The sequence below is a fragment of the Ceratotherium simum genome, chromosome 2, assembly GCF_057802395.1.
Source record: "Ceratotherium simum simum isolate JZ-2026a chromosome 2, ASM5780239v1, whole genome shotgun sequence".
Lineage (NCBI taxonomy): Eukaryota > Metazoa > Chordata > Mammalia > Perissodactyla > Rhinocerotidae > Ceratotherium > Ceratotherium simum.
The window spans coordinates 49,386,059-49,530,237 of NC_141901.1; the positions used below are offsets into that span (position 1 = coordinate 49,386,059).

Genomic DNA, 144,179 nt, shown 5'->3' on the forward strand with positions numbered 1-144,179 from the left:
GAAGGCGAAGACGAGAGGCTGCCAGAGAGAGCTGGGAGATGCAGGCGATGGGGAGGGGGAAAACGCTGGGAAAGATCAGAGGCCGGCCCATGGCTACCTCACCGGGCCTGGTCCCGGAAGGCCCCAGCCGAGAGCAGTGACACCAGAATGGGGAACTGAAAGAGAGATCTGAGCCGCAGTGGAAGGTGACTGCGCGCCCCTGGCCTGCCTTATCTCCAAGTCCTTTGCTGAAGCCAGGTAGTGGTGAACGCGCAGTCACTTTTGGTGACGGCTCCTGGAAGCAGTGCCGAGTGGTGACGGAGATGCTAGACCCTGTGCGTTGCCACCCCAGCTCTCGGAGTTTGCCTGGCAACGCGGCGGAAGATGCCGAGGAGCTCAGCGCCCGGCTTCTAGATCCCAGGCTTCTCGGAGTGCTGCTCCGGAACCCCCAAGCCTGAGACGCAGGCTGGTGGAAGGTCCGGCAGGCCAAGCCTCGCTGAATCACACTCCTCCGCTGACTTCATTATTCTTTCTGCATTTGCTGCGCCGCTAGCTTCCTCTCGACCGAGCTGGAGCCCAATTTGAAGGGCCTCCAAAAGTGGCCTTTTTTGCTCTCCTCCGAAGAGGCCTAAGGTACCTTCGCGACGCTCAGTTGCCGCCTCCAGCACCAGAGCACTTCCAACTGTAATAGCAAGAACTAGATTTCCCCGGCCGCTCGGCGGTCAGGACGGGAACGTGTCGTTTCAGAGGCACGACAGGCCCTCCCTTCTCCCTCCAAGGTGGGAGGACCGATGGGCGCCAGTTCTTGGGGGGCCTGTGACACGCCGTGGGCCCCTCTGCCCTAAGCTTACAGGTTCAGACCCTGCTCAGGGCCCGGCTGTCGGCGAGACTTGTCTGCTGGGCTTCTCGATCTGGTTTGTTGCTCACACTCGGGAGCTGGCTCTTTCCCGCCTCTTCCAGCGGGGATAGAAGCGTCGCGACCCGGGCGTCGGAACAGGAAGATCAGGCTGTGGCTAGGCCAACGTCCGCGAAATCTGAGATCTTTTTCCAGCTTGACAAGCTCAACTTCTTGGCCCCTCTGAACTTGCTCTGCGCTGCGTTCGGATCTCCTGCTTCCCGCGACCAGTAGCATAACCTGGGAGCGGGTGTGGGAAATCAGAATGGCCAGAAGTGTTGGATTTTAAGTTCCTTAGAAATCCCTGACGCCCCCACTGTCCTGAAAGATTTTTTTTTTAAGGGTGGATCAGCGGGGCGGGGAGAGCCGGGCTTCCGAGGCGATCGGATTTGAAAGGAATTTTGAAAAAGCTCTTTCTCTGCTGTCGAAGTTTCTGGCTGCCCTCGCGCAACCTCTCTCTGTGGGTTCTCTAGAACAAGCGCCCCGAGCAGGCGAAGCTCGGCTCAGCATCCTCGCCTAAGGGAAGGCGAGCATTTCCTGCTTGCGGGCCCAGTGGGGATCCGCCTGCGCAGCGCGCAGTAAGCCCGGCGCCCCGCCGCGGGCCTCTCGCTTTGAGGGCGCCTTCGTCTCCTTCTCTATCAGGTAGAGCTGGAAGGAGGAAATGATCTTTAGATTTTCAATTACAAAACCCTGGATAGTAATGGGGCTTGTTTGTTTCTTTCGTTTTGCCTTTAACCGGAGTTGCTTAGAAATCGTTCAACAGAAAAATAAGAACATGTGTGGCGAAATCCGGGCGGAACCAGCAGATGTAAAAGGATCTGGGGGCAGGCACGAGATTATTAGCGTCGTCTTCTGGCGTCTTTGGGCAGGTTGACATTTTGTCAGAGCCCCCAAATTCCAGATCTGTAATTAAAATGACTCTGGGCTTGCAGCGTCTATGAGATCTAGCAGATTTGGGCGGAAAAGGTATGGATTTGGGACTTGCAGAAGTTTGCAATGACACAGATCAGACCTCGACTTTCAGCTCCCCTCCCGCCTCCCACGAGGAACCCAGGGGGGCCAGGGAGCCAGGGGTTAAAGTCAGCCGGCCCAGGACCATCCCGGGGACAACCGGCGGGGAGCCTTGGCCCCAGCCTCAGTCTCTCCCCTCCTCTCATTGGCTCTGGCTCTCAGGGTTTCTCCTGTTCCCTCCTCGCCATTGGTCAGGGGCTGGCTTTTTTTCCCCTCTGTCTTTCTTTTCCTCCCCCCTCCCTCTCCCTCGCCCCTCGGACAGGAGCGCACCGCCTGCCCCCAGCTCCTCGAGAAGGGAGGAATTTAGAAAAAAAGTTTCCCAGAAGTTTGGATCAGAGAAAGGACGGGAAGACCAAGAGAGGAAGAGGGAGAGGGAGGAAAGAGGGGGAGAGGGAGGAGAGAGAGAGAATAAAAAAAAGATGAAGTCCAGTCTGCACAGCCTGTGAGCGCCTGCCCGGGTGGGTGGGAAGCAGGACTCGGGCGCTCATGCAGCGAGCGGGCGGCGCTCCGGGCGCTCGTTCCTAGCGGCTGGGGCAGCTAGGGGCGCCGGTCCGAGCTGCAGCAGAAGGCGGGGGAGGGCGCAGGGGGAGGGTGCCGAGGACCCGCGGAGCCGCCGCCTCAGTCTCGGCCGCCGCGCCGCCGCCTCTCCCGGGCTCGGCCCGGCGGGCGTTCGGAGCGTGAGGGCGCGAGCTGCTCCCTCAGTAGCGGGGGCGAGCGGGAGCTAGGGTGCGGGCGGCTAAGATGAGTGAAAGGAGAAGATCTGCAGTCGCCCTGAGCTCGCGAGCACATGCCTTCTCCGTTGAAGCCTTGATCGGCTCAAATAAAAAGCGGAAACTGCGAGACTGGGAGGAGAAGGGGCTGGACCTGTCCATGGAGGCGCTGAGCCCCGCGGGCCCACTCGGAGACACCGAGGACTCGGCCGCACACGGCCTGGAGCCTCACCCCGGTGAGTGCGTAGGGCCAGACCGAGGGAGGCGGGCGGAGAGGGGACGCCGGGCGGCCAGCCGGCGGGCGGAGCAGTGAGGAGGAAGGCCCTGGCCGCTGACGCCCTGCCTTGCTCCAACGCGGGTTTCTTTTTCTTCGCGCAAATGCCTTGAGCCTTCCCCAAATTCGCTGGAACCAATTTGGGGGAACTGGCCTGAGCTTGCATTTTCGTCTCCAGTCTTAAGCAAGGAGCCTTCCTTGCTCGCATCCCCTTCTCTTCTGGAGCAGAACGCAGTGTTCGTGGTGCCCGCAGCTGAGCGGCTGCAGGCCCCTGGAGTTAGGAGGGGCGCGGATCGAAGGCAGTGGCCGGAACGGAGAGGGTCTGGGACTGGCTTCTGAGAGCTCCGGAAAACTGGCACGGAGTTCTCAGACACGACACCCGAGTCTCGGGTAATGCCCAGTTTGTCCCTTTTAGCCTTCAATCCCTGTCCTCGACCTTCTCCCACCGACATTTCCGGGACTCAAATTGTGTTTTCCCTATTCCCGGAGACGGGGGGAGTAATTATATTTCTACTTCATTGGCGTTTATTGAAAGAGGAATGTATGTTAGACCCTTACCCTGCGCCCTAGGTTACTTTTCAGGGCCCACATCTCTGTGTATTTGGAGCGAGCGGTGCGATTAATTTGTGTCTCGAGACTATGCTTATTATATGCACACAACACGTAAAACACAGGGCGGATGTCGATGTCTGTATTTTAACAGAACCGTAGGAGGTGGGGGGAACAACAACGTTTTGCTTTAAGTGCCAAGATTTCGACTGTGCAAAACAGCCAGGGGGAACAGCTGTTGTCGGAAGAATCTCGCGCGCTCGAACGCAGGGGCGCGCGCGCGCGCGCACACACACACACACCGCTCCCAGCTTGGTTTAGCGGCTTCAGAAACTTTTCAGCCAGAACTTGTAAAACCTTCTGGAGGTGCTCCTGCTGACCAGCTAGGGCTGGGGAATAGACCCAGGTCAGCGTGCCGCCCGCAAAGGGATGGGGGCAGCCGCGGGCCCAGAAGCTTAGGGACCGTGCTTGGGGCCGAGAAGCTTGGGGGCTGGAAAGCTGGCCAACCAAGGAGGGACAGCTGTCGCTTACATTTTCTCTTTCTGCAGTGACAGTTCACTTTCCATGCTCCTGAGGCTAATAATAACGCGATTAGCGGGTGACCTGCAGAGACAGAGTTTTATGCATTCTCCGTGTTCTTGTGGCCCGTTACGGTATTTGGATTTAGTGCTGGGGAATTATTTTTATTAGTCGATGAAAAGAAAATTAAAAGGAGATTTATTTCGTCCGCTCAAGTCTTTCCCTGTACTTGGGTGCGGGTGCGTGTCCATGAGGACCCCTGTGTGGGCAATCCAGAAAAGAACGCGTGGCTAATGTGTGTTTCCCATCTCTGGCCAGACGCTATTTCCTCACCGCTTTTTTCGTTGTCAAAATCTTGCCTCGGCCTTCACACAGTTTAGTGGAAGTTCTTTCAGGCCTGTGACAACTCACGATTTGGGAGGTTATTTTCCCAACGGTGAAAAAGGCAGAAGTTATTTAACTGCGAGCGGCAGACACCCTCTCCGCGGGTACTTTTCTCTGGTGAGGGGCCCCGATCGCCTGGGACAGGTCTAAGGTCGCATGTTCAAAAAGACTAACACGCGCGGTCATAATCAGAGACCCAGCTCGCACACAGTTTTCTCATTCCGCTGTTTTTCTCAGCGATAAGCAAGGAGAGAAAAGTGAGGGGTTGGGGCAAGGAGAGACCAATCTAGGGACATAAACGCGAGGACCTGGTGTCCAGAATGCTGTTCCTTCGCTCCCGCGGGATGGGGATAGAGGGTGAGGACCTACCATAGAACTTGACGTAAGAGAGTTCAATTGACCCATTCCCATTACCTCTATCACTTTTTTTTTTTTTTTAAGAAAAAGATGGGCGTTTGGATTAGAGAAAACGAAATATGTTTGTGGGGCAAAGGTCCGGGAGGAGGAAAAAGCCGAAGCCAGGAGCACTCGCGGGCCTTCTAGGGAGCGGGGCTACCAGCCGGGCCTGGCCGTGTCGCGGGCCGAGGGCATCTAAGTTGGAGGCCTCCCGCAGTGGCCAAGGCTTTCTTACGGAACCGGACGTAGGATGAGAAAAGACCTTTCAGAAAAAGAGCCCGGGGGCATGGAGACTCTGCAATCCGGGCAACGGAGGAGGCGGAGCTACGGGATCTGGGACCCGATGGCAGCGGAAGGCACGGTCAGGGCTTGGGATCTCCCTGTAGGCTTTTCTTTCTTTTTTCCTATTATACAGCGCCCTAATGGACACACACAGGGCCACATTTAAAGGTGTGCGTATGGTAGTGGAGGTGGGAAAGGGGGCGCAGGTGACGCTATTGTGTCCAGGGCAGTGTTTCTGCCCTGCTGGGCCTCACAGTTCTGTTCAAACTCTTTTCTCCGGGTTAGGACCCAGAGGGGGCTGGATCCGCTGCGTGGCTCGCCCGCCCGAGGCCGATGAGAAGTCAAGAACAGGAAAAATCAACAAGAAAAACAAAACTGCCACGGGGCTGGGGAAGGATTAAACACAAACACGCGCACACACACAGGACACCCGCCTGGAGCGACTGTATTTATCACTCTCACCATCCCCTCTCTGATCAGTGCCACCCTTTTCAATCCCCCCTGTCCGAGCCTCAAAATCCCGGGATCCTCAGACAACCCGAGGGTCAGATTTTAATGTTTAACTTTTATTAAAAGACGTGGCCTTTTGCTCTTTCACAGCCCGTTTTTCTTTCCGCGTCCGGATAGAGCTGGCTTTAGTTGGCGCCGAGGGCCCACAACCTGGGGCGCCGACCTGCGGCAGCGGGGGACCCGCCCGGCCTGTGCGCTGTAGGCCCTCACACATCTGAGGACACACAGTATGTATTTCAAAAATTTCCACCGAGCCTGGTGGTCCCGAAAAACCTGAGGCCCATAGGGCCTTGGAGAAGGGCCTGTGAGATGCCCTTATTATTACACCGGGTCTGCACGCCGCGTCTTTCAGAGAAGCCGCCAGAACTCAGCCGCCGCGGGCTGGGGAGGGGCTCAAAACCCATCTCCGAGGAGCCTGGCTCTCGGGCCTGCTCGCCTCCGCCTCTCACCCAGCAGCAGCAGAGGAAACTTTCGAGCCAGGATCGCCCAGAACAGCTGCTCCGGCTGCGGCCTTGGAAGTATATTTCAGGCACGCGGCGGCGCCATCTGCGCTCGTACCCCAGCCCCGGGGCTCCAACCGGCTTCCCCAGCTCGGGTTTGCGCCTTTCCCGCCCAACTCCGCAGCCAAGCGCTGCCGAGGCCCAGTCTCCTGCGGAGCGAAATAATTCAAACCGTCTGCGGAGGGATTTCCTCCTCCAGAGCCCGCGTGCCCGAGCCTTGCAGCCGCCGCGTTCCGGAGCCTAAGGAGGTGGTGGCGCATGCGGGTGGGCACACAAGGCAGGCACACCCCAAAACACGCGAGCAGCTCGGCACTCCGCGCACACGCGTCAGGCCCTCGCATTCTCCTGTGCAGCGGACTGCGCACCCCTGGTGAAATGAGACAGGAAAAACCTGCGCTGTGCCCGAGGGCACTTTCTTCTTTCGAATTATTGAGATCAACTGGTCACGCGAATTAATCTGCAAGTTTACGGCTTGTTTGCTGAGTAAAACTCCAAGATTTTAATCCTGACATCACCACTCTATCCACCCCTAATCCCCAATAGGGAAACATAGGGTCAAAACGGAGGAGTGACTCCTCACTGACGTTTAAGTAACGGAGAAAAAGTGATGAGTTTGAAGCCAGTGGAGCGAATGTGCTTGTGCGGAGCAACCACCAGCCAGGGCGCAGGCCGGGGCTTGGACCGCAGGGCAAGACTGTGCGGCGCACTGGGCAGGACGCCAAGGTGTATACCTCGGGTAGAGTCCCCGGCGAGGAACTCAGGTTCCTTGGTGGTGCGTGCACCGCTACCCCAGTGCAGGCCTCGAGAGTGGCGGGCCTGGGCCCCGCAGACGAGCCAAGTGTGGGGCCTGCTGGGCGTGCTCTCGCTTGCCAGGTCAAAACGGCCTTCCGCGGTGGCTGCCCCTTTGGTGAGTGACTGTGTGAAGGGGAGTGAGGGGGTAGGCAAGATCTGAATTCGTCATAGGCCGATGAGGATGGTTGGTCGCTCTAGGATGACCGCCAAACGCCCTTTTCTGGCACAGGTCGGAAGGTGGCTAAATCACACGCCTTCTGGATGCGCCGGGCTGGGAGCGCACAGCAATGGCTCCCGGGTGGTGGGGAGGGTTATGGAGACGTTCTTTGGCCCTGGCGCCATGGCACCAAAGAAGCCACTAGGAAGAAGGAAATAATTCTAACATACCCCATCTCATAGATGGAGCAAACTGCTAGAGGGCATGGGGAGGACAGGGAGTGGGAAAACCGTAATGCCCAGAGTTTGGACTGTGATGGAAGGAAGATCAGAGTGTGCTGTGGTTTACACCTCCGCAGATCTCCACCCCACCCCGCCCGCGCGCTTCAGAAGCCCGTGTGAGGCGTGTGGAAGGCACGGGGGTAACAAGCGAGCGTGTGGGGAATGGTCTCTCACTTCGCGGCTCTACGGTGCAGGGCGACCTCTCGCCCGGCTCCGCTGCCCTTCTCTGCCCCTCAGAGACCAGTCCCGGGAGCACAAGGCTAATGAGCGGCGAAGGCTTTCTAGACGGATCAGCTCACGGTCTAGGGGTGCCGCGATTCTGAATTCCCGTCTTCCACGACCCAGCCAACGCTATTTCTTATTGAATACTTAATTTGGGTTCAGAGCTGGCCACTTTGGGTTTCCTGATTTTACAGGTAAAACTCCCAGAAAGGAGTTCACAGGATGACGTTCACGCAGGGGAAGGGGGAATTTAATTTTTAACGGTGGAGTTCGGACCGAAATTATATTGACACATACCCGCTGCCATTTTCCTGTATCCCCCCCACCCCGCCCCCATACCAGTTACTTCAAATGGTATCATAAACATCTTTTAATTATTAAGGAAAATTAGTTTAAAATCTCTTTAATTAATACACCCGGCGTGTGAGGTTCGAGTGAAGAACGATATGAAATGCCTAACCTGGGAGCCAAAACTAAAATGATTGGCCATTGGTGGTTCGTGTTCCCCCATTTATTTGTATAAATAAATTTGCGTGTGTGGACATGCGTTTAAGTGAAGCAAGTCCCTTATCATTAATCCTTCATATAGGGCCACAAGGAGAGAGAGACAAATATGTTTTGACTTAGAAGACAGAAACATTTTGTTCAAGCTTTTCCAAGGGCTTTGCTAGTATTAAAGAATGAAATATTTCAGGTCAGTCACAATCATTCTCTCTATTGCCAAAAATATAATATTAATAAGATGAGAGCACTTTTTTGAGATCCTGATTATGGACTCTGATAGAAGTTTATTTCTCACACCCAGGAGAAAAATGATTACTTCTTAAATGTGCAAGTTCCTTCTCTAGGTGACTGTAGATTAAAAAAAAAAAAAAGAGGGAGGCTGAACTGTGCAAATTCCACAAGGATAAAGAGCAGATTGGCATTTCACTTTCCTTCCTGGAAATGCGGAAATCCATCCAAGGATTATTTTGGGGGTGTAGCTGGTTATTGCTTTTTGACTCCCAAGAGATAAAGTAGTTCAGCAGGAAAGAATACTTAAGTGGTTTTCTAGTTTTGACCTTTAGGGATACTTTTCCACAGGGAAAAGTAGGGAACTGGTGGAATGTGGAATCTTTTCCCCTTCTTTCTTTCATCTATGTGGTTTATTTTTGCTTTACTTTTTCTGGTTTCCAGTGAGCTTTGAATTTTATTTGCCCATGACTGAGATATTCAGGGGTCTGCACTGGCAACAGCAATTAGCAAATTTATAAATTAGGGTCTGTTTACACTTCTTTGGGCAAGGATAATCATTAGTTAATTTAGGTGAGGCCCTTGCTCTAAGTGTCAAGGTGGAAAATGAGACTCAGTGGGGAGGACTGGAGGTGAAATGGGAAGAGGTGGGGAACCCAAGCAACTGGTGATGACAAATCAGCATTTATTCAGTGCCATTAATGGCTTCACTTTGAGGCGGGACATCTTGCTGACTGCAAACCGATGGTGAGATTTTGATAGCAGAAGTGAAAATAGGCCTTGCAATCGATACTGTCCATTCTGTACTCTTTTATCAGCCAGTGTTCAGCTTTGTCCTTTATACCTAAGTGTATAAAGTGTATTAAAAAGTATATATACAAGTGTATGTGTTTATACACAAATTTGTGTGTGAACACCACAGTGCTAAATGGGACATAGATAATATTTCAGAGAAAATAAACTGCCTTTTTTTGTGGAGCCAATTTAACAAATTGAGAACCCCTAAAATTTGGGGGGCCAGAAATTTTGTTATCTCTAAGTATCATTTGACAATTCAAGAGAACCCCAGATTTGAAACTTCTGGGTATTGATGTTCTCATTTAACTTTAATTAATTGAAATTTTGACCAAAGTCTAAGAGAAAACACCAGAAAATGAGACTGTACAGATGTTAAAAGAACAGGGAGAGTGGAAATTTTTCTACCTAAATTTGGCATTTAATTTAGTGAATAATGCCATCTTCATTTTGGATGGGCAGAATGCTGCCTTGTATTCTGAAGAGTCATTTCATGTTCTTCCACGCAGAGTTAACGAAATCACTGAGAGAAATCTGGATAATAATAACGGTTAATAGAAATAACGAGAGAAACATTGTGATTTTGGGAAAATTTCTTAAGAACATAGGAAATACATGCAAAAATCTTCTCCCTATTTATCCTCTTGTATTTTCTTCAACATAGTTGCCCAGGCTCAAATGAGCTGTTTCCAAATTGCCATACACTTTAGAGGAATAAAAACAACAACAAAAAAGAAAAGAACCCCTAAGTATGGATTGCACAAGTAACATCCTAATATAGCCTTCTTTTGAAAACCGAAATACTACAGATAACAGTCGAGTTCCCTTGAGAGGGATCATTCGAGTTCAGTTTTAGCGCCTAGTTCTCACTCCCAACACCCGCTGCCTTCTCTGTACTGTCCCACAGCCCAGTGTATTGTCACAGCCCCAGACAGGGGCTCGGAAAGCAGTTAACCCCCCTCACTTCCCCCTCCCCGCTCACTTCCCCTCCCCCGACATCCTGTTCCCCTCCCCCAACCTCCTACACACGCGTTGAAAACGCCCGTTTTTTTCTTCTCCCCTAAAAATGTCGGATGACGTTTCTCCGAGGAAGGGGTTGGGATTGCATCTCTTCCCGAGAAACCAGCCCTGGGTAAACAGGGCAGCTCGGGTGACCTTCACAAGTCGGCGACTTGGGCCGCGGCCGCGTCTGCCCACTCTCGGCTCCCGGCCGGGCCTCGGCGGCGCCGCGGGGCGGGCGCGGCGGGCGGTCAGGCGGCGCGGCCTCGGGGCGCGCGGCCCTGGCTCCTGCTCTCGCGCTCGGGGCCCGGGCCGGCCGGCGGTTGCGCGTCCGCCCGGGGTGCCGCGAGGCCTTTGGAACCAGGCAGTGCGGAATCCTGAGGGATGGTCGGGCCCTTGTCAGCAATAATTACATCCTGGAGCAGTGCGGGGACGCGGGGGTGATCGCGAAGGCCTTGGTAAAAGATCCCGCCCCGCCCAAAGAAAATCAGGAAAAAACCCCAAAAAAACAAACGGAACCCAAGGATCTTACACCTCGCACCCCAAGGGGAGTTGGAGCTTTTGCTTTCATCAGGCTGAACAAATTTCCAAGGAATCAAACTGACTTCAAACATTAGCAATTAGAAACCAAGAATCCCTCGGCCTGAAGAACTTTCAATCCCTAACCATTTCCAAATGGGTAATTCTAGGGTCAGTAAATATCATAGTCAGTCTGTGAAAAAGAAAAGTCGTTCCGTGGGTTGGAGACGCAGAGGATCCCCGGGTGCCTCTGTGGCGTGGCAGAGATGACCCCCCACCCCAATCGGGCATTGCCCACCGAGACAAAGGGACAGCAAACAATTGTCCTCCACACTGTTCCTGGAGATTAAAAACAATGAAGTAATTCTTTTCCTAAAAATAAAATAAAAGAAACCACCCAACTTCAAGTAGATTGGGAAATTACTACTGTACTGGTCTTTAAGAAGTGACTACGGGGCCGCCCGTGGCTTGGCTGTTGAGTGTGCCCCCTGCGCTACTGGCGGCCTGAGTTCAGATCCGGGGCGCGCACTGTCATACAGCTTCTCCGGCCATGCTGAGGCAGCATCCCACATACAGCAACTAGAAGGATGAGCAACTATGACATACAACTATCTACTGGGGCTTTGGGGAAATAAAAGGAGGAGGATTGGCAATAGATGTTAGCTCAGAGCCGGTCTTCCTCAGCAAAAAGAGGAGGATTAGCACGGATGTTAGCTCAGGGCTGATCTTCGTCACACACACACCCACACACACCCACCCACACCCACACACACACAAAAGTGACTACGGTCTGTAAGAAGCTGAAGAGAATGGCCTCCCTTCTAGAGCTTGTGGTCAGCTGAGAGGAAAGTCCTGTCTCAGGCATCCCCGCTGCAAAGCGTCAATCACACCAGGCCCAGGGCCCAGAATCATAACCTAGGGGCCAGGTGACTTGATGGTTCAGGGCTTGCATTCTTGCTCCTGAAAAATAATTGATTTTCACAGCGGAGAGGGGCAGGCATTTGTGCCAATAAGTGATTGTGAACACTGCAATGCTTTCCCTGGGTTGGACAAAGCTTCCTCAATTCAGAAGCCTAATAATTTGATTTCTTTATTTTTTTCCTGCTGGGGAGGGGCTATATACCTGTGCACAATTTAGAAAAAAAGGGTTTAGTTAGAAAATTAATCATATAAGAAGCTTGCAGAGGAATACTGAATTGTAAAACATTTCAGAAACCTTAATTGCTTATGTAGATATTTGTGAGTCTTCACTGTACTACAAAGCTTTCACCACAGGCCCTCATATTCTAGAAGAGGGCTAGGCTAGCTTAAATTAGACCTAGGTTCTAGTGCTAGCTTTGTCATTAGTGTTGGAACCAGAGATATTTGTTTTAAAGGCAGATATATAAATGTTGAAAAAAGTGTTTTAAAGTTGTTTCATGTCCACTGATGAGGCCTCAGTTCCCGGTTTGTGAAATGAGGGAGAGAGGCTCAAATGACGCTCGAGGCCCCTTTAGCTGTAAGGTTCTGTGATCCTGTTAACATTGTTTTTTTATATTAATATTTTCCCCTAATGCACCTTGGCCATCCCTTTCCTTGTTGGAACGAGGGAATTTTTACTTCAGTTTTAGAAAGTAATAGTAATAGCAACACAAGCTTCCCCCATCCCCCAAAAAGATTTTTACAGCTAGAATTAAGAGCTTCCATAAAGCTCTTGAAAAGTTTTTAGATTAATATCACATGCTCAGAAGTCCCAGATCAGTGATTTCTAGTCCTTTGTATTTGATGTAACCTATTGTTGCTTGTGTGAACGCCCAGGACCCTCCTGCCAAAAAATACTGTGGCATTAGTGAATTTAAAGGAAATGTAAGTTATTTATACTTTGAACAGTTTTTGTGCCATTCTCCGAAATAGCTGGAAAAGCTATATGGATTTGAAAAATGAGAAGAGCAACTTCATCACTAGTAAACTGAATTCGTGGACCCGTCCCCCCCCCAAAAAAAAATCAGTTGCCCCTCATTACTATTTAAGCCTGATGGAAAGCACTAGTAACTATTTTCCATGTCTAGTCTGCTAAGCCGAGATCTTGATCTGGCAGAGATGTGAGAATACTAAAAGGATGACTTAGTAACAGGCAAAACGCTTGTCAACAAGATAGATCAGAAGACAGCTTAGCATTCAAGACCTCTATTCATAGCTGCTGAACTTGAGGGCAGGGTCAGATGAAAAACTGGGCCCAGCACACACCTAGGAGGGTTTCTCATGTTTCTATCTTGTGGGACTTTATTTCCTTACAGGTTTCTACAGTTGGGCTTCAAACCCCGGTGACAGCTCCCCAACCTCATTTGATGCCCCCGTTCTCTGTAGCCCCAGCCTCTATGCAGACTTCTGTCATCAAGGAGCTTGGGGATTTACTGGTCATCCTCTCTCACTGCTGCCCTATAACCTGCTGTAGGGCAGGGACCTTGTCTTCATTGCTTTTGTATCTCCAGAGCCTAGCACAAGTGACTGGCACAGAGCACTTAATAAATAATAAAAATATAATGATAATAACACAGGAAGAACCATGATAACAAATAACGTTTATTGAACACTATGTGCCAGCCACTTTGCTAATGGTATATATTCCAAATAATAATATATAACAATTTCGTTGTTCAGCATTTGGAACAAATTCTCCAAAACACTGTTATGAGAGAGTTACTCTTATTATCATTTCTATTTGGTGCGATGAATGAATGTTACAGTATAGTTGTCAAAAGCTCAGGTTACTGGGGTTAGACTGCTTGTTTCTGAGCCCTGGTTCCAACACTTGCTAGTTGTATGACCTTGGGCAAGTTACTTCATCTCTCCTGACCCCAGTTTCTGGATCTTTGAACTTGTAATAATAAATGTGGTCATCAAAAGGCGGTCGTGAGGATTAAATGAGATAGTGCACATAAAGGAACGAAAGATTTAGCACAGTGTCTATTATTCCGATCAATTGAACTGATAGGGATCACCCACATCTGTGACCAGCTTGGATAAAAAGTTGTTGCAAATTGTAATCTATAGCAGCCACCACCCCTCTCCTCCAGGCTTTGGCTTTAAATGGGTTGTTTGGAACTTGGAGTGGCATCCCCACTTGGTGTCTAGTCCACGGTTAGAAACAGAGGCCAGAATCTGAGTGGCTAATCAAGCCAAATAGAACTTTGAGAGCTGTTGCTATTCAGGTTTCCACTGAGGCTAAAAGCCAGCACCTGAGTGAGTATCTGAGGGAGGGAGAGAGGGCTTCCTAGGGTGAGGATCAGCTGGCTGGCATGCGCTGGTAAGAGGGGGTGGGCAGAGGGTGGGGCTGGGGAGCCTCAGCTTTACCAAGTCCCCAAGGACTCGGCTCTGGCAGAGGACAGAGGAGCCTTTCTGGCTGCAGGGAAGTGGAATAACACAACATGTTTCTCTTTGGTTAGTTTCTGATATTTCTACCTGGAGCCCAGAAATCCCAAAAGGTCAAGTTTTATCGTATAGGAAATAAGGAAGATTCATTTTCATAAGGTTCTGTCTAAAGCCTGTATTCTGATAGCCCCCAGAGTTTTTTGGGCAAAATGGGCCAGTTGCATCAATTAGTTAAGGCTGCAGTAAAGGATTTATGCGTGTTGCTTGACTGAGTTAAAAAAAAAAAGACTAAAGAGACTAAATTAAAGGAAAACCTATAACTAAGCTGACTGTCAGGGAAGAAGAGACTGAGAAGTCTTTTTGGGGAAACAGCAGAAGCTCCAGCCATTGTGCTAGAACTCACATCTGGTTGCACAGTTTTGCAGTTTTCTTCCTTCCAGAAAACAGAAGCCTGGATTTGATCATTTACTATTTTTTTTAAAAAAACTAGTTGTACCTCAGACTTTGTTTATATTGATTCCTGGCAGCAGAGGGAGAAGGTGCATTCCCAGGGGAAGAGAAACAGGGAAAGAATGTCTCCCAAACCCTCCTTCAAGGAGCCCAGCGCCTTCATCAGCAGGGCTCAGGCCCTGCTGACCATCCAGAGGAGGAGGGAGCTGCTCTGCCCAGGCTGGAATTCAGGTCTCAGTCTTCCAAACAGACTCTCTGCCTCACGTTTTATCTCCAAGACAGATGTTTCTATACTTCCCCAATCTTACAAACATCATCGTATCTCAGAGTGTGCTCAACGCTAACCAATAAGAGCCTTCATGGATTGAAGGCACACCTTGTAGCAGGGACCATGTTGATGGTTTTATTTGCATTCTCTCATTGCAAACGCTCAACAGTCCTCAAAGGGAGGTAATTGTTTCCCAATTTTACAGATGAGGAAGTTGAGGCTCAAAGAGATTAAATAACTTGCCCACGGTCACACAGCTCCAGTCCACTTTAAGTGACCCGGCCAGAATTTAAACCCAGCCCTGTGTGGCTCCAGAGTCAATGTGCCTAACCGCTAGACTGTATTGCCTCCCCCTGTAGGTGACTCCTCAGTGCTCTAGGGAGAACGTCAAGCTTTTGTAGATGGAAATTTAGGCTTGCTGCCCCCCAAAACAGAAATTATTAAATCATAAATGAGAGAGAGCTCGTTTACAGTTTCTGGATCTCTGTCTTCCTTTCTTCTTGTTATTAGTCCCTCTGGTCCTAAGGTGACTTCTCTATACCTGCTGGTAGAGGCCTCTGTGTGACGGTGATACAGGGTTGAGTTTCTAAGCTATGATCTTTGGAATGGGGCTGTGCAGCCTTCCCAACATGGCTTGCTTTTCTTTGACTTTAATGCACAGAAATCTCAGTGTCTGAAATGTGGTGGCTACATATTGAATTTGATCTAAAACCTCCTCATCCTAAATCCCCTCATGCAGTGAATTTCAGGGGAAACTTTAACTGCTCTGTTTTACCCATTCCCTTCTTCATTCACAACGGGATGGATGGAATCTTATTGGTAATTGATTCAAAATGGAACAGCTTAGAAACGTATCAGTTGCAGTGACGAGCAATTCGTGCATTTCTAAGTACTGTTGATTTTTTCAAACTCAGCAATCACAGCTGAAATCCCTTTGCCATGGATTGAATTTACAAAGGAAGAGATTCTGATTTCCACAGTGGCTTCTTTTTAATGCCCGGGGATTAGGAAACCGCCTTGAGGACCCACAGCAAGTACACTCGCTCTCAGAGTCGCGGCTTTAACTTTAACCTCTGAGTGACTGCTCGGATTCATTTACTTTGTAACAGCTCTATTTAGAGAAGCCTTGTTTGGTATGGGATCAGTTATTTGCAGAAATCTCTCATCCCGATAAACACTTACACCCAGTGCTCCTTAACTCTTCTAAGTGGATGTGATCCCAGCAGGGAGTTTCAGGGAACTTAACAATGAGTTTCAGGGTTTTGGGGTCCACCTGTTCACTGTCTTTCCATCACTTTTCTTTCCACTCCAAGTAACCTTCCTCTCTTAGGAAGTCTGATGTCTCCAACAGGGATTTGAAGAAAAACTACACTCCTTGATTTCAGCGTGTAGACTTGTAGTATTAATGTGTTTCTTGGCTCTTTAACCTTAAGGTCTATCATATTCCTATCTGCCGTGTCCAGTGATAGAAAAGTGGCTTTTAGAAGCTAAAAAGAGAAAGAGGTAAAGTCCATCTCTGTTTTAAAGCTTTGCTTTCTCTTATTGCCCACCCCACTCTGTGCAGGCGGCGACTGCTGGGATTTGATGTGCTCTTGCAGCAATAGAAGCATATGAATCTCTGGGCCCGTTTCCTTTCCCAAGGAACCCATATGGAGCCAAACTCTTGAAATATAGAGTGTGGCAGAGGATGAGATGAATGCTGCAATCTTGGGCGATTTACTGGATCTCACCCATGAGATCTGTCCAATTAGAAATGTAGATTTTGCAAGATATGAAACCAGCCAGGCCTTGGCGATTTCATTTTTCCTCCAGCAATCAGAGCACTAGTTGCATGACCAGCATTAATCCTGGGAACGTTAGATCCCATCTGGTGCAACTGTGCATTACCCAGATTAGACTGTGACATCACAGAGATTTAAGGCATCTCTGTGATATTCTGACTGGGTGGTAGGTACTGCAGGAGGCTCTTCCTACAGACACAGGACAGTTTGACTGCTGTAGGGGTGAGCAAATAGTAAACCAAGCCCTGGTGAGTGTGTGTGTGTGTGAGTGAGTGTGTGTGTGTGTAGGGGAGGGCTGGGGGGCGTTGAGGGGTGTTTTGGAGAGCTGGTGTAACGGTTCCCCAGCCTGCGTGGGTGAATTGGTTCCGGATGTTAACATTTTTTCCTTGGGGCTTGACTACATTCTTCTTTTTCTTTGCCTGTCTGTTTTTCCTGCTCAAATTGTTAGGCCTCCACAGCTGTGTGGTTCACTGCTGGTGAGTGTTGAGAATGACAGATCTGGCTTTATTGCAAGGGCAATTTTTGGGCATGTGTGTAGGTAGACTTTTGAAAAGTTTTCACCCAGCATCTCTCCTGAGTTTGAGGGTTTTTTTCGTCCATCATCTTGTCAGCTGAGTACCAACCCTGTATTGCATTGGATGGCCTCTGTTGGGAAATGAGTATGAAATGTTATCGAAAGCAGACGGTCCTTCATACCCTTAGAAGCAGAAGAAGTTGGCTGGTGTGGGAAACGAAGACAACAGATGGGGGCCATGGAGGCAGCATCACACAGCAGAGAAGAGTGCGGGGTCTGGTACATGGTTCTGGCGGTATGACCTTGGGCAAGTGACTTAACTCGGTTGCGTACGTATAAAATGAGGGTAATAATACCTGCTGCAGGGCTGTTGTGAGAATTAAGTGAGATAACAAATGCAAAGTGCTTGGCACAGTGCCAGACACGTAGAACGGGCTCAATATTATCATCTAATTTGCTCATAATTATACTTTTTGGAAAATTGAGAAAATTCGGAAACTCTTCAGAGTTCTTATGAGAAAACTTTTGGTGAGTGTCAGACACTGGATTGTCGTAAACTACCCTTCTTAGCTTATCTCCATTGCTGCCCCATTTAGAGCACATCCTTTCACACAGGCTGATCTTTTTTTTAAATTGACATATAATTGACATATACATTGTGTAAGTGTAAGGTATATGATGTGTTGATTTGATACATTTATGTGTTGCAATATGATTACCACCTTTTGTGGTGAGAACATTTAAGATCTAGTCTCTTAGCAACTTTTTTTTTTTTTTAAGATTTTATTTATTTTATTTTTTGCCCCCAAAGCCCCAGTAGATAGTTGTATGTCATAGCTGCACACCCTTCTAGTTGCTGTATGTGGGACTCGGCCTCAGGATGGACAGAGAAGTGGTGCCTCGATGCGCACCCGGGATCCGAACCCGGGCCGCCAGCATCGCAGCGCGCGGACTTAACCACCAAGCCACAGGGCTGGCCCGTCTCTTAGCAACTTTAAAGTATATAATACAGTATTGTTGACTATAAGCACAATGCTGTGCATTAGATCTCCAGAACTTATTCATCTTCTAACTGCAAGTTTGTACCCTTTGACCAACATCTCCCCAGTTCCCCTACCCCTCAGGCCCTGGTAACCACCATTCTACCCTGTTTCTATGAGTTTGACTTTTTTAGATTCCACATATAAGTGAGATCATACAGCATTTGTCTTTCTCTGTCTGACTTATTTCATTAGCATAATTCCCTCAAGATCCATCCATGTTGTGGCAAATGGTAGGATTTCCTTCTTTGTCATGGCTGAATAATATTCCTTCTTTATCCATTCATCTGTTGACAGACACTTAGGTTGTTTTCATATCTTAGCTATTGTGAATAATGCTGCAATGAACATGGGTGTGCAGATATCTTTTCGAGATCCTGTTTTCATTTCCTTTGCATGCAGCTGACTTTTTTTTTAATCATCCTCCATGCAGTTGCTCTTGCTCTGCTTTCTGTCTGGAGCACTTTCCTCCTCCTCTTCCCCTAAAATTCCTTCTGAAGAAAGTTTATCCTGCTTTCAAGACCCATAGTAAGCACCTAATATGACAGAAATATTCCAAGTTGAAAAAAGGCAATTTGATTTAAATGGTAATTGACATGATGTGCAGATTCAAACATATGATCACTTCAGAAGAAAGCTATACATGTCCATGCAGAGCTCACACAGAGCTTGGGTATTGCCATAATGGAAGAAAGTTCTTGGATGCCACCAACTTTATCTTCACTTGGAATCTGCTATAGGGAGCTCCTCTTTTAGGGATCTCTCTATGGTTTCCTTTCAGAAAGGTGCCAGTGTGCTTCTGTGATTTTATAGTCACAAGGGAGTCTCAGCTAGGTAATCTGCAACTCTCAAAGGTGTAGCCAAGATGGTAAAAATACAGGGGTCCCCCCTTAGAAAGCTCATCCTGAGAGTACGTCTTCCCCAAGTAATCTGATTAGACCATTTCTGAGCAAGGCTCCCCTTCTGTCTTAGGCTTCATAGAATCCCTGAGGGCTTTGCATTACCAGCAGGCCAGTAATTTGACTTTAGTCCTTTCTTTCCTTAGCAGGATATACATCTATTATCTTCTTTTTGTTCTATTAGGTTTGCACCTTTAGACTCTTGGGCAATTGCTGCCTGTAGCCAAAGAGACAGTGACTTTGGCTGTCTCTTTGTTCTATGGCCATCTTTGTGCACATGTACACACATATATAAACTCACACAGTGCTTCTGATTGATCTTTTCTAAATTGGTCATAGAAGAAGGGATAAGGCATAAGCCTATAAAAATTAATACTTTGTACCTTTCTTATGATACAACACATTTTGCCTTGAATAATAACTTTTTGGAGGGCATATTTTTTTTATAAGCCAACTAGACCAGAAAACCCTGGAGAGTACTGTGTCTTACTCGTCTTTGAATCCTGTTAGCTCTCCGTGAACATTTGTTAAACTGAATTGGTAGTTGTCAAACTTTAGTGATGGGTTTTGTAACCACTACAGCCACTTTACAGATGATTTGGCTTCAAGCTGGTCCTGGAGGCCCAGCATGAGGTATTTGCCAGTTGCCTCTAGGTGTGATCTTGGATGTGTCAGTTGATATCTCTATGTTCTCGAGTCTCTGTCTCTAATGGAGACCACTGGATTTCAGTTAGAAGGAAAGGATATCTAATTGTATTACTAACAAGGCATTTTTGTACTTAGAAATTGCTGAATGCTCTCTACGTAGAGTCTGTTTCAGAGCTCTCTCCTGATGAGGCATTAGCATTTAGAAGCATGATTAGTTTGTAGGAATAACTCTGCCCCATCTTACCCTGTTTGTTTCAGGCCTTATGTCCATGGCAGCCTCTGTTTTCTGCTCAGCAAGGGAGAAAAAGAAATAGAATAAAAAGCAATCTGAAAATCCCCAGTGTTAAAAAGAAGTGCAAAAATATCTAAATGAAAGACAGATTGCATGAGTTTGCCTGAGAAAGTAGAGTGGAGTTGGGTTAAACTGAAGCAGAATGATAGAAATTCTTCTGGCTGTTCCTTCCCATGAGCAGTGGGAATACGTAAGTGAACTGACAGGAGGTCCCAGCTCAGGGCTCAGCCCTACGATGGGGGAGAAGGCAAGTTGTCAGGAGAAAAAGGGGAAAACCCTCTGAACCACAAGGTAATCTTTGAGCAAGATGGAGGGCAGAGGGATGTGAGGCAGCTCTGTGAGAATGCATTTCGGAACTAGCACAGTCATAAAAGAGTCAGGGACAGATATACATGAAGTGCCAGGTACTTTGTGTATCTGTGAAATTACATATAAAATTACAAATTACTTTGGTACCTGTCAAGTTACATATAAAATCCTTAGTACTGTTCTGGGTCTGACGCAGATCGTCAAGGAGAAAAACAGCCTCACTTTGCTATTACCTTTTGTCTTACGTCTTAAGACTTGACTTACAGGAAAAGGTACTCCAAACTTGTCTTTGTTTGGGCTCTCAGCTACCATGCCCACTGTGATGGCTGATTGCTGGGACCAACCTAGTATCATTACGAGTTCTGCAGGGCTGGTGGCTTCCTAGCCATTGTTAAATTCTAAACACAGCAGAGTGGAGACAAACTTACATGGAGGCTGACAGACCTGGGGTGAATTGATGCCTTGAGCTCCAAGTTGTGGGAAAAGAAAGCTTCTCTGCACTTTATATGTAAACAAGCAGGTGACTCTGAGTCTGTTTTTCTCTAGTTGAATATCTTTATCCTGAATCATGAGGATACTTCCTCAAGATGAGCTCATGGCCCTAAATTTTAATAAACAACAGACTCTAGGAATTCTTCAATGTCCTGGTGTCTTTTGTGAGTCCGCTATTCCAACACAGTGCTTATTCTGAATCCTCTTTAGAAAGGGAGTGTGACTTGGGAACTCAAACCTAGGAGGGGACACATGACAACTCGCCAAGATCTGGTTGTAGGTCTTGAAGTATCCCATTTGCACTCCTTCGAAGGACAACCAGGTTCTTCAGATGCTGAAGTGCATCCCAAAGAGTATATATTGCCCATGTGAGGTTTAAAAGTTCATTATTCATTCATCGGCATCCTCATCCTTAACTAAATGATAGGCTTCCCTTAAGATCTCTCATGGTCCAGAAAGTCAGGATCAGTAACCACAGATAGTAACCCCAGAAGGTCACCGCCTTGTGGCCCCTATAATAATCACACAGGTTGAGCTCCCTTCTTTTCTGTTTCTCAAAGATGTGGGCCCTATTGAGTGAAGGAGAAGATGGGAGGATCTTGAGCAGCAGGATACTGGGAGAGGCCTCTCCTCTGAGCTGCACTAGTACAGGGAATAAGTACATTTGTCCAGGATGCTAAGGAACTTGGTGCAGATCCTCTGGGGAAAGAGATGTTCCAACCACTGTGCCAGTTGCCTTTCATGACTTGCAAGACAGCTTCTCTTGAACCCCAATCTTGTTAACAGCCCATGCTAGGTGATGTAGTGATTGTGACATCTGGGCCATTCTGTCTTAGGGAAACCCAAAAACTGACATTCTAATCCCACCCACATTTATACTTTTCAAAAAATCTTGGGGCACCTGGTACTTAAGATTGAGTTTGAGGCCTGGTGTCTTTATCTGGAAGGGGGTCTGGGCAAATAGGGAAGCTGGCTCAGGGGCTGGACTCACTGCAGATTGTAATCCACCATCCACGTCACATGCTTCTCTTTAGATAGGGAGTGTGGCACCAACACCATTTTTTGGAAGCCCAAACCAGAACCACCAGCCCCTCAAACTAGTTTCCATGCTAAGAGCTTCTGGGTCTTTCCTTTTTCATCTGGCAGCATCAACAAAACAGCCTGTTTCCTACCAGTGTAAAATATTATCAGCACCAACTCTTATGATGTCTGAGTAGTCCCTGTAAATAAATTTATACCTAATTTTAACCAGTGGGACTTACAGTTAGGAGCTGTGACACCTCACTTTTTGGATCGTGTGAATTTTCACCAAATTGTACATAGAATTTTTGGATGATAAACTTACTTTTCAGTGTACAAAGGGTGTTTGTTGTTTTTAGGTGTTCTAGACTGAAATGCTATGTGGGACAAAAAAGAAATCCATTGATAAAATGAAGACAAATTCCTATCCCCTTGGTAATGCCAGATTTTCCTAAATTTGCTAAACGTAAGTCATGTCTTTCTGTAACAGATTCTGTATTTTTGTTGGAGCTTGAAAATGGATCATTTTGTGTACTCATTGACTTGGATTTCACCTCCTGCATTGCCAAGCTCACAGATTCAGTGCATATCTAATTGAAAATAAAAGTTTCTAGTTTCAGGAAATTTTTTAAAGAAAAATTCAAAATCCTTTACAAAGATCAACTTCTAAAAAGTTGCTTAAGTTATGGCTAGGGAAGGGGCCCTAATTCCACCTGCAGAGTAGAATATTGAATGGAAAGGCTCCTACAAGGGGAAAATGTCAGGTACCTACTAGTAGCAGGCAACTGGCAATAGAGATGGCTGTCAACCCTCTCTGCATCCTTGTTTCTCCATGTGAATGAGGGAGAATGCAGCATGCCATGCAGCTGTCTTTTGGAGATAGTGGGAAATAGCCTTGTATGGCAGAGATGGGCTTTGATTATTATTATTGTTCTTTTTCAGACAATTAAAAAACATTTTATTATGAAAACTTCTCAACATGACAGTACCATGAAGCCTCATGAACCCATCATCTACCTTTGGTGCCATCAATATTTTTGTTGCACTTGTCCCGCATCTCTCTTTTTTCTTTTTTGCTGGAGCATTTTAAAGCAAATCTCGGACTTGATGTCATTTCACCACTAAGCACTTGAGCACTTGCGTAGACCTCAAAAAAGGGTCATTTTCTGACCTAAATACAATGCCATCATCACACAACATTGTTAATATCATTTCCTTGATATCATCTTAGTCAGTCCACACTCAAATTTCCTTGATTTGTTCAGAAACTATTAAGCCCTCCTTGCAACCAACTTTTCTCACCTTATTTGCCTACTTGATTCTTTTAAGGACGCCGTACACCAAACAAGGTTCTATACTAGGCTGACTGCCCAATGAACCTGAGGAGTACGTTACCAGGATAGATTCTGGGGCCCCAACCCGAAGACTCCTTTCAGGTGCTCTGGACAGGGAGAAAGGAGTGAAGTCTGTGTTGTAGAAAATCCTCAGATGATTTTGATGGTCAGCCAGGTTTGGAAACCACTGTTCTATAACACTGTCTTTTCCTTAGGACTGCCTAGAAGACAAGGGACCAGTTAGTGCATGTTTGGCATATGATAAGAGTGCTCTGGAACCTGTATTTTTAAAACTATTTTAACAGTTCTGCCAGCACCTAAATGTCATAACTGAGAACATTCATTATTGTAGCAAGGTCACAAAATTACTTTTTGTTTTAATAGGAATGACTTGTAACTATTGAAATAATGTGGGGCAGTAAGTAACATCCGATTACAGGCTCCCTAGGCAAATGAGGCTAAGGATGTTTTTGTGGTTGTGGCAAATACAACTTGTTATTTTATAGAGGTCATGGAAAATGAAACTCCTTCAGGGTTTTAACATTGGCAACAGAATACCATTCTGGAAGTGAATTAAATTAGATTAAATTTAATTTTATGCAGGTTAACTCAGGGAGCTCTGCCCAACATTTGCAACTCTTAGAATGATATGTAGACCTGAATGAAACAAGTTGAATAAAACACAAGTTTAAAAGTGAAACATTTGGTTAACGTTTTCTTTTTTCTACATGGCTTTAAACAACTTCTCTGTTTTGTCATCTACTTGTCCCTCTCCTTCACTTAACTGATGGATGTGATCCACTGAATTGGCGGATGAGCTGCTGTTTTCAGGAAATACAGCTATGTTTGTCAGGCACATGGAGAACATAAGACCTGAGCTTGATGATGGTAAACATATTATTTTAAGTCATCTTGATTGAAATATTGCCTAATAACATTGCTACTTACAGGTCATTTCTATAATTTTTACCCAGTGTTTCTACTACTGTGAAATCTGACATGACCACCAATTATGGGGCCATTTTTGGTCCTTTAGTTTTGAAATTATTCAATGAGAGGCTTGACTAAATCAAAACAATACTAAACAAATATGTTGATTAATATCTTGTTAGGAAGAGTTACTACTAATCACTTGCAGATTCCTTAATAAATAAATGTACAGGTTAGTGAGCAATTGTTACTGGTCTGTATACCTTGGTATTTGGTGTGTCTGGATTTGTAGGTTGACACTGTAGGTATCACAGAGTCAGCACTTTTGGTTTTCTCCTGTGGCACTTTGCCTGTACCTCTAATAGAATACTGTTGTGATGATACTGGAGAATAATTATTTGTTCTCGTGTCCCCTTGACTGGACCTGGCATTTTCTATAGGTCAGGAGTCTGTCTTCTCTATCTCTGTGTCTCCGGTCCTCACACCACCTGTGACTTGCAATATGTGCTCAATAAATGTGTGTGGCAATTAATGAATTAATCATAGCTTTGGGTTATGTTTGTGCTGGGCTATCAGGTTGACTGTTTTGACTGAACAGCTGACTGGACAATTTAGTCAAATTGTTAGCTTTTCACTGAAAAGATCACTTGTGTAATACTATCAATATTTTACATTTGTATAGCAGTTTATTTTCTCAAAGCACTGTCTGTCCTGGGATGGGAAATCATGTTGATAATCTCGTTTGATTTTCTCAAAACCACAAAATGGAGCCACTAGTTATTTTATTTTAGAAGTGGGAAAACAAATGAAGACAAATTGTCCAAGATCACAGCCAGGTATGAGCTGAGCTCTGGGATGGACCTGCTGATTTCCCATTAACAGCTACCCCCACTCCCTACCTCTAGTATGCCCTACTTTCCTTGCTCTGGGCAATGGGGTGGGAGGATAGATGATGTGCTGGACAGGCAGAATACTGTTTTACACTCTCAGGGGCTCTGAATGTGCTGTGAGTTTTCTTCTAGTTTTGTAGGGGTCTGGCTGAGGGCTGGGCCTATAGGTAGGTGGTAGTGATGTGGAAGGTTTCCTTCACTCATTTTGAGGAGCCAATGTTTCTGGGCCCCGAATGTCTACCTGTCTGTTTCCTCAGCTGCTGCCCAGCAGGCCCAGGAGCACTTGCTCTGCACTGTTTGTTAAGTCCCTGATGAGTGACAGGGATCCTTATGTACCTTCTGGGGATGGGCCTCTGGTTACTTCTACACCTGCTAAATCAATGTCTACTTGTGTTCATAGGTTTTCCCTGAAAGACTGAATCCAAGCCTCAACATCACAAGATAGGTTTTATTCTTTGTTTCCTCTTAAAGTAGCAGGCCCACCTCTGTGTCTTGGACAATCATGTTGACCTGCAAGATTCCATTCTCAAATAGGCTGTGACAGTTGTTATGTATTCTCTTCTTTTACTTATAAATTTTTTAAAAACACAGATAATTTGTATACATATTAAACTATTCAAACAGCACAAAAAATAATCACTGAAAAGCATAAAGTGAAAAGTAATCTCCCATCCCTGGTCTCCTAGTTTATTATTCCAGGATCGACCACTATTACCAGTTTCTTTTGCATCATTCCAGATATTTGTATCATGTATATGAGTCATTATATGAATGATGTATATGAATCATTATGTGCATATACATATATATGTTTATATACAAACTTCAAAGTTAAAACACAAATTGGGGCGTAATACACATAGTACTTTGGACTTCGTGACTTTAGTTTTGAACTGTTAATACTGGACATTGTTGAATACACATATTTACAGGTTCCCTCCTTGCCACTTTTTAAAAAGCCTATAGTATTCCATTGAGTGGATCTATCATAATTTTTATCAAACTTATTTTAATGGACCTTTAGGTTGTTTTCAATCATTTGCTTTTATAAAAACAAAACTCCATGATGACTTTTGCACACTCTTGTTATAGCATTTATAGAATAAATTCTTGAAGTAGAGTTGTATAGTTGAAGTTATGTCATTTAAAATTTTGATGGATGTTCCAAATTCCCCTCTAAAAAGGGTTGTTCAATTTACACTTCCACTTACAGAGTATGACAACCTATTTTTCCACCCACTTGCCAACAATTTATATTAGAAAATGTTTCCATCCTTGCTAAGTGATATCATTGTCATTGAAAAATGTTTGCAAATTGATCTTGTCATAAGTTCTTCTCAGCTCTCCCCTGACTTCCCTGTTTTTTCCAGGAGCAGAACTTAAGTTTAAAGGTCTGTGGGGCAATTCCTTCTTCCCTTTAAACAGGCAGAGGGTTTTGTTTAATCTCTCAGGCTTCCCCGCTCCTCCATTTATTACCAATCATTACTTTAACTTATTCTTTTAGGATCATGGGGTGCAAGTCATCAGTGCTGGAGGCTTTCAATGTGTTGAGTAAATAAGAAATGGCAGCAAACATTTCTTGTTAGTGAGGGAGAGAGTAAAAAGCGTGTCACTCAGGGTTCTGGGTGCAACTTTGGTTCAATTATCTTCAGATGTTTAAAATCAAGGCTGTTTCCAGACCATTTCAAAGAACAGCGGGGCAACCTGCTGAGAACTGTGTGAAATGAACACCCTGTTACAACTAATTAGTGTTACTGTTTTCCTTGCAGTTGGGGGTGAGAGGAAATATATGAAGGGTGTTTATCCCTTCCTGTAGTAGGAAAGAATAGGAACCACTGGAAAAGCCTGGAGGGAGAGCTAAAGTATGATTCCTACATGGCCGTTCCCACCTTTCCCAAAGAATGGCTATGAGCAGTTATGAGTCATGTCGCTCATTCGATCTCAGTGCTTCTGCCTTCTTTGACCCATGCACAAGTTCTTTAGGTTGTTTTTACAAGAAGCCTAAGACAAATAGTGCATTCAGTAAAATTCAACACCTATTTGTTGAACACTTACAGTATGGAGGTAAGTAAGGAATAATTCCTGCCCTAAGGACTTTAACATCCAGGCACAAAGGATAAATGAGTCGGTATTTAGAGCCCCTGCAAAATTTTGGGGAGAATAGTGGTTATGAGCTTAGACTGGGTTTGAATTGTGACTTTGTTCCTTACTGGCTCTGAAAACTTGGGCGGGTTGCTTAATTTCTCTTGACCTCAATTTCCTTATCTATAAAGATTTGTTATCAGAATTACATCAAGTCATCCACAGTTAGTGATCAGTTAGTAGATGTTTTGTAATCAGGGCTATTTCTTAGGAATATTCATGTGACAGTAGTAAATAAGATGTTACAGTGTGGTATGGGAAAAGATGAGAATGGGCGGAGCTGAGTTTAGTCAGGATAGGTTAGGCTGCATGGCCGTGACAAACAAACCCTGAGTAATGCTCCTTTGTCCTCGTGAAGATGGCTGCCTTGTCCCAAGCAGTGCTGTGCAAACCTTGAGATTGTTCTACAGCACAGCAGTACCCTCTTAGCTTCCGTGGAGGGAATGAACCACACTTTTATCATAGCAGTAGTTCATTCACTCATTCAACAAGCATTAACCTAGTCAGACAGGCTCCTAGGTGCTGGGAGGCAGAAAGATGAATAAACACAGTCCCTGCTCTCAAGAGGACAGATACATAATCAGATAAATGTAATACAAGATGATGAGTGCTCTGACGGAGAATGTACAGAGTCTGCGCGACACAGAGCAGGGACACCTGACCCAGCCTGGATTGGGAAGGAACCAGAAAGTCATTTTTAGTCTCCTGATTCCCACCTGATTTCTCAGAAGCAGGGCCTGGATGGAGGAAGACCTTGCATGAATTCCCAGTCCCTGTGGGGCCACCCCTCTCCTGCTGTCCCCACAGCCCAGTCCCACTGCCAGTCCCCTTCTGCTCCCAGCCTTTCCTGCTACTGCTGCCTGCAGGTCTCTGGTTATGGCTGCCCGGTGTCCGCAGCAGTAGTAACAAATTGTTGACAGCGGCGCTAACAAATTATTCCTCCCTCACACTAAGAGGATGGGTTGAGCCAAGCCCAGGATGATTAAATTGCACTTCGAGCCACTGCTGGTTGACCAGACCTCGGTTCCTGCCCTGCTTCCTCCCTTCAAAGCAATGAGTAGCCAAAATTTGGTATGACTGAGTCAGAGTGGCCACTTGTTCCTATTTCCTCATACCCGCTCAGCTATGGAACATGAAGGCCTGATCCTGAGGGAAACTCTGCCGGCTCACATACTAGCCTGCTTGGGAGGCTGTGTCATGTCCTATAAATTACAACTGTGTGCCTCCTGGCCTGGCGTGCGTTCCTGCAGCCCTTCCCTTCATCCTCCAATTTGGCCTCCTGGTCGCCCAACCTTGTTGGGCAAACTTTGGTACTTTTGGGGACTGATTCCCTCTTCTGGGGTCCTGGGAAGCTGGCAGCTGTGGACACCAAAGCCTGGAGAAGCTCAGTCATTGAATCTGGTCACCCAAGTCAGTCACCTCAAAGGTTAGATGGGGGAGCTGGTGGCAAAGATGAAGGTACAAGTGCAGTGAAGAGCTGCAAGTGTTCTCTAGGTCCGATTTGCATCATTGTTTCCATCCAGTTGCAAAAATGCACTGGGCTCTTGAAACCAGAGGTTCTTGGTGTGAATCAGATGAAACCTGAACTGTGTGGAAGGTGGCAAGTTTTCCAGGGAAAGCCTAGTGAGTGTGCTTGGGTGGAAAGTCACGCCAGGCCCATAAACACAGCAAGATGGAGACACTGCCAAAAGCAGAGGCAAAAATAGCTGAGGGGTCCCCCATCCCGCCTCACTCAAACCCACCAGCTCCTGCCAGACATTCCTCTCCCATGCTCTGCCTTCCCTCTTTCTCTTCTTTGTTTTTCTTTCTCTCTTCAAGCTTTGTTTTGCTCTGGGGACTCTTCAGCTAGCCTACAGGGCTCTGAGGCTTTCAGTCTGAGTTGCTGGGTCTTTTCTTGGAGTGCAGGAGAGATGCAGAGAAGCTGGTCTCCTCCAAGGGTTCCCCCTCTCTGGGAAGCCACAGGAAACACGTCTCCCTGCTCCACCGTAAGGCAATGTATTCCAGGTGCCTATTCAAGGAGGAGAAATTGGCTCCCAGCTCAAGTTTTAATCAGAGTGTCTTTGGATGTGTTGAATTTATTGCAGATATTTGTGCTTATTCTGGTTTTGAAGTCAGATTTTATCTCTTTCTCATTTGGTCTGTAAGTAGCTCTCATTGCACACTGACCTGAGTTCATTCTCTATTTAATGATGATGAATTAGGAGGCTGGAGTAGGACTGACACTGTTCTGGAGAACAAAGCTCTATATTTTGCTAGTGCTCAGAGTGTTAAGGCAATTTTAGGAGGTGGGTAAAGCACAACTGAAACAGGTGCTGTAGCAGCAGTGACTCCAGGGAGGGCTCAGCTCAGGCCCTGTAGTGAGGCCCTACAGAGACTGGAGGCACTGTAGTGCTGACAGAGGTCGGGTACTGGAAAGATCAAGGACCATCATTTCTCAGGCACCAGCCAGAGACACCTCGTACATTTCACGTTCAGATGCAAAAGTCTTGCACACCTGGCAGACCACAGCTTTCTGCCTTCCACCGGGGGAAGCTGAGAGTCTCACAGACGTCTATAAATATATACTCTTATTCATCTGAAAGCTTTTTGGCGTAGGGGCAGAGTGCATCCTTCACAACCCAGCATTCAGAGTTGGGAGGATTCAGTGAGGTAATGTGGGAAGCAGCTAGCATGGATCCTGGTGCAGAGCAGGCACTTAATTGTTGACCTTCCTTCCTCGAGTCCACCTCCCTTTTCTTCCTTATTCCTACCTTCGCCCTCAAGGAAAGTTACCAAAACATGGTTTAATTTCTCATTATATCTATATATATATATAGATATATAGATATAATGAGATATTATACTCTTTGTTGATTGGTAAGGCACCTTCTCTCTGTGTTAGACTCTCTGTTAAATGGTATTTATAATACTGGGACCCTAATCATGGTCTTCTACCCATCCTTTACCAATTGGCTGTCTCACTTACTATTTCAACCTCTATCTTTGTCTCTCCTAGGGTGAGACATCTGTTTAATATTTTCCTTCTTTGGAACCAGGCCTTTGGAAAGCAGAAGAGCCAGGGCTGGCCAGGTGGATTTGGTAGGGAGTTGGTGAGCACCTCAACATTGCCTAACAAGGCAAGAGATTGATTAAACACAGGCCAGAAACCATGGAGATTTGGCTACTTTGCTATGGGAGGATGGGCTTATGTCAATATGTGGGGATATTGTGGTGGGAGCAGAGTTAAGCCCTAGACTGTGTTTCCTAGGGCAGGGCCTAGGACTAAGGTGAGACAAAACTTACCACACTAATCAAGATAAATAATATTTTACTGCAATATTTTTTAAAAAATCAAAGTTAATGTGAAAAAATCCATGGTGAACTAAATATCAAAATATTGGAGTGATATTGGAGCCTGAGGCAAAATGACAAGTTAGTAATACTGATCTTGTCCGTATTGTTCAGCTTTAGGCAAACATATGCTGTGACTGCCACAATTTTGGCGTGTTAGATTTAATCTATTTTTTTTTTTTCCTGAGGGAGATTTGCCCTGAGCTAACATCTGTTGCCAATCTTCCCCTTTTTGCTTGAGGAAGATTCACCCTGAGCTAACATCTGTGCCAATCTTCCTCTATTTTGTATGTGAGTCGCCGCCACAGCATGGCCACCAATGAGTGGTGTAGGTCTGCACCTGGGAACCAAACCGGGGCTGCTGAAGAGGAGCACATGGAACTTAACCGATAGGCCACAGGGCCAGCTCCCAAGATTTAATCTAATTTTAAAGATTTTGAATGTCTCTTCAGCTTTCTGATAAACTGGTGATCTTTTTCAAAATCTTTTTGATGTTTTCCCAAAATTAAACATTTTTTAACTTTTGATTTTGATATAATATCAAATTTACAGAAAAGTTACAGGAACTGCACAAGAAACTTCTGTCTGTATACCATTTACTCAACTTCACTAATTGTTGATATTTTGCTTCATCTGCTTTTCATTTGTATACACACATATGTATACACATAGATACACATATATACATATATAGATACATATATAATAGTTTTTCTGAACCATTTGTTAGTAAATTGGAGACCTCATACATTGATGCAATTTGTTATATAATCCACAGCCCATGTTCAAATTTCACCATTCGTCCTAATGTTCATTACAGATATTCTTTCTTCCTGATCCAAAATCTAATCCAAGATCATGCATAGCATTTGGTTGTCAAATTTCTTTAATCTCCTCTAATCTGAAACAATTTCTCAGCCTTTCTTTGTCTTGACCTCGTTATTTTTTAAAAGGTACACAGGCCAGTTATTTTGTAGATTGTCTCTAAATTTGGGTTTGTCTGATGTTTCCTCATGTTTACATTCAGGTTATTCATTTTTGGTAGGAATACCACAGAAGCAATGTATCCTTCACAGTGCACCATATGAAAAGCACATGATATTGGTTTGTCAGAATTTTGATGATGATAACTTTTTTTTAGAGAAGACATCACCAGCTGCCTTTTACCCTCCAGTCTTTTTGTTCCCAGTTTTATTGAGATATGATTGACATATAACATTGTATAAGTTTAAGATATACAAGATGATGATTTGATATATGTATATATTGCAAGATGATTACCACAATAAGGTAGTTAACACATCCACCTTGGTGATGTTAACTTTGATCACTTGGTTAAGGTAGTGCCAACCAATGCTCTCCACTGTAAAGTTAGTTTGTTCTACTTTGAAATTAATAAAAAATTTATGGAGAGATATTTTGAGAGTATGTATCTTGTGCCTGATGAAACTTTTACCCACTTGTTTTAGCATCCATTGATGTCTTTTTTTCGTTTTTGTGTAGTTTGAAATATTTTTAAATGTCTCTTGACATTTATTCTTTGACCTATATGTTATTTGTGGTGTGTTGTTTAATTTCTCAGTATTTGGGGGTTTTCCAGTTATCTTTCTGTTGCTTTCTAGTTTAATTCCATTGTGGTCTGAGAGCAGACATTGTATGATTTTTATTCTTTTAAACTTGTTAAGGTGTTTTATGGCCCAGAATAAAAGTTGGTGAATGTTCCATGTGAACTTGAAAGGAATGTGTTTTCTGCTGTTGTTGGATGAATTAGTCTATAGATATTAGTATCATCCAGTTGATTGATGTTGTTATTGAGTTCAACTATGTCCTTACTGATTTTCTGCCTGCTGGATCTGTCCGTTTCTGATAGAGGGATGTTGAACTCACCAACTATGATAGTGGATTAATTTGTTTCTCCTTGTAGTTCTAACAGTTTTTGCCTCATGTATTTTGATGGCCTGTTGTTAGGTGCATGCACATTAAGGGTTGTTATGTCTTCTTGGAGTATTGGCCCCTATATCATTATGTAATTACCCTCTTTATCCCTGATAACTTTCCTTGCTCTGAAATCTGCTGTGTTTGAAATTAACATAGCTACTCTTGCTTTCTTTTGACCAGTGTTAGAATGGTATATTTTTCTCCACTTATTTACTTTTAATCTATATGTGTCTTTATATTTAAAGTGGGTTTCTTATAGACAGCATATAGTTGGGTCTTGTTTTTCGATTCACTCTGACAATCTCTGTCTTTTAATTGGTGTATTAAATGTATTATGTATGCTTATATATATATTTGTGTATATGTATACATACATAAGCATACATAAAATATATAAGAATACATAATCAAATACATTGTTGCTATTATTATTTTCAACAAACTATTATCTATTAGGTTAATTAATAAGAAAAATAAAAATTTTTATTTTACCTTCACTTTTTTTTTCTCTGATGCTCTTCCTTTCTGCATGTAGATCTGAGTTTCTGACCTATATCATTTTCCTTCTCTCTGAAGAGCTTCTTTTAACATTTTTTACAAGGCAGGTCTACTGGCAACAAATTTCCTCAATTTTTGTTTATCTGAGAAAGTCTGTATTTTTCCTTCACTTTTAAAGGATAAATTTGTAGGGTAGAAAATTCTAGGTTGGTTGTTTTTTTCCTCAAGGCTTTAAATATTTCATTCGCTGTTTTATTGCTGGCATGGTTTCTGAAGAAAAGTCAGAAGTAATTCTTATTTTTGCTCCTCTATAGGGAAGATGTTTTTTTCCTCTGGCTTCTGTCAAGATTTTTTTCTTTATCTTTGATTTTCTGAAGTTTGAATATGATATGTCTGGGTATAGTTTTTTGTTTTTTGGGGTTTTTTTGGCCTTTATCCTCCAGGGTGTTCTCTCAGTTTCCTGGATCCATAGTTTGGTGTCTGGCATTAATTTGGGGGAAATTCTCAGTCATTACTGCTTCAAATATTGCTTATATTCCTGCCTCTCTTCTCCTTCTGGTATTCCTGTTATGTGTATGTTACATCTTTTGCAGTTGTCCCACAGTCCTTGGATATTCTGTTCTGTTTTTTTTCAGTCTTTTTTCTCTTTGATTTTGTTTTAGAAGTTGCTATTGTCATATTCTCAAGTTCAGAGATTCTTTCCTTAGCCTTGTCCAGTCTACTAATGAGCCCATCAAAAGCATTCCCTATTTTCATTACAGTATTTTTGATCTCTAGCATTTCCTTTTGATTCTTTCTTAGAATTTTTATCTCTCTGCATATGTTATCCATCTATTCTTGTGTGTTGTCTACTTTTTCCATTAGAGCCCTTAGCATATTAATCATAGTTGTTTTAAATTCCTGGTCTGATAGTTCCAACATTCCTGTCATATCTTGACTCTGGTTCTGATGCTTGTTCCGTCTCTTAAAACTGTGTTTTTTTTTTTGCCTTTAATATACCTCGAATTTTTTTGTTGAAATCTGAACATGATATTCTAAGGAAAGGAACTGTAGGAAATCAGCTTTTAGTGATGTGGTGGTAACGTGTGGAGGGAGAGGAAGTGTTCTGTAGTCTTATGATTAGGACACAGGTAAGCCTGTGCTTCTGGACTATAAACTTTACCAGTGCTTCTCAGTTTCCTCTTCCCTCTACATTAGGTGACGGGATGGCTAGTGGGGACTGAAGTTGGGTATATCATTTCCCCCAGGTAGCTTAGGATCTGGTAAATAGTTTCTTCTGAGGGCAGGCCTTGTTGAGAAGAGAATGTTCTGGCACATTTCAAAATGGTTCCTTTTTCCCTCCCCCTACTGGAAGCATGAGGGGACTTTTCTCTCATATTCACTGTGAAGAGCTCCTGGTAGAGCTCCTGGAAGTAAAGCTCATAAAAGTGTGGGGGCCCCCTCTGTCTTGGTCCTCCTGGAGTTTTTATCTCAGACTTGTCCACTAAGCCTCCAGTAATTTGTCAATTACAGTTTAGGTTTTCCTGCCCTGGCACTTGTTCCTGCAGAGGTTTGTGCTCGTGGGTTTCTGTTCTGGTAAGTTGTGATTCTCAATACCCACCTGTCTGTCTCTTCAGTTTTGTGGGGAGTGGTTTGTCTTGTGACCTCATTTCTCTGACTCATCTAAGAAGCATTGTTGATTTTTCAGTTTGTTTAGGTTTTTACTTGCTAGAATGGAGTGACAACTTCTAAGCTCCTTATATGCTGGACCGGAAACTGGAAGTCAATTGATGATGATATTTTTGTCTCCATTGTTCCTTCTACATTTGTCAGTTGACCTTCTGTTGTAAGGAAGAGCTTTTCTTTTTTATTAATTAATTTTAAAATATTTATTTGAATGGACTCATGGACTCATGGGTTCCTATTTTATTTAACGGATTATAATCTTATCATTATTTTTTTTGATATCACTCCTGTCTTAGTGGGAGTCCTTTCAAATTAGCTCCTTTGTGCTTTGACTTGTGCCCATTATTCTTTGAGTACTTCCTTATTTTCTGATGTAATAAGATGTTGCAGGCTTGTCTTGTACTTTTCCTGCCCCAGGCTTAGAACAATATGATTAAATTTTAATTCATTAACTATTTTCTTTTGAGGGGAGGTTATTCTCGCTGAGGGTACAGTTTGGATTCCATGTGGAAGGTCAGCCATCTGGATGTTATTTGTTGCTTTCACTGTACTATGCAGCATATTCTCTTTGTAAGGTCATCAGCATTTCCTGGGAAAAGGTGTCATAGTTAATCTTCTCTGAATCCGTTGTTCTCCTTTGGTTTGGCATTTAAAGCCTAGATGTGATTCATACAGGTGCGTTGATGTATCATTTTGATTTAGGTAATTGATTTATTTGGGTATGTTTGTTAAGAACTGCAATAACCCCGCCCCATATGCTTCTGTCTAATGATGATTGGTTCTGTGCTTAGCCTTTGTTGATTCTGTAGAGCATAAAACATGGTCCTTGCCTCCAAGAAGGTTATATTCTAGTAGGGAAGAAAAGAAGAGCATACAAGAAGCCGTGACAAATACCAAGTGAAAGAATGTAAATCATCACCATAGTGTGATATGGGTGCCAACAGTAAGTCTGTACCAGCTGTGAGGAGGAGGTTATGGATGAGGAGGGAGAAGGCAGGCAAGACCCCACAGCTCATAACCATCAGGACAGGAGGTCTTTGCAGACCTAGAATGAACTCTGTGCACATTTACCTTGCCTGGAAAGATGAAGTTTTATAGGTGACCTTTTACATCTGGGCTATAAATCTCAATGGGACACACATAGGGAAGAGTGGGCTGCTATAACTAAGCTTTAGGTCTCACTAAATTTCCCTACATAAGTATTCCATGGAGCCTAGAACAGAGCCATGGAGTTGAAGCAGGAGAGCATGACCTTGTGTGATTCTCTGCCTTTTTTCACTCTCTAATTGTCCTAGAGCAGGGAGCTCTTACTCTTTGTAAAAGTGCCTGTGAGCTGTGTTTCCAATACTCTCGCAGAAAGAGTATCACCTAGCAGACACCATGCCAGGGTTTTTTTCTGGTCCAACATTTTATATTTCCACACTGTCTACACTCTATGTTATAAATGCCTTGGGGGGCAGGGCTCTGCATTATGCTTATTGGCATCCCCCATTATATGTGCTTAGTAATTATTCATTGCTTGATTGGTTTTCTGAAACAACCCTGATTGCTTTGGGATGTGTGATATGGGAGATACAGTGATGAGATTTGTTGTATCATGTAAATATAAAGCTTTTACTGTGTTAGCTTAACCTTGTGGCCCTGGAGAGCTCTAGATTTTTCCTTGTAAAAGCAAGATCACTATAGCGGTTCCAGACATCACTTTTCCTAAACATCTTTTTTTTAACCACATTATTCCTTAAATTTAAAAAGCAGATGGCCTTTTAAAAGAAGGGAGCTCCTATATATTGAAATATCTCTTTTAAATAAAAATAAAACCATGGCCTAGATGATCTCCAATGTTGAGCTGTAGGCAAACTTAGGGCAAGGGAGGCCTTCCTGGAAACACTAAAATGACACACCATGTAGGTGACTTCTGTGCTGCCCATGAAGATGGCTTCTTGGAAGATGGCTTGCATTCTTCATACTCCCTTCTTTGGCCTTTCTCTAGGGCCTGATGAAGCCTGAAGCTTGTTATGTTGTAATCCTTCCAGCCAAGGAAGTCCTTGGGATTCTACCCTCTTAATGTTATGGGTATGTTCTGGTGGAACCTGAAGGCTATACTGAATAAGGACCTGTAAAATTATGCAATGCTTCCAGCTGGGATGCCTGTGTGCATCAATTGTGGAAACAATAGTTGGATTAAGGAAATCCCTCAACCTGAAATGAATATCGACTTGAGTTATTAAGCCCAGAAATATTTCCTGTCTTTAAGATTTGCTGGTAGGCCATGCTTGTCTTAAGTTAAAGGGTCAGATTTTCCTGTAAGCACTTGAGCTCTCTTGCTATTTTGGGTAATCACCTCCTCATACACGTATGCTTAATCAGAAGCCAGAGCATAGTGAGTTTTGTCTACTTTGTTCTGGGCTGCATTAGGAACTCTTCTTGGCCAAGTGAACACTCTTCATGAGTTTGCCCCCTTCTGTGATCATGTTGTAGAGCTTTTGATTAGACATTGTTGAATGTAATCCATCCCCATGTTAACAGGCATTCCTCCAAGTGAGGACAAGATCTGGACCTTGGTGGATGGTGGCTCTCTCCTGGGATCTCCTGGGGACAGGCTGGTGCTTTTAGAACTGCTATGTGCCTTGATCTTAATTTATCTGTTGTATTCGATATCACTGGAAGCCAGGAAAAGGCCAAATACCCGACCTCCGTTCTAGGGCTGTGATACTGCACCCACTCCAAGCTTCCTTTGATCCTTGCTTTGGCAAGCCAAGGAGGGGAACTCCTTAGCTTTCCTTGGTCCCCAAAGGTTCATCTGGCTTTGTCGATTTGTGACATTTAGTCTTCAAATTACAGTTTGATTTGACTGCAGGTTGGAGAAACAGAAGGCTTTGACAGTCTACTGGAAAGTTGCTGATCAGACTGATGGCTCTCCCAAGTGTCCACGTGAAGATTAGTGTTCCTCCCAGTCACCACCTGGCTATCATGTGACAATTCTTGAGGAATAGGATATTTGGCTTTGTTTGGTCTTCCTGGTTATGAGAACTTAGAAGGGTGGGCAAGGGTCACTAGAGACAGCTTATGATATTCATTTTAAGTCCACTCCACCCCACATAAAGACAACTCCTTGGCCCTGTTAATTTTAGACTGTTTATTTAGAACAAATTCAGATCTGCTGAAATAATGTCTACCTTTGTAGGGGGCAAGAAAATATTCACTAATATTCGTTAAAAATTTTGTGTAGTGAAGAGAAGAATTGTTGACTTTCTTGAGCGTGGAGGCCAATAAACATAAACAAAAAAAAAAAGAAAGAAAGAAACTTGAAACAACGCTGTGTGTAAAATATTAGTGCTGGGTTAGAAAGACATGAATTTCAGATAATTCCCATATGTGTAACATCACACATATTTTAGGCACATGGCCTTTCTCGTGTGTCTTCCATTCTCATTTGAAATCTTATTGTGTGAACTGTGAAATAATGAAACTGGATTTTAAAGTGTGTTTTATAATTAGAATAGTGGCCTTAATGAAGTTTGTCACAAAATCAAGTCTTAAAGAGAATACTGTCAGCTGGCCACAGGCCAGAAACCAGTCCCTGGCAATGTGGAAAAATGTCAGGATTGGGTCTCTCTCTCTCTCTCTCTCTCTCTCTCTCTCTCTCTATATATATATATATATATATATATATATAATTTTTTTTTTTTTAGTGAGGAAGATTGGCCCTAGGCTAACATCCATGCCCATCTTCCTCTATTTTGTATGTGGGACACCGCCACAGCATGGCTTAATGAACAGTGTGTAGGTCTATGCCTGGGATGGGATCTGAACCCAAGAACCCCAGGCTGCTGAAGCGGAGCACGCAAACTTAACCACTACATCACCAGGTCGGCCCCTCTATATGTTTTTAAAAATGAAATGCCTCCCTTTCCTCCAGCCTCCTTTTGTGGCTGCTTTCTCTTTTTCTATACTGCTCTAAGAGGCCTGAGCTGAGGGTAGGTCTAAATTTGGGATGTGCCATTCCTTCAAGTGCTAAAGGCCTTTTCCTGGTAGTTTCCTATACTTTGTTTCCTGAGACAGCAGAATTTCAGATAAAAGAAGTACTTGATTTCTGTCTTCTGTGGGATCTAGTGCAGGTTCTTGGCCAAGGAAAAAGTCCTTGTCAGCCTTTTGGGAGCCAAAGAGTAATTATGATTTTATTTGGTGAACCTCCTATGGCTAGCCCACTTGGGAAGTTCAGCCACACTTCGTGTGGGGGCCCAGTCTGGGCATTTGTGGGTGTTTAAGCTGCCCAGGAGACAGAGGATTAAACACCTGGAACTGATGGTTGGCTCTAGGATGGTAAAAAGTCTTATAAAAAGAGTGGGCCTAAGACTGTTGCCTCTCAGTGAGGGCCCTGGGTGAGAAGAGAACTCACACTTAAAATAATTGATAATTGAGAGTCTTGGTTTCAACCTGAAGATATGGTTGGTCTTAAGCACAGAAAATCATTTTTTGAAAAACTACTCTCCTTTTTGTATACTTGTATCATCTTCCACTCCAGTGCTATATTCCTGTGAGCTGAAGGCACTGCTAGAGAGTCCTATTCAGATTTCTACCACTGCTGGGAACAGGGTCCTCTCATACTTGTGGCAGTGATGGCACAGGGAAGAGAGAGAACTTGGTAGGGGCTGTAGGTCTGGAGAAGCAGTGAGACCTATGTAGGGACAGGGGGCACTGACATCAAGCTGGTGACCTTCAGAGTATGTGGTGCAAGTTGGCAGGGATGGGAGCAGGAAGCAATTTTGGCCCAGCTCGATGGTGACCTTTAGGTTTTACCACCCAGGATCAGGAACAATGGGGTGTTGCAACCAAGGCCATGAGGCAGAACAGAAAATGGCACCTGTGGTTGCAGCAGGTGAACTTTAATGACTGCCAAGGAGAGCTCAAGAGCCATTTGGAGACCCTGCCAGCCAGACGGGGAGGACCAGGGCCTGGGATTCCACAGATCTCCTGCCCTGGGCCCAGAGCCAATGACTGTTATTATTGTTACTCAAAACCCCTCCAGTGGGTTCTCTCCAGCTGGGAGAAGTATGAGTGGCACAGGTTACTCCTACTCCTTAGCAGAGAGGCATCCCTGCTTCTTATTCTGGGGAATTGCATTTGGCAGTTGCCTGTGTGTAGAACTCCGCAGAACTCAATGTAGGACTCTACTAAGAATTTAGATACCAAGCCGGTTGGGGACAGTATCTCCTACAGTTGGGAGATAAACTTCTTCCCCATTATTTTGTTATCCTTCTGACAGCTGGAATTTGGACATACCTAGTCTTTGGGTAAGGAGAATCTTTTCTCTGCTGTCAAGGAAATTTATTCCAAGCTAGGTGTTTTGTGACATTACTGATGTAGTTTTTTTCTAGTCATTTGTTTTCTGGAGTATTCTGTTCTTAGTTTATATGGCTAGATGGCATCTGAATAGCGCAATGATTCTATCTGTCCCTAAAAGTTTAAATTTGTTGCAGTATGAACATTGCTGCTTTTTTGGAGGCATAAATGTCAGCGCCTATTCAGAGTGCTGCAGTGGCATGCTGGGCTTTCCTGTTTTTACTGCCTCGTTCGGCAAAGAACCAAGGTCGCGTGGTGATGTTGAGACTGACCCACCTGCTCCTCCAATGAGAAACATGAAGCACATTGTGCTTTCATATCGGCAAACTTTGAGCAACTGAAGCTGTTCTTTTTCTTATTTTTCTTGGTAATGGTGTTTGAATTCTGTCTGGTATTCTGATTAAACCTTACCTGTTGGAAAATGGTGAGGGGTAGGCCCATAGTTTTCAAGGTCTGAGTAGCAGATATTCCTTAAAAAAAAACAAAAAACAGTAACAACAAAACCAGATCAGAGGTCATGTAGCTCAGGCCGGTGCCACTTAAACAGGCATCTTTGGAAGGCCTCAGCTCGGCCCTATGTTTGGAGTTTGCTCTGAGGGAAAGTGCTTATATATTTTCTTCTGCTGCAATTGACAGATACTTGAATGGTCCAACATGGCTCTGGTCCTCATTTCAACTATGTTTAAGGCCAAAAATGAGGCCACATCATGTGGGCTTCTGCCCCAAGGATGCATGAAGGGAGAGGTCCTCTTTATGCCAGTGGGTCTTGGCTCTGCATTAGCCAGCTTCATCTTGAGTCCTTCATCCTCAACCCTTTCTTTGTCCCCTCCCAATGGAGAACAAGGCAGACATGGTCCTGTCCCAATCAAACCACAGATCTCAAATCAGCAGAGGAATCTCTCCTTCACAAGCCGTGTATGCCCAGCCCCACAGGCTGTGTGACCATTACTGTGGAGGGGTACTTTCTGTTTCTGTCCCACAAGAGCAGTCTTTTAAAATTTTCTTGAAGTCATGACACTTTTTCCTTCACCCTCTCTACTCACCCCTCCCAGTTTTGCCATGTGGCCAGAATGTGCCAAATTAAAAGTAAAGTATTTTATTGTGTACTTATGCTAAGGGATGGTTTTTCAAGCCAGATATTAGTATACTATCTCCTGTCTATATATTTTAAATGCAAATGTATTTCAAAGACCACAGAATGGAACTTTTCAAATTAGGACTGTTTTAGAGAATCTGGGTTGGGTGTTGCTACAACATAGGACATTTAAAAGAGGTTTAAGACCATTCTTGCCTTAAGGTTGTTTGGAGACTTTGTGAAACTTCCTGAGAGATCTGGAGACAGCCTGAATTGTGGATCACAATTTCTGTGTTTTCCTCTCATCTGCTTCCAGTTCTCAGGGTCCTGGTGATGTGGACCACCTTGAGCCACTGAACTGGTGCTGACCGAGAGGCAGAAAAAGTAGCAGCTGCTTCTGTTACCCTCAGACTCAAAGGCCTCGGCTAAGGGCCCCACTGCCATGTCCCTGCCAAGGCCTTTGGCTTTCTTGAATGACTTGATCACACACTGATGTTTCAAGGCTGGGTGCTCCCCAGCTGGAACCCTGAAAATGCTTGCGTGGCATCCCTAGAGAAGAGAACTAACTTGAAAGAAACTCCCACAAAGTAAATCACCAGGACCGGATGGTTTTCATCCAAGAGTTGGGGAAGGAAATGAAGTGTGAAATAGCACAGATACTGATGAAGACATTAATTCTCCGTGAAAACCACAACTGTGTCAGAGCGGAGGAAGTTTGCTAACATGATGACCTTATTGCTAGAGAAGAGAGATTAGTGGCCTATCTGTTGCCTCTGGAAAACCTGGTCCACTTGGAAAGAATGACACAAAATCTGAACAATGACACAATATCGTTTATTCCCTTAAAGCAGGTAAGAAGGACAGCGTGGTGATTCATTCATGGCAGCATTTCAATAGATACCTCAGAAAGATTATAAGAATATGTAAAATGTAGGCTACTATAACCTACTCATGTGCCCATGGCAGACATTACTAATCAATCTGGTACTCTTTCTCTAAGCCTAGATTGGGCCTCATACTTGTCAATTTTGTGCTTTCAAATGCCACCATCAAATGACCAGGTTTGACATATATTTGAAACTCATTTGCCCTCCTTTCCTAAGAGGATGTGTTTTATCATGGACCACATTGGCTCATTATTAAGTTGTAAATAAAGACAAGAAGGAGGTCTGTCACAGGTAGTTTAGTTTAGGAGCATGACAAGAAAAATGTCATGTCTTTTCTTCTAAGGACTGAGTTAGCAGAACGTTCATCTCCAGAGATAAATAGTTTTGTGAGAACTGAATCCAGATGTGTAATTCCAACCCAAACCATGGTAGGGTCTTTCTGGAGAGAAGGAGAGTCATTTCCTGTGAGACAACAAGCGGCGTGCTCCAGAAGGTCCTTTTAAGAAATGAGAATTGGGGCTGGCCCGGTGGCACAAGCAGTTAGGTGGGCACGCTCTGCTGCAGCGGCCCAGGGTTTGCCGGTGCAGATCCTGGGCGCGCACCGACGCACTGCTTGGCAAGCCATGCTGTGGCTGCCGCCCATATAAAGTGGAGGAAGATGGGCACAGATGTTAGCCAGGGCCAGTCTTCCTCAGCAAAAAAAGAGGAGGATTGGCAGATGTTAGCACAGGGCTGATCTCCTCACCAAAAAAAAAAAAAAAAAAAAAAAAATGAGAATCAATGGCAGCATCCTTAGTTAGTCATTTCCTTGTAGAGTTTAAAGAAGTTGTCAACATTGTTGAGCCCTGCCATAACAGTGACTCTGGGAGGCAAAGAAGTGAGGTAGGCTTTGAGAGAGGAGCTACACTGAAGCTCAGGGAGAAAAGAGACAGAATTGTTGGACCCTGGAGAAGCTGAGTAACTTTATGGAAAACCTGAGGTTTCACTGGGAGTGGCCTTCATTTCACTTACTAAGGGAGCAGAAGGCCAGCTCTGCTGCAGGTCTGGGAATCCCAGGGGCCTATGCACAAAACATTTTGCTGTTGGATTGACCAAAGCCTCCTGTCATTGGTAAGATTAAAGCAATTTGCCTAGAATAACTATCCTACAGCCTAGTAACCTCCATATAGAGGGGTATGGGACAGAGCAGATCTCTTGGAGTGGACTATAATCTGATCATTTAAGAAGGAATCTACCTGCTGCATTAGGGGATGAGCTGTTTTGCTTGATCAGTGAAAAGATGCTATATACTTTGATTGCCAGAGTACCAGAATATGGTAAAATGCACTTAGCATGGGAAAGACTAATTGTATTGTGATTTCTCATGGATAATTCAGGATTTTGTCATATCACGGAATTGTGACTGAGGAGATGGGCAGGTGCTGTGGTTCAGAGGCTATGGCAGCAATGATATGATGTGGTCCATTGGTCAGCAGACCTGGGTGCCAGTCCCCACTCCACCACTAGGTACCCTGTGACCTTGGCCACATCTAGCAGAATCATAGGTCATGGAACGAAATGCTGAGGAGGTCATTTTTGTCTAGATCTTTGCCTAACAGGAGCTAGGGATTATCATCCTCATTTTAAAGATGAGGCAGTAGTTGCTCAGCAAGAGCAAATTAAGGGTGCAACATGGGGGAGGCATGGATGAGTGAGAAGAGAACCCAGGCTCCCAGCAAGCAGGTCTTCTCACTTCGCCACTTGGCTTCTAAGTCTCAGTTTCCTCTCTTTAACCGTGCTGTAAAATAAGTGCGGATTTAGCAGTGTTTGGAGCACAGAGAGAAATCTCTGTGGGTTAAATGATTAAATGTAGTTCTGATAAGTTACATTTCTAAGGCACTTCGTAGTCTACAGAGTGCTTTCATCTGCGTTATTTTACCCTGCTGAGGACTCACTGAGTTGGGCAAGCAGTCAGATTCCTTATCCACTTTCCATAGATGCCTCAACTGAGACTCAGCGGGGTTAAATGGCTTCCTCAAGGTCACATCAAGGTCAGAACCAGGGATCAAACTCCTGCCTTCTGATTCTGAATCCAGGATTCCTTTCACCATAGAATGATAGATAATGGAGAGTTTATTCTATTTATCACTCACTTTAATGACAGCAGAGTCTTCAGCGTCACAGTGTGGTAAAAATAGACCGAGAGGGCAAGGAGGTTCTTGGTAGCAAACAAACTGAGCTCACCAAAATGTTCTCGCGGGCAGGCTCAGGTGCCATGGCCTTTAGGAAAGCCTTGGCAGTCCTGCCGCGGGCAGCGTTACCTACTCGCTGTGTCCAGGTTTCCCTGAGGAGCTGCCTCTTGGCTCCAGTGCCAGATACAGGCACTGCCCTAGAGGACACGGGGTGGGGGGGTGGGGGTGGGAGGAGGATTTCTTCTGAGATATGAGGACCACCGACCGAGAGTACTTCCCTGGTGAGAGGACTGGACTGTGTGTCCCACAAGTGCAAACTTGCTGTGGTTTTGACACATGTAAGGAGGAAGGCAGGAGGAAGGAGAACAAGAGAGTATGAAAGAGTAAAAGCAGCAAGGCCAAAGGGAAAGCCCCATTTTCATTCACTTAGAGATAATTTGTAATCCTCCTACCTCCCAAAATGATTTGATATGGATTATATTAAGAAAAAAACAACCCCAACCATTTATACATACATGTATGTGGGGTTAAAATGAAGATAAATGGGACATAAGGAACCATACAGAGAAAGGTGGGGTGGTCCCACGTGACCATTTAACACTCAGAGAAACACAACCACTTTGTCTTTGTAAGGGAGACAAAGAATGTATTTTTATTAAGATGCACCACTGGTATTCTGTATCTTATTCTTTTGAATATTTCTCCCATTGGAAATATCTGGCTAAGGGGAAATGCTTTACATTACAGCAGAACAGAGCTTGGAAAATTGAGTTTGGTGTTTTTCCTGCTTGAAGAAACCCTATCAAACCAGTGGTCCTTGTCCTTTTCAAGTCATAGTTTCCTTTGAGAATCCCATAAATACCACGCGTCCTCTTCCCAGAAAAATGCAAGCTCTTACATATTTAACTCATAGTTTTAGGTTACTTATAAGCCTCCAAAGCCCATCCATTGACTTTAGCTTAGTAACCTCTTCATTTAAAAAATTAGAAATTAATATTTTATGGAATAATTTTTCCTTTACAAAAAGATTCACTGCATGCAGATGAGATGACTGTAATTAAAATGTAGATATATAGGCAGTGTCACACAAAATATTCTGATTTCTGTGAAATTTCCTAGCCTATAACATTAGTATTTTAAATATGTAGTTATTGCACATTCACTCATAGTTTTATCTTAATCTTTTATTGGTTCTTTTAAAGGTGCTATATAGAGTGTACTCCATTGTAATTTATATCTGATAACACGTACAATATTTCGTATAATAAGGAAAATCTGCCTTCACTGTTAAATCAATTTTGATTACATGGTATGTAAAGAATATGGTATATAAAGTAATACTTTAATATATACAACAGGCCTCATGCCATCAATAAGATCTCATCCTCTAGACTTGTGAATTCTTGGAAAAAATTACTTCCACATGTTCCTAAAACTACTTAAGATTTTTGACTGGTTGGTGGTCTATTGATTCTAAATATCTGACCTGTCAAAACGCCGTCTTTAAACAGCAGTGATGCATAGAGGCTTGGAATTAGCTGGGGCTGAATTTATTACAGAACAAAGGGAGGTGATGATTAACATGCCCATCTGAGCAGTAGGGGGGAAAATAATCCTTGAATGGATTAGATACCATGATCCTAAAACCACATTCTCTGAGTGTTGGTTTCTTGCCCAGAAATGGGGAGAGGCCAAACACTGATGCCTTTTAAATGACAGGGTGTCTCCATGGGACTCTGGTCAGGGACACTGGGGCAGAGAGTTGAGGGTCAGTTGGGAAAAAGCCTTTCTTTCTCCTGTGGCCTAGCAGAGTTGAGGGTACACTCTGTGTGCAGTAACACTCAAAACTGCCAGCCCACCTGATTAGTGTTATATGATTATCAGTCTGCCTCTCTGCGTGGAGATTACATTAAAGTGTAAATAAATGAGATTTTATTTTTTTACCATTAACCAGGAATAACTTTTAATTTTTTTTCAACTCTAGTAGGCTGCTTTCATGATTGACATAGAGGCTGTCAAGAAGATGAGGTAAATTATGCACTGTCCCTCTAGAAGTCAAGAGTCATAGGCAGGCTCGCTCTATTCACTGGCAGTATCTGGTAGATTCTGAGCACTCCTAAGATGTAATTCCAGGGAAATTTATCTTTGTAAGAATAGTCTATGAACAGAACACTAAACCCATTTTCTAATTGATTTTCCCACTATTTTCTCTTTCCTCTGCTGTGTCTTGCAAGCTTTATAAAAATATAGATTTTTATAAGAGCATTATATAATAGCATTGATAGAGACTGACTCTCTGAGAGAAGCCTCCAACAGATGGGTACCCTCCTGAGAAGGAAACAGACCATTGGGAAAGTCATTTTGACCCCCATTCCCTGGGAGGAGGAGCACTTGAATCACAAGCCCAGGTGCTCAGGAAATCTCCTGTCACTCTGAGATGGGCTGGGACACGGTGCCATGTCCGAAGTTTCTAAATACAGTTCAGGCTGGGTCACCATGACAGATGCTGAACTGGCACCACTACCAGGACTGAAGTGGGAACTCTGACAATGCTTAAATGCCACGGCCCCTGGGCTCGAAGTCTTCCTGGGCCGGGACAGGGAGAGGCAGTGCAGAGCCTTATGGGGAGGAAGGTAGGAACAACTTTGGCAAGGAAATCCTGCTGCCTCGGCGACACCACCACTCCTTCAGAAGGCAACAGACACCCAACAACACACCAGCTATTTTAGAAGCTGTCAGTTTCTGCATTGCTGACACACTTGGAGGACACTGTCTCTTCAAGGGTCATTCTGACTCTTCGAGGTAGGTAGGCCTGGGGAAAAACAGAGGCATGCTATAGCCAAGGTGTTGGCTGAAGAACAATGGAATTAAATGACTCCAAGATGACTCAAGGAGTCAGGAATGGAGTTGGGAATAACCTGTTGACTCTGGGATTCCCAAATCAGCCTTTACACAGAAGACAGTGTTAGGCAATTCCTTACTTTGCCCCACCCTCTTCTTGGCCATCACCAAAAATCCACCCTGGGGTTAGCATCCTTTGGAACTCATTCTCTTCTGGGGAGGGCTTTAGAAGAAAAAAAGAAGACAAAACAGACTCGGGAGGTGGGCTTTTCCTGGAGGGGTCTGGGGACTTGAGATGTGAGGGTGGGATTCTAAGTTTTGCAAGCATCTCCATCTGGGGTTGGTAAGTTGTAAATATAAAGGCACTGCTATAAATTAATCCAGGGTGTTTGTTTAACTCCAATCCTTGCTCTGTACCCCAAAAGTGGATTCCTTTCTGTTGTTAAAGCATTTGATTTTAGGGTTTCTGAAGGTGTAGGACAGTGGAAGAGTTCAAGCTTTGGAGTAAGAGAGATCTGGGTCCTTTTCTTTTCTCTGAAGCTTCTGGCTGGGTGGCACTGGGCGCCTTGGCTACGTCTCAAAGATCTCACTCAAATAGGGGTTCTAATGCCCAACTCTCAGACCTCACATTCATGCTCCCTGGGAGACTCCCTTAGGCTCTAGATCTTTTCTGCCTCCTCCATGTGTATTTTCCTTATCCTGAGCCAGAAGGTGAATGCTCTTGACAAGGTTATCAATTTGGAGTCAGGATACCCTGCAGCCTCCCAGGGCTTTCCTGTCTTCTCCACCTCTCATAGAGTGGTGCCCTTGGGCTGCTTCTTTAGTCAAGGTTGAGCTCTCTGCTTCTCTGTTCAAGGCTAGGGTTTACTTCCCTCGCCCCATTTCCTTACTGAAGGTCCAACATACAACTTTTCCCAATGGTCTGCCCTGTTCTCTCTTCTTTCAGATTCTAGTCATTTTCCTTCTCAAATAGTGTGGCGGCCATCATGGACCAGGAGAGCATCACTTAAGTAGACCTACACAAAAACAGACTTCCTTAGCTGACACTTTCACTATTTCTTTGCTTTCCCTCCTTCTGCCCTCCCATCATTTCTCCTTCTAACATCATTCAATTTTGATAGTTTTTGCCCCAGGCCCTGAGTTATTTTCTTCACCGTGTGATCTTTTCCTGCTCTACATTTTAAATTTTCTTTATTAGGGTTTGCTTTTCTCCATTCGAAAGAACACAAACCTTTCTGCCTCTCAGATATGGACAGGGAAGTGATTGTGGTCACCTCCCTTTCCAAATGATGGAAGGAACTAACATTTAATACTGTGTGGCAGAGGCTTTACTGGGAGCCATCGACATCTCTGTGCTTTTAGATGAGGAAATTGGCTCAGATAGGTTAAATCACTTGCTCAAAGTCATACAGCTGGGTCTGTGTGATTCTAAAGAAGGACTGTGTTCTTTCTCCTTCCGGGCAGCTTCTCCGGAAACCCCGCTTCACTGCAGACAGGCAGGGACACTAGCTGCGTGGGGTCTGGAGGGTGCAGCGGCTGTCTGTGCCAGAGTCATCCTGTTTCTGAAGGAGAGGACTTCTCTGCTGTCCTCCCCTCCCCGCTCCTAGCATCACCAGCCCCAACACTTGTAGAAGGGCTTGCTCCTTTCCTCATTTTATCCTTATGACCACAGGTCCCTTCTCTTCTTGGGTTCATGTGAAGGAGAGTTAGTATCTGAGAATTTTCTAGATGATTGTGACTGCTACTCGTAGAAGTGACTGAATTCACTGAACTCATTTGATGCCCTGAAAAGACTTCAGATCAGACTTTGCCAATCAGTTTTAACACAACTCACAGTCATAGAAGGAAAAGCTAGTGGGATTCCAATGGTTGAGATTATGTGTGGAGGTGACCCTGTTGGGATTTCATTGGGAACATGGCGTTCAATTAAGATACCTCATTACTAGGGATACATTGGTCTTCTGAAGAAGATCAGAAGAATAGCATTCAAGATTCTTCATCTGGCTCCAGCTTATCCTCCCAGCTCTTCTCCAGCCACATCTCTTCTCTTGCTTTGCTAAACATATAGCATTTCATTCATTCATTCAACAAAAACATTTTATTGAGCACATAATAGGTGCCAAACACTGTCCCAGGTGCTGAGGAACCAAGAGAAATAATACAGATGTGGTCTGAATTACTTGCTGTTCCCTAGACTTTACTGCCATGCCTCTGCCATAAAATTCCCTTTTCCTGAAGCTCTTTCTCCTCTTTTCCCCATCCCTGCCTTTTTATCTTCCAAACATCTCTTCATTAGGCTCAGAAAAGACCCCTGGCCTGGAAGAGGTTCTTCTCACCTCTAAACTCATAGCATTTTGTTGACACTCTTCTTAGATAATAATACATGAAAATTAGCATTCATATATTTGTTTTACTATTGATAGAGTATTTATGTAAATACACAGACACACACACTTTGTTGTGATTCATAAAATTTCACAAAGTAGGTACTAATGATATCCTCATTTTACAAATAATAAAACTAAGGCTTAAAGAGGTTAAGTGACTTGTTCAAAAATAGACAGTTGGAAAAAGAAGTCAGTTTTAGAACTCGGTTTTTTGAATTCCAATCCTCAGCATGCTATGTGCCATGCTGGATTTTGACTATTCTACTTTTATTTTTATTTATTGACCTCTCCTGTCTCCTAAGTGATTTTGGAGGTTCCTGAGGACATAGATCCTATCTTATTCAATTTTGTGCCCCTCACGGTACCTAGCACCTTGCCCAGCCCAGGCTAGATAATCAATAAGTATTTGCTGAATAAATAAATGATTGATTGAATGGTTGAATTCAGAAAATTACTGGAGGGGTTGTTATATGGTTGCCAGCTATGTGGCTCTTATATTCATTAAACAGGGTGGTTCTCTCTGTTTGGCTAGATAGGTTGAGTGGATTTTACAGCTGGTGTAGCTGGTGGTCTCCTGAGTCTAATTTGAAGGGCGTTGCATGTTCCTGGCTGTCCTGAAACGTCTATCCTCCTTACGTATTTGAAATTGCTGCCTCCAAGGGCACTGTCTCCAGACGTTGTAAATTACACTTGTTGTTTGGAAATTGATTGCTTAGTTCTTCCCCTTTAGCACATTCACATGAATTTGTTTATTTATTGGTGCTCAGTGAGAATATTCCAACAAAGTATGGGACAAGCTCTTCTAGGGCCTTTGGGAGAAGGCCTCCTTTCCACTTGATGGAAATTGAAAGACCACTATGGCAGACGTCTGGTGGTGCTATGCCCGTGGTGGTGGGGGAGGGTGGTGGGAGGTTGGAAGTAGTTGTGGTTGCAAAGAGCAAAGGAGCACTGGCCTGGGGATGAACTAATGTGTCACTTCACCCGGAAAAAGTGCCAAGAGCCTCAGGGAGGGGCCTTGTTGACAGCTGCTGGCCTAAAATTGACTGGTAAATCTTGAAGACCACCCAGTCAATCAGGATCAACTTTTGGAGGACCTCTGGTGCAAGAGGTATTTAGATTGAATATTGCCATGTGGCTGGTGACCAATTTTTGATTATTCCATTTATGCATTTTCTGTGCTTTCAAAAGGAGTATTTTTCTGAACCAAAAGTCAGTCTCAAGAATTTTCATTTTATGAGGAGAATGAAATAAAATATTTGAAATTAGGACTGTTCTAGAAAATCTAGGACCTGTACTTGTTCTTATTTTTTCTTGATCTTCCTGATTAACTTGATCATTGGCATATAATCTTATATGTTTTTTTTGATACTTCACTGTTTATAAAGTGCTTTCATGTACTGTATTAACAGATGAATTCTCCTCAGGTATAGATATCCATTTAGGACTATCAAAAACTTCTGGAGTTCAAAGATCCCGAACTCTTAGAGTTAACCCTAAATAAATGAAATTCTGCACAAGTAGGAATGATTTCACCTGCCTTTTCTTGTCTTTCAATGCTGTCATTATACATTTCTCAAAGTCCAAACATCTTCCAAGTACCTTCTAAGGTTATTTTGCTTATGGTCTAGGCTAAAACAAAGAGTGATTTGACATCGACAGTGATCTGTCTGTCGCATTTGGATGTTTTACCCAGGAGGGACTGGAGACAGGAAGTGAAATACAACGAAAGAGGGCCTTTTACATTTGTATTTATTCAATAATGTTAAGTTGGTGAAGAGACCTAAAATATTCCTGAACATAACTGCCCTGCCACTGAGAAAGGAAAATTCCCACTTGACCTTGGTTTGAATTTTCTCCTCTCCCAAAAGAACTGACAATCTTTTAGTTTCCACGGAGCTATCTTCTGATTGAGCAGCCTGAACATTAGCTCTATGTTTCCAAGTTCATAGTGGGAAGCACACAGCTCTGCAGGTCTAGTTCTGAAAATTGGGCAATAGCATATAGCGAAAAGAGCATCAACTTGAGTGTCAGACTAACTTAGATCCCCCTCTGACAACTCCTAGTTATATAATGTGAGTAAAGCCTCTTAATCTTGCCAAGCATCAGTTTGCTCATTTGTAAAATCTCAGCAATAATGCTTAATTGAGAGGGTTTTCTGTGAAAACTGCATGAGATAATGTGTATAAACTATGGTGTAGTGCCTATTACTTCTCTTCCCTTTTTTGCTTCCACCTTCAAAGCATGTTGGAGCACTAGAGGCTGAACCTTTAATGATATTGAGCTTTTGCCTGATCAACAAGAAATAGACATAAAAATTATTGCTGTCACTTCTCTGCAAAGCCTATTTAAAAGGCTTAGGTCTTAGGGATGACTTTGGGTCCTTGCCTCTGGTTCTGTGTATCACTGAGGGGTGCTGGTTGTCAGGTGGAGCATGCTTTAAGCAGCTGAGAGATATGTGCTCTTAGTCTCCTTAATTGGATTATTGGCATGGGAATTGCAGGCTTCGGGTTACCTCCCCCTTTTTCCCAAATAGAACTTGGAGGGCATGGAGAGCTCAGAGACTTCATTCCATTACTAAAGTCATCTAACAGGCTTGTTTCAGTGTTTGCTATCATCATAATTTTAGTTTAATCCAACCTGGGTTATAGTTCATTCCCTTGAAGCTCTGGGCTGGGTATCAAATTTGGGCTCAGTCCGTACTCAGGTCAGTGCCAAATGCTCTGCTTCTGCCATATTTAGAATTACTGTATGAAAAGGTTCATCACCAGGTTTCACTAAGCTACCTGATAAAGTCTGATGTCCCAGAACCAATTTCTACTGCAGAGGTCCTCTGGAAATAGGAGTTTACTTGAGCCTGGTACAGAGAGTGCTGCCTGGGTTATAAGTTTCTGATGTCTGCTCTGGTGTGAATGGGAGCCCTGTGATGGCTGTGGGAGTCTTGGTTTTAGAGATTTTGGGACTTAGAAAGTAGACCAAGGAGTGGCTGCCCTACTAATATTACATGGGAAGTACCGCTCAATGTAGTCATGTCCCAGTTATTGGCAGGAAAAAAAAAACCTATTGTTTGATTATCATCTGTGTTGGGTCTTTCTCCTTTAAGTGTTTAAAACTATTTTCTTCTTTGGGGTAAAATATGACAGCGAGGTCCAGTCTTATGGAAGTAGCACTGTGCATCTAATCTCAGGAAATTCTGCATCTCTTATCTGATTCTACATTGAAACCAGGCTATTGTACATCATTCCTTCAGGATGTGTGGCAAAGCATTAAACTCAGCTTATGGAATTCACATTCTGGAAGGGAAGACAGAACTATCATCACCTGCATTTAAAAGAAAACTTTGGTATAAATAAAATAAAATCTAAACTCCGTATTGTGACACCCAAGTTCCTCCTAGAATATAAACTTCATTTGGCCAGGGAGTTTTGTTTTTTCCCTGATGATGTCCCAAGAATCTAGAATAGTGACTGGCCTATATAGTCAATGTTAAATAAGTCGTTGTTTAATTGAGTTGGACCTGGCTCTCCACCTCCATCTCTTATCTCCCCTCCCCTCTTCCCTTATGTGTTTTAAGCTCTGGCCATATCAGTGCATAATTCTCTAAAAATGACGAGTCCTTACTCATGGTATTCCTATTACTTTCATTTCTGTCACCATAATTTCTTTGCTTGCTCATGTTGAACTTTTATTGCAAGTGCATTCTCAAATGTTACCTTGTAAAGTCTTCTTGATCCTCTCGCCATTGACTTGCTTGCTCTTCACAGCTCCTTAATACTTTGATCCTTCATCTGTGAGAGCACCTATCATAGTCATTCTTCCTTAACAGCTTGTGTGTCCTTCCTACCAGATTGTGAGCTCCTTCAGAGTAAGAACCTGTTTTGTCTGTCTTGGTCCATTAATATATAGCCTGATCTATACAAGGCAGAAATGTTTGGTGAAATAAAAATGGAATTAAATACAGTCTCAAATGCCTGTATTTGATGCCTCAAATGCCTGGATTTTGGTGTCAATAATGTATAAAATGGAGATCATGATAATACCTCTGAGATTTGTTCTATTAAATGGTGTTATGCATGTAAAGTCTTAGCAGAGTGCCAGATGCATGGTAAGTGCCCAATAAATGTTGACTGTTAACTTTTTGGTTGGGATAGTTCTTATAAGCTCTTATTCATCTCACTGTCCAAAGTCAATAACATTGTTATCAATGGAATCATTAGGTTGTTTTTATCATAAAGATATAAATATAATTTTTTGATCAGGAAGATGTCTTCCCCCAGCCCCTAATAGTAAAGATAAGGAAATAGAGCCTCTGTGAAATGAAGTGACTTTCCAAGACCCCACTCCTGGTGAGTAGCAGAGCCCCAGAAAAATATGTGCTTTGCTCACTGTAGTGATGAATGATCCCTCAAAACTATTAGTTAAGTGGAGATGAAAATCACTTGGCAGACTGTGAAATATGCTTTAATAATGTCTAATTGTGATAGTAAGTCACATAATTCAGGCATTTTCTATACATGTCAACCATATTAGCTTGTGGTTGGGCTGCTGTTAGACTTGGTGGTCTTTAAGCTGCACTACTAATCCATCCATTAAACATTAGACTTAAAAAGGACTTTATGGCACCCCTAATTAAATGTGTATGTGCTGTGCTATAAAGATTGAGGAAAATGAGGACCAGAATAGTTATGTGACTTGGCCAAGATCAAACATGTTAAGCCATTTTAGTTGCAAGGATGGTCAAAATAGTTGAGGGGTCTTACAGAATTGCTGGCTGCTTTGGCTAGGGTTGAGCCTAGTATGATCTTGGAGAGATCTGATCATTGGCTCAGGAGGCAGAAGACCTACCTTTTAGGCCACGTTGTTTTCAATTTTTCTTAGTCTCAATGTCCTCATCCACAAAATGGACATAAAAATGTATGCCATGTCTACCTCATCAAATGGAAGGATATATTAGAGAATGTATAAAATATAAATTAAGAAACTATTTTATTTATTGCTACTATTTTGCAGGAATTGAGCATTGAACTTGCTCTAAGCTAAAGTCAACTTTCTGTGGGAATTTAGTGTTATAATATCCATTTTATCATATGAAATAGATCAAAGATAGAGAATGAGTGGCACTATGAACAGATGGTTAGAATCTCTATTTTAGGGAATTTTTAGGATGGTAATAGATATGTAGCTTTGACCTTGGGTCACATGCTATTCTCCAGGGGCTTGTAACCGGCTCAGTACAGGTCCCCAAAGTTTTATCCTTTAACTTCCTTAGTTATGTGTAACATTATCATTTATGTTCCTGATTTACTAAAACTTCCCTTGTTAAAATATTATTCATAAGAGATATCTAATAGCCAAGCAGTTTTTCCAGGTCATTCAAATGAGTTCCTAATGGTTATCTTTTGAAGGCAGGAAGTCACAAATTTCCAAGAATAAAAGAACTTGAAAACACAGAGGTGTTTTCTGATCTTCATGGAACTGATTATATTTCTGAATGGATGATCTGATTTGATTGAAATAATCTGCTGTGCATTTCTTACATTCATGACTTAGGTAACTTGATTATACATTCTGATTAATAGCTGAAATAATTCATCTGGTTAGCCTAAATATTTTATATAACTATGATTTAGAAGTGTATTTTACAAAGGATTAAACTTTATTTTCACCTAGGCTGTTAATCTTGACTCTGAGATGACTATTTTAGGGGTATTGTAGGATAGCTTGCATCACAGGTAGCCCTAACTAGTCTAGGAGTTTTTTAAACAAACTATGTAAAATATAATATTAATTTTATTTCCAAATTATGCCATCTAAGAAACAATTGAGAATGGAAAATTACCTGGTGCATTCATGTTATTGAAAATGTGGGCTGGTGCCTGTGTTCTCTATATAAATGTCAGTTGGGCTTTATTTTGCAAGGGAGTGAGAATCTAGGAGCACAGAGTATTTCCAGGGAAACAAATAACTGTCTGAAAACCCTTTTCATGGGCAAATACTATCACTGCCTCCACATCCTGTCCATTTCTTTTCGAGTAACCGTGGGGTCCCTGGGACTGTTCTAGCCCTCTCGGATCCCTCTCTTCTCTGGATTCCTATGAGACATACAGGACAATATGTAATGTGTGGAAAATTGCGTGGTGGTATTTGTCTGGGTCTCTGATTATTTGTGAATGCTCCAGTTTCTATTTGTGCTGTAAATACCTTTAAGAGCAGCCCCATTGTGTACTTTGGTATTTCCCAGAGTCTAGCACAGTGCTGGGCACATAGTAAGCACTCAGTAGACACGTAATTAATCAACACCAACTGGGAAACTTCTTGAGGTCTGGGATTCTGTTTCAAATTATCCACATGGTACCTCATATATGGCCACATGCTGATAGGTGCTTATTGATTGATTTGATTGAAACTGTAAACAGAGCACCCACTCAATTCTTTAACTCCTATGATAACGTGAATCTGAGCCCCTAGTCTTTTTCCTGATTTAACTTGCCTTGCCCAAACAGTTTTCAATCTGATGCATCTAATTGAGGTTGCCTGGGTTATCATGGAGAGTTGCATTAGAAAGGATTCTTACATTCTTGAAGTCATTAGAGGTGGAAGACATTATAAAAGTTCTCAGTTCAGTCCTTCTAATTGCACAATGAGGAAATAAGTCCTTGTTAAGTGACTTGTCCAAGGTTATTCATTAATCCGTTTAATGTTACATTTTGAGTACCCATTTTATTCCTGATGACATAGCAAGTTAAAAGTAAAATCTCTCTTATTTCCTACTTCGCCAGCCATAGTCCCCATCCAATGCCAACCTCAATTTGGCTACCATTAAAGATTTATCACTTAGTGCAGTGATCTCTTTCCTTCTCCTCCCCCTTCCTAAACACACTTTGAAGAAATCAGATATGTCCAAAATTTCTGCTGGGCCCTACTTAGGATGTTCATTTCCAACTTTTTCATAATTGTAGCATTCTATGGTAAGGAGATTTTATAACACTTTGCTCCCAAAGGTAGGACAAGACTATTTTTTAAAACTCTTGCTTTAGGAAGTTTTTGAAAAATTCACAACATTTGTGATAACTGAGGAGCTCTTGGCATATCACAGAAACAAAGTGGGATTTGGGAATCCATGTCTCATGGGATAGGAACTACTGTGTCTGGCTGAGTGTGTAATGATGTAATGGCTCTGCTACTGACAGGCATATAGAATCAGGCTGGAATGGAGATTTGTCATTCAACAGCAGCTCTCATCTTAGAGAAGTAGCTCCATTTTTTTTTTTTTTGCTTGAAGGAGACTAAAATTAGCTCCTGTTTAGTCCAAGGTATAAAATTATATGGTTAGACATGTAAAACCTAGTTATACACCCCTCTCCATTTTTGTTTTTTTCTGGTGAAGATGGTGACTGGACTAGTGATTGTGGGTAAACTAAAGATTTTGGGCAGAGACTTCCCTGTTATTTAGGAGTTTGGTTCAGTTCTGCAGTACCCTGAATGTTTTCAGAAGTGAAGGGTGAGGAATTGGGGAGGATGGAGAGAAATGGCCTTTGCTCTCTGTGGGCTTTGGCAAAGCAGTGGGAGATTCTTTCCAGAAATGCTGCCTGGGTTTGAGAGGAATGTGTCAGGGCTAGAAGGAAAAAAATTTAAGGTATCGGGGGATTGGTTGTTCACAGGCCTAGAAACCTGCTGTAGGTAAGTGAGGATGGTGGCAAGGTGATCTGGCATTCTGTCCCATCTTTCTTCTATCCTGCTAGTGTCAAGGACTGATGCCAAAGAGGCCCTGACCTTTGACAGCATTGAAAAGTCAGTTGTCAGAGTAAGATACTGCTGTTTTCAACCTTTATTTATGTATGTATTTATTTAGGAAGGAAGCAATCAGAATCCTAAATGTTAAGAGTGGGTTAGAGAAATAGGTTCTTAGGCTTGGCTTGCAGTATCATTGAATCTAAGAAATTGTAATAGCTAATCCGGGTTTGGAAAATCTTAGGAGATACAATTCTTGGCATCAAGCCCCTAAGAGTAAAAAAAATTTTAAATTACAGAAAATTCTCTGGTAAAGTGGACTCTAGCCTTCTCCATCAGTCTACATGCCCCCTCCTCCCCCTTTATGAGTACAGGAGACATAGGAGGAAAGGACCATCTGGCCCAGCATGCCAGCTTTTTATTTGGTTGCTCTCAAACCTACCTTCCTGTCTGGATCACCCCTCCCCTCAGCCCATACTTCAGAAACCAATCAAGGTGTCTCCTGAACTCATTTATTCCCTTTGTTTCAACCGCCTTCTTAGGTAACTTTTTCCATATGCTGACATCCTTGCCTCACAATAGATTTTTTTCCATGTAAAATGGCCTGATTGGACTCTTAGGAAAAGCCATTTACTCAAATATATGACAAAATGCTTCTAAAGGCCCCAAACAACCTTTCATTACTTTTGATGACCAGGATATATAAATGGAGGAAAAATTGCTGTGTTTAAAAATAACTGATGGGCAGTGATGCTGAATGGTATGGAATAAAATAACATGTTGTTGTTAGCATTGATTCCCCCGTGCCCTCCAAGTGAAATAGTCTCATTTAGATTTGGAGCTATAGCCTGTAATTATTATTATTATTTTTAAAATTTGGCCTTTATTTATTTTGTTACCCCAGTTTGGCTTTATTGCCTTCAACTTGGTGACATTAGTACTCTTTATATTGCCTATTGTGGACCAATTTTCTTCAGCTGTTGGTAAAATTTACTAAAATGCCAGATGTCATGTTGGAAACACGAAACCTGAAAGAAGGTCGTAAATCACAAAAACAAACCATAAAAAAAAAAAAAAATACCCTGAGTGCTGTGCTCTGGAGCTTCCCAGCTTTAAGTCTCCTTTGGTTCACCCCTCTCCCCACTCCACCATGCCCCCCACTCCACCTCCCACCTTATAGGGCCAGGGGTGTGGGGTAGCCCAGCAGTTTCTCACCTAAGGCTTGATGGCTTATTCTGCAGATTCTGAGCAGAGCACTGGTTCAGACTCCGAGGTGCTCACTGAGCGGACTTCCTGCTCCTTTGACACTCACACTGACCTGGGCCCTGGTGCTGCAGGCCCTGTGCCTGCTGCCATGTCTTCCATGGAGGAGATTCAGGTGGAGCTGCAATGTGCTGACCTCTGGAAGAGGTTCCATGACATTGGAACTGAGATGATCATCACCAAAGCAGGCAGGTAAGGACAAGTTCCTTGGAATGGCCAGACTCAAAGAATGGAGAACAAAAGTAGGAGCTGCTACATTTTTTCTTTTCACCTACTCGAGGTAGGTAGCATTGGTGAAGCCGAAACAACTTGCATTCACTTTTCTGCATCTGTACATCTTGGTAAAATGGTCTTGTTGTTTACCATGACTTTGCTATTTTCCTCCAAGGGATACTCAAACCTAAATCACTTCTACCCTCACAAACATTTTCCACCTACAAATATATTTCAGGTAATACTGGAGATCCGTGGTATTTAACAGCCAAATGGTAGATTTCCAAAGCAAGTGTTACTTCACCATCCAATGTTTTCAAGAAAAAAATGTTGCTCCCCAAACAACAGCTTGCATCTTCTAAGGCATTTAAAACAGCTAGATGTTTTTGTAGAAATTTTGTTTTTGGTAAGAATTGGGCTTGGTGCATCTTCTGAGCCCTGCTTGTTGATCCATTGTGTTTCGTTCTTGGCTTGAAATTATTGCAAAAACTTAAGCGTGACATGGTGGAAACTCTTGCAAAATTATTTAGGTAGGGTGCTAAAAGTTTTAAAAACACAATTTCTCTTGAAATAAACAGTTTTAATTAAGCTACTCCGTTATTGGTAAATTTTCCATATGCTGGATACTCAACATATATGTTATATCATTTAAACTTCATAGGAATCCTATAAGGTAGGATATGATAATCCCGTATGTGGATGAAGATGCAAAGGCTGAAAGAGGCTAATTAACCTAACTAAGGTCACCTAGGTAGTAAAGGACAGCTCCAGAATTCTACACAAATCTGTCTGGCTCTAAAACAACAGTCTTAACTAGTTATAACTCTGCACTGTTAAGAAGTGGTTGTAGTTTTTACCCTTTGGATTCAAAAAGAAAATTACTTAAATAAAAATAAATTTGGGCTAAGCTTTTGAGTACATAAAAATAGGTAATTGAAGTTAAAACAAGTATGCTGCTTTCATATTTTCAAAGCCAACCTACATAGTCTTATGTCATGGAGACCAAAAAAACCCACCTCATGTATCATAAGCTGTCTTCATGAACGTGGACATTTAAAATAAAGGAATATTTTGATTGAGTTCAGTTCACTTGAATGCAGAGTAACCTCCCAATACAATAAGACATAACAAAAATATGAGTTTAAAATGAATCTGAAATCTTGTTCATTTTCTTTTTCTTCTGGAACCCTCTTCCTTCTCTAAGTTTTAGTAGTGAATAAAACCAATAAAAGGCTTCTTAGAAAGATCAAGGGAATTACTTTCAATACCATCTCTTTTTTGCTGCTTGGATTTCAGTCTACTCCTGTTCTACATTTTGAGATGTTATGGCTTAGAAGGAAATGGAGCAATTCAAGGAAAAATTTTTATTCTTTTTCCTAGTTTTTGGCAAGGGAGTTGGTTTGGAGAGAAGGGGAAATATTACTGTTTTTTTTTGTCTCCAAGATCTTCCAGTTTTTATTTTGGGTTTTCACTTACTACTATTGGGTCTGTGTATTCTAGTCATTTTTGTCCCTGATGTAGTTCCCTCATTCCCTGCACTTCAGTGAATTCAGTTCACCTGAGCACCAACTTGACAACTCTCCTGTGATCTCATTTGGTGATTTCTTCTGCAGTTTTCTTTTTCACATCTCTGTCTTCATAAATTCACTTGATACCTGAAGATCTCCAGATATTACTAGCATAGACGTACAGTTTGTTCTCTAGTCATATCCTTTTGTTTAGGTTTAGAAACTGTATTCAATGCTTCTGTATTGGATTGCCTCAGCTGTTGCTGTTGCCACATGACACTCTGCTCAAGTAATTCTGGAACAACTCAGAAACATACAAAGAAGCCTTTCTCTTCTGTGAATTTTCTCCACCCCCTCCCCATTCCCCCAGTCAATTTCTTCCTTTTCACTTCATTTTTCTTCCTCTGTAGTGTCGTTTTCAATTTTAATTCCAATTTCCATTTTCTTAGTTACATTAGTTATGTATGACTCTCTGTTCTTTTTTCCCCTCAGAAGATCTTAGTCACCATTGACTTCTCACACCCCAAACTGTAATCCTATTGATTCAGAACTACTGCAGCTCTCAATTTTTGAATATACCAACATAATTTGTACAATCAGCACCATGGACAGAGGTGCTTGTAGGGATTAATGGGTTTGGAAGACATAAGAATCGGCCTAAATTTAGCCATAAAATTAAAACCAAACACATCTCATTTTCTGAATATGAAAGATTAATTTTTCTCTAGGGTGTTATGATTTCTCTTGATATTCTGTGCTAAAATACTGACAAAAAGAAAAGGTAACTTTTGGTAAGTTTTTAAGAAGCGAATTCGAATATAGGCATAGAATTTTAAAGCAAGAGGAGGGCACTTGAGAGATTATCTAGTCCCTTTCCTTTGTTTTATAGATAATGGGGTTAAATGACTTATCCAAAGTCACACAGCTCATTCATTTTAGAACTTGGGTACTGATAAGAGACTGGTAGCTTCTCCACTCAAGGTCAAATAAGTTTTCCAGAAAAAATAGATACTGAATTTTAAAACATCTAACCCCTTTTCTTGAAGTCAAGAAAGGAAATTCATCTCTTTCTGTGTACCACAGCCTCCATAGATGGCTGAGAGGAGCCATATTTTCTCACCTCAGATAGCAAGTGAGAGGACTTTCTCTCCATCCCTGGCAAGATGCACTCCAGCCATTTATATATACAGGGCAGTCATAAGTCATTGTTATTAAGGAGGGAATTACTGATACATATTTAAATGTATAGACTAAGTTTCACAGATTTTTATAAAGAAGTAATGTGGATCAAAGTGCCTAACTTATAGTGAATATTAGATTTAGTCATTATGAGTAGCCCACCATCAAATTTCATTAGCCCACCATAAGACTAAAATATAAGGCTTTTAAATTAAATTTATGAGGGTAAAGGGAGACAATCTAAAATGATATACCAATAGAAGCTTCTGAAAAGTTATAAAATGAGAAAGAAGGAATGGTTACATATTATTCTTTGCAAATATTTAAGAATTAGCCATCATCCCTATTAAAGATGTATAGTCCCTCTTGTGCTTTCCCCCCAAATATGATTATGATGTCCCTGAGCTACTACTAGAGGACATTTGCCTTTTGAGTTGCTTTTGGTGGGTAGTGGAGTGTGTGAATATCACAGACAGCCCCTCATGTAAAAATTCAGGGTACATTTGCAAGATGGCTGTCTGGGGTCAGGGTATGGTCTATGGCCGTGAAATGGAGCAAAGCCAATTAGGCCGTATGTGGATCAAGCCTGTGACCTTGACCTCATTAGCACGGTGCTCTGCCCAGCTCGACTAACTGGCCCCAGATGGTTAAGCTTAATGCAGCATTTTGTGTACAAGTACCCTAGAGCACATTCAGGGCAATACAAATTTTTGAACTGAGCACTTTTTATATCTGGCTCCTAAATGAATGACATACAAAAAAGCTTGATATTTTCCTTCTTTCTTATGGTTAAAGAAGAATGGTGAATTTTATTTTAGACTCCTTGAAACTCAATACCTCTTTTGGGCTGCTCGTTCTCCTCCTCTTCAATTATGAGAGTAGTTGTAAAGTGCCATATCCTGACCTCGCTTGCTTTGGCAAGTTTAACAAGCCATTGTGGTAGAAACAAGGTATTGCCCAGAGGCCACTAGAATTCATTTGGTATTTGCTCCCTATTCCACAGGGTCCTTCCTCTGACACACACGTTGACAGCCTGAGAACTTGCAGAAATTTTTCTACAGTTTTATGTGTTAAAAAAAAAGCAAACAAACTTTGATGGCCCTTTGTTTGGGAACTGGTGGAACCTTCCTTTTTTCTTCTTTTCTTGAGAGATTATTTTTAAAGATTTTATTTATTTATTTTTTCCCCCCAAAGCCCCAGTAGATAGTTGTGTGTCATAGCTGCACATCCTTCTAGTTGCTGTATGTGGGACGCGGCCTCAGCATGGCGGGAGAAGCAGCGCGCCGGTGGGAGCCCGGGATCCGAACTCGGGTCGCCAGCAGTGGAGCGCGCTCACTTAACCACCAAGCCACGGGGCCGGCCCGAGAGATTATTTTTAGAATGGTCATTTTCAAATAGACTCTATCAATTAAAAATATTTCATAATCACCTACAATCAACTGTGATAAGCTAATTGGGTAACAAGAAGAGTATAAGTTATTCAAGTATGTTAAGTACAAGAGTATAAGTATATTCAAGAATGTTATAGTCTAATAGTAAATGTATGTGTAGATACATACACATTATCTATCTATCACATTAAAGATTAACAATATAAAGCAGGGTATGGTATCAACCCTTTGAGTATATGAATCATCAAATAGGTCAATTTAAGCTAAGAAGAGCAATATTAAGCTATTTCAGCAATATAAGTCCTCAGCATATTTTATAGTGATAATTTCCAAAGTGAAAAAACATCAGCCAACTTTGAGAATTAGAGGACATTGGACGTGGGTGTGCTTAGAGTTCCCAATAAGAAGACACTCTCTAAGCTTTCACTCCTGCTACTTCTTCTCCTCTGATTGCTGAGCTTACTACCTTATTCCCCTCCATAGGAGGATGTTTCCTGCCATGAGAGTGAAAATCACCGGCCTGGATCCACACCAGCAGTACTACATAGCAATGGACATTGTGCCTGTGGACAATAAAAGATATAGGTAATGATGACTCTGGGATGTGGAATTGTGGGCATTACTAGCATTCCAGGACAGTTTTTTAAACTCATTAGATGAAGCATATTAGCAGTGCATGTACGATGCACTGTACAGGGAACAAGGATGAAGGATATGCCAATGGCCTGTGGCAGAGCACCAGGCAGGAAGTAGTCACTAGGGGTAGGAAATCAGGACTCAGGAATGGTTTGGTCTGGAATCCTCCCTATGTCTCTGGAGAGAGTGGAATTGTATAGTGTCTGCCTGGATAGCAAAAATCAAATGGATCTTAAGTCTAAAATTAATTCAGTTAACATTGAAAGTGATTAACAAATTGAATGATTTGGTTTATGAAATGCTAAATGAGTTGAGATGATTTATTCTGGAGTGGGGAAGAAGTGGACCAGTGCAGTACATTCAATCATATATCTGATGTATTACCCTGCAGATGATGGAGGGGAAGAATAGGAGAACTGGGTAAGATCTCAAGAAGAACATCTATTTAGGGAGAATTATTGGTCATTAATATAGGTTATGAGTGAGTTTGTTAAATCACTTTTCTTCAAAGTCATTAAAAGACAGCATAGTCTCTATGTGTCTTGGATAGCTTACAAGTAGTTCTTGTCTGAAACAAGTTGGGGCTTAATTGATCTCTTGAGATCTCAATCAGATCAGTGAATCGTGGTTCATTTTTGAAATATCTGAGAACTTGGCCCTAAACCCACGAATTTGGAGGCAAGAGATGAATGGGGAAGACCAGGACCAGTATGATAGGGGGAGAGGGCTGGCTAAGAGAGAAGTGGTCTTGATGCAGGACTTAGGAGGAGAGATGCTTCAAATCTGTTTCAGAGGATCTTGAGAATTGCAATTTGGACTGAGTGCCTCTGTTTGCCAGGGTCCAGGTCCTTTAGAACTGAGAAGCGGGGAAGTGTCAGATCCATGGAGAACACTCTTCAGAACTACAGGGCAATTGGCAAAGTCTGGAAAATTGATCTCCTTTGCTACCAACAACATCTCATTTCCAGTGGCTTTGTGGGAAAATAATGTGGAAGATGATGACGTTCGAAACTAGCTTCATCAAAGAAAACACTAACTGGGAAGACTTGGTGGTGTTTCTGGGAAGGGTTCCACTAAGACAGAGGCCTTCTATTTTCATAGAAATGCCTTATAATTCAGATTGTTAGCAAGGAAATGGTTAACAAGTGAGAGGCTTGGAGGGTCTCTGCACATGGCTGTGTTTTATAGGACAATATGGAAGATGTTTTTAATAAGGAACCAAATCCTGAGCAAGTGGCCAACGGATTATATGGTTTGCATTTGAAAGGTGAAAGGTTGCAGTAAAATACCTTTTCCATAGCTAGACACATGGGTTCAGGATGCCTGTGTGCACACAGGGGTGCAAGGCAAGGAGAAGGAGAAGAAAGGAGAGGACTGGGAGAATATTTTCCTTGTGAGAGCTGCAGCTTTGATCATTAACCACAATGCTTCTCTGCCCTCCCCCACCCCATCTCCTTCTCTATTTCCATCTCATTTTCCCTGGTTATCTACCCTCTCTTTTTCTCCTCTGTATTCTCTGTTTAATCCCTACTACTTCTCCATTCTTGTCATCTCGTGTCTCTCCTCTCTCCTGTCCCTACTTGTTTCCTGGGCCCCTATTGCCTCTTTGCATCTGTCTCTGAACTCTCCTCTCTCCATCTTTATCTCAGATATGTGTATCATAGCTCCAAGTGGATGGTGGCTGGCAACGCTGACTCCCCTGTACCCCCGAGAGTTTATATACATCCTGATTCTCTAGCTTCTGGAGACACTTGGATGAGACAGGTGGTCAGTTTCGACAAACTCAAGCTGACCAACAATGAATTGGATGATCAAGGACATGTGAGTCAAAGAACCCCATCTCCCTTTTCCTCACTCTTCCCCATTTTGCTCTAGAGCTGACTAGCCCCAGCCTTTTTCAAACAGGTAAAATAAGAACCTCTATGCCACTTTAAGTCATTTTAAGTAAGTAAGCATAAAAGTTTTTTGTCCCTCCTGTGAAATTTCATTTATTACAAATCTAACATTTGTCAAACGTCTGCTATGCATCAGCTTGTGTATATCAGACAGAGTTCTTGTGCTCCAGGGACTCATGTTCTAGTCAGGGGGCAAGACAGAATCACGAGACAAATTAAACAATGGTGAAAGAAGTCACAGCATTCAGTAAGGTAACTCATGGGCAGTAAACTCAGGGAAATAGCTTAAGTGACAATTCTGGCTGATTTGTCAAGAAATTTATGAACTTGTAAGAAAAGAATAGGTCTTAAGGCTTTCCGGGTATAATTGAAGCACCTGATGTTATTAATTTATCTCTGGCAGTAAAACATATCCTGAATTTTCACTGAATGCCAGGATTCATACTGGGTGCTATGGGAAGATTGAAGAAGCTAAAACCATGGCTCCTATCTTTAAGGAAATCGCAATTTTCAACAAGGAAGAACATACATATACCATTCACTCTAACATGACATGAGAGAATGTCCCTAAATTCAATAACAAAGTGCAAAAAATACCATGTAGAATTTAAAGACAGCATGAGCCCATGCTGAAAATTTGAAGCAGGCAGGAACATTCTTCACATGGCAGAGGTTCTGAGACCTTTTAGTGGAGCGTTGTCTACTGGTACTAAAACAGTCTTTAGGTATTTATCCAATTAATGCAAACATATTACATCCACCAGCCAAGATTGGGATACCCTGCATTATGGTTCCATGTAATGCTGTCCAGCCATTTAGTCCTTCCTGCTGTGGGCAAGTACACTGATTCCCAGTTTCCTGTACATCCCACCCCCAATCTGTGCTCTTCCTATAATGCTTCTATCCTGTGATTTAGTTTGCATGAGAGCTCGAAAAGATGTAGGGATCTTAGAGCCAACCCTGGCATGATGTTTCTCCTTCTCATTTCAGATCATTCTGCACTCTATGCACAAATACCAGCCTCGAGTTCATGTGATTCGCAAGGATTTCAGCAGTGACCTTTCACCCACCAAGCCTGTCCCTGTTGGGGATGGAGTGAAAACATTCAACTTTCCTGAGACCGTGTTCACCACGGTCACAGCCTATCAGAACCAGCAGGTAAGAGGCTGTCCTTGAGACTCACCTGCTGCATCTGCTTTTAAAGGAGCTTATTCTTGCTTTTGGTAAGAAATGCTTAGTCCTTCTGCTTGGCACTGAAGAGCTGGAATGAGAGACACCAGGTTTGCAGTGCACACAAAACACTGATTGTGACAACACAGTAATGTCTAGTAGCAGCTGGCATCGTCTAGATTTAGATCAGACAAGGTCTTTGACCAAGAGGGCCAAACCTCCTAAGTTATTTTCATGTCTCTCTGTACTTGTACCTGTGTTCATGATCTCTACTACATCCTAGCGAATGTTCCTTATCATTTGCAATTCCTTTGCTAGTACTGAAGTTTGATTTATTCCTTCCCTCTTACCTGTAATTTTCTGTGTATCCCTCCACCAGGCTACAGCAAAGTCATCAAGCTTCTCAAACTCTATTTAAAATCTGCTGCTTGCACTTACACTTTCAGATTGAATTTACCTCCCCGTGATCACCAGCCATACCCTAAGATCTGCATGTTTTTATGTCTGAATATATTCATTCGTTCCATAAATATTTATTGAAAACTTACAGTGTTCCAAGCTTAGTAGGGAAACTGATTAAGACTTATTTCTCTTTTAAGCAAAGGAGAGTTTTGGTTGAGTGAAAAACACATAAATACATATTCGTAATACAATAGATTAATTTAATGACAGATGTGGACAGAGTGTTTCAGAAAACCAGTCCTTTTCTGAAACAAAGAGTCTTTGTTTGTTTATTTTGCTTGAAAGTCTGCATAGATTTATTTGGGGCCTGCTTGAGCAAAATGAACTTGTGTTATAATACTCATTATCTTTTGTATTGGATACTATGCTTAGTGCTCTGACAATGAAAGCAAGAGAGGGAAAATATTCATTTATTAAATATTTATTGAGTGCTTACTAGGTGCCAGGGAGGAGAAGATGAGTTATCTAATCTTTGGTTCATGTAGAAAGGGTTTTTCTATCTTTTATAGTGCATCTGGATAAGATTCCTTAAATGTTCTTAACCTTTACAGGAACTTGATACACAACAACCTCTTAGTCTCATAAATGTTAAGTACTATGTAGTTGCTGGGCTTTCTCAGCAGCCAGAATGTGTTCTCAACTTCAGATTTTCCTTGTGGATGCCACATTTGATCTAAAGTAGAAGAAAAGCTTTAGTTTGCTTTGGGGCACTATTTAAAAATTATCAAATCCTCTCAAATTCCTTAAATAGTAAAATTGCAGAGGCCACAGAAGATCCCTATAGAAAACTTGAATAATCAAGATTTTTCAAGCTCTGATAGAAGATATAGCAGCAATACAGACATGGCCTTTAGAGCACCTGGAACCTTGGGATTAACTTTGGTTCAGAAGAGGGGGAATAAGAGTTGAAGTTCTTTGTGGACAACTGATTGGACTTCTCCAAGATTATCCCAGCTACTGTTTAATCATTTGTTTCTCATGAAAGCAGAGATGTGGCAATAAGTATTCTAACTTTAGACTTTAGTTTGTAGAGCAACCTAGAACACTGAAGAATGAACATTCTACTCACTCATTGAGATCAGTTCTGGAGGCCAGGAATGCTGATATTGTAACCCAAGTTGAAACTAGAAAGCTACAACTCGCTGTGACAACAGAAGACCAAACATGGGTACCTGAAATCCCTTTCACTTCCTCTACCTTCTCTCATAGGCAGTGTTCCTGTTTCTGAGTACATTCTACACTAATAATATTTTGTCTACATCTGGACTGGGGTGGTGGCAGTGGTGATTTGGTGGGGGCGGGATACCGTGATTAAGATTATGGGATTTGGCAGAAGACATACCTGGTTTGATTTCTGGGCCTTCCACTAATGAACTGTGTGACATTGAGCAAGTTTCTTAACCCTTTTCAACTTGTGTTTCCTGGTCTGAAAATGTCGCGGCCTCATAGAGTTATGAGGACTAGATGAGGGAACATGCATAAAGTCACTGACACAAACTTGCGTCCAGTTAATAGTAGTCAGCATACATTGCTAAATGTGTGCGTCTGCACAGGCATGAAGGAGAGTGGGGTGTAGAGACAATTTTAAAGAATAAATTGCTTATTAAGGAGAAAGTGGATTGTTGGGTATTGGAGGAGCTGCATTAGCTCTCAAAGGAATTATAATCAATAGGTAACTACTTTGATCTCTTTGCCCTCATATCATGTTGGTGAATTCATGATGTGCTGACTTTCAAAATAGATGAGTCATACTCAGTTTTGCCCATTTTGAAATCAGGATAACAGCTTTTGCCTATTTAACAGGCCTCCAGTCCCTGGATAAATCAAGCATGATTGTTTAACATTCTCTTTGGCTGTGTAGGTATGATTTAATATAATACAGTGCCATCTAATAGAGCAAGCTAACCTCAGGCCTTTCCCCTAGGAATCCTGAGGTCTGTATCCTGTAAGTCAGAGCTGTTACCTAACGATAATTTTCAGACTTGTCATGAAGATGCCGAGTAGCACACACCATTCCCTTTTGTGAGATATATTCACCGATTGCTATCTTTGTGTTTCCCTCAGCATTCTAGAACGAGGACAATTAATATTTTATGGCAAAATTGTTTACTTCATATATTTCTTTTAGGGAATATTTGGGAGGCCTATGAGAGAGCAAAGAGGAAAAAAGTCAGTGGTAGGTCCTCATTGTTCTCAGGAACTTGTTTGGAGGAACACAATGAAGAAGAACAATAGAGGGAATAGAATTGAAATGAAATGTTACCCAGTCTTCCTAAGAAAAGGCAGTGTCCTGTTCCACAGAGAGCAATGGGCTAGATATTTGGAGACCCGGATTTTAGTTCTAAATTTTCCGCTAGCTACCTGTGTCACTCTAAGCAAGTTAATTTGTCTTTCTGGGCCTCTATTTCTTCTTCAAGAAAATGAGCAATTGGCCTATGCTTTCTAATGTCTCTGTTAGCTCTGAATTTATAATTTCTCCTTCCTTTTTTTCTGCATGCTTTTTAATGAGGTTTGGGAGCAATTTATTGTTGTCAAACAGAGGTAATAGACGTGATTTTCAAGTATTGAAAATTATTAGTGTTCATGTCTGTAAACTTATTTTTAACCCTCACAATATTCTAGATTAATACAGTTTTAGCAAGTCCATACCCAAGAGGTGGGAACATGGTGTTTTGTTGCTGGTAAACAAAATAGTCCAAACTATTCTATTCATTTGTGACTCTTCCCAGTCCTCTTCATTGTTCAAGCCTATGTTTCCTGTTGACTTCCATCTTATCACCCAGGCTGGGCACCTGACTCTCCCCACATCCAATCTGCCCCTAAACTCTGTTGCTTCTACTGATGGAATATTTTCTTCTTTCTAATCTCATTGCTTCTGCCCTTATTCTGGACCTGCCCTCCCCCCACCTTGGGCTTTTGTGATGGCTTCCAGCTGAGTCACCTGGATTGCAAGCTTAGTGTCTCATGAGCCGTCACATATATTCATTGCTGGATGGATCTGCCTTAAGCATGGCTCTGATTGCACCATTTCTCTGTCAGAAATTGTCAGTGACTCCTCACTGCCTAGGGAGTAAAGCCCAAGATCCCAGGTCTTTCAGTTAAGGTCCTCTGTGGCCAGTTCCCAAGGACATCTCTAGGCTCATTTCCCATGAATCCTCATCGTGCACCCGCAGTTCAGCAACCTAGTTAGAGTTTTACTGTTGTTGGTACCTTGTAGCTGCCTTGCTTTTGTCCGTGCTGTTGTTTTTCCACGAATGCCCTTTCCCTTCATCTTCATCATCTAGATTCCTTCTATTCTTCAAGTTCGGTGCAAATACCATCCCCTGCAACTTTCTTTACATTTTTCAGCTGCAAATGAGCTTTCCCTCACTGAGCTGTTAGTGCACTGTGCCTTTCTCTGACCCTTATCACATTCTAACCTGTGTGTGTGTGTCCAATCTTCCTCTCGATATTTTGAGCTTTTTGAGAACAAAAGTTGCGCCTCTACAAAAACCAGTGCGATATGGCAGAAAACACCAGGTTGGGAGTTAAGAGACTTGAGTTCTAGACCCAATTCTGCAGCTGACGGACTGTACTGCCTTTGACAAATCACTCCACCTCAGTATTCTCATTTGCGAATTGATGGTTTAGTCTGAATCAACGCTTCTCAGTCACCAGTCTATGGAGAAGTTTTTTATGGTCCACTGAAAGATGAGAAAAATAAAGACAGTATGGGGACTTTTTATACACGTCAACATTCATTTTAATAGACTATACACTATTTTATTTTGTCCTTTTTACTTTTTTGATACTAAAATGTGATTTATTTTATGAAATGATGGCAGGAGATAGTAGGTAGATGTTAACTCTCTTCATTTGGTAGAATAAGAAATTGGAATATCAATGTTGATCCCTCAGATGTTGGAAGGGAGGGAATTAGAATTGGACTATGAAATTTTGAAGCCAGCCCTGGTGATCTAGTGGTTAAGATTCGGCGCCTCAGTGGCCTGGGTTCATTTCCTGGTCAGGGAACCAGACCACCCATCTGTTGGTTGTCATACTGTGGCAGCTGTGTGTTGCTGTGATGCTGAAAGCTATGCTACTGGTATTTGGGTCACTCATGGTGGACAGGTTTCAGTGGAGCGTCCAGACTAAGACAGACTGTGCAGAAGGACCTAGCCACCCACTTCTGAAAAATTGGCCATGAAAACCCTATGGATAGCAGCAGAGCATAGTCTGATATAGCTCTGGAAGGTGAGAGGATGGTGCAAAGGGACCCGGCAGGGTTCCACTCCGCTGTACACTAGGGCAAGGTGTGTACACTAGGTACACTGTACCTAGTCCTGCTGTATACTGTACACTAGGTGCTGGGAGTCCAAATGGACTGGATGGGACTAACAACAAAATGAAATTTTAAAGCCCCAAAACCACTAATTAAGAAGAAGGACTCTTCCACCTCTAAGATATTTGTGTCAGTCCCACAGGGCACAGCACTGAATAGATACTGGGAAAATGACTGAATGAATGATTAGCCAATACACTGCTACTACCTGTTTCCTTATATATCTCTGGTTCTGCTTCTTAGGTATAAGTAGTAGTGAAGTGTGAAGAAAGAGATTCTATTTTCGTGAAATAATCTATGCTTTTCTTTCCCCCTTTCTCATTCCTTCCTCCCACTCTTGCTGACTTACCCACAGACTCCCAGGGCTGCTAGCATACTGAAGTTATTATTACTATTATTTGCTCTCAGAGTGCCAACTTGGCAGGCCTACGGCAGAGAGGAAGGTACACTATGCCCAGAATCTCATCATCAAGAATAAGGTGGTAGAGGTGGAAATAAAGGCGACTCTACACTTTATGCTTTTTCTTGGAAGAGGCTGACGCCAACTTGTCCTCATGGAATTAGCAGGAAATTTCCATTGCAGAGTCTTTGTCTTCTCTAAGGGAAAAAGACTGCTGAACCTTGATATTTTTTTCCAAGCAGGAAACTAAATTTCAAAAAGACACAGCCCTGTTCTCCTCAGGTAACACAGTCTTATTTCTTGATGAGATTTGGCTACATGCACCAGATAGGAAGTCTGAAACCACAGCCAGATTTGTGTAACCAAATCCAATAGGATTTCTGAACCGCTCATTATGTCCTAAACTATTGAGCCAGTTTTGCTCTAACTTTCCAATCAAATCAGTGCAGATTTTTTTTTTCATAGGGGCTGGGCTTTTTTCTTTTTCATTTTTTTATCCCAATGGAACACCTTTCAAGCAAAATGGTAAAAAAAATAAGAATAACTAAGAGAGTGTTAATAAGAGAAGTCCCTTTCAGCCTCGGTACTGTAAAATCATACACACGATATTCAAGTTTCATCTTCTTTGTAGGTTGTGCTGTTATGTCTGCACTGTGCATTGTGAGCTATACCTCATTTATTAACTGCCTCTATGTTACTAGGCAAAAAAGTCAGTGAAAATGATTAAAATTAATGGTGGCAAGCAAGCAACCACCCCCTTATGTGCCACAGTCTTCAATAACTCAGACTACACAAATCAGTAAAAGGTTATGGAAATAAAATCAGTGAAGAAAAATGCTCCCACAACCTCTGAATTTTCCACGTCTCCTCATTCTCATTGGACCAAGTTTGAATGTGACTGCTGTGGAATAGCTTTGGCTACACACGAAGTTACTAATGGACCTTGTTCTGACTGGAAGGACGTTTAAGACTTTTGTCTGTAATGTCTGCAGTGAAAGCAAATAGGATTGAGGGAGTTGTTTGTTCTGTATTCTCTAAGGCTTGTTATGGCTTTGGAACTGGTGATCCTTGTTTCCTACATCATCATTCATTTATTCATTCACTCACTCACTCACTCACTGAACAAGTATTCATTGAGCGTGAATAGCATGTCATACTAGGTTCTGTCTGATAAAATGGTCTATAAAATAGATGTGGTTCCTACCTGTAGTCCAGGGGGAGAGAGAGATATTAAATATGTAAACAACAAAGTAAATGTATAATTACCAACTGAGTTAAGAGCATAGATGGAATTAAAGAGGGTGCAGTTTAGGAGAGTAGCAGAGTGTCCTATTTTGGAGGGATGATCAAGGAAGACCTCTCAGGAGATAACATCTAGACTGAGACTTAGGATGAGGAATCAGCTATGGGAAGAGTAGAGAGAAGAATATTTTTGTTTGTGTGTAGAATGAGTCAGAGGGGCCTGAACAGGGAAAGAGCTTGGCACATTCCAGCACTGAGAACAGCTCAGTTTGGCTGCAGCCTGTGGACCAGGGGCAGAGGAGTGCGGGGTCTGCAGAGGTAGGCAGCAGCCAGGACATGCTGGCCTGCAAGGCCAGGCAAGGAGTTTAGATTGAATTCTGAGTACAGTGGTAGCCACTGAAGAGAATGACATGATCCAATTATGTGTTAGCAGAGTTCATTTTGGTCGCTGTGTGGAGGAGATTGGACAGGCACAAGAGCAGGAGAAGGGAGGTCAGCTTGAAGGTTATTTAGAGTAGTTTAGTCAAAAGATGATGGTGACCTGGTCTAAGGTGGGAAGGTGGAGATAGACAGCCATATTTGGGTCCAATTGATAAATATAATTGTGGAATAGAGTTGAAAATTAACTACTCAAATATGCGATATACATCTCTCTCATATATATGTATGCCATATATAAATATGCCTAACATATATATTATACATAAAAATATTATATACAACATACATATATATGCACATATTATAGATAACATATATATCATTTATATAATTTTCTGTAGCTGATTTTGCTAAAAAGCTCTGACCTCTGTATTGGGACAGGTTGGGGGAAATGTAAACGTTCCAGTTCTATTTTGGGTTAAATATTCCTTGATCTATTTATTTTGAGTAAAGATTTAGTTTTTGACCCCAGATTTCCTTCGCCTCCCCTGCTACTCCAGATGGCCTCTAGATGTATGGTGTGTGTGCAGGGGTGGAGGTGGCGGGGTTTATGAGTCCTCATCATGGTTGCTATGGGTACTGGTGCTATTCTTTGGGCCTCACTGGTCTTTGCTGTAGGGAACAGATCTGGTCGAGTCTTTGGGTCCCTTGGGTGATGTGCTCCTCTGATAGGAGACTTGTGTTCTTGCCTCAGTCAGGGCCTCCTGGGCCTCCCTGGCTGGCTCAGGCCCACCTCAGGTCGCATCCAGTTTCTCTGTTTGGCTCCTGCCTAGGCTGTAGCACCTCTGTGTTAGTGTCACCCTGCCTTCATCACCATGGCATGTGAGGACCTCTTGGTCCCTGACCCACCACAGAAGGGCCATGGGAGGCCCTGAGGTGCTAACTCAGTCTTCTTCTTGCTTCATCGGACCAGGCAGCATCTTTACTTTGATGCAGCCAGCCCCATGTGTGCGTGGAGGTCACCTGCCAGTTTCCTCTGAGTCTCCCCACCCTCACCCCTAGATTTTGGTTTGAGTGGGGGAGCTAAGGCAATGTAAATCTGACTGCTTTCTTCCCCGTTGTCTATCTCCTTGTTTCTCATACTCTATGGAGGTGGAAGGGGAGGATTTTTTACTTCTTTTTCTACCTGATGAGAATTCACCTTATATCACATTCCTGTCTTCCATAGGACAGCAAGCTTTATGGCCTAGCTGTCATTTGCATCCCTTTCTATACTGCAAAAGACACCCATAAGATCTGAATCTACCAGGCTGGCTGTTGTACCATGGGACTATTAGAAACTAAGGATTATTGAAGTTGGGAATACATTTGTGTACTCCTCCAAAGTATCGTCCTTGTTACCCTTGGTATTTGTAGACATAGCCAAAGTTGTCAGCACAAGCTTTAACTGGGATCATAATTTGGTTTATATAGTTAAAATTGCTCTCTTCCACCTATAAGGTATCTAAATGCCTAAGCAGGGTCATAAAGGCTTTCAGGCCAGCCCCTCTAGCCTGCTCTCTCACTGCTGCTCTTCCCATACCCTGTGCTCTGGTCAGATTGGACTCCTCCTTGTTTCTTGAATGTACTTCATTCTTTCCCACTTTGATGCTCTGGCTTGCATAAAATCTTTCTTATGAAATGCTTCCCTTGTTCCTTTCTCCCCTTCTTGCATTTTTTCATTAAAATCCTACACATCCTTCAAGGCCTAGCTCACGTGCTACCTCAAAGGCAAAACCTCAGAGCCCTTCAACTTGGAATAATTGCTACTTCCTTTAAGCTCTCATGGCACGTTGCCTTTATTGCAAACTATATCACTCTATGTTTTATATTGTAATTAGTAGTGTATATGTCTGCTTTTGTCTTCTAGATTATCAGCTTCTTGGGGGTGGGAGATGGATAATACACAGCCATACACTGACTGTACAACTCTGTCACCTGTGCTACCTGTCACGTTGCTTTGCACACAAAAGGCACTTGATAATAAATAACTAATGAGCAGCACAACCACACTCTTCATAAAGCTTTCCAAATCTCACATTAAAAGCTTTGAAACATGTATAGAGGTGTTGTTTTTCCTAACATTTGCTGGTATTTGTCTATTAAATCTCCATGCACACCCCATGGCCTGAGCTCCAGTGAGCTGTGGGAAACAGATTTTCAACTATTTCTCCCAGGCCCATGAAACAGAGTGTCGTTATATTTACAGGAGTCTGTGGAGGCCCCCAAACATGGCAGCACAATCATATATCAGAAACCCCTATCATAAATGAGTCGAACAGGATAAGCCAACTTGAAAGACAAAATAAAATATTATAACACCAACTTGAAAAGAAAATATGGTGTGTGGTTTATTGCTGTGGATTATGGAGGAAGAAAGAACTGATTTTAAGTCAAAAACAGAAAAGCAATGACAGTCTTTAAACTTAATACAGTATTCACAGGGCAGACACTAGACTTTAGAAAGCCAAAGCTTCAGGCTCCTGCTCTGGTCTATAAAATAGATGTAAAATTGCTTTTGCTCCATTATTAGTGCTACATTATTAGTGTGTCATTCTAGAGGCAAGGAATATTTAGGGAAAAAAAATAACTTTGGTACTTTCAAGTCAGAGTCTGTTTGTCTGAATCTCACATTGCATTTTAAAGACCTTTAAAGACTGTGGCTTTGGGAAATTCCATTCTGACGAAGTGAGACGGAAGAGGGACTTGGAAAGATTTGCGACATAGGAAACAACTTTAGCCGTCCTAGTGATAAGTTCTGCAATGTTCAGAAGTGAGAAGATGGTCTTAGATAAGGAGATTCCCTTATTTCTAGAATTACCTTCTGTTGAAAGTGACTTCCCTCCTTTCCTGAGCTCCCTAGCCCCCACTCCTAAGTCTCTATTGTTTGAATGTAGTGAGTCATTAACATCTGGTTCAGGCACGAAGGTATCAAAATGCCTCCCATGACCAAGGCTGAAAGTGGAAACACAAGAGCACATATGGAATTTGTTGGTCAGGCTTGTTCTAGTCTGGAGGCATGAGGGTAATATATACAATATACTGCAGAGTTTGAGGGGACTTAATAGGGTGCAATGGAGGGGGACTTGTGCACTGAGTGGAGATTGAACCAGATGAGTCCTCAGGACCCATCCAACCTGGGTCACACAATTGTTTGCATTGGGTTTGGCTAGCCTTATGAAGCTGCATCTTTGTTTCTTCTGATTTGCTTGTAAGTCTTGGAGACTGGATGAGATGCACTGCACTCTGCCCCATCCAGTCCCGTGTTTGTAGATTTTCCTTTGCATGCAATCTTGACACAAGTCTAGCTACTTTTTTTGTCTTTTAGAAGACCATCATAGGTCACTCAGTGAACATTCTCTAGTGGCAGGGAAGGCACAACTTAAGTGAAATGGGAAATGCAGGCAATTATTTGGTTCTTTCAGGCTGAGGCAGGTTGTCTGGTGGTCTGATTCCACCTGAATGGATTGACTGAATCTATTCATTCATTATTAACTGACTCACTTGCTCACTCATTTATTTACTCATTCATTCAACAAGTGCTTTTCAAGTGCCTCCTGTGTGTCACATACCATGGACCTGACCATTGCCCAGTTTTCCATTTTGATGCCTTTGTTTGTCGAGGCAAGTGATTTATTACCATTTTGGGGCAAGAAATGTGAACAGAAAAGAGTTTACAGAGTCACATACTGGGAAAACCTTGGTTTTTGGGGAGAAGTGGGTTAGGTGGGTCAGACATCTGTGTGCCAGGCCAAGTCCTATATCAACTTCAATTTAAATCTAAGACTAAAAGGAAACTAAATAAAAACAACAGCTGTTATTAACAGAGTGATTTTTGTTAATTTTCTAGGAGCAACCAAAAAAAGAAGTCAGTTAATGTACATACAATTCATGCTTTTTTGTTTTTTTCCAGATCACCAGATTAAAAATTGACCGAAACCCTTTTGCTAAAGGATTTAGAGATTCTGGAAGAAACAGGTGAGAATAATTGGGAAAGAGACTCACTGAATTTCTTTTCTATGTGACATTATTCCCCCCATGTCCCATTGGTCACTTTTGGCTCCTGCTTTTTGGAAACTACTGGCATGCTATGCCACTGTGCTAACTCAGGCAAAGAGAAATGGATAGCTTATCCAAGAATCAAAAAGCTGCTCCCAAAAGGTTGAATCATCCAAATTTTTTGTTAACACATTGTAAATCACCAGATCAAATCCCTCATGGTGTTTTTCTTTCTACACCATACTTGGTAGTTCAGTCACTTAAAACAAAATTTATGGTGATTTATTATCATCAAAAGATTGCTACCTTTTCTGGTAAGTATCTGTAGGTGTGATATCTCATGTATTTTCCATTATCAGGAAACAAGGAATTGTGGACAAATAAAATTTTTCAGAAAATTATTACCTTTAAGAGCTAAAACTTTGTTAAAAATTAACCATTTTTCTCCTAGGAAATACTACCAAAATATATTAGATGTTTCCTGCTTTAATAAAGAAAGTTTAGGGGCCGGCCTGGTGGCACAGTGGTTAAGTGTGGGCTCTCTGCTTCGGTGGCCTGGGGTTTGCAGGTTCGGATCCTGGGCGCGCACGGATGCACCACTTGTCAAGCCATGCTGTGGCAGCATCCCATATAAACTAGAGGAAAATGGGCACGGATGTTAGCCCAGAGCCAATCTTCCTCGGTAAGAAGAGGAGGATTGGCATCGGATGTTGGGTCAGGGCTGATCTTCCTCACAAAATAAATAAATAAAAATAAAGAAAGTTTATAGAGTGCTACCTTTCTTGATGACCCAACATTATCATAATGATTAGGTTGTTATATGATGAAACTCTTAGGAATTGCTGAAGTTTGTAGGACTATTTGCTCCTGTTGTAAATGGCCTTAGAGACTGTGGTGTTTTTCTGGTTAATTCTGCTTCTTCCTAATCCTTCCTAACTCACCCTTCCTATATAAAATTAAAATCTATTATCTACAGAGAGTTAGGAGAGAGCTGAAATTGCCAGAGAAAGCAGATATATCTCAGGTTATTCAATCATAAAATTTCATTTTACATAAACCATACTGAAACAGCAAATATGACGTGTGTCTCATAAAGTGCATAGGCTTTGCAATAACTATTTACTTTAGTGTTCAGATATTTTCCTAATTTGGGGGCATTTCTCTACATCTGAATGACACAGATTGTCAGGAGTTATCTTTGCTATTTTCTCTGCAAGAGTTTTCAGATAAACTATCCAGTATTATATTTAGAATCTCTTCATGAACTATGTAGCACATTATATTAGAACCCAGATTTATGCTAAAAATCAGTCGTGGTGATCATATCCTCTCCAAAATATTTTATGAAAGCACTTCTTTATGAAACTCTTATCATATATTTAAAATATATTTAAATTTCTATAAAATTTTATTTACCTCAGAATTTTTTAAGGTAACTACCTATTGAGTAAAGTAAAATTCACTTAGACTTCAAGTATGAAGATGATGAAATTGAGTAATATGATAGAAGTCAAGCAACTAGTTGGTGGTATAGCCACACTAGAAGGCAGGCATATGTACTCCGGGCCAAATGCTTTCCTGGTTTGTTGGTTTTTTTTTTTTTTTTGCGAGGAGGATTAGCTCTGAGCTAACATCCGTTGCCAATCCTCCTCTTTTTGCTGAGGAGGATCGGCCCTGGGCTAACATCTGTGCCCATTGTCCTCTACTTTATATGGGACGCTGCCACAGCATGGCTTGACAAGCGGTGCTTTGGTCTGTGCCCGGGATCCGAACCTGTGAACCTCGGGCCACGGAAGCAGAGTACACGAACTTCACCACTACGCTACTGGGCTGGCCCTGAAATGCTTTCCTGTTTAATGATTCTTTGTTCAAAATAAGACAAAGGCCTTAGTGTTCAAAATTTAGCCAATGAAGAATGAATTCCTCCCATTTCAGATAGATGGTTCTCTTCCTCCCGATTAGTTTATATTCCCTGTCCGGGTCATGGAACATGCCTGTAAGCTGTTTCCTGTTGCCTTCTTTTCAGGCTCTGCATTCTGGGCTTATTGAGGACCTTGTTAGTAATAAGGAGCTCCAAATAGAAGCTGGCTTTTCATAAAGAAGCCTCTAGAGTATTTAAGATCGTTAGCTTGGAGTCCGTGGATGGATTTCAGGGGTTCTGTGAGTTCCTAGATATTGTAAGGAAAATTGTGTGTGGATGATCAGGTGTGCGTTCTTCTGGGGAGAGGTCTATAGCCTTCTTAAGATTTTCAAAAACGTTCATTACCAAAAGTTAAGAATTTCTGCTCTAGACCCAACTGTCTCCAGGATCCAACCCTACTGGCTTTAGTTATTCAATTACTTTCTTTTCCTCCCTCCCTCCCTCCCTCCCTCCTTCCCTCCCTTCCTTCCTTCCTTCCTTCTCTAGTGGCATTTAGTATTTGTTTATTTTCTTCTTGGCATTCCAAAGATTGTCTTCTTTTTTCTTTACTTTTTTCTCCCATTGGAGTCCTTGTTTTTCAGAGGCATGACCTAGAACAGAAAATTGGGATGGTTAGGCTGTGTTGATCAGCATGACAGCTATGCTCTGGGAATTGGAGCCACACCATAATCTTAAGAATAAGACCATGTGTCTTGAAGCATTTGCCTCTGGCTAGGAAGTTGTGATGACACCTTGACACATCCTTTGGCCCTGGCGTGTGTCTGCCTTAAGGCTGATGAATGTCTTACTGCTCAAGACAGACAGTTATTTGTCTGTCCTGCCTGGTGGGCTGCTATTCTTTGTAAGGACTCCAGGAAAGAAGAACTGTGAATCCTTATTAGCCGATTTCAATGCTTTATTTATTTATTTTTCTGATAGCGTGGAAATTCTTCATTATGTCCTATTAAAACCTGCAGCCTATTTTAAGTAATATTAGTAATTATAGACGTTATGTGTGTTCCAGACCTTTTACTTGCATTCTTTCTAATCTTCAAAACAACCTGTATTTTACAAATGAAGAAACTGAGGCTCAGAGAGCTTAAGCAGCTTTCCTAGTGTCACATAGTAGAGCTGGAGCAGGGATTAAAACCCGAGTTCGCCGGACTTCAAAGCCCATGCACATTGTGCTCTATCATGCAAACAGTTTGAACTTGACTGATTTTATCCTCCACAGATGTGGAGAATAGAACTCTTCCTCTAAAAACCCTTTATCTACTTCAAGATAGTACTCAACTACCCAGAACCTTCTCTTTTCAAATAAAACAACCTGTATATTCTCTGCCTGTCTGTAGACTCTTCCCCATGACTTTATCATCTACTTTCTACACCCCTGTAAAGGAGGGGTGCCCTAGTAGAGGACAGAAGTCAGGCTGAACTTCCCTAGAGGTAAAACTATGATATAATGACACTGAAGTCACCTGTCTCACGATGGGGCAAGGATGAATTTTTAAAGGTAGGAGCCATTTTCATCCTCCAGTGCTCTGGGAAGCTAAATTAAAACAAACTTGTTGGGGCAAGTACAGAGGCTCTTGTGTTTTCTCTTTAAAAAGTTCAAAATTACCTGATAGTCACACTTCAGTTCTTTCTAGCTGCCTGCAGGATCTGATAAGGGCAAGAATTATGAATGCCATTTTGCAGATGGGAACGATTGATGGATGAGGATATAGAAGACTATTTATAAATCTTCTAGGAACTGGTGGTTCTGTGCTGACACCCGAATCCAGTTCATCACCTTCCAGCCAGTGCTTCATCTATTGCCCTTCTTGTGCTAACAGAGTTCTTATAAATCTATGATCTTCCCCATGCATTTTAGACATCAAATGACTCACACAGACAAGCATGGTTTGATGAGTTGCATATAAATGTACCCAAAACATACGGATTACATTTCCTTTAAAAACACATGGGCTTAAAAATTAAGGGGGAAAGTGCTTGGCCAGTGTTTTTTGGTTTCACAGAACACAAAACATTTGTGGGATACTTTGGATTTACAGAATTTGCCAAACCTCAAACCAAAACATGTTCAGGTTTGTCAATCTCAATCCATCCCAGTGCGATCCAGAGGCTCAGGAAGGGAGGAGCATGAGAGGAAAGATGCGGGGAACACAGACACCCACTACACTCTTTTTAAATGCCTCTCGTGACTCTCTCTCCACCCATAAGCCTCTCGTTGCAGTGCTGTCAGAGTGCAGCCTGGGCTGACAGCAATGTCCTCCGAGAGTAGAGAAGAACTTGAGGGAGCTGTAGTGAGGATACTTAGTTCCCATTCTTCATATTTTAATGTAAAGACATATCCATGGAGAAGTACTCCTTGCTTCCAGCCCCATCACATTCTCCTTCACCTCGATGGGGACCAGAGTGACTGATCTGATTGCTAGGTCTGGGAGAAGGAACTCTTCAGGACCTGCTTGCCTGCAGAGATTGTGCATTCTGGCTTCTTTCCATTGTGTGGTAAGCCCAGCAGAGGAGGCCTGCAGTTTTGGGGAGTCAGCTTATTTCAGGGGAGTTCTAGTCTACTCATTCATCCTTCACCCCTATGCCACAGTCTCCAGACAGCTTTATCAATAGTAAAACTGGTATTCTGGTCTCTACTGCATCAGGCTCCTGGGTCTTTCTAGAATTTATTCTGAGTTCAAATGAGGACAAGAGATGATATTCACTGGGCCTTCCAGAACCCCAACAGGACCCACAGTTGGGTCCACAGTGTCAGCCCTGTGGGGTCACCATCATCCGAGCCTGTCATAGTTCTCCCTGCTTCTTTAGGAAGTGTCATTCACACTCTTCCGTGGGAGAAGCTCACCACCCTTCCGGCTTTACTTATGGAGCTGCTACTTTTCATTCCCATGTAATTATGTCCCTGATTAGAAGTCTACACTGAAGTATATGTGTATGTGTTTGTGTGAGTATATGTGTGTTCATGTTGTGGGGAAGAGTAGTAGACTGCTGATCCTTTCAGAGTGGAGACCCTGACAGTTTTGCTTTTAGGCATTGTCTCTGCAAGGGGAGGGAAATTATGTTTGCTTCTAAATTATTCCTCCTTCTAGATTTCTCATAAATTATGTGGCCCAATCTGGCTTTGTTGGGGGGAGGGTCACTATATGTTTACCTTTAATCAGGCCCAGCCCCAGGGCACAATAGCCAGCATTACCTCTGGGAGATTTCTCCTACCTGGAAAAGACAGTAACACCTTCCTGGTCCTGGGGGAAAATAGATTTCCTCAGCTGAGATAATATTTTGTCTTGTGATCTGTGTTCCTGGGCTCTGCCCCCTGCTAGAATGTAAGCTCCTTGAAGACTGCAGCTGGACCTTTTTCAGGTTTCTATTCTTAGATTTTTTCCTATAGTGCCATACAGAGTAAAATAATAATTGTTCATTTAGTTACAAAACTGTAAACAGAATGGATGTGTGGTAGAGAAATTAAAAAGTAGGAACTCTAGAGTAAGAAGTCTTACCCCAACCAAGGGTAAGTCAGGTAGAGCAACAACGGGGAGCTAGTTTTGGACACCAACTAAGAAGGGAAGAAAGAGTGAATCTATAAGTAGGCTTAGTTTTGAAAGACTAAGGTCAATTTTGATTCAAATCTGAGATGAACTGCTGCTGTAAAACACTGAGTTAGCCAAATTGTAGATTAGACACACATACTCTTCAGGCCGTCTGAGCTGGCTCTGGACAGTGGGGCTGTGTCGGTGCTGCCCAGCTCCCTGGAGGAAGACATCCAGCAAGTTTCAGAGTCTGTGCGCCTCAGGAAAGAAGGGGTCCCAGAGGCTGAGCCCAAGCATAGTGAGGTTCGGTTGAGAAAGGTCACTCAGTAGCAAACTGAGAGGTAAAATTACATCTTTGGGGGTGGCCACCCCAATGTGCAGCAGGTTCCAAAGAGAAGAGACAGGTCCGGAAGCTGAAGAGAAGCAAGACTCTTTGCACTAAGTCTCATAGTCAAAAAGCAGCCTTGGGAGGTACATCTGTCCACATGTCCAGAGAGCCCACCGTGCTCAGCTAGAGGGAGCATTACCACCGCAAAATCCTTGCACTTTAAAGGGGACAGCCAGGGGACCAGAAGGAAAGAGGACTCTGTGGGTCTCTCACCCCACATCTAATGTGAAAGCCTTGTCCCTATTAGGAGTGGCTGCCAAGATTTTACAGAAAGCCCAAGTCAGCTTGGGAAATTTTATATAATTCCCAGGGCCTTCCTCCAAAGCAAACACATACATAAAAAGGAGAGGATTAAAATTATGATCTGTCTGGGGAGTGAGAGATTCTATGAACTTGTTTTCAAAGCGCCATGGAGGGCATGACTCTGGCTTCTCCTGTGTCAGCAGCCTTCATCCCATCTTTGACCTTGGGCTTTACCCTTCCTCCCAGCCTCCAGTGCATCTAAGACAACTGCAGCGGGCACTGTCCCATGTGACATGGTTTGTTCCAGATTCTCCTGGCTGACATGGCATCCCAGAAACCACTGCTCTTGGTCCCACGATAGGTCCCAGGTGGAGCGGCCCTTCTGTAGTCCAGGGAGTTGGTGCAGCTTTTTAGGAGGGCGTTTCTTTTTCTATTGGAGTCCACCCTTGGAGGCTTGAACCAGGACACTCAAATTCCACGACTTAAGAACTGTGGGAAAGGAGCCAGTGGCAGGCTCTGTACCATGGGGAGGTTGGCTTACATGAGTCAGTAGTTTTAATAGGTTGCCCCTCACTGAAAAACCAATAGGGCCCGCAGGATGAAGTGCAGGAGGCAATCTGCGTCTGAGCTAATTTTCAGTGTTTCCAGCTCGCAGTGCTCTTTGCTGGGAATGTGGCTGGCGGCTGTCCTTGGTGCCTAGTGTCTCTTTACATATGTTTCAGAGGATGTTGATCTAAAAATGGAGCCATTAATTGCATTATGGGAATGGATGTATTTGCTTGCTGGAAGAAAATGCATAACGAGGCTGACCCTTAACCCAAAGGAAGGAATCTCCACTGGTGGTGGGGAGAATATTAGGAAGTGAGGAATTTTCCTGTGACCCCCTCTTAAGCAGCTGTTGTCACAAGGCCATGTTCATAGAGTGAAGGACCACCTCCTTTGGGGACAGACAGGAACCCCTGTCAGGGCCTAGCCCTTCCTCACAACACCCAATAAGGATGAATGTGCAGCCAGAAAGAGGATGGTGAAATAAGGAATTAGATATCCTAAACTGAACAGAGGAAAAAGGAAAAGTCAGCTAGAACTTAGCCCTATGGCCAGTTTATCTTTGCTTAGATCCAAAAGGAACAGCTTTTCTTTGGGAGTTGGGGGAGGAAGGGTGCAGGGGGATCTCAGTTAAAATCTGTTAGAGTTCTCTGTTTAACAGAGTATCTCAAGTCTTGTCTACACCCTTATCTACCTATTAAGCTGAATAGATGAAATTACTATATTTGTAGGTCAAAAATGGTAAAATATCAGCAATTTCGTACAGTTCAGCCTTATATATTTGTTTCTAGGCATTCAAATCGTAAGTCTGCAAATGGTAGTAATAATGGTTTCATATGGTTTCTGTGGTCCAAGTGGTCCATTTTACCTCCGAGTTGATTGGTGTTAGTACAGTGTTTCCCATTTCGCTGATAGTAAAACTGTCTACAGTGAGGTACTAGCTTTCAGAATTGGCAGATCCAGCAAATGACAGCATCTAGAGAATGACTTCACTCTCTTCTGTTGAGCACAGCTTGCCAGTCAGCAGACAACCTTGTCCTTGTCCACAACTAGTTCCCTGTCACTCTTGAAGGCTCACGCAGGAAGGTTATAGCTAATGAGCTGACCACTTACTTGCCTTCTTTCAACCAGTGCTACTTTGTAAGTCTCTCCCTCACTTCCATTTTCTATATTTTCATTTGTTCTCCCTAGAGCCATTGGCTATATTTTTCCAGGCAGTCTCATCCTGCTCTTTCCCGGCAAGCTTACTAGCCCTGTAGATTTTGCATACTCTTTTGTTATCCCTGGTGCAGGTGCCATTGAGCAGATCTATGGACGTAATCAGTGCTGGACTCCCTCTCAGGCACTGCTGCATTTACAGTTCAAGGTAGCTGGCCCTGTACTGGACTCTGGCAGCAGCATCCTGCCAGACTGCTCCTATTCACCCAGGCCATAGCTGTTTATCCTGTCCCCTGGCTTATGGTCTTTCAGCCAGTATTTAACATTTTTCTCTGTCTTGTTATTTGTTCTCCCTCTTCTGTCATGAACCTTTTCCACCATTGTCCTTTTGTCCATGTGGGTTTGCCAGGGAAAGTTGGCAGTTGTTTTATTATCTATGGCTCTTGCCCAGTGATGGTGTCATCTGACAGAGTGACGTCTTTTTAATGGCTAACATATTGGAGTCTGAAATATCTGCAAGATAATGAGGCCTACAGAGGTTTGAGGGACGCGTTTTCAGCTTTTTGAGGAGAGGATGAGAAATGGAATTAGGTAACATACAGGTCCCTCCACATTCAATCTAGAGCCAGAGGGCTGACAAAGCTTTGAATTCCAGTGAAGCAAGAATGTTTTCTCCTGTGACAGGTCACAACCTAAGCAGACGGTGGGATTTCTTTTGCTTAAGTTAGACCAGTGGTCCTCAGGGTTTCATTGCATTTTCTTTCATTTTGATATATTTTGTCTTTAATCAATATTGTCTTTAATCAATAATCAGGAGGGAGTAGTGTCCTTATCTCCATTTTACAGGTAGAGAGACTGAGGCATGAAGAGGTATCTAACTCAGCCAAGGTGCACTCGTGAGCATCAGGGTTCCGTGTGAACCCAGGCAGTCTGGCTCCAGAGTTTGTGCTTTTAACCACTGTGCTAACCTGCCCCTCGTATGGTTTAGTATTACCAAACTAAAGTTAGACCATTCTAGTAAGATGCTAAGGAACTTCATATTTTAGTTAGCCTGCTTTATGTTATCATGGGTTTTTATTGTACTTCTTGAGGCAGTGAAAACTCCTTATGGACTGCTGTTGCTACCTATTCAGACTCTAAGCAGGGACAGGGTTCCCAAATTGGGAATCACTGGCTAAGGAACAATTTTAACTCTACTCCAAGCATCTGTCCGTTGGACACCAGTTCTTTCAAACCATTGTAAGGCGCATAATGACAGCCAATTCATCATGTGTATGTGCTTATTGTACCATCTGAAGCCAAGTGTTTAATGATGGCTTGTTTTTTTGGCCAATGTGTAGACCTCTTTTAGAATATCCCCAGACAACAAATACCCTGAGAAACTTAGATGGAGGAGCCGATTCCAGATCCAGGGAAGGAGAAGGATGTGTGGAAAGTTTGAGCTCACCTCAGGGGACGAAGGACAGTCTAAGAAAAAGGATTAGAAAGTTGAGCTATGGTAATTAGATCTGAAGAACAGTATATTCTGGCTTTGCATTTTCTCAAATACTGGAAGGAAGAGAAAAGAAAGGAGATCAGAGGCACAGTACTATCCATGGGATAAAATCCAAGCACCTAACATGGAATAAATATCCGTGGTGTCCTCATTTTGCACCCAGAGCTCCAGTCTCTCTGAACTATTTTCAGTTCCCAAAACTTGCCTTCTCTTTCACACCTCCAAGTCTTTGCATATACTGTTAACTCTACTGGGAAAGCTCTTTCTGCCTCTTGTTTGTGTGGAAAACTGCTGGGTACCCTTTAATGTTAAGCTTAAATAACTGGCCTTTTATGGAATCTTCCCTGAGTTTTCTAGATGTATTAAGAACTTCTTGCTCAGTGCTCCATGGCATCTTCTACACATCTCCAATGTAGCATTTATCACACAGTTCAGAAATTAGTCATTTACGTGTTGTTCTCTTTTTATTGAATAGGACACTCTTAAAGGGTAAAGACTGTGTGGAGTTTTTTTTGCCTTTGTATCTCCTGAACCTAGCACATAATTGTTTTGCTGGTTGAGTAACTCCTTTATGACTTTAAGCCCCCATCTCAGTAGACTTCTCTTAGCCCTTGACTATCTTCTGTTGAGAGATGACTGTTGGCCTTATCAATCCCTAGCATATGTTCCCTTTGTTACCAGTATCACCAGCAAATAGTATGGGGAAGAGTCAAAAGTCAGAACTACAGAAAAAAGTAAATGGAAGAAACATAAAAAACAACTCTCTATCTCAAGACAAATAAAAAGCAGAAACTATGCCTTGGTGTGCTGCCTAATAGGTTGGTGAATGTAGTTGTAATTGTTGTTATAATTTTCAAATATTTGCCGAACCTTAAAGGGATAGTCCCACATTTTTTGTTTTTTTTTTTGAATGAGAAGGTTGGAAGACCTTCTTTACAGTCTGGCTATTTTTCCCAATCAGTTGATCTCAAGGCATCATCAATTTGCAAAAGAGCTCTTTGGCTTTCTTCCTCTCCTTCCTTTTCTCCCTCCTCTTCAGTACATTCTGTCGGTTTGGCCAGTGAGCAGACTGAAAAGTCTAAAGAGAAGAGGCCTGGAAATCAGAGAAGTGCTAACAGCCAAAGGACTGAACAAAGAGGGTTTAGATACGGCCTCTGTTGTCACTGGAGCAAACAGGGAAAAGTAAGCAAGAGGAGGACTCTTGCCAATTTGATTGTCTCTGACTGGAAACCTCAAAGATGACATCAGGTCTCTGATGTGCAACAGACCCAAGAGGCCCACCATGTGGAACATGTTAATAACATGTGGTTACCTAAGACCACGTTTTTAATATGTTAGACGATGAATTCACTTTTAAGAACCTTGAGATAAAATTTTACAAAAGTAAGGTAGAACGATGATGAATAAGTAAACAATGTGTTGCTCAGGATAATCTTTGAATAGATATCCAAGTGGCTATCTAAAATGTTAATGGGGAGTTGGCAAGGACTCTTGTAAGAGAAGATGAGGGTAGAAATGACTGGTCTCTGCTGGGGACTCAGACTCTGTTGAAGGTCAGAAATTCCATGACCAGAACGGAAGAAACCAAAGGAAAACTGAAACTTCTCTGAGATGTGAGTCAAGAAAGGCACAAACAGCTATAGAAATAATTCCCAAGTCTTCAGAGTCTTGATTTTTACATCAAGTTGTTTCCCTAAATTTTAGGCTTAGAAAAACGAATGCTGGTTAAAGTTCCTGAAATAATGACTCAGTAATAAAACACAAGGTGGAAATTCATTCATTTCCTTATTAATTCAAAGCATATCACTTGAGATCTTGTCATGTAACAAGCATTGTCCTAAGCACTGGGACACAGAAAAACCTGGGATTCGAAGACATGCTAGTGGTGGAGAGAGGTGAATTATCTAATACTTATCTTGCCATGACACTTCACCAAATCCTGATATATAGAACTAGTACTTTCTAACAATTAGATCTACCCAATGAAGCTTAATGGAGTTTGAGGACAAATAAGTTGTGGCATATAGTAAACAAATAGGATTAATTTTTCTAAAAAGAGATATACTCTGAAAATATAAATAGATTCAGTAAGAGTCTAGGATAAATCTGTAAGAGATGGATCCACAGTGGATTAGTAAAGGGTGGTTAGGAATGTGTGGTCTTAACCATTATTTTTTGGTAGTCATAACCCCTCCCCCACAACTTCACCACCAAAATGACCCTTGTTGTGACAGACTTCTGGACTGGATGGACCATGAGTGTGTCCATATGTGGCATGTCATACATTACATTCTTAACAGCCAAGGAAGGTCTTCCTGATGAGGATGTGGAAAATGTCTGGCACTCTCCCCATTTACCCATTGGTAATGGAACCAGAGGGTAAAAGTTACACCAGAGATTTCAGCCCAAGCTCAGAAAGAACTTTCTAACAGATATGTCAAAAAACTGAATCTTTTCCTTGTGAAATACTCCAACAGAGGTTGGATAACCATCCAAGATGGTATCATAGGAAGTAGTAGTAGATGACACTCAAGATCCTTCCCAATTTTTCAATCTATGATTCTATAACTCAGTCTTTCAGTTGGATTTTAGATTTGGATAAATGGTTACTATCCTATAAGGAGTTTACTACTTAAATAAAATTATTAATACCTTTGCCACAGTCTTTTTTCCTGTTATGAAAATGAAATCAAAGTTCATTTCTATTTCTTTAATAAATATGATACTGGCAGTTTATCAGTGTATTATTGCTACTTCACAGTCTTCTATCACTTTATGATGAAATGAGAAGGGACTGTTCTTTGTCCTTGAGCTAATATTTTGTCCCCACCACTGGTACATGTTCCTGGGAAGAATGGAATAGGAGGTGGAACAATAAAGACCTTGCCATTTGCAGTGAGCCTCCTGTGCCATTAAAGGGAATCCTAAGATGTTCTGGTGGGCCGCCAACATTCCAAAACAAGGCAGTAAGATCTAAGCCTGGCCTATCTATTTCTTATATTCATCAAGGCTCAGCATGGCTTTATCTGCCTATCCCCTTATTATTCTGGACTCCCTAATGGCCTGGACACTTTCTCTCCACAAATAGTTCCATGTACTGTATTCAGCATTAATGTAGGGTGACTATGTGGACATGTCTTCTATTCCTACTTTTAACAGATTAACAGCTAATAAACACCATGCAACACCCTCTCCTCTCAACGTCTTCTAAAAATACAGAGTTTGTTTTGCCAACATTGGTGTATTTAAAGCCTCCAAGCTTCCAGGGAAGACTTTAGAAAGTTAACTGTGCAAGTAAGGCCTGTTCAGAGAGGAAATTTTCCAACACAAAGAGTCAATCAGTCTATCAGCAGCTCATCTGAGAAGAACCTCAAGGGATCTTATAGTTATTTATAAGGGAAGGATATTTATTCTCACTCAAAATAAAACTTGTCACTTTATTCTTGGTGCACAAAACTCTTCTGAAGAGAACTCTGGAAATGTATTATCTAAGGAGAAGGACAGGCAGTATAAGTTTCATCCCAAGAGGGAAAGCTTGTCTTTTCCAGGAAGGGGCACCATGTTACCTTCCAGTGACTTTGCAATGAAACAACTTATGCCGCCTACTCTTTTCTACCCTCCTTCTCGTACCTTCCCCATAGTCCCTGAACATTCCCTCCCTCCACTTAAATAGAAGTGAAGCTGTTAGTTTTAAAGAATTAAGTCAATAATCAGAAGTTGTGTTCAAAGCTTTAAATGAAGCCCCAACCAATACTCTGTTTTGAGGATATGGAACATCAGCAAGAATATGTCAGATAACCTGGATAATTATGTTAAAACAATGTCCATCAGCACCTTATCTATATGACAGAGAATTTATTGAAGGGCAAAGTAGACAGTGTGCACATGGTTCAATTAATGGAGTTTTTAATATCAATGAAACAGAAGCCTTAAAGTAATGTGTTTGTAAAATATTCGATGTTTCCTGAAATCTGACAGTCCCAAGTAAATGACCCTCAAGACCAGCTTGATTATTAGATTATAAAATATTAGATAAATATTTGCAGAGATGTATTGGTCTTTTTGCTCAAGGTATAATCTCTGGGACCAAACCCTTTCTTTGCCTTCAGGTAGGTATTTCTTGTTACAACAGAAACTCAACTGTATTTGATTGCTTACCTCTGCTTTTATTTCTATTGCCTTTCTTGTCTCTGCTGATCTAAGAAGCCTTTAAAGCCACAGCAACTTGACAGTTTCATTGACTCCACATACCCAGTGGTGGAGTTGACTCTGGGACAGGCTGTATGCATTGTGGTAAGGATGATGACATCGTCCTGTGCTAGAGAAACAGTCAGTGCTACTCTCTGCTCAACTCTATTCGTGATATTAGTCACCTTGACATTTAACATTTAACATGTTTTTTTTAATGCAGACCAAATCTCCTTTGAAGAAAGATCAGAGTGAAATTCCATCACACTTATGACTTGCTTGCGAGTAATCTGAATTAGGTTAATTTCTTTTTCCTGCAATCCAGCGTCATCTATACCTTGTGCTCTTCCAGACTAATTTACCTCAGTGGTGATACTCTTGGTGCTTATGTATATACCACTTGTCAGACAAACCACCTCAGGATCTTCAAAAACTCAGTGTATTTCTTGGGATTATTTACAACTTCCTTTGCTGGCTTTTCTCTCTGCAGAACCGGACTGGAAGCCATCATGGAGACTTACGCGTTTTGGAGACCCCCTGTGCGCACACTCACCTTTGAGGATTTCACCACCATGCAAAAACAGCAAGGTAAAGCCCTGGGCAAGGCCTCTGCTTAGTGATAGCACTGAGGGGGGAGCAGGAGCTCAGCTGAATATAGCACATCTGGCCCCAAGCCAGGCCACGGGTTACGAAGAGTACATACTAGGTGGCTCTGTAAATAACCAGGGCATCACCACTTGTGTAAACAAGCTGGTTCCAGAGGCAGCATTTCACCTGGCACCCAAAATTCTCTCTCCTTCCTAAAAGCAAGGTTATGTTCATGATTACGATGGTGGTGAAATTATTATTTGTACCACTAAGCATTCACATAGTCCTTGGTATTTGAAGAGATCTTCATAATAACTTCATTTATTCCTGATGGCAGCCTTATCAGATTTCCTATTCTAGTTTTGTAGATGAGTAAAAACTTAGCTCTGGACAGTGGGAATAAATTGCTCAGGTCAGACAGTGAGGAGGGGGCTGCTATAAGCCCATCTGAATCCTGCAGCTGTGCTCTGTCCTTTTTTGCTTCTGTGGGACAACAGACCTCTCATGTTGAGGGGCTAGGTGGACTCTTTCCTCCCACTGCTTTGTGCCTTTCAATTGCTAATCTCCCTTGTCCTGTAGCTCAGGTTGGGAAACCTGTGGCCGCGTGTACAGAGGGCTCGTGGCCTGATTTCAACTCCTTTTCTCAGTCCAGTCAGTGGCTCTCCCAGGCGCAGCACCCATTCAATGGGTACCCAAATGAAAGCTTCCTAAAGTGTCAGATGCTTTATGAGTCTGCCTCTCTAACCTCCTTCTGCCCCAAAGGGACACTGATCAAAACTACAGATTGAGCTTATTCTGTTCTATCAAATGGTTGCCATTAATAGAACCCTAATTTTTGAATTTGTGGCTCTGTGATATGGGAGGCCATTCTAGGACTTGATAATACTATTACATTCCCTTCTCAGGGGAGCGTCTAGCAGTTTGCATGCTAAATTAGGTTTTGTAACTTAAATTACTGAACCCTCTCAAGTTTTAAGATGAAGATAGTGATTAAAAACGTAGGCTTTGGAGTCAGACAACTTGGGTTAGGCTCTTATCACTGTTCCTTCCTAGCTTTGTGACTTTGGCCAAGTCCCTCCTCCTTGCTGGCACTTAGTTTTCTCATCTGAAAAATGGGAGAATATAACATAATTCTTGTGAGGATTAAATGAGATAATGCATTTAAAAACATAGTAGCTCTCAGTACATGCTAGTTATCATTGCCATCATCATCATAAATCATCTTCGTCCCCCTAGGTCCCTGTATATGGATACCTTAGAGAAAGATGCATCAGGAACAAGATATTGCCTTTCCGATGATTAATTATTCAAAACATGATTAGACCATTCATCTTCACAGGGATCTGGTGAGGCGAGTGATCCAGAATTTCCATCTCTTTTTAGTAAGTGGAGGAGAAATGGAAGCCCTTCATATGAAGCGACTTGCTCCTCATAATGCTGTGATAGAAGCAGGGTCAATACATATTCAGGGTGTTACCACTGCTTTGAGGCCCTTATGGCCCTTAAGAGGCAGAGGTTTTGTGGGAGTTGGGAAATCTGGGCCTTCATCTTTGATGGCCACTAACTCTCCTGGGCAAGTTGCTTCCACTCTGAGTCCATTTCCTCACCTACTGAAGAGGGGTAATTTTTTTGTGAGGCCATTTATATAAACATGCTTTATAATGAAGATGTGTCACGCAAAGATACTTGATTCTATTTATTTCTGAGGTGGCTTCTTGCTTAATTGCCCTTGCTTTACTCATTGACTTTCCAAGCTCTAGATGAGCAAGTGTTTGTATCATGGAGGCTGGTATGAGAAGGTTGGCAGTGATATTGCCAGTTCCTGAGGGCAGGCATTGGTGGCGACATTCTGTTCACTCCCCAAGATCTTCCACAGGGTGTGGTACCCAGGAAGTGCCTAATGAACAATGAATGAGGTCACTTGGTGGCTCAGGTAGGCAGGTCACAGTCTGATTATGTCTGGGGGCACAACCACCTAATATGTGTATGGATATGGATGTGGAGTGATGATTGGGAATGGCAACCTGCATTTCACCAGCATGTGGGGCCATTGGGCAGGTGCAGGCATGGGCAACCTGTGGGAGTGGCTTAGGTGTGCAGCATAGCAGGTTTCGTGGTGCTTCTATTGAAAATTTATTGATATAAAGACTTATTGTTGACACTTGGAAAACAATGGTTTAAGAGAAACTAAACTTTTGAAGCAAAATGTCACACTTATTCAGTGACTCCCTTTTTTATTGGTGGGGGGCGGATATGCTTGGAATTATTGCATACATATGTGAGATGGGGATAGAGGAAAAGCCAAGACCCTATTAAATAGTTTAATTGGAATACATTTTTTGAACCATACACTGAACTTGATCCAGATTCTCATTATTAAAAAATATGTGGCTTGGTTTCTTGACGTTAACAAAGGACGTAAAAGTAACAATACCCATTCCCTCTTCTCTTAAGAACTATGAGTTCCAGTAACTCTGGACAATATCATTCATAAAATGAACAAAAGAGTCATAGCCATCTGTGTTGAACTATTTTGTGTCTTAGAAGAAGTAAAGAGTGGTGAACTTTTAGTGGAAATGTCAGTGGCAGACTGATTTTGTAGTAATTCCCTTTTGGTGAAGAGTGTATTGGCAATGTTGGCACCAAACTTAAGATCTAAATAATGACTGACTCACCCAGGTGTCCATATTACCTCATTGCTTCAAACATATGAGTATCTGGCATGTCAAATATGTGGCCCTAGGACAGTTTTGTGCTGCTGCTGCTGGCGGCTGGATCAACCATTCTGCTTGGATGAGGTTAAGGATACGTTTTTCATTCTGCCCTTGCTGTCATTTTTATTTCTCTTTCATTAAGACCCATCTGTTGACAAAATTTCAAGCACATAGATGAATTAGCCACAGTTTTGCAAAAACCCAAATCTTGCTATTTTTTAAAAAAACATGTTGGGGGCCAGCTCGGTGGCACAGCGGTTAAGTACGCGTGCTCTGCTTCGGTGGCCCGGGGTTTGCAGGTTCTGATCCTGGGCACGCACCGATGCACTGCTTGTCAAGCCATGCTGTGGTGGCGTCCCATATAAAGTAGAGGAAGATGGGCACGGATGTTAGCCCAGAGCCAGTCTTCTTTGGCAAAAAGAGGAGGATTGGCATTGGATGTTAGCTCAGGGCTGACCTTCTTCATAAAAGAAACAAAAAACCCCCACAACATATTGAGTGGGTGTTCTGTATAGTTGTTTTCTCTTATGGAGAAGAATGCCTGGGATTCATTATCCTCTGCCTTTTACACACACACACAAAAACTGAGGCATAGAGTAGTCTAGTAACGTATCTGCAGTTAAGTGGTGGCAGAACTGAGTTGAGAACTCCAAAGTAGATCTTCTACTTGACAGGTCAGTTTCCTTTCCACCAAGACCACGTTATCTTTCTGCATTCTTGTTTACTAGAGCTTTAATATTCCACAAAAAAATTTAGTTTATTTTTCCAATTGATGGTTTATTGTCAACAGCTTGAGCATTAACTCTAAATAGGTCCATGTTTCATTTTTATGAAGTCAAGTGTATTGTCTTATCTTCAGACATCTTCATTTAGAATCAGCCAGGGAGTCTATACTTTGCAGAGTCTGGAGATAGGAATTATATTTCAGGAATGGCTTCTGCCTGAATACCGTGAGTGGCAGAGACAAAATGAACCAACCAAGTAAGTTATGCTTGGCGAAGTTGACTGAGGCAACACAGACGCAGAAGAAAAAAGAAATATGAGCCCAGGTCAGTTATAGCCAAGTTCAATCATGTTGTTCTCATGATGTTCTGATGATGATGTTCTGATGATATATACAATGGAGCTGTTTGTATGGCTAAAACTGAGAGAGCTTTTGTGAGCAGCATCTCCAAGTGATCTGACAACTGTTGTGTGAAAAGGAACCATGCTGGACCAGTGACATGAGAGCTGGCAGTACATCTCCTTCAGTGGAAAGGAGGAGACCTGCCATTTACAGAAGCCCTCCCTTCTCCTCAACTGGTAGCAGACATCACTAGATGGATTTCAACACCATTGGGTCTTTTAATGTTTCTCAGGCAGTTAAAAATTAGGATTCTGAGGGTCTCTGTTGGTGTCGGGATTTCCATTAGTTTGGTTTATATTAATTAGAGGTTGGTCGGTGAAAGGGATCAGATACTGAGCAAGTTCATACTAGTAAAAGATTGGGAAAGAAGAACAGTTCAATGGACAGCAGTCTTTGAAGTACCGTGTGATCGTTGTAATGCTTCCAAGATAGATAACTTATGCAGCTCTCATTTATCATTGAGTTAAGGAATAATGCCCATGAGGAGCTCATGATAGGAATTGGAGAACATCTCAATTCAATCCACTAAAACAATTATTGATTACATATTCTGTTTTGTCCCAAAAGTCGCTTATGCTCAATGTGTTTAAAACTGAGTCCATCATTTACCTCACAGACTTGGCGCCCTCTCCTGGGGGAAGGACACCACCAACCGTTGTCATCCTGATGTTTCCCTCCTTCCGCAACCACCATAACCAACCATTACCAAGTCCTCCAATCCATTCACATCTCTAATCTCCCTTGCCACCACTCCACTCCAAACTGTCATCATCTCTCACCTGACTTCATTCTCAGGCTCCCCATGGTGGTAACATAGCTGCCAGCAGTGCTGGACCTACATCTTTTTAGATTTAAATCTGATGGGAAAGGTCATGTGCCTCTCTCCTAAGGTTTCTAGCAAACTCTCACCTAGTCTCATTGACTCTAATTGGGTCAGCCCTGAAGCAATTACTGTGGGGGTGGGGGTGGGGAATATGATGCCTCAATTGTCCAGGCATGAGTCACCTACCTTCCCTGGAGGTAGGGGTGAAAGGGTAAGAGTGGGAGAGGAGATATTTCTGAGTGGGAAAACTGGGTCCTGTTGCCAGGAGAGAGGCAGATTAGTTCTAAATGACAGTAACAACAGATGTGCACTGCAGCAAGGAAGGCAGTAAAACAACAGAGAAAACAAACGAGTTAATGGAAAGCGAAAAAATGGGGCAGTCCACCTAGGGAATGTGGTGGGTGTCAAGTAGGGCCATCTAAGAAGCAGGAAAACTCAGAGCACAGAGGACCAATGTGAAAAATGAGAATTGGGTGAATACATTAAAAGCCATTTTAAAAGGAAGAGGTTAGGATCTATGCGTATCTTTAAACTTTATGCAGAAGGATGCGCTAGGAGTCTAAGATTGGAATCATACAATTCCCATTAGCACTATAATGTTTCACATTTGCATTTTGAGAAGGATACTCATTTCAACTGTGGGTAATTCCTCTGTTGAGATGAACAGGGCTGTGATCATTTAACTTTATGGCCTCTGGGTTGATTCCCTGGAATCAGTCCTCAGGGTGCTGACATTTTACCTCTTACCTGTTTGAAAGCCTCAAAGAAGGCTACTAAAGGACACACAGTGAATCAGCACTCTGTGGGGACAGATGCCATCAAGTTATACGAGAGAAGAGTCTGGCTTGTGGAACCAAGTAATTACATGGAAATTTATTCTTTATTAGCCCAGATGGGATTTTGTTTTACTGTTTTTCAGTTTTCGGAAAAAAAAGCACAACAAAATAGACCCAAAAGGAAAACTGTATGTGAAAGCCTTCATATTACAATCTGGAAGTGATCAATTTAAAGATGCAAAAGTCAGCAGGTTCGGTATTCAGGATTTTCACTGTCACATTTAACTTGTCTTCATGGCACACAAGTATATTCTAGATTATTGTCCTCGTATGGAATCACTGCTAAACATGTATTCTTTTTGGTTATTTTGGCTGTTAGCCTTGAATATTGGAGCAGCTTAATGTCGAATATGAATTTTAATGAGCACCTCCTCACTTTGGTCCCAGGTAGAATAGGATGCAGGGAGGCAGGGTGGATAGGGGATTGGTTTTGGAACGCCAGCGAGTTTTCAGCTACTTAAGGCGTTACATTTTAATCACCTCCCAGAAGTGGATCAAGGCCTCTGAGGATATTGGAAAGACATCAATCTACCTATTTGTGTTCAATTCCACTTTGCTTGATCTGAGAAGAGATGGAGACATGCGGCATCCCATTTCCATCCCAGGCAGGGGGTGAGGGAAGAGGGAAAGATAGTTCAGAGAGGGAATGGAGTTGGTTTAGCCTTTGGGAATATGGGCCTGGTGGTCCCATAGCTGTCAGATGCCCAGTGCTCCATCTCACAGCCATGCAGGCTCCTCTAGCTTGTTAATCTGGGCTTCTAGCTGTGATATAATGCTCATCAGTGTGTGGAGAGCAGAGATGCTCAGCTCCACGGACAGAGGCCAACACCTGAGAGCCATCCCCATTAGAACCCAAATGCCCCAAGATTCCTCTCTCCTTCCTTCACTCCTTCACTGATAGAAGGGAAGAGAACAGTATTTAATGCCTATGTGCACTTCGTAATATATATTATTTTACCTATTTTTCAAAACATCCCTACAAGGTAGATATTCAAAATTCCATTTGTATGGAGAGGCTAACTTGTTAAGGTCTCATAATCAGTAAGACAGCTGGGATTGGAACCAGCTTTGTCTGACTCTATAGTCCATGCTCATCCATTAAATAAAGTTTAAATCAAGAGTCTCAGAGCATTCTGGACGTGGTGGATACAGAGGGGATGAGGGCAAAGGGAAGAGTGCTATGCAGGAAAGGGAGGGAGGCAGGCTTTTTTTTGAGAGGCAGCTCTGACCTCTCTGTATCAGTGTGGCCTGGCCTCCCACCCTGCCGTAGCTCTTCTGTGATGAGAGGCCTCTAGTCAGCCAAGTGTTGAAATGCACAGGGAGGGCAGACTGCCTCCTTATGCTTATTTAGCACTCGGCTGGCAATCCCGATCTTGTTTAACAGCTGACAAGCTGTTAGATCATAAGAGAGTAAGGACTTCTCAGTATCTGGGTTTGCTTCTCTGCAAAATGAATACCCTAGTCTTCTCTATGTGGATTTTGAAAAATAGCTATCATCTGTATTGAGTACTTTAAGTGCATTAAGAGCATTACTTCAAAGTGCATGGGGGCAATGTGACCTTCTCTTGGACAGGCTTGCTCTCCACCTTCAAACACTAGTTCATATGGGGGTTCCCACCCCTGAAGCTCAGCAGGCCACCAAGTCTCATTTCCAGTGAGTGTCATTTAAAAGCCAAAGCAAGCTGACTACAAACTTTTTAACATGTGTCTCTCATCTGCTCAGCAGAAATCCCTGCAACTTCTTAATAGTTCCCTTTTTATTTTTTTGTAGCGAAACCAATTGAGGCCTTAAATCAGTACCATTTGTTCCATCTTGGGCCATCCGAGAAAACCATTTAGAGTTGTAAAGTCATCTGCTCCACCTTGCACTTCCTGCTGCAGGGCTCAGGCCAGCGCCTGATGGAGCGTACCTATAACAGGACAGTACAGTGTGCGAAACATGGAGTCTCCTTGGGGACAACGTAAACACCAGATCTGGGAGAGCAAGGATGGACTTTCAAAGAGAGGAGACCAGATACAGATCCTTAAAACACAAATCTCTTTACAGCTGGAGTCAAGTTTCTCCATTTGTGCCACAGCACTTATTTCACTGAAGCTCATGGCATTTAGGGTGGAAGAGGAGGAAAATGGGTAGGATGCCTCAAAGAGGAACCACACACTTGCAGAAAATGAATTCCTGAGCTTCTCGTAAGGCCCTGCAGGCTAGGCCATTCAGAGGTACAAAAACAAGGAGCGTGAGATGTTCTTCCTCATCCTTCTCAGCCTCTCCTTCCAGAACTCCTTCGTTATATTAAAATGATTCCTTGGAAAGTACTTGTTATTGGCTATTCACATTTTAGCATAAGTTTAATCCTCAGACACAGATATAATTCTGAGAAGGACAGAAACTGAAGCCCACCAGTTTGAGCCCCTCATTTCACAGATGAGGAGAATTAATAGGTAGCCTGCCTTGCCTGTGGTCATGTGTTGGACGGAGGCCAATGGACCTAGAATTGGGCTTGGTGCTCTTCCTACCATGGTCAGCTACTGGCTTACTTCTCCCAGTGGTATCTACAGCGTTGGCCTTATCTCAATTTTTGGGATAAAAATCTTTTACCTCTCTTAAAGGAATTTAAGGCATGATCAAGAAACAAGGAAGGAGAATTTCCTGAAATGACTCTAAAATCAGCAGCTATTTATAACTAAATCCAATTCAGCCTTGGAAGTTCATTGAGGAAATTTTTTTGACCAAGGGGGAGATGATATTAGTTGGGCTTTGTAAAAATTTAACTCTGAAAAAACTATTAACAAGAGCAAATTTCTACTTAGTAGCCAATACTATTACCATACCTGTGGATGTAGGCTGAGGGTTTTTATTCCTACTAAAAATTAACTTCAGGTTCCTCTTTGAGGCATCTGCCTCTCAGCTCTCACATCTGGACCTTCCTCCCTGGCACACTGTGGTTGGTTTCTTTTTATCCCAATATCTCTGGAATCCTGCTGGTTTTCTTTACATTTTCCTCACTGATAAAAACCTTATTCCTGCTCCTTTCCACTTGAAAGTCCTTTATCCTTTTAGAACAGCTCAGGTTCTAAGAGTGCCTACATGAGTTGTGGATGACTCAAAGGTACCATACCCCTTGGGGAATCATAGCTCTCAACAATTCTGGGAAAGTCCCAACCTTGCCCTGAAGGAGGAATTTTATCACCGAGATTCCCTATGGAAGACAAAGTAGCCACTCACTCTGGAACTAAAATGAAAGGTTCAGCAGCCCTAGCACTCACCATCGTCTTTAACTTCCAATGAGGTAGACAGAAAGTGGATGCTGCACTGTTGCTTCCTAGCACCGGCAAAGGGGAGGCTTGGAAAGGTAATTTTTGGCCTTCTTAAACTGAGAACACATTTGAAGTAGGTTGGGTTGACCTGGCCCTTCATCTGGTCTGTGGGTGCATCAACCACCAATCCGGTTCTAATATCTGTAAGTCATAAGAGCAACTCTTTCAAATACAGATTCAGGGACTTTAGGAGATGAAAGGGACCTGCAGGTCCTCCAATCCAAAGTGTGGTGCCTAGACCAGCAGTGTCAGTATCATCTGAGAACTTTTTGGGAATGCAAATTCTCAAGCCCTGCCCCAGACCTATAGAATCAGAAACTCTGGGAGTGGAGTCAGTGATCTGTGTTAACAAGCCCTCTCTCTCTCAAGTTTAAGAATCACTACTCTGGGTCCTATGAAATAAGGAATTTAGGTTGTATCATTGGTTCTCAACCCTGGCTCTACATTAGAATCATGTGGGGAGCTTTGAAAACAATATGGATATGGAGGTCCCACGCTCAGAGATTCTCATTTAGTTGGTCTGACATGGGATCCTGGAACTTGAGCATTTTTTAGCTCACAGCTTCTCCTAGCTTGAGAACCACTGATCTAACTCAATTTCTCATCTTCAAGATAAAGAAACTGAAACCCAGAGAGGGTAAGTGATGTGTTCAGGGTCACAGCTGGGGTTAGTGAGGCAGAGCTGTGAGTAGAATGCAGATCTCCTGACTTTATGACCTGTTTGGCCTCTTGTCCTCATAAATATCCAAAATCCAAATACTACATTTACAGTCTTCGTTCCGGTCTCAGACTGGACAGGCTTTTATAAAAGGAGATTAGCAGAGCTGCTCTGGATCATAATGATTTAGTTTTGGGTTAGTGTTGCTTTATGTTAAACTAGCTCTTATAATTGTGCTCATAATGTCTTTGATATGACAGAACTTCAATTCCATATCCCAGTTCCCACTGCCTGGGCCCATCTGCTTAGCCCTCCCAGGCCTCAACCTTGACTTGGCACTCTGCCCCAGTATCCCATTTCCACTGAGAGCAAGGTCCTGAGATTTGGTATCCTATATTTTTAGCTAGAAGACTAAATACAGTGAAGTAAGCAACAGTGCAGGTTAAAGTACATATTTAATGCATTTCCACCGAGAAGGGGAAAAGTTGAGCAAGTGGATTTTAATGCTGATTACTAGAGGTTTTCTGGAAAGTGAAGTTGCTGGCGAGAAATGGCAAAGTGAATATTGGACAGTTTTTATTTATTTAAAAAAAAATACTAAGAGTCTTACACAGAGAAACAAAAGAGTTTAGTGGTTTTTGTCACCCTCTTTGTCCTCTCTTTTGGAGTGGTGTGTGTGTGTGTGTGTGTGCGCGTGTGTGTGCCTGTGCACGTGGGCACAGATAGAATCACTTAGCATAAGTCTGCTGAGTTAAGAGAAAGCAATGGTTTTGTAAAAATCAGCCCATCTTGGACATTCGAGGGTACCTCCTGCCTAGCTTGCATCTGGCCTAGACAGACTCATCTTAAAAGGCCTCTGTCTCAATAGTGTTTATGTTTTATTTTTCAGGGGGCAGCACAGGCACTTCCCCAACCACCTCCAGCACCGGGACACCATCCCCTTCAGCTTCTTCTCATCTTTTATCTCCATCCTGTTCTCCTCCAACATTTCATCTGGCCCCCAACACTTTCAACGTGGGCTGTCGAGAGAGCCAGCTGTGTAATCTAAACCTCTCTGATTATCCACCGTGTGCCCGAAGCAACATGGCTGCCTTGCAGAGCTACCCAGGGCTGAGTGACAGTGGCTACAATAGGCTCCAGAGTGGCACTACTTCAGCCACTCAGCCCTCCGAAACCTTCATGCCTCAGAGGACTCCATCCCTGATCTCAGGAATACCAACTCCTCCTTCGTTGCCTAGCAACAGCAAGATGGAAGCCTACGGTGGCCAACTGGGGTCCTTCCCCACTTCCCAGTTTCAGTATGTCATGCAGGCAGGCAATGCAGCCTCCAGCTCCTCCTCACCACACATGTTCGGGAGCAGCCACATGCAGCAGAGCTCCTACAATGCCTTCTCTCTCCACAACCCTTACAATCTGTACGGATACAATTTCCCCACTTCCCCTAGGCTAGCTGCAAGCCCAGAAAAACTGAGCGCCTCTCAAAGCACTTTACTCTGTTCTTCTCCTTCCAATGGGGCCTTTGGAGAGAGGCAGTACCTGCCTACAGGGATGGAGCACAGCATGCACATGATTAGCCCTTCGCCCAATAATCAGCAGGCGACTAACACCTGTGATGGCCGACAGTATGGGGCAGTCCCAGGCTCTTCCTCCCAGATGTCAGTACACATGGTTTAATGGCCAGTCTAGACACCATGGAGCCGACAGCAGCCAAGACCCCAGAATCTCCATGGGCAGATCCTTTGGGAGCCCAACACCTTTGAAAAACAGGAACTGTGTATTATTTTTATTTTCTTTTCTGGAGGAGGAAAGCACATACCCAAGATCAACAAGAGACATTTAAGACACTGAAGGATACTTGTGGTGGAATCATCCCCAACTCGGTGGCCATTCTCCTGCCTTTCCAAACCTTAAGTTTTATAAAGCATTGTCTACTCCAGAGTGGCCTTTGAAGAAACTTAATAATCATTTTATAATAAAGTTAGGGGAGATGCTAGCGTGTAGCAGCCATGAAATTTGCCCACACAAATACAGACCTACCTATACATCATACATGCATGCATGCATACACACACATATATATTCATACACAGACTAATACATACACAAACATACATGCACATTGACTCAGAACTGGGTGAACTCTGTGGAGGGAGGCCCAGAATGGGTGCTTTCACCAAGAATTTGTCTATGTACAACACTAGATGGACTGGGCCAGCAGTAGCTGCCAACCTTTATCCCCTGCAGCTTACCCTATTTCTGGAATGAACCGTGTATCCTGAAACCCCTTCCCATCAATGAAGGTGGACAGACATCAGTACTACAGCTGGACTTGGCTTCCTGAAAAAGATCGCTTTTGAACTTTGGCTCTCTTCACTGGGTGGGCTATCATGGATGCTCCTAGTGCTGCCTGTGAAAAGCGAGAGTAAGAGCAGCTGAACAAGAGAGAGAAAGAGAAAAGAATAGAGAGCAAGAGAGAGGCGGAGAGCAAGACTGAGAGAGGAAGTGTGAGCAATGATGAGAGTTTTAATTCACCACGGAAATTTGTTTTTGGTTTGTTTCTCTCCTTCCCCCGTACAGGTGATAGAAAGAATCATGGCGTTGTTGAGGAGTAAACCTCTCTAGGACACTGTGCATGGTCAGGGCACCGGTGAGAGTGACTGGGGCATGGAATGCATCTCCATCCCACAGCTCTGACCGTTGTGATCCAGAAGAGGGGTGCACCGCATGGGAAGTGCCGATTCCTGCGCATGCAGCCTGGCAGCGTGAGGGAAATAGAAGGAGTGTGAAAAAGGAAGAGTTTTATAATCCCGGCAGATGATACCAAGAGCAGAGGCGACAAATAGAGGCCTGGCCTTCCGCATGCCAGATCCAGACACCCACTTGGATTGCCTGCCCCCTAGCCCCTGTGGCAGGGAAATCCCATCATGTTCCAGGGAATTGCAGATGGGCCTTCTACAGCCTTCCACCTGCCCTTAGAGCTCCATTTTTATCAAATAGTTCATTGCATTTTGAAGTTTTGGGTTTTTTCCTTCATCTTTCCCTTCCCCTTCAAATCCTTTAATGATAAGAAAACAAGTGAAGTTTGGTGCAAGCTAAACTTTTTAAGTGGTGTGGAAATGCAAATAATACCAAGTAAAATAATACAGATATTATTGAGATTTTTGGTTTTGAGGTGTTGTAGATAAATGTATTTATGTGCCTAGTGGGGAATCCAATATTATGAATATTAAAAAAGGGGGCAATAAAAAGGGTATGTAAAATATGTATGAAGAAAAGGTGTATAAAAATTTGCCCTTATGCACGAACTCTGTTTCTAAGTGCCAAGCACAGAAAGCCGCTAAATAAAATCTTTGCAATTGTTTTCTGCGTGTTTGTTCCTATGGAAAAGTAAATAGCAGCCTGTGCATTTGCATTATGCTTTACAACAGCATAGCACTCTCATCTATACCATTTTACATGGTCTTTATATAGTCCCCATAAAGAAAATATTACCATCCTCATTTTATGATTAGTAACTGAGATCCAAAGAGATTAAGTGAATTATTCAGGATCACAAAGCCCGTCAGAGAGGGAACTAGGACTTGCAACCAGATCTGACTCTAGTGGGATGTTCACTTTCGTACTAGCTGCAGAAACCTGTGTGAGTCTAACAGCAATCCTCATCATAGTGATGTGCCAGACACAGACCATGTATTTCACGTGAGTATCTCATGCCATCCTTCCACAATTCCGTGAGGTAGGTATTATTTTTACCATCAATTTATAGATCTGGAAACACGCTTTAAAAAGTTTAAATACTTGACAAAGGCCCTCAGGTAGCAAGTGATTGAGCTGGCAATTTGACCTTAGGGTCTGTGCAATTAGCACTATGTCATTCTTCCAGAGCCCCAGCAGTCCCATGAGGCCGTTGGACAATCAGGAAAGAAGATACATCCTAAGGAGTTGAGGCAAGAGTGCCTCTGAGGCTGGATTTACTTGCTATGTTTAATTGTAAATATATACCTTCCACCTTGAATGCACCACCACAGCACAGGACGAGTAACTTTCAGTTGTCATGCATCAAATGACAACTTCTAAGAGACTAATAAAATGCCTAGGGCTATTCCACTTATAAACACGTTTCCATATTCTCTCATTTGAACCTCACAATAACCATGAGGGGTGGACAGGAAGTATTGTTTTGCAAACGGGAGAGCAGTATTGTAAAGGCTGTGACCTACCCATACTTGAGTGTAGCTGGGAAACAGTGGAGCTAAGACTTGAAATCTCCTGCTCTTACCCCAACCCTGGACTGTTTCCCCATGGACACGCACCCTGGCAGCCCACTGATCCATTTCACCAGGGCTTGATTTGGGGGGCTCAGGTTGCTGATCACCAAACTCACTCACTGGAAATGGAGCTTGATGTAGGGGAGACAAACTTTTATAATTAATCATTGCTTTGGTTTTATAAATAACTTCAAATAGTGGCATGCCAGTTAGTTCCATTAACCATCAAACCATTGCCGAAATAACTGGGAGAATAGCTGATGAGTACCGCGATGGAGTGTGGGCACTCTGGGTGTGACATGTCTCAAATCTTAAAATGACTCCTATTTGGAAATCTTGCATTCAACCTTTGGCTTCATAAAGGTAGATGGAAAATAAGGACATATGAAGCTTATGGTTATTTCTGTCTGATTTAGCTGCATACCAAATATTGTTCATTGGTCTAACAGTGTTTGAGGTTTTAGGTAATAGATAATTATAATATGCCAAATAGCAAACTTGACATAGAAATCTCCAAATTTTCATTTAACAGTAAGAATAATAATTTCAATAATCATTTAAGAGTGGTAAGTACAGAAAATTTCTGTAATTCGGATTAATTAGAACAATCAAAGTCAGTTATATTTGAATTATGGCATATGTTTCTATCTGTAACTGAGAAAGTAATAATGTTTATTTTAACATGAACTGGATAAAGAATTGTCAAGAATATGATCTACCCAATTCTCTTTAAGAAATGGTGAAAATTCATTATAATTGGCACATTGATTACATACCAAAGGGCTATTAGAAAGATGCTCTACCCTTGCTCACGTTTCTTGAGGAAAGGCTGTCTTGTTCCTCTTCGTGTTACTGAGCCCTAAGGGACCAGTGACCCGCAAGTGAGTCCTTTTACGTGCAGTCACTCAGGCCAACAGAACAAGACCAGGTTCGGAATAGCAGAGTGGAAACTTTATTGTTGATCAAGGAATGGAGAAGGGAGAGCTCGTGCTATAAAGACACCTTCTTCCCAAAGACAGGAAAAGGGGAACTTTCAAAGGGCAAGGGGTCGTGGCGTCATCAGGGTTCCGGGGGAAGGGGGTGGAGACTTCCAGGCACAGTTGGTGCATGAGCAGTTTTGGGGACTCCTTTGTACAGGGCACCAAATGTGCTTAGCAAGGTACGTTCCTCCCCACCCCCACCCCTGGGCGGGGATCTCAGCATGGTAATGAGGCAAGGGTGACTCCAGGTCCTTCTGCACAGTGTGGTTGGGCTAGAACTGGTTTACGGAGGTTTACAGCTGTGGGTTCTTTGACGCATAGCTGAAAAACAGCTCAAATGAACATGTGAGGTGTGGGCCAAAGCTGTTTCTTATTAAGAATACATGTCGATGTGCCAGGGATACGTATGGGTGACATTCGCATCCTCAATGCCTAGGAAAATTCCTGGCCTAGTATGGAATCTCAATACATATCCCTTTGTATTGTTGAATTTTTTGACCAAACACATTTTTCAAGGATAGTGCAAAATGGTTGTATGGCTGAATTATCATTCACGTCAAATTAGTGGGACCTAAATTTAAAAAGATTTATTGTTCTTCATATAGTATTCTCTGACAGATTAATGTAAACTTAATTTCGATACTAGCTTGCCAGCATCCATTACACATAACTGAGGGTTAAAAAATATATGTTATAGTTTCTTTCTTGAAAGGGTTTACTTTTCAGGCAGTCATGCACATGTGAGGCAAATGATATAAAAGGCTCTGAAAGTTCAGAGAAGATGCTCAGTGTAAGAAGGCGAGGTTGGGATTGTTGTCATTGGGGAGGTAGAACTTGATTGAGCTTTGAAGGACGCTCAGAATTTTTATTGAAGTAAGGAATGATGGGTTAAGAATGAAATAACATTTTAAAAGTCAATAAAATAAATAAATTTCAGAGGAAAAATGATAGCATCTCAACTCAAACCTAATGATTTAACAAAACTGTAGACCTTCAGAATCTTCTTGCAGCCTATAGACTAATATCCTCTTCTATGAAATATTTTATCATTAGTGAGAGTGCTGAGGGCTGAGATGGAAGGGCTGAGCTGTTTGGCTGATGCCAAATGTTTGATTCATTGCTTAGTGCTCTGAGGATTTCATAGAAGCTCTGCTGTACCAATTTGCATTCAATAAGCTAAAGGAGAGTTGTCTTCCTAAGGAAACCCAGCCGCAAAGATAAATTTTCACAAGGCTTTTCTGCTTATGATTGTCAGTTGGAGCTCTGATTTCCAGAGAGGGCCATGCCTGTGACCAGCTTCATTCATTCATCTGGTTCAATTCAATAAATACTTATTTAATACCTACTCTGTGCCAAGCACTGTCTTTGGCATGAGGACATAGAAGTGAACAATTAGACACATTCCTGCCTTTGAGGAGCTCATGGTCTTGTGGGAGACTGATATGGAATACAATAGCAAATAAATGAATAATATAATTTCAGAATGCAAAAATAATTTTGAGGAAATGAAAATTAATAGGATAATGGAGAGAGATTGGAGATTGAGGATGAAGCCTCATTTAGATAGGGTTTTCTAAGACAGCTGCTCTAAGTAGGTGACATTTGAGCTAGTAAAAAAGCAGGTATTATCTTAGAATTTGCTTACTCCAACTTGTGCCAAGGGCAGCCATATCCTCACTGCTAGTGTTGCGTTCGCTGAGGCCAGACACTTTTGTCCTTCCAAGGGCTTTGTACCATTGATACTTATTTGCTAAAGCCTTGCTGCTGGCCTTCTGGGACTGGGGCCATTTAGAGACTCCTCAAATCTGAATCTACCCTGTACATGGCCCCAATAAATTCCTATTTTCATGACTTTCTTGGCAGAGGATGAGAATCATCCCTTCTATCTGACTTTGTTAAAAGGTTTAAAACTAATGATCAACAAACAATTAATTAATAACAATCAGATTAATAATGAACAATAATTAATAAGAAAAGTACTAAATATGGCTTGGTATTCTACGATGTTCTCATAGCTATTCTATGTAATACGGAGATATAGAAAATTTCTACCTTCAAGAAGATTTCAGCCTGGTTGAGGAGTCAAGATATATGCATATGAGGCAGTGAACACTAAAAGTATTAAATTGGTGGTAAAGACCATATATGCTGCAGAATTTTAGAAGGAAACAAATTTTTATTGAGTGTTGATTATATGTTACACATTATGCAAGGTTATCCTATAATCCTTGCAACTACCCTACAGGATTTATATTTCAATCCCTATATTATAGATAGGAAAACTGAAACTCACAGAGGTTAGTAATGTGCACAAAATCACCGAGCTTGCAAGTAACAAAGACAGGGCTTCAACTCAGGCCTTTTCACTACCATGTTTTTCCTCCAAAATGTGATTTATAGGGACTATAATAAAGAGAGAAGTGTTCATGGAGAAAGTTGAACTTGAATTTGAAGAATTCATGGAAACTGCACAAACTGAGGAGAAAGGAGGGTGCCTCCGTGTGAGGGTTGGAAGCAGAACAGTAAAGACAAGTACTCTCTATATGGGACAATGAGTTATGGCAGTGGGATTGAAGAAGAGGATGTTCACTCTCTTAAGTCAAATCTCAAATGTCTTTAATCAAATATTCTCCCTGCTGCTCCTGGAAACATGACTCTGGATTTCCTTTTTCTATGTGAGATGTCCTAGCTCTGTAACTTGGGCAATTCAGGATTCCTTCCAGTGTCTCAGTGGGAACCTTCACTCCGGAAAGGACCAGTGGGGGCTGGGAGGTGATGGTCAATCTACATCTTCCCAACACTCCCACCCCACCACTCTGTCCCAGCCAGGGCCCCTAGGGATAGGCTCAGCGGCCACACTCCCTGAGTCAAACTCTGCACAGAGCCCCTTGCTTTCTCCAGCCAGGCATGCAGTGCCACGTGGGATGGTGAAAGGGGACCTTGCTGCTTAAGGCCGAGAAAACATTCATCATGTTTTCCTTCTGAGCTCATTTTACTGGTCAGAGCACTCATCTTTTATGGGCCAGCCTAACGGCATTTCCCACTTCAGATGCTTCCTACTCACACTTTCTGCTTTTATTAGACTTTATTGCATGCCCTGCAGAGGCACAGAAAACCAAAGAGGTTTTGAGTCCTTTTTAGTATTTTCACCCAGTGAAGCCAAAGTGGACAAAGGGGGCTGCCAAAGGACTGCCAAGTCAACCCTCCAGCAGTTCTCATACTAGGAGAGGTTTCTGGACTCCATGAAGAGGATTCTTGCAGTTCTCCGCATCTTGCCATACTGCACATCCTTCCTCCACCTACAGGCAGGTAAAGCCCCTGCTAAGCTGTCTCTAGATGATGTAACAGATAAACAACCAAATAGTCACGTATTAATGTTTATTTCTTACTCATCTCATAATCCAACATGGGCTTCCCAGTTAGATGGCTCTTCTCCAAGCAGTGATTCTGGGAACCAGGTTCTTTTCAGGCTCCGCTATCTTCAACACATACCATGGTACCTCTCCATTCAGGTAGTAGATGGAGAAAAAAATGGAAACTTGAACATCATAGGAAATATTTATAAGCCAGGCCTGAAATTGATTACATTAATTCCTCCTGATTTTATGGTTAGAACTCCAATGGCCACATCTAACTGCAGGAGAAGCTAGGAAATATAGTCTAGTTGAGTGCCTAGGAAGAAAAGGAAACAGATTTCTTAGGCATTAGGGAGTCTCTGCAAGCCCCTGAGCTGATCTAGACTTATTTTCTAAGATCTGCTTTTCCTATAAACCCAGCAGATAAGGGTAAGGCTAACTTCTAGTCCCAGCTTCTTGGATGTTCCGTAAAATAAGCTGGAGCAGTTGACTTGACTCCATTAGAGTTCAGTTCATCAGTAAGATATCTTTCAGTAGGAGTTCCTTCCTATTCTTCTAAAACACTTTGAGGATTTATAAAATGAAGAATGAGCTTTTCTCAAGTGGTAATAACTATAAAATAAGAAACACTTATCAAGTGCTTATTACATGCCAGCTGAGTGTTTTACATACATCATCTTATAATTCTCAACAACAATCTTATGAGACAGATATTGTTATTATATCCATATAATAGTAAGAGAAAAAATACCCAAAGGCTAAGAATCTTGCCCAAGGTCACACTCAGGAAGTCCCATTCAGAGCCTGCACTATTAATTAATATATTATATTATAAGTTAGTTAATTGTAGCAGGCTTTTTTTGTTTGCTTTTATATTTATTTACTTGGGCAAAATGCTGAGAGTGCTGTAGATAAGTCATGCTCCTTGCCCTAAGAGAGCTTATAATATAGATGGAATGCCTCTTAACCGGGTTTCATCCAGAACGATCCCAAGTATGACACTGTAGTTTAAGTGCCTGACAATTACCTTTTGTGATTGTAGTGTTAAGCGCTTGACTTTAAGTGTTTGATTGCCAAAGCATCCTTCAAAGGCATTCATCTAGAATAAACATAATGCCAGCTACACAACTAGATAAAGGCCACCCCATGAAGGAAGTCCCCTTTAGAAAGCCCTGGGTAGCCTAGATAACTGCCCGCTTGAGTGACCCTGATTCTCTCTTCCGACACTTTAATTCCCGCTCTTATGTTTTAAATTTACCTGTAAAGAGTGAACCCATGAAACCCTAGGCACTCCTCTCTCCATCCCAATGAAGGCAGAACCCCAGGTCCATACTCTGTCTCTCTCTCTACCCACGACCTCATTGTGTGGCCCTGGGCATGCCATGTACCCTCCAGGACCTGTGAAAAACCCCTGTCTTTTCAAAATTCCCAGATGGCTGTCGCTGAGGTGCATCTTAAAATCATAATAAGAACTACAAGGACTGACCCAGCCACGACTTTGGCTCCGGGAGGGGAAATATCTGTGGGGGCTGCCATAAGTAGTACAGGCCTAGGTGAGTGCCCCAGGCATTCCTAGCTGACAGCTCATGATCGATAGGCTGAGACCCACCCAACAGAGACATGGATATGGAAGCCACCTCTGGAGTCAGGATCACATTCTACTCAGCCTGTAGTTTTTACAGGTCTTCAGATGACACTTCCTGCCCCAAAGTAGGAGCACGGAAAGCCTTGTCATGTAATGTTCTGTGCAAGCTCCAAAGACCCAGTAAAATCTTCCTACATGGCTTCCAAACTGGGTTTCTGGAACTAGGCTTTGTCTAACTCGGTGAGAGCGCCCAGGCTTTTGACCTCAGATAGTTGCTGGTGATGTTCCTCAGAGAGGAAGATCAGAGTGAGGCACTCAGTACAGCAAGCCAACAACCATCTCAGGGCCCTTCACCAATTAATTCTCTTTTCAGAGGAGAATTAGATCAGCAATCCCTTCATCCAGAGATAGCTCCCAGCAACATGCAAGCAAACTGCCACAGGTTCCATTTTCTATTTCCAGAGTCTGATGGTCTGAGGAGGGTTTCATGCTTCATCAATAAAGCCTTTTTCCTAAATGCTGGTTTCACTTCTTTGCAATATGGGCTTACAAACATCTTATTAAAGCTTTCCAAGCCTCACCCCGATATGGGCTCATTCTCCTGAAACGTGGCCAGGGAAGGGCTTCCTTACCTGTTCAGAATTAGAGAAGATTGAGGCCCTAGTAAAATAATCAGAGCAAAAGCCAGAGGACCAAGAGTTGGAAAGATTCATTTTTTTACACAACCACCAGGATGCAAGTCTTCTTGAGATTTAATCACTCAGGGACATCTTCCATTATATAGCTGAACAGAACTATCCTCAAGCAAACTGAAGGTGTTGAGATTGGCAAAGATTATCTCTGGGGCTCCCAGTGTATCTAAGACAGGAGGACGCTTGCATGGTGTGGCTGGAAAGTTGATACAGAGGGAGAGAGGTCCATGTGTCATATCAGACAGTTTGGTTTGTAATGTCCATGCAGTCCAGCAGAGCCTTTTGGGATGATTCAAGCAAGATACTGCCAGAGGATATTGAGCCGTAGACCAAACTAAAGGCCAATCCAAAGTGGCTGCTAAACTCTCTTCTAAAGTCTCTTACAAGGTGAAAGCATGGGGGAAGTTAGTCATCCCCCTCCACATGGCCTCCACAAGACCTGGTAAATAAAGTTGCCCTTTGAGTGTTAACTAATTAGTCTTTCTGTGGTGACAACTTCAGCCGGATGTGTGTCCTTCTATTTGAGTGTCAACACAAGCCATACTTAATATTTCATGACAAAGTAATACTGGCAACAAAAAGAGTTTCTAGAATAGAATTAATTCACAGGCCTGGAAATAATATTCACCCAAACTCATACAACTAAACCTTCAACAATGGCTCATCAACATGTACTTAAAATTTATTTTGTGCAAAACATAGTGCTAGTGTTGGTAATATATAGATAAATCAGAGCTAGTCCATACAATTTAGGAGCTCACAGTCTAATGTAGAGACAGACCATAAACAAACACAATTATTGTAGTGAAGAAATGCTATGATAGAAAAAAACATGGATGCTATGGGAGCATAGAAAAGAAGCAGTTGGGTCAATCCAGAGTTCAAAGAAGACTTCCTGGAGGTGATGATGGATGGATCAAACCAAGACTGCTTAACACAGATATAGGATAAGCTGAGGACCAGTGATTGTAATCAGGGTGGCCTATAGCAATGCTTCAAGGAAATGAAGAAGCTCACCGACACATAATACAGTATGCCTGTGGAATTTTGGGAAATTTCATATCAGTGGAAATGACTCAGGAGTGTTACGAAACAACAAAACTTGATCTAAGATTTAGAGTCCAAGGGACTAGGCACCATTAGATATGTGGAAGCTCAGTTTGATAAAAACGTACTGGCCAGCTCAAGGAGATACACGAAGCAGCTTCATGGAGATATGTAGGGCATACATCATCTTGCTATATCCTTTTTATCCATAATTATCCCAGAAAGGCTTGCAGGAACCCAAGCAGAACTTTAACCCCTCTTGCATATCTGGAGAGCAATATCATGTACAGCCACGTCATCTTCACACCAGGAACCTGATGACGCAAATGTGTGCAGACACTTAACCCACCATAGAAAAGCCAAGCACAGAGTGAAAAGGTCACTTGTGGGAAGGTGTGAGATGTGTAGGGAAAGCCAAATCACAGAAGAGTTACCCATGCAAGGGCCAAGTCAAGCAAGATTCAACAGGGGCTGTCTTGCCTATTCAGGCATTTCACAAGCCCACACTCAAGAGTGCTAGCAGGACCCAGAGATCCAAAATTATGAGTTATTTAACTTGGCCTCCAGCATGACTAGCTCTTTTGTGACTTGGCTGTTCTTGGGGATGTCACACCTTGATTCTGTTGGGCTTTACTGAAGAATATTTTTTTAGGTGCATTTTATACTTTCAATGACATAGTCCTTTTTGTTTAGAAAAATAATTAAAGAAGAACCAGTAGTATGGGATATATTCAATCCAGCTCATTATCTCAGGGAAAATGCTGCTTTGCAAAGAGTTGTACTATAGGAACACAAGCTCCAACGGGACCTGCTGTTGCACATAAAACCATCCTTTTTCTCCCACTTCATTAAGCAGTAGACCTGATCAGAACTAGTAGGCATCAAGAAAGAGGTGGGAGGATGGTAGAGTAACCCTTAGACTTAAATGAAAAGCATCTATTTTTGGCTTCAGCTCTCCTGATGGCTCATCTCAAGAAACTCAGAGGATGAGGTTTATAGGATTTTTAAGCCTGAGACCTATCATCTGTTCCAAGGGAGCACAGATTTCACAGACTGTCCAAGCACAGAATGGAGTGCTGCTGTGATTAGAGAAGAACAGGAAGCTGGCCTGAAGACAAGATCCAGAAATCTGGAACAATGAGAAATGAGCAGACTCTTGTAGAGCCTGGAGGCAGCAACTTTCTAGGAGTCCGGTCTTCTAACTCACTTTTATAGGTCAAGAGATGACAGAATGAAATGCACTCCTATTTTATTTCCATTGACTCCATGCTGGAAGGAGAGATTTTATTAGCATGTTTTGCTTCTAAAGAAGCTACAGTCTTTGGGCCATATCCAGTGATTGTTCTGCTACGCCATGGAAGGCAGCACACCGGGAATATGCTCTAGACATATTATAAAAGGCCTGGATTTGAGCCTTTGATTCTATCATGTATTAGCTGTAAAAATGGAGATCTACCTCCTAGATTGTTAAAAGATAATGTAATCAAAGCCCTACTCTCAGTGAGGGCCGTATAATAAGCCCTTGATAACTGCTAGTTGAGCTGGTGTTTGTCTATCTGTCTTTTTCCACAGAAAATAACATGTTAGCAAAAGCTGTTTCAAAAAGACATGATTAGAATAGCATGATTGCCTGCTCCATTAAAGCTGATCTGGGGAACTTTGAGCCAGTGAAAATTTGGCTGAGGTCAGATTGCAATTGGTAGGAGCACCTGCCTGGTAAACTGGGGTACTGAAGAATGCTAGTTTGGTGTCTCACAGGGTCATTCACGAGGAGGATCATGGCATGGATGGGCTGAAAGGGTAGCAGATTCAAGTTCCAGCCCTGCCACTAGTCAGCTGTATGACAGTCTTCAGTTCTTTCTGGGTCTCAGTTTCCTGTCTATAAAATAGAAATGTCACAAGAGGTGATTTCTAAGGTCTCCACCATCTCTAATGCTCTATGAAAGATAGCTTGGTCTTGTCCATGAGTTTTTGTCAATCTTTGGAATAGATTCTGTTTAAAGAAATAAGCGAAAAGAAAGATCAGCAATAAACTGACAAATCATGCTTGTGTAGAAAGTCAAACTTGAAAACTTGGGTATCTCATCTCCTCCCAAGCACTTCTAAGTGCTTCTTAATTAGGTTTTGTTAAAATATCCTTTCTTTTTCACAGCCATGACACTCCAGGAAATATGAAACTCCAAAGAAGACACTTACCTTTATGCATTATGTAGTGAAGATCCCTGGATTTAGAACCAGAGCCCAGTTCCTTCAGGTGCTGGCATTCAGCTTCTCTGAACCTCAGTTTCCTTCATCTGTGGAACAGGAATAGTGATGGCTCTCTTTTACTTATGAAAGGGGATGGACTCAATTACTTGGGTTTGAGTAGTATTTATAAACTATACATATATATAGGCTCCTCTAGTGGATTATAATACTCAAAGATAGAAGGAGTTTTTCTGTTATATTCTTGATGGTGTATAGCATAGTATTGGAGTCACACTAGGTGCTAAATTAATTATGAGTTGTCTTGATATGATAAGGATTAAATATTTTCTTTACATATTCACTTTTTAAATTTACAATATTATTTTTTGCTTGTTGTAACAAAACAAAATACCAAAGCATATTCAATAAATATAAAATATTTCTCTTGGCATACTATTGTTAATTATTTGGTGTGTATCTTTCCAGATTATTCTCCTAAAACTATTCAGCTCACATACTCGTATATCTACTCACACTTACATATACATTCACATAGGTTTTTATTTCCTTCCTTCTTTCCTTTTCTTTATTTTTTTAACCAAAAAGTAACAGTATTATAATATAATTCTATAAATAGTTTTAAAAATTAATTTCATTCATGAAATTGGTTGTATACTATTTCATAGTATGGATATACTATAATTTTTATCCAGTTTTCTACAGATAAACATCTAAGTTGCTTCTTTTTTATTTATTTACATATTTATTTTGCCAATACAAACAATGCTGAAATAAAGTTTTAAAGTATATATTTTGGCCATGTGCAGACATTAAATCTTTGTTAACCCCAGCTCTAGCCTTTAAGTGTTGAAGCTGCTGGAAAATCATGTTGTATTCCAAAGATAGACTTGGCTCTTAGCGACTTATCAAGGCTTCTTCAGCTCTCTCATAATTCTCGAATGAACAAGGCTTACTCAACAGCTGCCATCAGCCTTGGCTTCCCCAAATGGATCATCCTGTGGGCTTCAGCAGACCTGACTGTGAACACACTGGCTGCTGGCTCCAATAACCTCCCCTCTCTTGCACAGATGCGCAGGGCAAGGGCAGGGTTTTCCCTGCCGCTAACCATACATAGGCAATTTTAGCAGCAGCTTGCTTGGCATCTGTTTCACCAGGTTCTTAATCTCAGCACCATTAGTAATTGACACCATAAATAAGATCACCGGTGAGTGCCTGGAATTTTGGGATGGGCCAGGAATTTGACCTATGATTCTGGGGGATCCAACAAGAGCAGTCTTGTGGTAAAATAATATCTGTTGCAAAAAAAGGGTGACTCTAGCACATAGCTGAGTGGACACGCAGGTTTCCCAGCCTGGAGGTGCTCCATAAATAAGATAAAGTTTCCTGACCTATCTCTGGGATTATTTGTAGTCATGGTTACAGCATGTGGCAGCTACAAGTCCTTTCTGTGACTAGGGGAGTAGGGCTTCAAACTTCAGGCTTTAGGCCAGAGGTTGAAAACTGCTGGTATATTAGTAGACACGTAAAATGCTAAATATTTAAGAAATAATTTGCCAACATTTAAAAATTGGGTGATTTACATAAAAGTCTGGTATCTTGGGAAAAAAAGCAAAGGAAGATTTGGTAACATGGAGGCCACAGGTTCGTGTGGGTGCTGAGTACGGCGATGAGCCTCTTCAGAAGGGTCATGAGCCCTCCAGTGTCTTCATCTGGCCTGCTTCACTGGCATCTGAGTGTAACTTCTGGCCTCTGACTTGCATATGGTGACATTTACAACTCAGAAATTCTGTTGCTGCTTATTGCTAAGCAGAAGCGGTAACCACTCACACAGTATGAACTTAAATGACAACCTTCGGGGCTCCCAACTCAAATATTTCTTCTTTCATTTACCCAGAGGGCAAAAATGCCAACATTAAGATTCATCTGATGATAAGTAATAGCCAACATATATCCTAGCAGAATTATTATCCCTATCCTACAGATAAATAAACTGAAGCCCAGAAAGGTTAAGTATATTGCTCAAGATCACAGAGGTAGTAGGTGGTAAAGTCAATATTTGGAGCCAGGCAGTCTCTCTATAGAAGTTGGGCCTGGATCACTATACTTCACTTCATCAATCCTTACCAAAGATGAAAATGCCTTCAGGTAAAGGGAGACTTGGAGTGCTTATTAGCTGATATCAAATGATAGTTGACAGCTCTGTCCTTAGCTTATAAGTCCACAAGGGTACAGAAAGGGCCTGAAAGGGTGAGCAGGGCACTGAGAAGAATCTTCCACTTGAAGATCAGGACTGCACAGAAAGAAGGGCTTGAAAAGAGCCCTGATGTTTAGGAAGATGGGATTCAAATAACAGTGTTGACACAAGAAATATGGAATTCTGATAAAGAGCAGAATGCATATCTTGAGGACCCAGAAGAACCAAGGCTTACCAACATGATCAAGGAGATTTTAGATGAGAGATGGGTGAAGACATAAAAATGTAAGATAAGCTGAAGCTTTTGAAAAAATGATAATGTTAGAACATGCTCAATCATTTGGTGAATGTTTAAAATGTCTGACAGACATGAGTAGGAGCAAAACACCTCAGTTTCTGACAAGGTCCCATTTTTTTCACCAAGGAGAAGTGTCTTAATACTGTAAAGTGTAGGACAGATGTAATTAAAAGGGAATTAAGGCCAAGACAGGTGACAAGACAAAATGAGAGTCCTAGTAACAAGGTAGGCATGGCTCAGTGGGCAGAGCCTAGGTTTTGGAGTTGGACAGACTTGGGTGTGACTCCTGACTCAGGGTGACTCTTGTTATGTAACTTTGGCCAATTTTCTTCTTTGAACCTCAGTTTTCATGGTTAGGATTAAATGAGGTATGTGTGTTAAATGCCTGGCACATAGCAGACTGTCAGTACACAACTGAGTGGACATGCAGGTTTCCCAGCCTAGAGGTGCTCCATAAACAAGATAGAGTTTCCTGACCTGTCTCTGGAATTATTTGTAGTCATGGTTACAGTATTTGATAGCTGTAAGTGCTTTCTGTGACTAAGAGAGTGGAGCTTCAGATGTCAGTAAGTTTAATTCTTTATATCCGGATGAATCATAACCTGGATACTAGAAAAATTTATAGATGAGATGAGGAAACTATCATTGGTAACGATTACGAAGTCAAGGATATTGAGAGAGTTCCTAGAAAAATTGGAGAAGGGCAGATGTCATTATTTTGAAAGAGGAGTTAGAAGGAAGAGATTTAAATACTATACACTTGGTGTCAAACCCAGGCAAAATTCTGGACTATTAATAAGCAGATGGTTTGAGAATGCTTAGAGAAGACAGCAATGATTACTAAAAGCCATCCAAGGATTGTCAAGAAAAAAGTTATTCCAAGCACATCCCATTTTAACTTTTTGTCAAAATTACTAAGTTAATTGATTAGGAGAACACTATGGATTAGCTCATCACATTATGAATGTGACATATGACAGATTTCAAGATATTTTGTGGACAAGATGGTGAGACTTGGATGGAATGACAACATAGTCCAAGCTTGTAGAACTCAAATGCTGTTACTGAGCAGGCTCTCAGTCCTTGAGGGAGCCCCCAGGGCTACGCCACAGGGTTCTCTACTTGGCCTTATCCTCATCAACATCCTCATCAGAAATCTAGATAAAAATAGATTACAATCAGAAAAATTTGTAGCTCACAAAAAAACTGAGAGAGGAAAATACCACACTAAATGAGAGAATCAAGATTCAAAAATGTATTGCGAGTCTTCAAAATGGGCCAATAATGAAAATCAGCAAACTTATCAGAGGTGCATATTTATTCTTAAGTTCTTGAAAGTACCAAAAGGGGGAGAACTATGTTGAAGGAAGCACATGTGAAAAAGATCTGTTTTTCTCTTTCTTTTCAGAGTTGTTGACTGAAATTTCAATATAAGTCCAAGTATGTTGTGACTCCTAAAATAGTAGATTCAATTTCAGGCTGAAATGAGTAGAGCAAGTGAGATAATACATTGACTCCAGTCAGACTGTCTGCACTAGGAGTAACCGCAGTAGTTGTAGGGATGGACGTGTTATTAGTAGGAATGGTAGCTAATGTTTATCAAGCACTTTCTCTATACCTGACACTGTTTACATGAATGAGTTGGCCTAATATTCATAACAGTATTAGGCTAATGGCTGAAAAAACTCTAAAATCTCAGTGACTTAGTATAATAAAATTTTATTCTTGCCTATGTTACAGTGTGGGTCAGGGGAGAGCTGGGGGTGAGGGGTGCAGTCATGCAGAGACTCAAGTTCTTTCTATTCTGTGGGTCCATCCTCCTCAAGGTCCTTGGAATCATCTCCATTCAGCAGGCAGATGGAAAAAAGAGAAGGAAGACACACACAAGAAATTTTAGGGAGGGCAGAGAAGGGATCTGAAAGCAGTATATGCCACTTCTGCCTACGTTCTATTGCCTGGAACTCAGTCACTTGGCCTCCCCTGACTGAAAGGGAGACTGGAAAATGTACTCCAATTGTGTGCCCAAGAGGATGAACAGAACACAGATTCTGGTAAGCACTAACAGTTTGGATTATTTCTTTTAATATTCAACACACACCTACAAGGTACCCCATTTTAAAGAAGGGAAAGACAGATTCAGTTGTGGCACAGTTCAGATGTGTGTACTATACTTAAAGAAGAATAATTACAAGTTAGTTACATGTCTCAAAAAAATGGTTCCAATCTCTTTATAGACGTCACGTGTGTTTGACAGAATTGTTTATGTATGACGTGGAAAGGTAAAGACAAGTGGATGCTAGGATAAATATCTTCAAATAGCTGTAGAGTTGATTTGAACTTGAAGTAAAAGAATGATTTTCTAGAAGTTGGAATCATTCTACAAAGTCTTGATTCCTGGCATTGCTAAGAGCTCCTTCTCCCTGGGGAGCTCCCGTGGAGGCAGAGGAGTATCTTTGAAGGATATTGTTAAAGGGACTCCCAAATTAGGTAGAAGCTTTGGTTCTACGATATTGTTGGGAAAAAAAAGACACTATGCCTATTTTAAATTTTTGCCATGGGCCTCCACCTTCTCACTTGGTATCACGGATGGAAACAGCCTTCTAGAAATTTACCATGCAAACACAGTAAAATGTCTTTAATTTGGAATAACCGAGCAGGATGTGTATGTGTGAAGCAGTGGGTGTGGTGGTAAAGAGGAAGTAGGATATAAGAAAGCTGGTCTGAATTAGATATTAAGGATGAATAAAATAATATTTTAAAAAAGAAATTTGGTTTTATTCTATTATTTTCAACCTGATTAACTCTTACCTCATCTAAATATCTGTTTTTAGTGAATAAGCCTAAATTATTGTGTATATTCCTTTTTTGGAAAATAAATCAATACTTCTAAGTGGGTAAATGGTTTTTATTTTTCATTCAAGTGGGTTAATAGTAAATTCCCCCATATTCTTATTTTCTCCCCCATTAATTGGTTTAAACCATCTTTCTTAACACGTACTAGAAATGCAAACTAAGTTTCAGGCCCTGTTCTAAGCATTAAATATTCTGAATTAGGGACATTTGAGTGAATGAGAAACAAATATTATAAATAATTTTTGTTCCTTAAGGCAAATCTTTGAAGAATTTCTAGGAAAACCTCACTTAGGTGAAAACAACAAAGTAAAACTGAATTTACTTTGAAAATATTCCTTTATTTGGATTCACGCCTAATTAGCACTACTCTTATTCTCTCTTTCCTCCCTCTTCTCCTCTGCCCACCATCTGCTTACTCTTGATGAATTAAGTTTGACTGTGGTTTTTTGTGATCTTCCTTTCTCCATCCTGTGAATGAGTGGCAGTGATTATATATCCTGCATTCTAGAGGGCAAAGAAAGCTTGAAAGGAAGTGTCTGGAGGTGGGGAAGGGCATCGAACTGCCAGAATAATGATTTGCTGAAAAGACTAACATTTTCTATGATTCGTTTGAAGGACTTTCTTGGTGTTGCGTAGACCCAGCCTTACTGGAGGAGGGCAGAAGGCATGGGATAGGGTTCCAGCTCTGCCTTTCATGAACTATGGAAATCTGGGCAAGTAGTTTAACCTTTCTCAGTCTCAATTTACACATCTTTAAAATGGGAATAATATCACACAACCTATCTTCACCCACTTCTCAGAGTAATGGGTCAACTTGTAACACACGTGAACATCCTTTATAAATAAGAAGTTGCTTTCCTGATGTTGCTTTCCTCCTCCCTCATTCTCATCTCCTTCTCTCTTTCTTTTTTTCCTTCTTTTCTTTAAAAGTTATTTCATGGGCCATTACAGCCAAAAGATAATTAACTTTTTTGAACAATTTCCCCCGAATGACCCTTAATATATGAAAGGAGTTATGACTCCATGACTGAATGAGTCTCCTCTCCTGGGCTCTAAAATCACAGAGGTGAGTTGAGCAGCAAGAGAAACATTCTGTGGAGAGGTTTCACTTCTTCAGAGAGACAAGACAAAGACTTCCTCAGCAGACAGACCCTCTGTGTCCAGTGCCAGGCAGAACCGCCTATTCCAACAGAAAGCTGTCCTGCTCTTTGAGAAAATCATGGCTCAAGAACAACTTCCTTCACATTCCAGGAAGATATTGGGCTAATCGAGTGCTTGCAGGTAAGAGTCAAGGGTGGATCTGGTTTTGGAATCAACTCAATGCGAAGTTTCATGTGGTGGCCATGAAAATGCACCTCATAGCCTTCCAAATACAGAGAGAATAATTGACCAAGGGCCTAAATGCTGCGCCCTGAAATCCACAGCCTCATTTGCACTGAGGCCATGCCTCCCGTGAGCTGCTCCAGCTAATGACTAAGGGTCATGGCTAGGGTACAAAGGCAGACCATTCCTGAAAGATGTGGGATTCGGTTGACAGCTGATTCTGGCTAGCTGAAGGGCTCCTCAGTTGCCTTACTGAATCTTCCTTAGATGGCACAAGAGTCTAGGATACTTTCACCTAACTTTCTCTCGCTACCCCTTTTATTCTGAGTCAGACTTGCTTCCTGGTCTGAGGGCCTCCTGGTCTGATGACTCCTGCGTCTTTCTTCTGGATCCCTCCCCATTTCACTCACACAGGCGTTTCCCCTAATAAAATCTTCGCACATTTAATCCCAGCTTGAGTTGTTTTTCAGAGGACCCAGAATAACACACTTGGCAGAACATTTAAACTTCTCAGTTTCAATTTTCCTATTTTGCAAATTGGGAGAGTTAGAGAACAGAGAGAAGAGCTAGAAGAGAAAAGGAGAAAGACTTATTCAGTGTCTACCATGTGCCGGGCACTGTCACATACATTATTTGACATCATTATCACATCAACTTTAATGTGGCAGGTAGTGCTGCTATTCGACAGAAGAGGAAGCTGAGGGTCAGAGAAATTAAATCACTAACCCAAGAATACTGCAGAGCCTAGATTTGAACCCAGGTCTCTTCTGACTTCAAGGTTATATCTTTTCTACCACTTTCTCCTTTTCTGGCTGCTTAATTGTGAGGATCAAATGAGAAAACAGACGTGAAAGGACTTTGAAAATGTAAAAAAGTGTTACTTCAAAGCCAGAGATTATTATTTCTGTTGGTTGCAGTCAGGACCACTACATAACACGCAGGGCCCAGTACAAAATGAAAATGTGGGCTCCTTGTTCAAAATTTATTGAGCATTTCAAGGTGGCATAACAGAGCATTAAAGCAAGTGTGGGCCCTTCTAAGTGTGGGATCGATGTAGTGAGCCATGGTAACAGCAGAATTGTCAATACAGGGGCAATCAAATTGAGCTTGTAGGAAATTTTCTAGAAGAATAAATCAAGAAGTTAATTGTTCAGAGAGATAATGTAGAAAAGAAAGTCCTAGCTTCCTGGGACTCTCAATGCCACAGAAATAATCTCTGGCTGTCTTTAGGAGAAGTCACCATACATTTCAAACAAAAACAGAGACTTCTGAGTCAAAGGGATTCAATAATATTTATGAGAAAGCATGGGTCGGAGGGCAGGATGTGCCTATAGCAATTCCGTACCAGCTCCAATGTTTCTGGTGCTGGACGCCTAGGCTTCTTCTGAAGACATCCTGGGGCCTCTTCTCCATGCCTTATCTCCTGGAAAAGCACAGACCCTGCTGCCTTCCCCACTGAGTTATATATATAAAGCCATGCTTTCTAAATTAGTTCTGGGCTCAGTTTTTGGTGAAGCCTGCTCTCTTGAGAGCAGTGCTGCTTCCTTCAGGTATGGAGCAAATCCTAATTTTGGCCTAGGAGAAACTCACACCCACTTTGCAAATGGGTGGCACCATGGTTCTCTGGAGGCTTTAGATTCAAGCATTAGGGGCCCTTGGATGTAGTATGTTTATGACATTTTAAGGCAGGCAAAACACCAGTATGATTTCTCCTGTGACTGGGGGCATCTTTGTTTGGGTCAAATATGCATTTGTCTGGGAAAACCTACATGAGTCTCTTTGTAAGGCAGTAGGAGGTATACATGCACCTTATTCTGGCCCTTCGTGCAGTTAGTTTCCAGTGAGCATACGGATCCTCTTAAACTGGGCAGGGAAATCCATCAGCATTGTCCTCATTCCTGCTTGGGTTTGACCTTCTACTTTGAGCTTTTGACATGGTTAATAAGAGCTACTCTATCATTTCATGGCATAAAAGCTGGTGACAGCCTGGAGGAAAATAGTCATGAATCTTAGAATTATTGAATGTTGGGGACCTCAGTTGTCCACCCCTGTGCCTTTGGGCAATCTAGCACCAGCCTCATCTCTCACCACTTCTTTATTTGTTCTTTGTGCTAACTAATGCCATAGTGTTTTACTCTTGTTTACTCTTGTGGAGATCATCTAATTATTCTGGAATGCCCTTGTCTACTTTGTCCATGTGAGGAACTCTTACTTTTTTAAGATGTTGCTCAGAAATGTCAATTGCTTGTTCCACCCTCTGGGCTTTCATTCCCCTCTCTTAGTACTAACCCACACATTGTCATCACTCATTTGTATGTTGTTGTTCCAACTAGTCTGTGAGTAGCTAAAGAACTGGAATTGTTCTTCTTGGTCTCCTTAAGCTTAAGGACTGCAGAGTCCAAACCATAGTAAATTTTCATTAAGTGATTGATGAACAAGAAGTGAATGAATGAATCATCCCATATCCAGAGTGTCTCTCCCAGCATCCTTCCACAGAACCAAATTGTTTCCTAGTCCTACTTTCTCTTATTCTGGCTTCAGTGGAAATGTAAACATCATTTCTACATAACAAACTGTAGACCATCCTCAGTCTTTTCCTTTCACAGAGAAACAATCCTTGTCTCTTTAATAAAGTTATGCAGGCCTTATTTTTCAACCATTCAGCTACATCTAGTATTCTTCCCAGAAATTTCTACAAGAATGAGTTGTACCGATAACAGGGTTCATTTTTCCAGTTCAGTCTTTGATATTCAGGAGGCCAGGATGCAGTCAGCTTGGCTTGATAGGCCAAGGAGTGTCCGTCTCTATCAAGTTGTTCTGGGTAGTAGGTGATTTAGTGTCCAGTTTGGGTGAGAAGAAAAATTTACCCAAAAGATCAAAGGGGATCTATGTCTTGAAACCCAGGATAAGGTGAAGCAATGTCATCAATAATTCCACAGATTATAATAGTTTATGGACTGCTGGAGACCCACCTCTGGTTTATAGTTCTTATATCATCCACTACTTATACACAGAAATGTTCAGAGTCCATTCTATCTCACTCCTTGCTGTGAGAGAGAAGTCATTTTATAAAAGGCCAATGCTAGCACATCACCTAGGTATCGTTTAAGATTTCAGAGGAACATTAAAGATGATCTGTAAGACCTTGACCAAGCCTTTAACAAATGAGAAAAAAAATTTCAAAGCTAGAAATATTTCATTAGCATAAATCTTTTGGGTGGAGAAATAAAAGATATAACTGAAAAAAAGAATAAAAAAATGCTAAACTTATGACTAAGAAAACATGGATGTCCAGTCCTCCATGCTGTAAGTTTCCTCAGCCTGTAATGTTTCCAGATGTCTCCCATGCTGGGCACTGCACAATGGGATAAAGCTTTAGCTCTTTCAGACACCCAGACTTGTCAGAAGTACAGCAGTCAGTGGTTTGTTTCCACGACAATGATTACAGGGTGGGTGGGTGAGATCTAGTCATTTATATCTCTACCCCATGAATCAGAGAGGAGGCCGCTAAGACTCCATGGAGGGAGGCCTCTGCAAGGATGTGTGAGTTCCCTTTGCACCTGAGTACTTTGCCTCTTAGCAGCTGATTTCTGTGCAGTATAACAGGCAAGACTGTGGGAGGGAGCAATGGTACCTCATTACTGCCCTGGGAGAATTTCGGAGATAAGCTGGAACATATTAGTGGCACCAGCCACACAAACTTCTGATGTGAGGCTGAAAATTTGTCCTGTGGCAGACCATGAGGGAGAATGGAGGCAGGACTGTGTATAGAAGACTCAAATTTGTTTAGATCTGTCTTAACTTCAAATCTCTTGTCTCATTTTTAGACTATGTGTCAGATCATGTTGTCTGATTTTTAGTTCAAAAAATATGGTTATGACCAACATGGATAATTTGCAAAGGGCACCATCCACCCTTCAGCTGATCATGTGCTTCTCCCTGAGGGATCTCTTTGACATCTGGTTTGAAATCTGAGCTATCTCTTTGGTATCTGAAAAGACCAGTACACTGAGTCTCTAACACTTCGGAGAGGCATTTTCCAATAAACCGTTAATAGGTGTTTATTAAAAATCAGGGCTGTGGTTTAATCAACATTGGGAACATTGGGTTAAACAAAGTTAAATAGATATCTTTACTCAGAGACTTCCTGAAGCCCTTAATTTGCTAACATACATTGTGACTCTCTGAAACAGGATGTGTGGTGTTTTCCAAGCTTATTGCCTAAGGAAACTTATTGCTCTGGGCATTGTCTGGTACAATCATTCAAAGAACCCTCTTTAGAAAACATAGTTTGGTAATATCATCCAAGCTTATCATCCAAGCCAGGACAATTTTGAGAGAAAAGGAGGCACTATTACATCTGCACAACAAGTGTGAACTAGAACTCTCCCAGGTAAACTGGGGACATCTGGTCACCTTCCTTAGATGGCATAGGTTTAGCTTCTCCCAAAACAGGCTGATGGCATGGCTTTGGAGCATTGACATTTTTAGGGAGGAGGTGGCATTGATAGAGACTGTTGCTAAGGATGCAGGAGGCATCAATAACAAACTCACAGTTGACTTAGAGATTCTCAGTGCACAGTGAGGGAGGAGGACTTTGGAAGTCTCCATGGCAGAGCTGCAAACAGTAGCCACCAGTAACGTAGGTGGGAAATGCAATGCCATCCTTGGGCCAGGCCTTTCGGCCTCTCAGCTGACCCTACCCAAGGCCAGTTTTCAGTGGAGTGATGTGCTCACCAGTGGCATCAGGTCTCCATGTGAGTGCCCGTGACCCGTACTTGTAAAACAGCCAATTGCAAAAACAAACAAGCAGCTTCAAGGACCCGGGGAAAAGAGGATGCCATTTCACCCAGGATCTGCCAAATAAAACAGTCTGGGAAAAACAAAATAAATAACGTTCTTAGGTCTAACGAGAAACGGCAAGTGTTTCTAATTCAGGCTTCCTCTGGGCTCCTCTCTCTGATAGGCCATTGGAACCTGGTCTGGCAGAAGTTGCTGCTCTTTGCCCAGCTGACCGGGCCTGGTTCACAGTCGGCTTAGATGTCCTGGGTTTCCTCTGAATGGCTGCATGTATTCCACGTAGCATAGTGCCCATTTCTTCCGCCCTACATCAGGCAATTTTTCAAATCTCTCATCAGCTAAGATCTTCTGTTTATTTTGCCTGACTCCAATCCTGGGGCCTCAACCAGAGGGAGACTAGCAGAATACCATCCCAACCTCCCTCTCTCCCTGGATCATAAGTAGGCAAGCTCTGTGTCACTCGTTAATTTATTATTTAAACATACTTTTTTGTAAAAGCTTTTAAGCAGGGAGAAAGTGACATGATTAAATTAAAAATTTGATGAATAACCTTCTGGCTGCAGTGGGAAGACAGGATTAAAAGGGACAATTTTGGGGCTGGGAGTTCAGCAGGGAGGATTTTGCAGGAGTACTTCTCCAACTGTGCTAGAGCCTGAGAGATCTCAGATCCTCCAACATTCAGAGTGGTTCTTCTGTTTTTCTTAAAGCCATAGAGAAAAGATCAGTGTGGGCAGCCTGTGACAAAGGCTTATATTTGCCTACAAATTATTAGTATTTTAAAAGCACTTTCACAATTATCCAAGGTGATCTTCACAGCTATCTTGTGAACTTGGAAGTGTAGGGGCCTGTATTTCCATTGCAGAAATAGGGAAACTGAGGCTCAGAGTGGTTTAGCGCTTCTGTTGATGGCCACTGTGGCGGTTGATGACGGAGCCAGGGCTCAAACCCAAGTCTCCTAATTCCCAGTCCTCAGTGTGCTTTATCTCAGCAAGCACATCACCAGACAGCAGTTCATTCAGGGTTCAGGGTATGTGTGCTCAGTTTGAAAGGGGACATGGCAGGCATACCTCACCACTTGATGATAAGAAAATGTGTGTTCATGGAAGGGAGGCACGAACTCCTGTTTCCTTAAAAGGACAAGTTTGCCAACATACTGGGTTGAATAGTGTCCCCCCAAATTCATGTTCTTCTTGGAACCTTCGAATGTGAACTTGTTTGGAAATCGGGTCTTTGCAGATGTAATTAGTTAAGATGAGGTCACACTGGAGTATGGTGGGTCCTAAATCCAATATGACTGGTGTCCTTAGAAGAAGAAGAGAAAAGACACACCAGGAAGAAGCCATTTGACAATGGAGGCAGAGATTGGAGCAACTACAAATCAAGAAATGCCAAGGATTGCCAACAACCACTAAAAGCTAGGAGAGAGGCATGGAACAGAGTCTCCCTCAGAGCCCTCCAGAAGGAAGCAATCTTGCTGACACCTTGATTTCACACCTCCAGAACTGTGAGAGCGTAAATTTCTGTTGTTTTAAGCCACCTAGTTTGCGGTACTTTATTACAGCAGCTCTAGGAAACTAATATAGCTATGCTCTGGAACAGCATTGTCCAATAGAAACATAATGTGACTCACATATGTAATTTTAAATATTTTAGTAGCTGCATAAAAGGAGAAATTAATTTCAATAATATATTTTATTTAACCCAAGTTTCAGTTATGCAAGATGATTATGTTGTAGAGATCTGCTCTACAACCTTGTGCCTATAGTTAACAATACTGTATTGTGCACTTAAATTTTTTGTTAAGAGGGTAGATCTCACGTTGTGTTCTTACCACAAAGATAACAAACAACAACAAAACAACAGGGCATGAGGAAACTTTTGGAGGTGATAAATATGTTTATTACTGTGATTGTGGTGATGGGTTCATGAGTATATGCATATATCCAAACTCATCAAATTGTGTACATTAAATAGGTGCAATTTTTCTCATATCAATTATACCTCAATAAATCTGCTAAAAAATCAGGGAAAAAGTGAAAAAAAGTTTTTTAACATATAATTATATGTTAAATATAAATAATAATAATATTAAAAAATAATAAAATTATTAATGGTATATTATATATTCTTTTTTCAATCTTTGAATTTGATGTTTATTTTACATGTTCAGCATATCTCAAATTCAGACTAGCCATTTTAAGTCTCCAACTGTCACACATGACTAGTGGCTTCCATTTTGGATAGCGCAGTGCTGGGCTTTCCTCTCCCTGTGTCAAGTTGGTGTGCACTGCATTGCTTCAGTGAAGGCAGGAGAGGGAACAAGAAGGAAGGCCTTTGACCTTTGCACCGTGCCTTCTGGGTCTCTCTCAGTTCCTATTGATTTGCCCTAAACACAAAGCCCCTCAAACACCCATTGCTTCTCTACCAGGGAGCATCAGGTCCAGCCCTGCCCCTCGTACCACTAGCACATCTGGGATAGATGAGACAAGGCAGAATTCCTTTCCAGAAGTGCTGCTTCCTCACTATTGTTCCAGGACATGTCCTAGGATCTTCTCCTTGGCCTGGTTGAATCTCACTTCAGCTTTCTGCTTTCTCCCAGGGTGAAGGGATTCTCAGTCTTCTGGCTCCTTCCTGAATATCCATTGTCCTAAAGCACATATTTAAGCACATGTTCTTCCTTCCCTCCCTCACACTGCTGCCAGGGAGTGAGGCAGCAGGCACAGGTCTGAATCTGACACTGACAGATTCTCATGTTGATTCCAAAGAGATGCCCAAACCAAATGTTACAAAGACAAACCATATGGGAGCCCCAGCACTCTGGACCATTAATAGAAATTTTTAAACGACTGTGATTGATGGTGCGGCTCTTACAAGTCCAAGATCAATGAAAATGCATCTTGATCTTTTGAACTCCCTCGTTTTTTCTTGGATCCTTTTCCTGTACAATGAGGCCCATTTCTGTGATGCCTGAAGGCATGTGGGGTCCCTCCGATGGATTTGCCATCCATGCCCTTGCCAGCCAGCCTGTCAGTGAATGGAAGAGGATGAGGTGAGGGCCCTGGAAACCAGAATTCTCATCATGAGGTTAAATGCCAAACCAGGCTTTTCAAAGTGGAAATTCCACATCCTGCCTAGAAAAGAACTCTGGGCCAAATTAGGAACATCACTCACCTTGTTACAGATCAAGGGATGATAATATTGAGATAAACATTTATGTTCTTGAGTTTGTTTCTGCACACTCATTTACCTGGGCATAAAAGGAACCCCTCCCCACCACCGCATAGTACCAAGGTATTGAAGAGGGGCTTAGAAGAGAATTTGCCTTACTTTGGAATCTTAAACTCGTCCCCAAATCTGAGGATCCCTCTCCCAAGAATACATGCACGAATTCAATTTTGCATGCAATTTCAGTGCATTCACAAACCTCCTGTAATTCATTCATGGATTACAATCCACCCAATTGTCCATTAAGGACAATTGGTGCAGAGTAACTGTTATGGGATTGAAGTGAGTCAGATTGAGGTGAGATACTGTGAAAAGGCAGGAAACTGTATCTTTTTCTTGTTTTATGTATTTCTCAGAAAGCCACAATGATGCTTTACAAAAATAGGTTCCTAATGAAATGAGTTTGGGAAAAACTGTACCCAATTCTCTCTCTTCTTCCATTTTGGAAACTCATAATGCAAAATAACATATTACATTCTCTAAGAAATCTTGGAGAAATCTAAAATTAATTTGACCAGAGAATGTTATTTTACACAACACCTCAAACATCCCACATAACATATTTTGGGAAATATTGGCCTACATTCAATCTGGACCAATGTGTAGACCTTTCCACATCTTGGTTTTTCCCATGGAAACTACTAGGTCCTACTTTTCTCTCTGCTTCAAACTGCAGTGTGTGCTCTTGTCCCTGCTGTGTCCTGAGTAGCACGGCCATCAATACACATGGCTAAGTGTGAGGGCCAAAATGAGTATAGGAGAGATGACTTTTTTTTTGCCCAGGAGGCGTGATGCACATTGTATTTTGCTATGCAGGGTGCAATTTTCATAGAATACAATGTTAACAATGTTCCCAGGAGTTGTGCAGTGGGTTAGTACTGGAGTGCAGACTTAGTTCTCAGAGATGCTCACTGGCCTTTGCTCTTTCTTTGGTTTGTGGACAACTAGGATTTCTCTTTGTTGGCAGCTGTCTGGAGCCACCCAACAGGAAATGCAGTTGTCAAGCTGTGTGGGAGACCTGGTTGAAAGAGGGTTAAAGAAAATGTCTCCAAGAAGTTGACATTGGAGGTGGGCCTTGAGAGACAGGGATTTAATTCAGCAGTGAAGGGCCTTCTTGGCAGCGAGGCCAGCATGAGCAAGGGCATGGGGGCTTGAATCTTGTGAAATAATGATCCATGGAGCATACTGGGAAATGAATCTACACAACTAAGGGGCATCTGACTGCATTTTTCATGGTTCATATTTGGGAGAAGGCTGCAGCTGCATACAAACTTAAATTCATGTAAGGCTCCATAGTTGTGATGTGGTAGAAAATAAAGGATCCGACAGAGCTAGGTGTTTGGCAGAACATCCCAAATCTTTCTTCAAGGGTTCTGAGTTGGACAATCGTCAAACATGGTTTCCCTTCTTCTCTTTTTAAAATGTTTTCTCCTTATTTTATTATTTTTTTTGGTTAATTGTTAAGCTCTGGATATTCTGTGGGAAACTTAATCCATCTGTTTCTGATTCTTTCACACTTAACTTATTGAAATGTTATTTTGTAAGAACTTTTGGATAGCCAAGCATCTTTCAGAACCATTTCCATAAGCCTTTTAAGCCTATTTACTTTGAAGCAGGGAGTTGCTATTTTGCCAAGAGAACATGGATCTTGGGCCTGAGAGCCCTGCTGCAGGACATTCTGCCAACCTCATGGGGTTTCCCACCTGACCAAAGCATTTCCCCATTTTGGACATGAGGCTGCAGGGTTTCCCCCCAATTCGGTGACTTTATAGGCAGAATGGATCCAATATTTTCTGTGTTTGCCACAGAAGTCATTGCACCTGTGAGACTGATCAGTTTCTTGGCACCTTCAACTTGCTTAAAGCACCAGAGGAAGTGAGTTCAGCATGCAATTTTCAAATGCTCCTTCCAAATCAGATTTCCTCAAACAAGGTAACTTATGGGAACATGTGGATACCCATTTAAAGGGCAGCTGCCTCTCCAATTCCCCTTTGGCCATGATGTCAGGAACCACTTCTTACTTATCTTCGAATCTCCAGTATTTACTGCAGGGCTCAGCATAAGATAAGTGCTCAGGAAATGTGTGCGCACTCACTGACTGCTGGCTAACAGGTGAAAAAAAAATCACAGAAGTTCTCTTCAACCAAACTAAAGTAAACTAAACCTGATTATTATTTTTTAATTCTCAAGGGATCCTTGTCTGTATGGATATTAAAGCATGCATCAGTTCTCGGAGGCCAATTTTACCTCTACTATATAAAGAAAAGAATTAGTACTTCAGTGAAAAGACTATCATGCTTACCAGAATTCGAGGTAGTTTAATTTCCATGAGGGAAGATGGATGGACTTGGAAAATATAACTTTCTCTCCTTTGGAAAGTGAAAAACTTGTTAGACTGTGTTGGTGCATGATCATCAGTCTTAAGGCTTTTGTCACAATGGTTTTAATTAGCGTAGTTAGAATTTCCAGGGGAATCCGAGAGTTTGAAATATAAATGCTTCTGATCTGAGGGAGTAAAAACCCTGAGCAAGTGGAATCAGGCAGGAATTATGGACAGAGGGGGCAGATAGAGGTGTTGGCACCATAAGACCGAGTTTGATGATAATGGCGAACACTTATTAAACACTTAGCAGCTGCCAGGCACCGTTCTAAGTGTCTAATTTGCAATATTTGATTTAATTCTCACTAACAACCTTATGAAGTAGAAACTATTATTTTCTCCATTTAGCAATGCAGAAACCAGGTCACAGAGACGTTGTCACTTGCCTAAGGTTACAGAGGTAGGATTTGATCCCAAGTAGTAGAAATCCAGACCTGTGTTCTTAATCCCTGCCTAGTTGCCTGCACTGCTTCTCAGCTATGCAATATTGAGAAGGTCATTTTGAACGCTCTGACCCTCAGTGCTCAGGACTATGACAGAAAAAACAAGAACAACGACAACAATAATTGCTTTTTCTACATCACAGGATAATTCTCTAGACCATTTCAGGTAATGAATGTGAAAACATTTGTAATAAAGCCTGAGACACAAGTGCCTGGCTCAGAGTAATGGCTCAATAAATATTTTTTGAATAATAGATTGAGGAAGAATAGATTTATAATAAAGTAAAAGTCACTTTTCTCCCCAAATATACTATGCTATCTGTTCACACAGTGTCTTCTAACAGATTTTAACACACAATAACTCTTGAAGGCAAGTCTTACGCTTGACATAAAAGCAGCAGACTTAAACACCTCCCAAGGGTCGTCTGCATTTCAGATACATTTCAGGGTCCTTCCATCTTAAAATCATCTTATCTAATAGTGAATACCGAGGAAGGTGGCCATTGACGGACTTCTGACTAGAGAGAGGCAAGATTTAAACTGTCCATCTCAAATATTAGTGAACCTTACCATTCAAAAACTTAAATATATATATGTGTGTATATGTTCTATAGTAACATAACATAAAAACACTCCCAATGAATCAGTTTGATCTGGAACTGACCCTCATATTTATAAAAATTGTTGAGCCCCTAGATCAAAATATTATCCAAACGGAATGTTAACCAAGCTCACATTTCGTTTATTTAAATTCATTTAAATATGGCTACTCTGTATTTTATGCAAAGGATAAGTTCAGTGAAAGGTGGATGGATCTAGTTTTGTGAATCAAGCATATTTTAACAGTAGCAGAGAATAGGATATATAAAATAATCCTATTCTAAATAGTTTTACAGAGAAGATTCCATTTGTGACAAGATTAATTGGGTAATAATAATTTATCTTTTAAATCAATTCAGATTTCCATATCTTGGCTTTTCTTACAGTGGCTCCGCCAGCATGTACGTGTAGACACATTTTGACACCCTGGATCCGACTGAGTCTTGGTTCCCATCTCTCCTTGCAGCCTCCCTTTTGATTGAACTCCTGCTTCGAAATACTTTACTAGGCCAAGTCCAGAGAGTTTCCACTGCTGTAGCCTCCTGTCCAAGTTTCTGGTCAAGGTGTTGGGGATTGCACAGCCACCTGAGTCTTGGACAATGATGTCACTATTCCCAAGACGCAAGCGAGCCAAAAAATGTTCAAACACCAAGGTGGTGATATTGCTTCCAGCCCTGATCCAAAGGGAGCTGCTGCAACTCAGGACTTTATGAAGGGGGTGGGTGATGGTGGCATTCAGACTCATCCCAAGACACCCTGGAGTTTGCACCTAGTACTACATCACACATGAAGTCGACTTCTGGCTCCAGGGTTCAGTAATTCACATACAAGTGAGTAGATGATCTGATTTTCCTACTGTGAAATGTCTGTTCATAGATCCCTGGGCCAATGAAATTGGGAAATGTAAACCTTTTCTTTTTTTTTAAAGATTTTATTTATTCAGCTTTTTTCCCCCCAAAGCCCCAGCAGACAGTTGTATGTCATAGGTTCACATCCTTCTAGTTGCTGTACGCGGGACTCGGCCTCGCGTTGGACGGAGAAGTGGTGCCTCCGGGCGCTCCCGGGATCCGAACCCGGGCCGCCAGCATCAGAGCGCGCGCACTTAACCGCCAAGCCACAGAGCCGGCCCTGTAAACCTTTTCTAATCACATTACTCAGTCACCGAAATTCACCATCCTCACTCCTTCTTTTTGTAAGACTTGCATACAAACGCTACAGTCGTTTTCCAAACTTGGTGAGTTATTGTTATATAAACCTGGATATCTGTCAACAGTGATTTTATGAAGGTTAATGTATTTCACGCAGCACTATTTTGACGCTTTTTCTACCATGAGTAGTTTTCAATCTGAATTTTGTTTTCAATTTGTTTTGTGATCATTACTCTTTTAATTTTAATTTTTTAAAAATAATTTCCATTTGGAGCCGGCCTGTTGGCGCAGCGGTTAAGTGTGTGCACTCCGCTTGGGCGGCCCGGGGTTCGCAGGTTCGGGTCCCGGGCGAGCACCGACGCACCGCTTGTCAAGCCATGCTGTGGTGGCATCCCATATAAAGTAAAGGAAGATGAGCACAGATGTTAGCCCAGGGCCAATCTTCCTCAGCAAAAAAAAAGAGGAGGATTGGCATTGGATGTTAGCTCAGGGCTGATGTTCCTCACACACACAAAAAATAATAATCTCCATTAGAATGTATCCCCTTCATCTGTAAAAATTCACTCTGAGGATTCTATTGAATGTATTTCTTTGCTGTATCCCACTCTCCAAGTCCACAGTCTCCAATAAGATTTTCCTAGGAATTTTATCTGGGTCTATATTAGAGGATCACAGTAAATGCATGGGATATAATTTTCAATTTTCAGGCAATTTTCAAGTTCAATGCTTATTTCTACTACTATGCAAGTGTTGCTTCTGAAATTTCTTCTCTACAGCTTTTCTTAAAAAACAAAAATAAATATACATTTAAAAACTGAATAAATTCTTGCTGTAAAAATTGAAACTGTATCTCTAATAAAGAGTTATAGTTTTCCTTCTTTCTTCAATTCCTTCTCAAGAAAGACGCTTGGAATCTAGAGGCCCTTGTGCCTAAACAGCTAAGTTTGTTGGAGTTTATGTGAGTATTTCCAATTCAGGAACCCCTGGCTACTCATTGGTTCTCTACAATAATATGGATCTTTTAGTTGAAGTAAACCATCATCAGTAATGCTACCATCTTCTACCATTTAATGAGTGCCTATTATGTGCTCGACACTGTTTTCAAGTGTTTTATTTGCATTATCCTTGTTTAAAATATGAGGAATATGAGGCTCAGAGAGGTTAAGTAACTTGTCCAAGGTCACATAGCTAGTGAGGGGCAGACCTGGCAGTCAGGCTTAATCGGTTTGACTCCTAAAACTCATGTGTGTATTGTGGTATGATGGAGCCAGTTCATGACCGTTGATTCTGCACACCTCTTCCCAGCTCTGCCTTCAGTGACATCACGTTGATAGTTTGAAATCCTGTATTTATACCATGGAAATCTGAAAATTCTACAAACACATGCTTTTGTCCCCTTTGGAGACCTGATTTTACCACTTCGTGTGTTGTACTTTGCCAAACTACTTCTCTGAAGAGGAAGACCATAGACTCTTAAGCCGTAGGAGTGGTGAAGGGAAATAGTTTCCAGAAACCTTTGCCCAAATATGTCATACTAGTTTTTGTGACTGAATGAGCTATAAAAAATTCCATAGCTAGAGAGCTCCCATTCACAAGCAGTCAATATCCATCTTTGGTCCACCACAAAGCACTTTTTAGGGAAGCTGTGTCAATGTTTGCACACTCAACAAGGCAGTGTCTCAACTCCTGGTACTTTACTATCTCCTCTGAATTTCTCACATGCCCCTGAATGGAAAGAGGATTCTGCAAATCTAGTTAAGCCAAATCTTCAGGGACTGATTATACAGGTCATGGATAATCCAGGCTCTCTTTCTCCCTCTTCCTCATCACCTTATGGCCTTTTACTGCTCATTAGCACCTCAGCCAGAGACCAGGGCTTGGGAAGGAGTGAGTGGGTGTGCAATTCCCATCTGCCCATCTGGATCCTTGCCAACAACTCTTGTGTAGGTTTTGTTGGGAGGAGTAACTTAGAGATGAGGTAATGGATCCCTAGCATATCTGGATTTTATTCAGCTGAGCTACCCACCTCAGTCTCACCCACTCCCAACACTCCCTACACTGATGCTACAGATCATTAAGTGTTAGTTGCATTAATTGTCATCCTGCTCTGTGGCTGTTTTATTCACTTCAATCCATTTCACTGATAGCTAATTCTGTTAACTCCATTTGTGGATCTTGCCAAGCATTGTGCAAGGTCAGAGTGGGGAGAAGATTCAAATTAAATAATGCTCACAGGGTTGGCCTTAGGAGAAGTAAAAGGCAACTATGGCAAGATTTCAGGGACTTATCATTATCTGTTGCCCTTAATGTTTCCCGGAATTATACTATAAGGATAAAATATTTTATTATATAGCAAAACCTCCCACATTTATTGCACCATTATAAAATAAAAACATACCCACTAGTCAAGCCTTTGGGTATGGCTGCTTACTTGGCTATAAATTTATCTCTTTCGTTAAAGAATTTATTCATCAAATATATTTGAGTATCTACTAGAAGCCAGATACAGGCTGGGGAAGTATGGCTGAGTAAAACAGACATGGTCTCTGCTCTTATGCTGCCTGCAATCTTCTTGGGAAGATAATCAAGCAGCTAAGGCAAGTAAAGGTAATTACAAGTTGCAATAGGCAGTGTGAAGCTAATTAATAGGGCGCAGCTATATAGAATAATGGAGGGTCACATTTTAATTGTGGTAAGGATGGTCAGAGAAGGCTTCTCTGTGAAGAGACATCTAAACTGAGACCCAAGGAATGAGAAGAGACCAGCCAGGTGAAAAGATGAGGAGGAGCATGAAGATTGAGGGAACAGCAAGCCCAGAGGCTCTGGAATGAGTTTTACATGCTGAGGAGCTAAAAGAAGGCCAATGTGTATGAGGAAGGGGGAGTGGAAGGAAATTCTAATGAAGAAGTAACTGGGGACAAGGGTGGGATGGGGCAGATTATACAGAGCCTCATAGACCCTGGGAAGGAAGTTAGACTTAGTATTCTGAGTGCAGTGGGAAGGAACTGAGGCAGGGGAGTGACATGAAATATATTTTTAAAAGCCCACTCTGGCTGCTTCATGTAGAATGCCCTGTAGGGACCAGGGGTGGAAATAAGGAGGCCGGTTAGGGGGCTGTTGTGAGCTTCTGGATGAGAGAGGATGGTGAGATGCACTTCAGTGGGGATGAAGACAAGGGAGTAGGCTCAAGATACATTTTGGAGGTAGTATTTATGGGACTTATTTGATAAACTGCATGAGTGTCTGTGTGGGGATTAGAGATCAAAATTTCCAGGTTTCCACATAAATGGTTTCTGAGAGGGAGAACTGAGGTAGAGTTAGGTTAGATGGTAGAGGAGAGAATTAAGAATTCTGTTCTGAACATGTTCATCTTGAGATGTTTCTGTCCTGAGCTCCAACTCATCACGTCCATAAAGACATTAGAAAAGGCTTCCTGAAATAGAAATAAGAAAACAGCTGTTGATGATGATCAAAATGTTCGATTTGATGTTTACGGATTATGTGTTGTGAGTGAACCTACACTGGCTTCTAGTGATATTTTTTCCTGAGTACACATAATAATCTAGTGCACACATCTGCTCTAGAATTTTGTTAGAAATCATTTGAGTTTCTGAAAAGCATTGTCTCGCTCTTTTTGAAGATTAGTTAGCATAGTTGTCTTTAGTCTTCTGCTATCTTTCATATACTATGAATGCATATAGAATCACTGGCTCTCATCTGCCAGTTCTTTCAGCATTAAGAACTAGTCACACGTATTGGTCACTTACTATGTGGCATGCACTTTTCTAGGAGCACGACGTGCATTTATCTATTTAAACTTTACAGCAACTCTGGGAGGTTATTTTTATTATCTTCATTTTTGATGGGGAAATTGAGGAACAGAAAAATTTATTTACTTTTCCAAATTCATATAGCTAACAAGTTACAGAGACAGGATTGTATCCTAGATTTTTAGAATCTGTGATATCCTAAGAGAACCCAGTCTCTTTTCTCCCTCCAGTTTTATTGAGATGTAATTGACACAGATCACTGTATAAATTTAAGTTACAGCATAATGGTTTGACTTACATATATTGTGAGGTGATTACTTCAATAAGTTTAGTTAGCATCCATCATCTCATAAAGATACAATTCAAAAAACGCAAAAAATTTTTTTTCTTGTAATGAGAATACTAGGATTTACTCTCTTAACTTTCATATATATCATACCCAGTGTTAATTATAGTCATCATGTTGTACATTACATCCTAGTACTTATTTATCTTATAACAGGAAGTTTGCACCTTTTGACCACCTTCCTCTAATTCCCCCTCCCCCCACCCCTCAGCTTTGGTAACTACAAATCTGAACTCTTTTTCTGTGAGTTGTTTTCTTTAGATTCCACATATAAGTGAGATCACACAGCATTTGTCTTTCTCTGTGTGACTTATTTCACTTAACATAATGTCTTCAGGGTCCATCCATATTGTTGCAAATGGAAGGATTTCCTCATTTTTTGTGGCTGAATAATACTCCATTTTGTGTGTGTGTGTGTGTGTATAAATATACATCTATCTATCTATCTATCTATCACAACTTATTTATCCATTTATCCATTGATGGACACTTAGGTTGTTTCCATGTCTCACTTATTGTAAATAATGCTGCTATGAACATGGGGGTTTTCAAGTTAGTGTTTTTGTTTCTTTGGATATATTCCCAGAAGTGGAACTGCTGGATCATACGGTAGTTCTACTTTTAATTTTTTGAGGATCCTCTATCTGTTTTCCATAGTGTCAGTACTAGTGTACATTTCCACCAACAGTGCACAAGGGCTTCCTTTTCTCCAAATACTTGCCAGAATTTGTTATCTCTTCTTTTTGATGATGGCCATTTGAACAGGCGTGAGGTGGTATCTCATTGTGGTCTTGAGAGAACCCACTCTCTTAACCATCAACTTCTATTGCCTCTTAATGAGAGGTTTGGAGAATAATCCATGTGAATTTGCCAACTTAAACCATTTTAATTGTCTAAGTCAAAAATGTTTCCAAAACTAGCTACTCATCAGAATCACCTAGAGGGCTTGTTAAATTAAGATTCCTTGGTTCACCTTGACCTAAATCAGTGTCTGTTAGCATAGGGGCTGGAAATCTGTGTCTTGAACAAGTTTTCCAAGTGAGTCTGATATACCAACCAATTTATGGAACAACATTTGGGAATGAGTGATATGAGTTGTCTTTTATTGTCTTCTCTCCTTCTGAAAGTAAATTTCCTTCTTAATGGCACTTGTTCTATTCTTCCCAGTTTTCAGACCATTCTCCTTGGTTATAAGATAGAAGCTCAATAGGAATTGGTATTTTGCTTTCTGCATTCAGTTCAAATTATTCTTCAACATATCTCCATTTATTCAAAGTACAATTTACAGCTGAGAAACTGTATTTTTATTTGCTGTTATCCATGAAACAGAAAGACAACATTTCTCTAAGACATTTTCAATAGCCCCAATATTTCACCACAAAGGCTAGTTGCTTTCCATTTGAAACAACTAAAATGAAGAATGAGCCCTTTATTTTAGATTTTCTTGTCAGAAACATCCTAATTAATCCAGAATAAGGGAAAAATTTTGGATATTGTTCCCATCTTATAACTTTCATACTTTTTAGTCCCAAATGAAAAATAGGTTACAGCTTTTCTTCAGTCAAGACCTGGGCCCCTACAAAATGGTGAAGGAGGCAAAGTCAGTCTATTGTATTGTTCTAGTTACCATTTCCATGCCACTCCCCATCCTGGTGTGCCCCCTCAGTGGTGGCTCAGGACTTGACTTGGTGTGCTCTAATAGGGTGACTGACCTCAGTTTACCTGGGACTGAGGGGTCTCCTGGGATGTGGGATTTTCAGTGCTAAAACTGGGTTAGTCCCAGGGCCAGGAGAGTTAGTCATTCTACCTGCATTGTAGCAAGAGGACCAGCAGAAAGAAGGATTACTATTCTCTTCTGTGTCCCTGAGATGCTAGCAGAAATTATCTCAGAGTAACAACAGGTTTATATTCTAAGTCTGAAAGACATCAGCGGTTAATACTATGCTTAGGCGACCCACTGCGTCTGTGGGCCTGCTTGGGCAGAGGAAAATTTGAGATCTGAAGAAATTATCCTGAAAGGACCCTCTTTTCTCCTTCAACAAGGAATAAAACATAGTTTATTGGTGTGTCCCTATATGAAAGGTACGGTCAAACCTTTTCTTCTTTAACTGGAGGGCTTTTCCATAGTTCCTTGTGCATTTTAACTACTGATTCTTTCACAGCAGATGGGTGATTCTTTGTACTAGGCCTGAAATCTACTGCTTCATCCTGATACTCAGTACTTGCTGTCAGTATTTTCACAGCAAGAATTTGATGGGTAATCACTCAGTCCCTTCATGAGGAAACACAAGCAGATTTTATGCTCTTCTTATTCAATGCCAAAAGAATTGACAGGGTATCATACATAATTGCTAAACAAATTCATCTTTTACCAACAGGCAAACATGGGTTCTTCCACAGGCAGGCTTCTTCCTGGAATGAAAAACACAGTGCATCTTGGGAGAGTTCTTGGGAAAGTTCATCTCCTTCAGTGCTTTGGGGGAAAATGATATTTTCTACATTTGGAAACGTAGATTTCACCCTAGGGACTTAAAGGGCAGATACTTCAATGGGTGCATGACTATCTGTGTTTTAAAACTTGGTTTCAGGCTTTACAACAATAGTTTTCTAAACTATTCTTCTATATATTCTTCTGTATATGCTTTAAAGAGGTGATATATGTGAAAGCGGTGTTTAAATGGTAAGAAGCTGAAAATGAGTTGGGAGACAGAGCTGGAAAATCGTTCGGAGAAGATAAATGTGGCATTTGTGGTGAATTTAGACCTCTCCCATGAAGAGGGTCAGAAACTTTTGCCAGCCTTTATGTCATCTGCCAGTCACCCTCTCTCGTTGCCCCACCGTCTCTTTCTGTAGAGTGTGTGTCATAGATTGTAAGTATATACTTATTTGTGTATTTATCTGTTTAGTGTTCAGTCCTAACTTAGCCCCTTATCTTGTCCCATGCTCTTGGGACAACCAACGTTATCCTCTAGTTTGCTAGTTAGTTTCTTCCTTTTTGTTGGACTGTATACCAAGCCCCTCAGAACTGGGAGTTTATTGTGCGAGTGTGTTGGGTGGGGGTGGGTTTGGTGGGATGTTAACTCTTTCTAACTAAGAGTTAGATATAAAATAAATTAAGGAACTTCTGGAGGTGGTGGAGATTTTAGACGTCATCTTCTTTAACCTCCCCTCCTCTATTACTTGACAGATGCATAACCTTTTTGTCATTTACCTTTTTTTGTTTTTGCCTTAACTTTTCTACTTCTTCCCTTCCTCTGCCCCTACCAAGTAGGGTGGGTGAGGAGGAATTGTTGGGCCCAGCAGCAGTAGAAAAGGGGCTGGACTCCATTACAGTGAATATCAATCTCGGTTCAATCTTCTCCCCCTGGGGCCTATATCCTCGCTCAGTGGCCTTGCCTCTAACTAATTTCCACTCCTCAAAATCTACTTCTTCTTCAATGTCCATCTCAAACGTTACATCTTCCTTGAAGCCTTCAAATAGAAGTCACAGCCCTCTCTCCTTTTATTTTCCATAGCACTTCATCGTTGCTGATCAGATTCCAATTTGTCCTGTAGCCATTTGTGGGCACATCTCACCTCTCCTGTTTTGTAAGATCCTTCAGGCCTGGGACCTTGTCTTCACTTCTTTCCTTCTTCACCTGCTCTTAGCACAATTCTGGTACAGAGAGCCTTTAGTAAATGCTTGTGGGTTGTTGCCACTACACCTCAAATGTTCTAATTGCCTTTAATATACTCTAAGATAGGTCAGTCTCCCATGGGTTTTTCTCACTTATTTTTGCGGTTATTTATAGTTTCAGTTTGCATCACTTGTTGGGAGTAATGAATTCCATGATCATAAAACCTACCCTGAAAAAGGAGATATTTATTTATTCCCTCTAGGTTTGCCTCTTTCCAGCTTGAGGCAGTTGTTTCCTAATGAGAAAGCGTGTTCACCAGATGGACAGGCTTATGATTCAGTAGAATTTAGTGTGTTCCCTTTCAGTCTTGATCAAAAGTCTTAACAGCTCATCTAGTCACCCGCCCCACAGTTCCTTCCATCATTTTGATTACTCTTCTCCAGTTCTTCAGCTCCAAGTTGTGTTTCATCTTGTGGGTGGAGCCTTATACCAGGACTGGCATAGAAATGGGATGGGAAGAAGTGAAGATACAGAAGAGAGGAAAGTTGAGATGCATGTTCTCAAGGAGCTTGCAGTATTGTGTGGATGCTGTATATTTGAGAGACAGGTACCTCTTCTCTTTCTTGGATATGAGGTGGTAGAAGCAGAGTAAAAGTAGAAGTCTGAGCATTTTGGAATATAAACCATCCCTAGGTATTCACCAACATGTGAAGGTGATTCTATCTGGACAATTTACTATCTGACCACATGTGTGATTGTACCATTTTAGGTAACAACAGATAATGACAGCAACTACAATAGCTATCATTCACAAAGCATCGATTTCGTATCAGGTAGGTACCATGCATTTTTCTCACTTTGTTTCATTTAATTTTCCACAACAACACTGGAAGGTTGGTGTTATCCTTTCACTTTTACAATTAAGGTGTACCGAGCCTCAGAAAAGTTAATTAACCAGGCTATCTAAGTACTGAGACAAGTGGCAGGTGCAGCCAGGATTTAAACCCAGGTCTGTTTAAATCCAAAGTCCATGATCTTTCTAATATACAATAAAGCACTTTTCCCTCAGGAACTTAAACGGTGAAGCTGCAATTTTAGGACTTTTCCAGCAGAGACAAGGCTTCGAAGGGCCTGATTTTCCCGGAAAATCTTTGTTAGGTGGGCGGGAGATCTGATGAGTTGTCAAGATTGACAAGGAAATTCACCCAACCTGCTTAATGGTAACTGTCTGGCCCTGCTTAAGGAGTGCCTAACCTGCATATTCTTTAAAAATAAGCTATAGTCTTTGAGTGAAATACATTTAGTCTTTCAGGCCGCTAGAGTACCATTTAGATAATATGAGAAACCAAATGTTATTATGAAATCAGTAAGTGGATCAAAATATATTGAGTAATATTGTAACATGGAGGATACAATGAAGTTTAGCAGGGCTGATGTCCAGCTGGGACGCACTAGGATGGCCGAGGTCCACTCTCACTGATCAGTGCCTCTGCTGTACTAGCAGTTAAATATTTTGAATATTACCCCTGGGTAAATTCTCAAGGAAATTGCAATCCAATTGGAGAAATGGGACATAAACATATAAAACTTTAAATAATAACAAGAGAATTAGATAAAAAACACAATCACCATTCTGTCCACGTCAGTTTGTTTTACTTTTTTTCCTAGCAGATATCTACCACTGAACAAATTTTATATTTGTTTATTTTCTTATTGTTCACTGCTGAATCTTCAGCACCTACAGCACTACTTGGTCCTGTTGAATAAATGAATGAACGTGATAAATATCTAAAGCAGAATGTATGGCTGGAGTGCTTGAGAAGAGTGTCATGGGGGAGTAGAGACAGGAGCAGAATCTGGAAGGAAGAGGTAGTTTTGGAGAGAAGAAGTCTAGGTAGGGAGAAAGACAGGGGCAGCAGCATGGAGTTTAGACAATATTTCATCTATAGGATTTATGAGTAAACTACTTTACTGGAAAAAAGCGGGCCCTTGAAGCGGCCAGTTTACATCCAAAGGTGTAATGCACAATCTGTAAGAATTCCTTGGAGCCTTTAATTTGAGGAATGACTGTAAAACACTGCAGAGGTGAAACCTGTAATGGTCAATGCGGAAACTCCCTCCCTCCTTATCCCCCTGCATAAAGAATTAGTGTGGATTGAAATATCTTTATAGGAAACAACAAATGGAAGTTACAGATTTGTCTGAGCTGATGCTTAGAAAAGAATGTCACCTGTGAGAAATGTGCAAATGGGTGGTGCTGACAGAGATTTTAAGGATGTTGCACGAGATTCTAATTTTTTAGATTGAGGTTCTGTTTTCTTTTGGTGTCCTCCTTGCTTGTATCATGACTTTTCCATTTAAAATTGAACAATTTAAAACCAATCTAAAGACAGCACATGTACACATAATTGTGCGCTTGTGTAAGTATGAGTGCATTGTGCACACAAGCACACACATGCACTCACACGCATGTGTTCACGCTCCCAGGCACATAGCTTCCTTCAGCCTAGCTTCTATTTCCTCTCATCTGGCAGCTTTCAGAATAATCTCACCCACCTGTTAAATCAGAGAATGTCAAGTTTAATTTATAACAGTGAGTAGAAACAGGATGCTACAGAAAGCATTTTAATTAAAATCCTTTAATTGGATACATGCTTCTTGTGAAAAGGGAGCTGTAGAGAGGGCCTCTTTGTCGGCA

General features: G+C 42.1%; 1 protein-coding gene across 1 annotated transcript; it reads left to right on the forward strand.

Moving 5' to 3' along the window:
• Positions 1-2,626: 2,626 nt before the first annotated feature.
• On the forward strand, positions 2,627-102,022 carry TBX15 (T-box transcription factor 15). The gene is made up of 8 exons (XM_004420601.3): positions 2,627-2,831; positions 57,971-58,184; positions 62,767-62,868; positions 64,569-64,740; positions 65,805-65,972; positions 76,743-76,807; positions 90,779-90,876; positions 101,238-102,022. The coding sequence occupies exons 1-8, from the start codon at positions 2,627-2,629 to the stop codon at positions 102,020-102,022; spliced, it is 1,809 nt and encodes a 602-aa protein (XP_004420658.1).
• Positions 102,023-144,179: the final 42,157 nt, after the last annotated feature.

Coding starts and splice junctions, on each gene's coding strand:
- TBX15 (XM_004420601.3), top strand. CDS start 2,627: ATGAGTGAAAGGAGAAGATCTGCAGTCGCCCTGAGCTCGCGAGCACAT. Junction 62,869..64,568: donor GTGGACAATAAAAGATATAG/GTAATGATGACT, acceptor TCTTTATCTCAG/ATATGTGTATCATAGCTCCA. Junction 76,808..90,778: donor AGAGATTCTGGAAGAAACAG/GTGAGAATAATT, acceptor TTCTCTCTGCAG/AACCGGACTGGAAGCCATCA.